Source organism: Phragmites australis, chromosome 8, assembly GCF_958298935.1.
Source record: "Phragmites australis chromosome 8, lpPhrAust1.1, whole genome shotgun sequence".
In the NCBI taxonomy this organism is placed as follows: Eukaryota; Viridiplantae; Streptophyta; class Magnoliopsida; order Poales; family Poaceae; genus Phragmites; species Phragmites australis.
Window position 1 is genome coordinate 36771524 of NC_084928.1, and position 141586 is coordinate 36913109.

The window sequence follows — 141586 nt, forward strand, 5'->3', positions numbered from 1 at the left end:
AATAGGGTGTTTTGGAATTTGAAGATGCCACTCAAGATTATTCATGTAGTATTTTAAAAAAGGGGTTATCCTAACCAAAAATAACTTAGCTAGAAGGAATTGCAATGGAAGTGTGAAATATTATTTGTCGTGGGTTAATCTTTGACAATAATTTTGGGTGTACCAGTCGAAGGGCGTGTGAGCAACGCTTAAGGTGTGCGTTCATCAGTGTGTGTGTGTGCGTGTTGAACTCAAGAACACTGGGGTTATCTAGGATTAGGTCTCCTGAAGGATAATAGTTCCATGTCTTGTGTATTTTGTTATGAACAACGTTTAAGGTGTGCATTCATTGGTGTGTGTGTGTGTGTGTTGAACTAAAGAACGCCAAGGTTATCCAGGTTCAGACTAAATTTTGGACTTGTAAAGAACTAATGGTGAATTAATAAAGCTTTAGCCTAATTAATTTATCTCATAAACTTAATTAATTATTTAATGGTTGATGATATTTTTAATAGGTGCAGGGGCTATTATGAAACCAACAAAATTGGTTTCATAATTTTTGGAGCTACAAAAAAAATTATTATGAATTTTACAAGTTTCGGCAAGAAAACAAAAAAGAAAAAAACTCCTGATGAACAGTACAATCCGGATGTTCCGGGTTCAACTAGGAATTTCTGGGTTCCAAAACTTTAGGATGAACCTTCGGGTGGTGGTCCTCAGGTATTTTTGGCTAAGATCACCCGGAACCTCTAGGTTGTGACCCGGAACCTTCGGGTGAGGTTAGAAATACTGATTTTCGGCTGGGATCTCTTCGGCAACGATTATGGCAGCTTTGGGGTAGGGATTTTGGACCTAAAGCATCATCTTGACCACCTCTACCACGTAGGATAACATGCATATGCTGAAAATGACCGTAACTCGGCTATTGCCTCCAATGGTGGCGACGACCATTGTTGAGCTCTTTTGAGCTCGATGCCGGTAGATCCAACCATGGGGTTAGGGTGCTCATCATGTCCTAGAAAGCTTGTGGCTTGGTCGTATGAGATGGGAAAGGGTCGGAGCTCGAGATGATGTTGGGGAGGTGGTGGCCGGCTTGAGGAAGAAGAAGAGGTGGACGAGGGGCTCGAGCTCGACAGGGACGATGACCTCCAGCGAATTACGGTGGAGGAGCTCGACGGGAACCTCCTCCTTAGCCTCCCCTTGCTCCTCCTTCCTCCTCCTCCTTTCTTTGGCTTGGTTGGGGAGGAAGAGGGTGTGAGAGTGAGAGAGAGTGAGGGAGAGGGGCTGCGACCCCTGCTGTTGGCATGGGAGAGGGAAAGAGAGAGAGAGAGAGCATGGGTGGGGGAGAGAGGGAGGGGATTGGTTGGCTAACTCCTGTGGGCTCCATGTGTTAGAGAAACTAATCAGTTTTAGTTACGAATTCTATTCTTTATCTCCCAAATTACTTTCTTTCAACCGATTGACTCTAAACGAAATGCTCTAGCATTTCAAAAGAAAGTTACACAAGATTAAACATAATTCTTAAGAAGCATGATTATGCTTAATTACGTGATTACAGTTTCAGGATGTGACAATCGCTACTGGTGGTTGAGTCAACAAGCTGGTTGATCCGGGGTAGAGTGAAGAGATCTTTCGAGCACGATTTGTTGAAGTCGGTGAAATTGATGCGCATCCTCCACTTACCATTGTATTTTTGGACTATGACTGGGTTAGCCAGCCACTCTGGGTGTTGTATTTCTCAGACGAAGCCTCCTTCTAAGAGCTTGTCGATCTCCTCACAAAGTGCTTCCTTTCGATCAGCTGCAAACCGACGTGCTTTTTGCTTCACTAGTCACGCGTCAGGTCATATTGATAACTTGTGCTCGATCAAGTCCCTGGGGACTCCGGGTATATCAGACGGACTCCATGAAAAGACATTTCATCGACCAAGAAAGTAGTCCTGGTCGATGGCACGTCTCTCTAGCTTTCTCACTTCGGAGAGGTATGTCGTCATCGTTTGGTCCGAGCACTGAAAAACCCTTTGGCACTAGGGTTACACCTAGCAGCGAGTCCCTCATCGCTAGTAGGGGTTTCTCCCCCCCCCCCCCCATACGAGTGCTGCTCGTGTTCCAGATAAGAGGCCCTCATACTCCGCAATATCATTATTAATTGAAAAAACATAATTAAACAATGTACATGACGATCCATGGTCCTATGCTCGTTTGTTCCTGGTTGGGGGAAGCGTGCCTTGCTTGGCGACCAGTACCATGCCCATGACCACTTTAAAATCCTGCAAGAGAGGACAAGGATTCCCCCTTCTGATCGATTGGTGGTCATCACTGGGGGAGGAGAGGGTTACATTTTTGAGATCCTGGTAGGCTGCCTCTGTTACTTGTACCCAACGGGGGTGGTCGTTACTCATGTTATAAGTTTAAAGTGTAGAACCTTTTGTTCGTCCTCGAGTTGAACCTGCTTGAAGAAACAATACACCGGGTTAGTTTCTAGGTACTCTTTTAGCCGATCGGATCATACCTGACCGATGGTTTCGGTTTGCGCCATGGGGTTGTGCGTTGGTTGTCCTGACGCGGTAAGCACTTTTCTGGGTGGGGCTGTCGTTGATGAGGCTGGTTCCCCCCAAGGTTTGCGATTCGTGATCTCCCCTCAACGCTGGAAACATGGATGCCTCTGCTGCCCTCCGTCGAATTCCGAAGCATTTGGATCCTGATCCAATGTCTTGAATTTGGAACATATTGGGTTCTTCTGGGTCGCATCCAATGAAGAACGCCTTGTAACGACTTGGGTCCTCAGAACGGGACTCATCGATCGTCGTGGATTCGAATATGGGTAGCCCAAAACAAATTAACATCAGTTATCAGAACGCGAAAACGCACCCTTACATGGCTCGCCAAATATCGGGGGTTAATCCCTAACAATGATTCCAGCATGTATCGAGCGACGGGTGCGTGATTTGCGTTCTAGGTGTGTGCGTGGGAATGTGTGTGTATTCTACTTAAGAATGTGAGAGATTATCTAGATTCAGGTCCCCCGTGGGGTAATAGCCCTACATCCTATGTCTTTCTCTCATGGAGTCTGTTTTTGTGTTTCAAAGATCTCTCTCCCCCCTAAGTTGGACTCTCCTCCCTTTATATTCCAAAGGGATAGAAGTCTTACATGTGGGCCCAACAAAAAGCCCATATCTACCTAGATGGTCAACATAGGCTACCATTATAGGATACGTATGTGATGTGCCTGCCCTGGAGCACTGCGATTCCCATCCTATTCATCGATCGCATCCCTGCTTGTCGCTCCTGGGTCACCCAGCCTACCCTATCCCATCGTCTGTTTCCCACGCTACCTGCCACTCTCCCTATTGCATCTGCGAGCCCGTCCCGCATCCATTAATGTTGTGGGACGAGACACGGAAGCTCTGCGTTGACCTCGGTCGCCTTAGCCGAAGTGGAGCGTCTAGGGAAGGAAAGCAGTATGAGTAGCGGTATTAAATGTGAGTCGACCAGTTAGATGAGTACCTGTCCCGCGATCAGTAGAGGCTGGTCGCGGGAATTTCAACAAAGTTCAGGGCCGTGGTCGCGCGGTGGGCCAGGATTAGAGAAAGAAAACTGGTCCTGCAAAAACTGGCAGTTGTGGGCCATCTTAGCGAGGGACCCTATATTCTTTACATCAACACTTAATCTCTAAGTTTGAATTCATTGTTGCAATCTCTCAAGTTTCTTAATCTATGGGACAACAATTAGAGCAATTGTAGGGGTCAAGGTACTGTAGCTATTGTTCATGTGGGTCCCATATATGCGTACGTATATATATGGATATGTATATGTATTCATATATACATATGCATATATATATGTATAGATGTACATATGTGTACACATACATTTATGTATTCCTATATATACATATACATTTTTTAAAACTCGAGAAAAATAGCGAAATGAATAATAGTTATATTGATAAATCAGTTGAAATAATCTAAAATATATAAGAAAATATATAAAACTCTAAAAAATATGAAACAAATTAGCTAGGTTTATATTACTATTGTCTACATGTTAAAATTATGTGCATGAACGAAAGTACCACTATTTTTTCCATAATTAAATGAATGTGTTAAATATTGATAATTTTTTAAATAAATATTGAGATGTCCAAAAATTATTAATCTAATTTTTTTTCTTCTTTTATCATGCTTTGTGCAAAAAAATGGGCACGGCATAAGCGTGCCAATCCGCCTAGTTATCTCTATGCACGGGCTCTGACCAACATTTCTCTAGATCGGTAGGTAATTAGCCTCTGAAAAAAGATCTCTCCACTTATATATACGAAGAGCTAGTGGCTGAAGAAAAATGATTTAGCTGCTGCCCTAATTATGGCGCTGTACATAAATTGTCTCTATGTGATCATGACAACTGTTAACTAATTAGCAAGCTAAATCGATATGACGCTTCTTTCATTTTGTCGGCATGTCCCTTTTTTCTAGCAAGCGCAAATTACGGCCACCTTTCGTGCGTGTATGGGATTACGCACCTTCTCGATGCTGCGCCTGCTTAATTATACGACTCCTCACCACTCGATCGTTGCCTAATCATGTGATGATGAAGCATCAAAGTGCATGCACAGCCTACGGTGAGAATCAAGGATATATATCATAGGATTTTGATGGTGCCATATATGATCCGATACCACCCTACCAAAATATCAAGGCGCAAACTCAACAAAGAAATCAAAAGGGGTATTTTTTTTTCCTTTCACCACCAACAAGCAAATCCTTGTTCTGAACCATGCCACTAATTTTCTGTTTTTACTTCTCTCTTCTTCTTTTTTTGTCATCGAGTTGCCTTGATAACCTTGCTTGAGTAGTTGAGCGAACTCTTGCTGCGACAGGTAGTTAATTCTCCCAGCTTCTCTTCGTTGAGCATCGAATTGATCCTAGTACACGTACGCAAGTGCGAAGGGTGTCACTAAGCTCCAGCCTCTGAGAAAGAGTCACCACTAAGATCGAGACTGTGCATAAGCGTATCTAGCAAACTAAGCATCCCAAATCAAAGCATCTGTTTCCTAACCAAACCATCTGTTGGCTAAAAGAAAAGGGAGCGAAAATTAAGAACAAGATGTTAGTGGGGGTAGCAATCATCTTTTGATCAATTTGGCTCTGACGAAATAATATAATATTTAAACATACTCTTAATATAATCATATTGCAGTCAATTTTCGGAGGACCTATTGATTTTAGTTTTGGAGGCTGCTTTAGAAGGATGATTAAAGGGAAGACTTTTTGAAAGCTTGCTACGCTTTGGAGGTGGTGGTCATGAATATGTTCGCTGAAAATAGGTAGAGGTTTAATTATAGAATATATGGCTAATCCTCATGGCTACCTTTTATTTGTTTTCATTCAGATCCTTTACGTCTTACATAACAAGTCTATGTAATAATGAACGAGAGGCATGACGCAACGTGAAATGCCTTTTGTTTCCTTTCATTCTGATCTTAAATTGTCCATCATAAAGTTATGTAATAATAAACAAGATACTCTATGCATCGTTGATACAAAAGATCAAAATTAATTCTTTTATCTAAAAATCTAGTATTTAGACTCCAGTTACTCATGAAACACAGCATTATTCATCGAACACCTGCAGTGGCCGATGCTCAATTTTTCTGCCTAACTCGACGAACAGTGACATGCATCCAACTGATATTTATAATTTGGCAAATGCGCGTTCGCCGTCGTCGACTCAGACGAATCCGATTTCTGACCGGAAAAATTGTGTGTATGGTCTGGATCAATCCAAGTTCATCGTCTGACCTTCAGAAATTGATGACTTGTACCCCACACGGGGGGCAAAATTAAAGAAGAATCTGAAAATCCGTCGAAGAGAATGATGGTAGCCGCGTATGCAATTACTGTAGGAGTGTCAAAGACCTTTTTCTTTTTCTTTTTGGTCTGCAGTGGTAAAAGGCAGCGATGTACATGGGCTGCATTTCTTAGAGACCTGAGCGTGGGTCACAATTTCTCCCAGCGTGGGCTTGCACGAACGGCCCGATGGGCACGCGATCTGCCGCGCAGTTTCCCTTTCAGGCCGAGACGGGCCGGTCGATGCTTCGCGGAGGAGAAAATCTACCAGTAGGCCGCGGCTGTCAGCGCCGAGGACGCGCGAGTGGCATGGGCGAAGCTATTGGAAGGGAGGGGTGCGGCGGATGCACCTACGGAAAAAACTGAAATCATAGGTAAACTATAGGATTTTATCTTTAACGTATCCCTTAACCTAAACTCCTGCATCCACTCAGCCTAATCTTACGAGCTGCACCCTCCAATTCACTCTATCTTCGCCACTAGCAAGTGACCCTGTTGTTGCCGAATGCGGTGCCGGACGGCGGCCATGGCGCCCAATCGTGCGACACGGCACTCGCCCCCACCTGCCACGCCCCTTTTCCTTCGTACTTATAAGACACCCTTATTAGGATACTGCTTTCTGGTTCGAGTCGTAGGAGCAAACACATATATGGTCTGATCTTTGAATCAGACCTTACAAATGCACATTATCACAGAAACAATAATTTGTGACCGGCTATATATATCACTATTGGTTCGGTTGAAACATGCAGTAATACGTTATCATCATCGGTTCATAGACTCTAACGGCTAGCTAAACAATCATTGAAGTCACTAGAACTGACAGGAATAATTTGTATCACTGTCTATTTTTGTTATCAACCAGCAATAATACTCCACACTATATATTGCCTTCCGTCATCTCCCACAAGACCAAGCTTAGCAAAGGAGTTGCTAGTTGTTTTGGCCTCCTACGGCCATTGGAGGCTATTTTGGGCTTTGAGGTTTTAAAATTGGGAGGATCTTATCCATCCACTTCCTCCAGTTGCTCTAAGATTAGTAATTTATTCTACTATTGATTTGATTGTTTGTCTTACTTGTCAATTTACTCTAGATTTCGAAAGTTTGCATATTTATGGAGATGCATATTTTAGAGCTAGAGCTCTAATTTTGTTTTTTATATAGCTATTGTGTGATTTTCATACACGTTTTTTATTGAAGTTAATGAAATTATGAGCATATTTTAAATCCAATTCATTAACATTACATAATTAGCTTAGTGCATATTATTTAATTAGTTTAGATAGATCAAATTTACCAATGTATGAACATATCTGATCAATTCACATTATATTATCCAATAAATTTAAAATAATGAATACAACATTGTGTGATAATCATAAAATTGAAGATGGATGTATGATGTGAATCATTACTCCCTAGAGTTCATTAGTGGTGTGATTACTTTTATAAGAACAGCCATGGAGTACAAGTTAAATAAACATACAGACTATATGTGTTATTCATGAGTTGATTGCAAGAATGAGAAATAGTTTTCTACCATAGAGTAGATCCATCCACACTTAATTTGAAGGGGTTTGAAGCCTGACTATACATGTTAGACTGAACTTAATGAAGATGAGATTATACTGGAATGGCAAAATATTGTCTGAGAAGACGAAAACAACGATATGCCGATTGACACCAGATGTAGTTCCAAAACAGATAGGTTCGTCGACGATGACAAAGATGATCTAGAATGACATGTTGCACGATGGGAAAAGGACTTCACCAGTGTCGATGTTTGGTAAAGTCAATTATGCAAATACTTATTTAAAATAAGAAAATTGATTATCAACTGTGCGTATTGAAGATGACACACGATTTTATACATACTCATACTTTCCTTAGAATAATAGCTCTATTTCTTGTTTCGTATTGATTAATCTTAGAAAAAATAATTATAATGGGGTATGCTAGATCTAATCGTGTTCTAAATGCTAAGTCCTTGTAGGATGAATCTTATCATGGTACGACTATGTTGTGAACCTCAATAGTTGTTTCTTCTCTTATCCCACTAGGCTTTCTTTGTATTGCTTATCTAGTTTTTCCTTGGAATTTGATTGTCACTCCTTATTGTTTAATACCGATTAAAAAACCGGTAGTCATGAATGTAATGAACGAATCACCCTTCGTGTAGTAGTGACAAAGTCTGATAGATAGACGTAGCCGTCTATAGTTCAATACAATACAAGCATAAACGGTACACATCACGTTACACACAAGTCCCCTTTCTTCACACAGACACAGACAGAGACAGACCCATGCATTGATGCATGCATGGGAGACATATACATAGCTGCACACGAACGATTACACCAGAGAGAGAGAGAGAGAGAGAGAGCCGCAACTGAACTGTTGGTTCGTCGATGGTAACGTAGCACGGGCATTTTATTCGTTACTTGGTGATATGATCTCCGATGGAGTAAGTCGGCTACGGAGGGGTTTAATTTGCATGCGTCCATGCAAGACAACCTAACTGGTGTGAGCTGATTACTTAGCCGAGGTGCAGGTGGTGGGAGCCGTAGGCCATGCCGTGCAGGTTGGGCTGGCTCGGCACCACGCGGAAGGCATACATGTCCGGCGCGGCGCCGCCGCCGCCGCCCAGCGCCACCGCGCCGTCCCACCCGGCCCCCGTGTTGTCCACGAACCCGAACGCCGGGTCCTCGCGCATGCCCTGCACGCCCATCGTTATCGTCAGATCAAGGCAGTGGTACATGATAACTAAATCACAAAACACATCAGATCGAGATAGGTACCAGCTCCTGCTGCAGGTTCTTGTAGGCCTCGTAGGAGTGCTTCACCTGCATGCATGTACAGAAGATAAGCAAGATTGTATACCTGAACATCAAGTAACATAAGCAAGAATAATTAAGGTCATGGTAGAATCCTAAAGAAAAATTGACGGCATGCACACAGGATAATGTCATCGGTTATTTGTTTCTAGCTAGCAAGTAGCGAGCGGCAGACCTTAAGGGGGGCGGGAGGGCCGGGCTCAAGTCCTCTAGCGCTGGAACAAAAGGGAAAACAAGGCCGGTGAAGGAGGAGGAAGAGAAGAAAGAAGAAAAAGAGGAAGAGGAGGGAGAAGAAGAGAGCACCCTTCATTAGCTCTGAATTCACCACTGCAAGTAGCAATTACACATCTGTCTATCAATATTTAGTATGCTAGACAGATATGCCCTTAGAATGAGTGGGATCCCAACCCAATTCATGTGAAAGAGCCCGTATATGACGGAATTGTTAGTTAAGGTATGTGAATCACCCAGATAATTAGCCTGTCCAGGCAAAGCCTAAGGGTTCTTCTTTATGCTACGTAATATTTGCAAGCATTATTCTTCCTTTACTATTCTTCTAAAACTCCATCATGCATGTATACGCACGCAGCCCTAGTCGTAGTGTGGTACGTACTACTACATGCATGGTGCATGCCACATATATGTGTTCATAACCATACTTTACCTGCTGACAAGTCCCACAAAGGTAAGGAAAATTGGTAGTCCACTAAAAAAAGAAATTGAAAATCAATGACCAAAAAGAATACACTTACAAACAGAAGATGAAAAGAGCAATACACAGTATGCAGTTCATATGGCCATATTGGAATATGTGCATGCTGGAATAAAACATAAATGACCCAACTTGAAAATGCACGATTAATAAAAGGCGTTGTACCGAAGGGTTTCTAGGTATTAGCTTGTTTGTTTCAATATTTGTTTTCCGTTAAAAAAATTGATGAAAGAAAACTGACAAAATAGATTATGTTGACTGAAAATTAATTTCATCTATACATTTTTAATGAGAAGATACGCGATATGCAACTGTACGTTAGCTCAAAGGAAAGGGGGGATTAAAGGAGCTATTTGTATCTGATACTATACACAACATATATCGACCATATGGAGGGGTGGAGGAGCAAGCAAGATATATATTTTGGTGTTTTGGAAATGAACTGGATGCATGTTTGAGTCAATGGTCGTGGCTGTATTTACTCAGTAATCAAGCCAAAGTACATATATACCGATGCATGGGTTTCATTTCCATACTTCTGCAAATCATAAAGTCTCCACTTTGGGCCTTATCTGTGGATGTATCATGCTATGGTGCAACATCATAAAAATCAGTGTTTGACATGCTACTCTCAGATAGCCGGGGGACCAAAGTAAGCACGATAGATCTGTAGGCAGCTAGCAAGCTTAACAAGAGAAACATTTAGACGCTCCAACACTATTGTCCTTTGCTCTCTGTCAATTCATTCTAGCTTCTAAAAGACAGAGACCAATGCACCTACTGATCGATCGCATACACAGCGTGCGTGCGTATGTACGAGTGCGCGCATGCGAGCACATGATCGACATGGCCCAAGATCTGGCAGTTCTAGCTACAACGTGGAGCTAGTTTGCGTAGAGCCTCGAATTAACATATATGGTGATCAGGGAGTTGAGTATGGAAATGCACAGACAATGCTAATGCGCACTGTACATTGGCGTGCAAATTCCAGTTGGGGCGTTGCGGTGTCTGTCAGATATTTGCTTTGATCACTACTTGGAAGGGTCAAATGTGCAAGTACAAAGATTGGGAGATGGATGGATGCATGACTGCATGGTTTTCTATTGTAGATAGAGGTGGGTAGATCCACTAAAAATGTATCGATAGGAAGCCATGGTAAGCAAATATATTATGTATATCTTATTTAAATTGCAAATGATTTAACAGAAGCAATATTTATATGTTGAAGAAAAGATGTCGAATAAAAAAATGTGTCCAATGACATAACAGCTTTGGAAACAGTAGCATGACCAAATTAAGAAACTGATCACGAGTGAGGGCAAAGTAAGAAGGGGAGATCTAGCCCGGTGCAGACATATATGTGATGTCAAAATTTGGGCAGCTAGCTCTTAAACCTGCCCAGCTGACTTGGAAAATGTACGAGCAAATTAATCTGCAGTGTCACTCAATTGAGAATGCTTGGTTTTCTTACCTTCTTCTTGTAGGTTTCAGTCTGTGTGGTGATCACATGATACTGCAAAATCATATAAAAAAGGATCAGGAAAAAAGGCAGAGAAGATTAATTAAAACATGAGATGAAATTATATAAGAATTTGAATACAACAAGCAATTATTCTATCTCCCACCTTTTCTTTTGAGAACACGAACCAATACTTGTACACAAACAAAGATCGAAGTAAAATGTTGTTTTTGAGGTCAAAAGCACGAAATTTTACTCTAGAACATAGATGCATCGATAAGAAATCAACAATATCCTCTCCAAGTAAAGTGTCATAAATCTTATCTTAACTTCGGCACAAAAAAATTAAGCATGCACAAACAAATAAAGAAACACAGAGAGGTACCAATAAAAGTCATGCTAAAAGATCAAGAAACACGGAGATCTAATCCAAGGAACATGAAATATGCACGGATCTGAATGGGAGATCATCAGTGTGTAGAAGAGAGATAGAGATCTAGCAAGCTAGCTAGGAGCTGAACCAAAGATTAGGGTTTGTACGTGCCTTCCTATGGCGAACCTCCTTCAGAGCTGTATCTACATTTTGCTCAAGACCGCGCAGCTCGTCAAACTCCAGACTGTCCAGATCTTCACCCATCCTTTGCCTAAACACACAAATCCAGCCTCAAAATCAAAACTTACTGATTAATCTCCGATCTTGATCAGAAATAATCCCCATGAAAGAAACGAGGAGAGGAAAGAGGAAAGTGATGCCCGCGCGCACCTGATCTCGGTGCGCAGATTGCGATTGATGTCCTTGAGATGGTTCAGCGTCCGCTGCATATTCTGAAATCAAACCAGAAGAAAAGAAAGAGATTAACTTTTTAGATCTCATCATCTCATGCAAAGATGAATGAAGAGTAAAGCAGCGAAATGATAAGCTCGCTTAGTGATCAAAAAGAAAAGGGAGGCAAAATAAAGAGAGAGAGAAAGAATGACCTCATACTGCTCGATCCATAGGCTGGCCCCGATGGCCTGCTGGTAGCGGTCAAAGATGGTCTTTATGCTGCAGGTAATCAACCAAGAACAGCAGCCACAGAAAGAGAAGCAGTACATAAGCAACAGCAAGAAGTGCATATAATTAAGCATGCAGGCGATGAAGAAATAGTCACACAGAGAAGTACTGACTCGGTTCCTGGGCTGCAGAACTCGTGGTACTTGCCGGTGGAGGAGAACATGATGATGGCGACCTGGGCGTCGCAGAGCACGGTGAGCTCGCGCGCCTTCTTCATGATCCCCGTGCGGCGCTTGGAGTAGGTCACCTGCCGGTTGGTCGCGTTCTGGATCCGCTTTATCTCGATCTTGCCGCGCCCCATCGATCTTCAGTTGAGGTCGGTCTCCCTCCTCCTCTTCTTCAGGTCAAGGGAAAGGGAGGCAAGAAACAGATGGACCGGGGAAGAAGTGGAGGAGAAAGCAGCTCAGGCACAGCCGCGCGCGTGTGTGTGCTAGCTGTGATAAGGTAGGAGCTGGAGGAGGAGCAGGTGGTGGTGTGGAGGAGCGAAGGACGCAAGGAGGGTGGTGGTGTGCGTGAGTTTTTCGGGGAGGTGAGGACAAGAGGTGGGGCGCGACGGGGACGGAAACAGCTGCCGAATCGGTGAAAGCGTCGGGCGCCGTGCCGCCGTGTAGCGTTGCGTGCGGTGCGGCTGGCCAGTGCCCTCGTGACGGGCGCGGCGTGGGCTTTCTGCCGTGGGTGTAAGCGCCGGCCGGCCGGCCGGCGTCTTGTTCCACCGTGCGTGCGACCGGTGGTCGGTCGGTGCGCGGTTCAGAATATCCGCCTGCCGCGGCGAGGGAGGCTATAGCTTTTGGCACAACGGTTAGCACGGTTTTGGCTTCCGGATCATCATCGGTCCGGTCCTTTCTCCTCTTTTCTTTTCTTTTCTTTGCTCTCAAGCTTCAACTGTCAAGTGAACGCATACGCATGCAGCTTCACCATCACGCTCTCCTCGATCTTTGTTAGCGTTACCCCTCAATTAATTTGCTCTACACAAACATTGGGTCATGATTTGCTCTTCATTTGCATCAGTCGTAGTAGGACACAAACGAAATTACTATCTCAAACAAAATGCAGTGGGTCCCATAGTACCAGAGCAGACCTGTTTTCTTTTTCCTAACTAAGGGCCCCATATATACTCCCATAGAATCAAAAGATGTATTTACTGTGCAATGAGGTTGCCACTACAAGTATTACATATATTATACGTTTTATCCACAACAAAAGCCACAATCTAGTATCAATTTTTCCAAAGCCGCACTCTAGAATCAGCTTTTCTAAAGCCATAATCTAGAACCAGTTTTTTTTTCCAAAGCCACACTCCAGAATATGCTTTTTCAAAACCACAATCTAGATTCAACTTTTCCAAAAACTAAATCCCAAACAAACAGGCTCAAACTAATTGAAACTTGAGGTGACTGCCATCCAAAAAAGAACACTTGAGATAGCTAAGCCCTGTTTGTTTTAGCTTTTGAATCTAGACTCTGCCCAAGAATCAAAAGCTGAAAAAAGCAGGCTAATTCTGGAAAGCGATTCTGAAAATCAAAAACTTGTTTTAACAAGAATTCATAAAGGCACTTTTTATGGATTCTAGGTGACGATGTTCTTAGGTTTACAACATGATATTATATATATTATACACTTCATTCACATCAAAAGGCAATCTCACAATGAGCTTTTAGCGAACCAGTTTTTTAAAATTCATAATTCAGAATCGGCTTTTTTTTCAAAAACCATGGCTGAAACAAAGCCATAAGAAGACTCTATTTAGCCCTAGGCAAATGTTCAGGTACTTCATGCAAGTTTTATAGTGCACTATAATTCCAATTTGGCCTGACTAACACTCTGCTTGCCATTATATATCTTCTAAAAAGAACCATGTTTCTATGTCATTTATAAACATGTAAGGGACAAAAGGTTACACTAGCTAGTACTCAAGTCTCAAGCAAGATCGGCCTACGGACATGTAGCTCCGAAAGGACCGGAGACCCCCATTTTGTCCATCAAGCTTGAAATAAAGGAGCTAGCAGCTACATAATTAGGCACTTGTAGCTGAGTAGCTCATATGACTTGTCATGTCCATCTATTTACTTTTGGTGTCAACGGAAAACCATGGTAAGGACCGGAGAGACCCCCATTTTGTCCATCAAGCTTGAAATAAAGGAGCTAGCAGCTACATAATTAGGCACTTGTAGCTCACATGACTTGTCATGTACATCTAATTACTTTTGGTGTCAACGGAAAACCATGGTAACCAAGGGTCAGAATTCCCAAGTTCAGAAACGGGTGACTGCCTCTGCCCTTTACGCGACCTCTAACAAGTTCTGATCGGACAGAACGGCATGGCTTCTTGTGATCTCTCTCTCTCTCTCTCTCTCTCTCTCTCTCTCTCTCTCTCTCTCTCTCTCTCTCTCTCTCTCTCTCTCTCTCTCTCTTAGTATCTCGGTCAATCATGCGCCTGTGAGTAGAAGTGGAAATGCTTCGTGCGACTTTCTAGTTCCAGGCCTGACTTATTGAGCTCATGGTATCATTTCTGGTGCTTATACGTGACATGTCATTGCACTGACTACAGAAAAGAGGACCGACTTGCTTTTATTTATTGCTTTATGTTTTTTTTCCTTTCAGATTTTCTTTTGGTTTGCTCTCAATACTCAATAGACAATATATTGTGCTCTACTGCTCTTGCGTAAGTTTGACTGCTGTGAATGAATTACTCGGCGAAACAAATCGCAGATATTTTGGGAGTCAACGGTACTTCAAATGTTTGAAATTTTCTGGCAATGTGGTACTCGCAACAAAGTGAACTCCGAAACCTTAACCCGCCACCCCCAAACCCTGATCATGACTGTTGGCGGGCAGCCCGCCGGAGCTAGCGGAGTAGGAACAAGGAGGTCTGGGATCATGAATACACAAATTATGAACTGCTGTTTAATGGTGAAATAGATTTGAAAAATCTTTAAGGATGAAGATGCGCTTTGGTGCAAGCTTCTACGAGCTAAATACATAAGGGAGGGGGACTTTTTTTAGCTCTAAGAGTAAAGGTTCCTCTAAATTTTGGCAAGGGGTGCACATAGTCAAACATTTATTTTGCTAGGGGGCTATTTACAAGGTGCACAACAGGATGAGGACTAGATTTTGGACTGACGTCTGGATTCAGGATACTCCTCTTAAGATTCAGTTCCCTGAGCTATTCAAAATGATTTCTGATGCATCAGCCAAGGTGGTTGACTGCTTCGAGACTGATACTTTCGATATCAACTTCAGAAGAGCCTTGACGCCCTCGGAATTACGGAGTTATGATGAGCTGAAGTTTTTGGTGTCCTCAGTCAATCTGGATAATTTGGACGATGAAGTTCATTGGGCTTTGGAGAAAATCTAGGAACTTCTCCACTAAATCCCTTTACCGCTTTGTCCTAGACGGAGGGATAAGAAGCAAAATCAGTGGGAGGATTTGGATATGGAAAGTCCCTCGGAAGATCAAGATTTTTCTTTGGCAGATGTTCAATGATAAACTTCAAACTGCTACCGCATTAAAACAAAGAGGTTGGAGAGGGAGTGAGTTATGTTGCCTCTGTGAGAATAAGGAAATTGTTGAGCACATCTTCTTCAAGTGTGTACTTTCTAACTTTACATGGAGTGTGATAAGAGTGTTTTGGTTGGGTGAAACAACCCAGGACCCTTGATGACCTTGCTCCTAGCCGTTTGATAAAGAATCTGAATATGCCTGCCAAACAGTGTCTTTTCTTTTTTGCATGTCTTAGCTGGTCGATGTGGTGTGCTCGAAACAGGATGACGATCGAAAAGACCTTCCCCAACAAGCCAATTGATATTTTTCTCAAAAGTCTCTCTTACTTGCAGAGTTGGAAGATCTTGCTCAAGGAGGGTGACAAGGAGCTGATTCTCCCAGCTTTTGACCAACTCGTGGCGTGGTGCTATGACTTTCAGCTAAATGTTATCATCTAGTCGGATGTGGTGGAGCTGTGATATGCTTGTCATATATTCGGTGTCTCTATGTCTGTGTGCTTCTAGAGCCATTGCCTGGCAATGATGTTTTGTATGATTTCTCTTTGATCTCTAGTGCTCTTGTGTCTATTCTATATGCGGCTTCAGAAGCTCTAGCTTGGCTCGTGTGCATCTTGTTCTATATCTAATGTATCCTAGAGCGTATGTTATCTGTTACTGTTATTTTTCTTTCAATATAAGCAGAGAATATTTTCTCGTCTCAAAAAAAAAGGAACAAGACGGGGTCAATGAAAAAGGACTGAGATTTCCTTAATTTTCCACACCTCCTAGAGTTTAGGTGCCTAGATTCTCATAATTTTTCAGTCGGCGGTGTGAACATGTGTGAAATCAAGACAAGAAAAATGCATAGAGTGTAAAAGTTAGGGGAAGAGGTTTGGGTTCAAGGTGGGTCCATCAGGTATCAAGCTTAGAGGGAGGCCTGGGGAGGTGGTTGGACCGGCGGTGGGTAGCGGTGTGTGGTGCGGCGAGACGACAGTGGCACTATTGGACCACACGCAATAGGCGGGCGTTGGATGGAGTTGGCGGCAGGGGTGATAAAAACAAAGCGGTTAGCATGGCGTCAGACGGTGGGTATGGATCCAGCATCGAGAGAGCCACCGGAGATGACAGGAGACATGTGGGGGCGGGGGAGGGTTGCAATGTTTCGTGTAGAAGAAGAATAGAAGAATAGAGTAGGAAGCACGAGGAGAAAAGCAGAGCTGAGATCCGTGTAATTGCAAATCAATGGCTTACGCTCGTTGACCGAAGAAGATGCCGACGTCAATCGCTGAACTTAGTTTTCAGGCTACCGACATTTAACAATTCCGTAAAATAAAAAAGGAAAGAAAAAAAACATGAGCGGATCATGGAAAGGTAAGAGCGAGAAAAGAGGGAGATGACATGGCTCTTGAGCTCGCAAGCATGGAAACGCCACTCGCCCGCTTGTTAAGCAATACGGCTCGTCGAGGTACCACCCCGCGAGCTGGCCCCACATGTCATCCCCACGTCCGACGCGTGGGGATCACCCCACGTTCCCAAGCTTACGCGACGCTTAGCCAAAACAAACCTGCGCCAAGAGATAAACCGCGCGCGCTTCAGGCAACCCCATCCCATCTGCTGCATGCGGGATCGATCCATGGCGAAGGGCGGCCGGAGCTCGCGCGGCGGCGGGAAGCGCGGCGCCGCGTCGTCGTCGGCGTCGGCGTGCGCCTACTACGCCACGACGGGGCTGCTTGTAGCGCTGTGCGTCGCGGGGGCCTACTTCCTCACGTCGACCTCGGCGGCGTCCGCCGACGGGGACGCGGCGGGCACGGTCACCTCGTACCGCCACACGACGCGGTCATCGTTCGCGTACGAGGTGACCAGGGAGAAGGCCCCGCCGTCGCCGCCGCGCAAGGTGGAGGCCGACGATGCCCGGTCGGGGAAGGCTGCTGAGAGTGGCTCCGATGAGGAAGGCGCCGAGGAGGAGCGCAAGAGCGTGGCCACGGCGGCCGCCTTGGACGATCCGCATGCCAAGCCTGATGATCGTGATCAGGAACATGTCGCTGACGAGGAGAGTATGGAGGGGGATCACAATAACTCTGCGGCGGCCATGGAGGAAGAGAGGAGCGAGGAGGGAGATCACGTGGACGCCGGCGAGGCGAACGCAGAGGACGCGGCAGCGACCATCACACACGGCGGGGAGGATAAGGAGCAAGAAGCCTTACTGGAGGAGAGCCACGAGCCGCGAGAACAAGAGCAGCAGCTGCAGCTGCAGATGCCGCGTGAAGAGACCCGGGCTGCTGTCGTGGAGGAGAAGAGCTTGGACGGTGGCACCATGGAGGAGACCAACGCGGGGCAGAGACAGCGAGAGCACGAGCAGATCAACGCGGGGCAGGCAGCTGGTGGAGACCTGCGCCGGGAAGCGCAGGAGGAACCCCATACCAACGGCGACGAACGAACGGAGCAGGAGCCAGAGGAGGAGCGCCAGCAGCACCAACCAGAGGAAGAGCGCAGCAATGACCAACCACAGAGCGAAGAGGAAGGGCACTCAACGGTGTCAGACGCCAGCGGCGAGGCCTTCCGTAACCAAGACGAGGACGGCGGTGACGGCGACAAGCCGGCCGTGTCGGAGCAAATGAAGGACGCGGACAGCAATGCCAGTCAAGACGATCACAGCGTCGCTGACTCGCTCGTAGGCGAAGCCCGCACAGAGGAGCAGAAGGCGTGGGCGACTCAGGCCGACCAGTCCCACCGGGAGAAAGACCGCCGCGAGGAGAACGCGGGCAGCAATGAGAACGACACCAACGGCGCGGACAACGCCGGCGGCGAGGAGCACGAGTGGCGGGTGTGCAACGTGAAGGCGGGCGCGGACTACATCCCGTGTCTGGACAACGAGAAGGCCATCAAGAAGCTGCGGCCGGAGAACTACCGGCGGTACGAGCACCGGGAACGGCACTGCCCCGACGAGGGCCCCACGTGCCTCGTCCCGCTCCCGAGCGGCTACCGCCGGCCCGTCGAGTGGCCAAAGAGCCGAGACAGGGTACGTCACGTGTTTCTGAATTCGCATGCTCATTGCACGAGTTGCTTACTAACTCGAGGTGTTCGTGTTGGTGACGACGGCGACGGCGCGTGCAGATATGGTACAGCAATGTGCCGCACACGAAGCTGGTGGCGGTGAAGGGCCACCAGAACTGGGTGAAGGTGAGCGGGCAGTACCTGACCTTCCCCGGCGGCGGCACGCAGTTCATCCATGGCGCCCTGCACTACATCGATTTCCTTCAGCAGGTAGACAACAGCGACATCGTCTAAAAATAATTAGCTTCACCGTAGTTTGATCGATCGTTCTGATACGGACTCTGACATGACTCGATCGGGTTGTTTGATTGAGCAGTCCGTGCGCGGCATCGCGTGGGGGAAGCACACGCGGGTGGTGCTCGACGTCGGCTGCGGCGTGGCCAGCTTCGGCGGCTACCTGTTCGAGCGCGACGTGGTGACCGTGTCGTTCGCGCCCAAGGACGAGCACGAGGCGCAGGTGCAGATGGCGCTCGAGCGGGGGATCCCGGCCATCTCCGCCGTCATGGGCTCCAAGCGCCTGCCCTTTCCCAGCAAGGCGTTCGACCTCGTCCACTGCGCGCGATGCCGCGTCCCCTGGCATGCCGATGGTACACTGCCCCTTCCACCTTGATCAGATCATCGTATCTTACCTGAGATCATTTCAACGTCGACGGATCACGATCTCCTTCGGCAGGTGGTGCTCTCCTCCTTGAGCTGAACCGCGTCCTGCGCCCCGGCGGCTTCTTCGTATGGTCGGCGACGCCGGTATACCAGAAACTGACGGAGGACGTCGAGATCTGGAAAGGCACGTACGCATAAACATCAGCTTCAGTTCTGATCAATTCTGCTGACCATGGCCTTGAATCAATCAGAGGCCGCTTATGTAGTCTGTTCTTGTGGATGTATGTCTAACTGTTGGTGTCCTGCACCTACAGCAATGTCATCTCTGACAAAATCCATGTGCTGGGAGCTGGTGTCGATCAAGAAAGACAGGCTCAACGGCGTCGGCGTCGCCTTCTACCGCAAGCCGACGTCCAACGAGTGCTACGAGACCAGGAGGCGGCAGCAACCTCCGATGTGCAGCGACGACGACGACGCGGACGCGGCGTGGTACATCCGCCTCAACTCGTGCATGCACCGCGTACCGACTGGCCCGTCGGAGCGCGGCACGAGGTGGCCCGTGGAGTGGCCGCGGCGTGTACGGACGCCGCCGTACTGGCTCAACAGCTCGCAGGCCGGGGTGTACGGGAAGCCGGCGCCGGAGGACTTCACGGTGGACTACGAGCACTGGCGGCGCGTCGTCGACAGGTCGTACCTCAACGGACTGGGCGTCGACTGGTCCAGGGTCAGGAACGTCATGGACATGAGAGCTGCCTATGGAGGGTAAGGAATTCCTCACACACCGCCATTGCCACTGGTCATGAGCTCTGATCGTGTCCACGACATGGGTGTCTCCCAGGTTCGCGGCCGCGCTTCGAGAGAAGAAGATCTGGGTCATGAACGTCGTCAACGTCGACGCGCCAGACACGCTGCCGATCATCTTCGAGCGCGGGCTTTTCGGCATGTACCATGACTGGTGCGAGTCCTTCAGCACCTACCCGAGAACCTACGACCTCCTCCACGCCGATCATCTCTTCTCCAAGATCAAGGAGAGGTCAGTCAATGCACACTGCAGCAACTAGCAAATTAACCTGCTTCAGCAATGTCTGGTTCAGAACTGCGCGCTTCTCTTCCGTTTTAGCTTTGACAAATCCGAGTCTCCTCCTTCAGATGCGCGGTTCTGCCGGTGGTGGTCGAGGTCGACAGGATCGTCAGGCCGGGGGGCAGCATCATCGTGCGCGACGAAGCCGGTGCCGTCGGCGAGGTGGAGAAGCTCCTGAGGTCGCTGCACTGGGACGTGCGGCTGACCTTCTCCAAGAACGACGAAGGGGTGCTGTACGCCGAGAAATCGGATTGGCGGCCGGAGCTGCTCGAGGAGCCATCGTAATCAGCTCCTGACTGAGCCTGGCCATTTCAGGCTCCCAAGCAGTTCTTCTACAACACAAGATAGATAGGGCTCTTCTTACTTTTTCCTTCTCTTTCTCATCTAGTTCTGCAGTAGTTACCATACAAATAATGCATCACTCAGCAATGGTGGTAAACGGTTTTGTCATTACTGTAGTAGGCTAGTACCATATGTTCATAAGCACTTATAAATATATTTATATGACTGCAGCAGCCGAAGCGCTGATGGTACCGTCAGTTGTCACAGACTTCAGCTTCCTTGTGTATCTCGGACAAAGGAGCTTATATGAGATAATACTACAATACGTACAGTAGCCCAAATAGCCCCAGACAAACAACAGATTTGGCCTAAATGCTGGGTGTACAACAATAGCCATGACCAAAGCAACTAAACCTACTTCAATCGCAAATCCAATTTACCTGAAACCGATATACATATCAGCTGTTACAACAATGAAATGATCCATTTTAGCTGCTCGAAGCAAATCAATCGAGCAACAACTAAAATAGCTTGGCCAAACTGAATTTTGCTCCAGTCATGGCTAGCACGTAGGCGGTGAATCGGGTTGAAAATGAAAGTCGCCACACAATGTTGCACCAATCTATACTAAAGCAATTTATAATCTGGCGTGTAATGCTTTGTAGTACATCTTTTCCTTCTCTCCAAAAATTGGTAAGCAGCAGATTTATAAATTGATGGGGAATCGTCAGGCGTTGCTACTTGCTAGCGGCCAGCCCATTTGTTGTCTGCAGAGCACTCTCTTTTCTGTAAAGAGGTATTCTTCCACCGAGTTGCTTCAGCCTCATCACCATGTCATGCGACCATTCGAAGGTTAGCTTGGACTGCTTATTGAGTTCCACCCTCACCTCTGGATGCACCCTAAACCAGTCCCCCAACATCTTGTGGACATGGGATCTAACCATTCTCCACAGCACAGGGTATTGCTCACACAGCATCAAATATTCAATCACTAGATCAGCCTGGTACAGGCCTCTATCTCCATTTTCATCACCATCTTCTTTCCATTCCTTTGTCTTGAAACCAGCAAAGAGTGCTTGATCTTCTAGAAGAGTTTCAGCTGAAAGCACACCATCAGCACCAGTATGTTCCAGGCAGTTCTTCACATCCTCCATATGGCGAATGTTTCCATTTGCAAGAGCAGGTATTCTGAGAGCTTCTTTCACAGCCTTGATGGCATCCCAGTCAGCTCGAAATTTCTTCCCATCTTTCTCATCTCTTGTCCGACTATGGACAGCTACAAGAGAAGCACCAGCTTCCTCAAGCATCTTTGCATAGGCTAGTGTGTCTTCCAATAGCGGGAATACGCGGATCTTACACAACACTGGAACATGAAGGTTTGCCGATAGATTCTGTACAAGGGATTTTACAAGGGGAAGGTTGTCCATGAGAAACGCCCCATAGTTTCCCCGTCTAGCAATGCGCTGTGGGAATCTACAAGGCACGCCCCATAGTTTCCCGGTCTAGCAATGCGCTGTGGGCATCTACAAGGCAATACATTGCCGCCATTCAGAACATTATCGAACCATATTTTCAAGTAAAATTCATATATGGAAAGAAAAATGGCACATGTTAACTAGAAAGAATTTGCGAAGATTCAATATCAGTGCTATAAGCAAAGCTCAGACAGGGGTAGTTGGCAGCATAGATCACTAGCACTAACTTTAAAGCATAGCAGCTTTGGAAGTCCAAAGTGCAAACTATGATCTTGCATGGAGGATAATTCTTGTTTGCATTGGCATCAGTTGTATAGCGCTAACATCACGCTTGAGGCACCAGTAACAGGGTTACTCGGCGACTTTGTCCAGAAGTAGATTATTTTTGTGGTGTATAACAAGTTTATGTTACTGAACTGTTTGACCCATTCAAAAGTGCAGTAAAGAACAGTCAGGCAATAGATAAGTAAATATGAAGAACTGCAGTATAACAGCATAACAAAGTCCACATTACCCAAAATTGATATCAACATAGTCGCAATAAGGTTCCACCATCTTTGCAGCTTGTAACAAAATGTCAGGATCATTCGCACAAAACTGAACAAAAAGTGGACGGTCCTCACGGTCCTCCTGCATAAGGTGGTAATGAATGTCACATTCTGGGCAAGATTATTACAACTCCTGTAAAACAACAAAAAACTGTGCGGAACAACAAAGAACACACCTAATCAAGTAAAATAACGGTCAGGTAGCCCTATGATACAATAATGTTCAAACAATTGTTACCAAATACAACAATTCTCCGCTTAGGCGTGCCCCATCCCAACCAACACTAAATTTTTTATCTGTGTTGACATCCAAACTCGAAAACCGCTCAATGATATTCGTATCTACACCAAAGCTATTATTTTTATCAGCTTGTACTGCCATGGCGAATTAAGCATACCAGTATCACATCATCCAACTTCACTTAAATCCCATTCTAGTAGCTGAGGTTACGGATTGTAAGATCCTACGTGTCAGTTACCTTGCACGTGGTGAACTCCATGGACCTGCACTTCTCGTTCTCGGAGAAGATGCAGGAGTGGAGCATGGGCGTGTATGCCGCGTCGTCTCCGTAGCGGCGGCACCGCATGCGGAAGGTCAGCTCCGAGTTATCCACCATTGGCGCCACCATCAGCCTCGGGGATCCCAGTCGCCTCCAGTGCGCGGTGCGCCCACGCGCGCTCCACCCTCTCCTCCTCGGACACCGGCGGCGGCAGAAGGGGCGGGACCGGCGCGACTTCCTCAGTTGCAGCGGTATCAGCCGCGGCGCTGGCACAGAGGCCCTCGTCAGGGTCGGCGACCGTGGCGAGGTGGCGGCGGCGGCGGCGGCGGCGGCCGGAGACATGGCGAGGCTAGGGTTTAGGGAGCGGAGGAGGCGGCGCAGTAGCACGCAGTTGGGTGCGGCCGCGAGTCGGATGCGGGTCGGGTCGGATTTTGTCTCGGGGACCGGGTCCGGTTAGTATGTGAGTAAGTCTCGGTCGTCCCTCGAACTCACTTGTTATAGGTCTGATTTGAATTTAATTTAAAATTTTAATAAGTTAAAATTAAATCTAGTTATAAACTCATGAGTCTGTTGGGCTTGAGTTCAAGCTCGAATAGCTCGGTTAACTCCAATTATTTTTTGTCAAAAGTTTTAGCTACATACTCGTGAGCGGTGAGCCTATTGAACTCAAAATCGGTCTTCAAAGTCACGTGACTACATACACATATGACTCATAGATAAGACTATAAAAAAAACTCGAGATCCACGAGCTCCTCAAACTCGACTCGCTCCAGACTCGATTCGAGCTTGGCTCGAGATTATAATAAGCCAAGCTCAAATCTAATTATAAACTTGATCAGATCTTTAACTTAATTAAACTCAGCTCGAGTTTCTATCTAGCTCAAGGTTGGACGATGAACTCGTTCAACCTTGACTAGTTTACATGTGAGGATAGGATGGGTCCACATGTCAATGCAAAAGTTGGGGAGACAAATGTTAGCGTGGGCTTTAATGGCCCAGCTCAACGCTGTCCTGGGCCAAAGAATACATGTCCGGTCCGGCCTGACCCATACTGACACTGGCTTATCATTCTTTGTAAGCATAAAACAATGCTTAGTTTTTTTATTTATTTTATAAGCATCAATCATACTTTCTCAATGCTCGAAACCTAATTTTCTGGCTATGGAACTTGAAACCTACTACTTTGTGTATGGTGATCAGCTTTGTTCTACCCGAGAGCATCTTAGCGAGGACATTCCAATGATCAGTGTGGAACTATTGGAATGTCTGAAATAGTATGCTTTAGTTTGCTTTGTTATTCTCATCAGATTTGTGCATCACTCTTAGCCATATGTACCTTAATCGAGAACCATTTCTTCCAGAAGTCATCTCTCTTTTTGCCCCTTTGCAGCGATACCATACATACAGATACATTAGTTTGACAGGAAACCAAGGGAGAAGATGCATCTAACTATGTGTTCCCCCTTTACGCCTGCTGGGGCTTTGATGACGATTTGGACAACAAAATCTGAAGCTCCAAAAGGGCAGGGTTGGTTACCACACCAAAGTCGACCGATTCTAAAGACACAGATTGCAACTGAGGCTTCACTTCCAGCCAGCCATTTTATTCTTTCTAGTATGCAAAAGTGAAAGCAGTAACGAAATGCAGGACAAGGATTCCTTTCGGATGTAGCATCTGCTTTCACAAGACCAGTGATGCTTCCTGCTCTGCCGTTCTCACATTCTTCACATCTTACGTATACTAACCATCTCCAAGGTAGATAGATTCCATCAAATATTTGCCAATTGCAGCACCCATATAACTGGGTCCAAAGTACAGATTCTAAACTAACGATTGATTGCACATCAAAGCAATAGTTTCAATTCTGTACTGATTGCCGGCAAAGGAACCAACCAAACCCAGCTGGGGCCATCATAAACACGTTACCTTTGAATTCTTAAGATAAGGGGTCTCCTCACAGCACAAACGCAGAGTCAAAACAATGCACATGATCTGGACAAGAGCTATTGAGGTCATAGTTTGGCAGTGGGCCGACAAATATGCCGTCAAGTTGATCAGATCAGGTCAGGAAGGATAGAGCTCAGTCTTTCATACAACAGCTTCCCTGTGGAAGCCTGTCGCCACCCTCATAAGCAGTTAAGCACCAGTCCTTGTGATATCAAATTTCTAGAACACAAACTACCAGTTCTTGTGCTATCAAATTTCTAGAACACAAACTACACAGAATCACCATCAGTAATTTATCATGGAACAATGCACCCCAGAGTTTGCAGGCCATGAGGATATATTGCAGAAAGTCTGCACAATCCAAAGAGTACTGATTCTGTATCCAACTAGGTTCCTGCAGGCACACCACATGCATTCTGAAACCAAGCAGTGCCTCTGCAATCAACGTGTCGCGAGAATTCCACAAGGCATGAAACCTTCTGCATTAGTTTGTGTTTGGCCATGTGATGCATATTGCATGCTTCAGGTAGGTTAGAGTCAAATAAATTTACTATTGCTACCTACGTGCAACATTCTGTCTGATGAGGTGTACATCAAGTATCATTTTTGCACTTCACAATGTAAAGCACGAGAGCAAGGGCAGCACCGAATGGCTAGACAACTAACACCTGCATATCATTTCCAACAAAAAAAAGTATGAGCTATTCAGCTACTAGACATGCTGGCATTGCATCTATATTAATTCCAGCTGATTTCAGGGTCAGAAGTATCACTAGACCATCATGCTAATGTGAGCTCTAAAAATCTTAAAGGAGTACTACCGCACAACATACAAAACAATGACCAATCAACTAACTTCAGCAACCGTTCTGGTGCAAAGCTTCCCATGGTCCAGGATAACAGTAAGCTGACACAGTGTAGGGTCTGAGTGCACAAACAACTTAGCTCATAAGGATTTCCCAAGTTCAGATGTAGGCAGGTCCCAGACATTGATAACTTCTGAGGAAACAAAAAAAGGCAATAAGTTAAATGGTGATGATAGCAAAAGGAACACAGCATAAAATGTAGTTGTTACATCACAACAGTTGTAGCAAAGTAAACTGTGAAATTTGCTGATGTCCAAAAAAAAGAGCTCAGTTCACAAATCAGGGGACCGAAAATTTGGATAATTGTTATTGTCCCACAGCAGCACAAGTACACAAGAAGGCAACCTGACTAATGACAACAAATGGGAGAAATCAACTACTATGGTTCATGAAATTGTTTCCTTTCATGCAAATAGTATTGAAAACGATACATGAGCAAAAGGTACCATTAATATCTTAAACATATTCCAATCTGTCTATGAACTGAATATGCATGTTCACTCAGTAATAATCAACCAGAACTAACGGAAGATAAGACAGTTACAAGAAATAACCAGTAATTTTCATCATTTAAATGTCCAACCCAGGTTTCACTGCAGTGTCAAGTATCATGTGGCTCTATGCAGAGCTCAAGCATCGAAAAGTTATGCATGCATACATTGTTTTCTATTCCAACTAAACTCTAATCTTCAATTAAATAACAAAATATTTCATGCTTCTGCTATTAGTACAAGTGCCAAACACATTAATGTTAGCATAGCATTAAAACCTAACATGCCTAGCATTGTCAAGGTATCGCCTAGGAGCCATAAATGTAGTGTTGAGTCCAGCTAAGTGTCAAACTATTCATTGTGGCTCCAAAAGATGGAAATGGAACTCGCATATTGCAATGTGTATAGAAATGCTACATGTAAGATTTTAATGCATAAGTGCGACTCTTTGGCCTAAAAGGTATCATCACAACTAACATGAAGAGTTGCCAAATTGTGGCCAATGCATTATAACTGTAATGTGTAGGTTTCCATCCACCATTATTATTTGGTGAAAAAAAGAAAGAGCTCTACTCTACTCTATTGTCTCCAACGTTACATAGTCATATACTTGGCTATGCTCCATGGCTAGCATTACTTTATTCAATATATGAGGCTCATCTCCAATTATTTCATTGAACATGCATAGTTGGTATCTAAGTTGTAGGACCACAATAAAGTGGGGATGGCGGTATCTTTGTCATGCTCCAGATCAAATGCACGTTAATATGTGATACATAAGAAGTACAACTAGAACAATGAGTCATGTATGCTTAGAAAGGAAATCTGTGCAAAGCGGGAGAGCACACCTGATGGTATTTTGTCAAATGCAATATACAGCACATCATCATCACTTGGAATTACCTGAAGAGAATGATAATGTGGTTTCAATATCGTAACATAAAGAGAGGTTGTGATTACAGTAGATTAATGCAATGTTACTGACTGAAATCAAGGACAACAGCAACAGCTAATGTGAGTAATAACAAACAGCAATAGAGCATGGACATGAATTTCCCCTTGAACATATGAAGAGTTCACATATGAGAAGTCAATTCCTAGCATTAGTCAGTAAGTGATATCCCCTAACAATTTACTTGTCAATCATGATGCTTTCTCGATGCAAATTCTTACCTGTGCATTCACAGCACCCCTTCCCGTACACATATTTCGATTCCAAAATTTGGTGTAACAGATGAAGAAGAAGCTGCTTGTATGTTAGTTTGAGGATTGTCAGGGAAACTTGAGGTGTGCTGGTCTTGAGAACACGTATGTTCTTGTAGAACATTATCCGTGTATTTATGTGAGGTATCACTACTGCATGGTGAACATGTTCAAGTGTCAAGGATTCTCCTCTCCCCCTCAATACTACCATAAAAAGAATCTTAAAAGGCTTACTTGGATTTTATATATTACCCAGTATCCCTGGTATCAGACTGCTGTTCGTAATCATCTTCCAGATCAATTACTGGAATCATTCGCCCATCGCCCATATTGTGAACTCTAGCTTCTCCATCCACAACCTGATCTAAAAGCATTTTCCCATCCTTCAAATGGCATATATCTGCTGCATGTTGGTCTGCACCATTAATTAGAAGTATTTGCTCGCTGTTCAGATCGTAGCTATCCAAATCATGCACACCCAAAGGAATAGGGATGGGCTCTGGCTCCATCCGGTGATATTCGTCTTGATGTTCATCTGCACCGTGGCTTAGCAGCAACCGTCCATCATTCACATGGAGACTGTCCAAACCTTGCACTGTAGTGCCCTGATTTATAAACATTCGCTCGTTCTCCATCTGGTGATTATCATGTTCCTGTTCATCCGCATTTTGCTTTAGAAGCATTTGCTCATTGCTCAGATGGCAATTGTCTGAATGATGCACAGACATGCCATGATTTAGAAGTAATTCCTCATTGTTCAACAGGTGATTATCCGGTGCATGCTCATCAGCCTCATTGTTCACATCATACTTGATCAAATCGTGTCCATCCTCCAACAAGTGATTATCCCCTGCATGCTCATCTCGACCTTGAATTTCTGAAGTGTCATCCTGTGCATGTTCATCAGCCTCATTGTTCACATCATAATTATTCAAATCATGTCCACCCTCCAACAGGTGATTAGACCTTGCATGCTCATCTTGACCTTGAATTTCTGAAGTATCATAGCTTGTTTGTTGGTTCATCTGACCAACTAAATCAGGCGCAGAATTACTAACATGATCTGCAGGACTGCAAGAAATCTCGGACATTTCACAGCCCTCTGGAGTTTCAACGACATTGAGGTCAAAAATTCTGTACCAAGCTGGCAGTTCTTGTTCATCTCTATTAAGAGCACCAACACCAGTTTCAACTTCACTCTGTGGAGCCTCCATTTCAGAACTTACTTCAGAGCAACCATTGTTCTTTGCCAATGGTTCTACCATGGATGCATCCATGTGCGCAATGTCAGTTTCATTTTTCTCCTCAACATCGTTGAGCTGGGGTAGCATATGCATCTGTTCTTCAACAGATTCCGATGGATGAACATCCACATCAGACGGTTGGCACTGCGAGACATCCATTTCACCACCATATTCATCATTTGAGCCAGCAACTGCAAACTCGCCATCCTTGTCTTCAGAAATGTCTTCTGCAAACTCACCATCCTCGTCTTCAGAAATGCCTTCTGCAAACTCACCATCCTCATCTTCAGAAATGCCTTGAGCATGATCCAGTCCAACGACCTCTGACTCCATCTGCCCGTCTTTGATAGCCATAGGTTGACCGGCACTGTCATTCACCTCAGCAACTACCACTGAACTAGGTACCTTCGGCTGCCTTGGCATTTCATCAACATCTGCGTAGTGCACATCACCATCACCACCAGCAGCAGGAATAGTGCCAGAGTCTGGCACCTTGGTGTGATCCAGATCACGACTGCCTGCTCGCCAATCTGAATCCCTCCTGCTGCCACTGTAATCGCTCCTGGTCCTGGTCCTGCTTCTGCTCCTACTTCTCCTCCTTCGATCCATTCTGCTATCAGCCGAAGGCCGGGGATCGTTATGTGAATAGGACCTTGACAAGGGCGGTCTCTTCGGCTCATCGTAGTCGCGTGTCCGGCGGCCACCCCGGTCAACTTCACCGCTGCCGCCGTCGTTGTACTTTCGCCTCCCATCAAAGCTGTGGCTCCTCCTGTCCCACCCCGACCTCCGGGTTTGCCGGTCGTCGTCCACCTTGCCGCGGCCCCAATCCCCAGCGCCGCCTCCACTCCGGCGCCACCTCTGACCGTCGTCCTCATCTCGCTTCCTCCCGTAGCTGGCGGGAGCCGGAGCAGGAGTGGGAGAGGGAGCGGGGGGATCGGGGCGGGAGCCGGGATTGCGATTTGGGTCCTCCCTGGCCCGGAGAACGTGCTCGGGGAGGACGCCTTTTGCGACCAAGTAGTGCGCGGCGAGCCGGCCGGCCTCGAGCAGGATGTCGGCGCGCGAACGTCGCTCGCCGGCGGCGGCGGAGACGTCGGGGAGGGGATTCTCCTCGTAGCGCCGCGGCGGCGGTTGCTCGGGGCTGCGCCTCTGCGGCAGGGGAGGGGGCGGGTCACGCGGGCGGCGCTTGTGGCGCGGGGAGGGCGGAGGCGGCGATCGGCGACGGTAGCGTCCTCCCGAGGGCGGTGGGTCGCGGCCGCGAATGCGGGACCTCGGCTGCATGGATTTTCTCCCTAGCCCGGCGAAGCTGCGCGTTCGGTGTGTCTGCGGTGGTTAAATCCGGCGGAGCGTTCGGTGGTGGCGGTCCGATCGAGCAGCCAAATCCCCCGTCCGTTCAGTGGCGTACGTTCGGAGCCCGGCGAGACGCAGATCCGAGGTCGGCGCGTCCGTTCGTGGTCCCCGGCGGCGGCGAAGGCGGCGGGCTTGGGCCCCGGAGGCGGCGACTAGATTTGGTGCTGCTGCTGGGAGGGTTTGGTTGCGAGTGGAGAAGGGAGGGGGGGTGGGGGGGACACACAGAAGCGGAGCCTCTTATATTAGTGCCACTGCTACCGCAGTTAATTCCTTGAGATTTTGAGTTGGGAGGGCTCGGTTCGGCCCTTCGGCTCGGCTAACTTTTTTATTTTTTTAACCTAGTATAACGATGTATATATACTTACATCACTATACACGTATTTATATAGCGTCTGAAGACTAGAGATGCATACGTATAACTTGCTTCACGCTTCCAAACAAGAGTTCTAATTTTAACCGATTGCAGAATTCATTCAACTATTTCTCAACTCGAATTATCGTAGAACAGTCATTGAACCTTTTTTTTATTAAATTGAAGTACCGTTCAAACTCGATTTGGCTCACCGACCTTGATTGAATGTCAGATACAGAGGGGTGTTAGATACAGAGAGGAGCAAGGTCTAAACTTTTGTTATGAAACTAGTTTACCGCACAATAAACTTTTGTTATGAAACTCTTTTTCTATTCTCAAAAGGACGAGGATTTAGAGATGTACACTACTGCCACTAAAGTTTGAACAAGAGATATGCGAAGTCATCATAAATATGTCGTTGACGATATGTATCACGGAAAGAAAATACTATCTTAATAGACATGTAAAAAAATTGATTTAATCTCCGGTGATTAGAGGGTACAATCACCCAAACTAAAACTCGGTTCTCAAGCACCAACATACTTATCATGATGAGCTTGGGGTGCAGTATTCATTCGCGATTGGAACATTTCTATTAAGTAGGACCGGTATTACTGTATGTTTCAACAGCTCAAGGGTACAAACACTGAATTGCATATTTTGGATAATTTTAGCCATTTGTATGGTTTCTTTCCGGTATTAAACCAATGTGGAATAAAAAAGCGTCCTCAGCTACTTTTTTTGCCGATGAACAAGCCGACCGGACGGGTCGGGTTGTTCTTTTCTGTTTTGGGATCGTAAAAAATGGGCCGCTGGTTCCCCACTGCGATGTGCAGGTTCCAGATATGGACAGCCCAGCCCACGTGTCCACGTTCCAAAAAGATCCGCGATAACATGGGTTGCTGGGCTTTTCAGGCCCAAAAGACGCTGAAAGGTCTCAACTGAGTTCGTTTTTGCAGTCACTGTTTTTTTCTGGTACAACACGCAGGCACATACATATACTTTATATTAGGCTGACTCCAGCAGTGACTGCAAAATACTGTGCTGTCATCGCTGTTCACGTTTTTACCGATCGGGAGGACGGACAAGCACTCCAGCAGAGACGGCAACTAGCGGCACAGTGATACGGACGGCTCTGAGCGGCAGCAAATTTAGGGTCGGAAAAGGTAGCATCATTACTATGTATAGTGTATGTACGTGGGTCTGAAAAAAGAAGGAAAGTAACGAAAGCTAGGAAATAGAATAGCTGTTGAAGATAGAAAAAATAGGAGATGCTGTAATAGTGTTAGGGGATGCTGTAATAGTGGTATAAAGGATAAAATTTTAGAGTATCTGTTGAAGATGATCTTATCACACATGCGCACTCACACAATATTTATTAAAAACTGAAGATATAGAGTTTAAAGATTAACGAAGTCACTATAGACATCTTGTTATCAACAAGTACATCACTAGAGAGGATGCAACTCGTTGGTGCGATGATGGGGCTAAGAACCTAGCTGTGCTCGAGAGGCTGAGTATATTTGGCTCTGTCATTTAAATCTGTATTGTTCTGTTTCTAACAGTGGTTGATGCATTCTGTAATAGTTTATTATGATTCCTTTGTAAAGACCGCAGTCACCGTGTAAACTTTATCTTTTTTCTTAATTCAAAGATATATAGCTCTCCTACGTATTTAAAAAAAAATACACTGCCTATCATATATTTTTATTTTTTACTTTGATGAGATCTTTAAGCAACGAATCTAGAGTTTGATTTTTATAGGTAGAAAGTATAACCATCGCTATTAACTACCTAGGTAAGGTTTGTTTCTTCCTCTGCACGCTTTGACGATGAGTTGAACAAAAAGCAAAATCTGAAGCTCCAAAAGGGAAACGCTTACCGCATCAAAGTCGCCGGATTCTAAGATTGTACGCCCAGATTGCAGCTGAGTCTTCCCAGGGGGCCATTTTATCCTTTCTGGTACGCAAAAGCGAAAGCATTTGCTTTAACCAAGGATACGTTTACTTCTACCGTTCACAGCCTTCGCATCTTACGTTTTCTAACCATGAATGCTCCGAGGTAAAAGTGCACATTAAAATAGAATAACTCAGTAGATAATTTTCATCAAATAATTGCCAACTGCAGTCTGCAACACCCATACTGGATGTGGATGCTGCAATCTACTTATTGCGTATCAAAGTCCTTTCAGGCAGTGGCCGTTTAGTCCATGGTCCGTTGGATGGTCGGTGCAAGGCCAGAAATAGCAGTAGCTATAACAATTCTATGCTTCATCCCAATTGGATGTTTTTGTTGTCACTAATGCTCTACAGAAGTTTTTCTGGATAGTAATGTTTTGCTAAGTATGAAATAATTCGCAGCCAACAAGTAAAAAAAAAGGTAAAACAAAAAATGGCTTTCAGATCACATAATTAACTGAAATAAAATGGTCAAACAGGCGTCACGACAGAAATTTATCAAACAAGATTCAGCATGCTCTAATGATTCATTGCTGCTGAAATGCACAAAGCACGTAAAGCTGAGCATGTGTCAGGACAACAAATGCAGAAAACCCGAGATGGCCAAATGGATCGTCTGGCTCGGTACGGTATAGGTCTATTAACGTACGACTTGTCTAGACTTGTTAGTTAAATGGGCTATGTCGATATGGTTCATTTAAGACTGGATCGTACTATGCCGGTTCGCAGCACGGTAGACTCGATAACTTTTTTCCCTGTTAGCTCATCAGTCCGTGAAAAATTGAAAAAAAATCACAAAAATTTATTTTCACTCGAAATCAAACACCCGACCTTCTACTTGGGTGTCAAACACACTACCATCGCACCATATATCCTATATGGTATTATATCTAAACAAATTATATAAAATACTTAAAAAAATATGAACAGTTAAACAGGTCGTGCCGTGCCAGCCCGTCGTGCGGCGGCTCCGGCCCAGACACGATCCAAATCGTCGTGCTGTGCCAGCCTGACCCGTTAGCCATCGTGCCGTGCCGTACTTGAACCGTGCCAACAATATCGTGTCTCGAGTCGATCCATGTTATACGATCCATTTAGACATCTTTACAGGGATGTTAAGGTGGAATGGAACATAATAGACGTACTGCGATAAAGTGCCCAAACCATTTCCGCAGACAAGAATTGAACGGACATACCCTGATAACTAAAATGGTCAAAAAGACATAACAAGAGAATTTCAACGAACAAAATTCAGCATGCACTAATGATACATTTTTTTAGAGGAACTGCGGCAGGCTTAACGCCGACCTGAACGGTTTTATTCATATGCAAAGGTTTGGCGTACAGGATTTGCGAAGTTTAGGGTAGAGAGAAAGTAACTAGTACGTCACATTATTACATGAACAAAGAGCTCGCTCCAAGCGCGCAACCTAGCGTGGTCAGCCGGGTCGCCAGCTCTATGTAGTCAGAGGTCGAGGTCAGCGGCTGCCAGACAAAGGACTGAGGAATGGCAATCACCTCATCCTAGAAGACTTTGGCGTTCCGCGCCTTCCAGATATTCCACATAACAGCTGTGAGGATCATGGATTTGAGTTTGCCTGGCAGCTGGGTCACCAAGGTCCTGCAATCCCAAGCATCGCAAACAGAAAGCAGGTAAGCTGAGCATATGCCATGACAGCAAATGCAGGAAACATTAAGGTGGAATGGAACAGAACAGACGTACTGCGATAAGGTGTCCAAACTATCTCTGTAGACAAGATTGAACAGACATACCCCGACAAATAAAATGGCCAAACAGACATCACAAAAGAATTTCAACAAACAAGATTCAACATGCACTAATGATACATTGATGCTGAGATGCAGAAAGCAGTTAAACTGAGCATATGCCAGGACAACAAATGCAGGAAACTTCAAGGTGGAATAGAACAGACATACTGCAATAAGGTGCCCAAGAACTTCCACGTAGATCAGGAAGAATTTTGATGGAAGGACAAGAGAACATGCCGTATAAGACTTCTGCAGACCAGAATTGAACTATGAACCACATAACACATTTTCCTGGTTCTCACATCAACCTGGTCCTGCACAATAATAGACATGGCAGAGTACAATAATTTGTATTTAAAGTCTTTCAATTATTCAAAACCAATTCTAAGATGGTCGTCCACAAATAAAAAATAATGGTAAAAAGAGTTTAAAAGATGCAGTAGATTGCCAATCAACTGCTGGAGGAAGAACCCAGTTCTATCAAAAAAATTTAACTGAACAATGATCTTAAAATACATAGGTAAACTGGAAGCACATATGAGTATATCAATCACTCTTTCGGTAATGCAAGCTGTATTCCTTCCATTTCTTTGGAACAGTACTACTATCTATGACGTTTTATTCAATGCACTGAAATGATTGTTCATTCAGAAGAAAGAAAACAGTTTGATAGTCTTTTCTCAATAGACAAGCATCACAATCGTTTAGGAGTTTTTCCTTCAAAGAGAACTAGAGAAGAGATAACCCCTTATTCTGTTCAGAGCATAAGCCTTGAAAAGTAAACTCTAAAGAAAAACTCCTGTAAATGAAGTAAATTTTAATGAACCTCTAGGTGCGCCTTCATGTGGACCCAGCTGAGGCCCAAACATCTGCATCACAGCTCACAGAACCACTGAAGCTTGCTCGGATCCAGTCAAGATTATATGGATAGCATCATCTCTTTGTACGTCTGGTTCACCATGTTCCCCTTCATGACCAATAGAAGCTTGGTGTGCACGATTTCCTTCATTACCTAAGGCCATGAAGGCAAAAGTGGGAGGAACTGCAGCACCGGCCGGGAAAGATGCAGATGGAGTATTGTTACTTGAATTCTCTGTTTGACTTGATCCTTGACCATTCACATTACTAGGATCAAGCCCAGAGGCTGCAAGGAGCTGAAAGGAGAGCAAAGTAGATTAACTATACACTCCATTTATTGGGTATCATAATCCTGTAGTGCAGATTCATGTAGGAATTACAAACTGAACAGTTAATTTTATCAAGCGGACAGGAAAATAATTATAATGGAATATAAAATCATTGAAAGTTAAAGAGAATATATTTGATACGAGTCAGAGTCTACATAGTGTTTAAAGCTTGCCATCATAAGAAAACATGGTACAGATTTGTATTCAAAACTTGGTCAGGGTTCAAGAGGCAATTGAACAAATGTTTGTTTGATTGCATTTGATGCCTAGCAAAAGTACAGATACCCAAATGTTAAGGAAGACGAACATAGAATTTTTAGTATAATAGTGTGGCGAGATGAATCACAATAGGATGTTTCCCATAAAAGAGAAAAGAAGGAAGAAAGTTGCCTTTTGGTGTTGGATACCATTGTAAGCTAGAAGTTAAAAGAAACTCAGCTTCTCAGTCTTTAGTTCAAATAGGAGAAACCTCTCCCAGCAAAACTAGGCAACACATGTAAATCGCACCTGGTAGTTGTGGAAAAGGTAAAAAGGGGCAGCACATCAACAGTTTCAACAAAATCAACTGAAAGTTTCAGATGTGCCCACCTTTCAAGTATCCCTTGTACAAAGCATCATGATAATTTCCCAGAGAAAAATAAACAGAACCAAGTCGGTTATATGCTTAACGACCGGTTTGAACGCTGTTAATGTCGCAACCAGTACGCTTGTGTGTGTAAAATAACTGCCTAATAGCCCTATGATATAATCTTGTTCAAGCACATGTAACGACCGGTTTGAACGCTGTTAATGTCGCAGCCAGTACGCTTGTGTGTGTAAAATAACTGCCTATTAGTCCTATGATATAATCTTGTTCAAGCACATGTAGCCAAATACAACAATTATCCGCCTTTTGGTTTCAAATATGGGCATGGGACATCCCCAATCACCAACCAAGTTTTGAACTGCATTGGAACCCAAACTGCAAAACTGCCAACCATATTAACATATCTACACCAAAACAATTATTACATCAGCTTGCATCGCCATGGAGAACGAAGTGTGCCACCATCACATCACCCAACTTCACTTAAATCCTAACCCAGTAGTTACGGTGGAGGACTGGATTTGTGTTAGTTACCTTGCACGTGGTGAACTCCGTGGACCTGTACCTCTCGTTCTCGGAGAAGACGCGGGAGTGGATCGTGGGCGTGTGTGCCGCGTCAGCGCCGTAGCGTCGGGACATCATGCGGAAGGGCAGCTCCGAGTTGTCCACCATCGCCGCCGCCACCAGCCTCGGGACTCCAGCCGCCTCCAGTGCGCCCAGGCGCGCTCTATCCTCTCCTCCCGGACATCGGCGGCGGGGGGAGAGGCCTGGCTGGCACGACTTCCTCCGCAGCCGCGGCGCGAGCGCAGAGATCCTCGTCGGGGTCTACCCGTCTGCGGCCGTGGCGAGGTGCGGCACTGCGGCGGGAGCGGAGCGCCTCGGCGCAGTGGCACGCGGTTGGGTGCCGTGCGGTTTGGAAGGACGGGCCCACATGTCAGTGTGAGAAGCTGGACGGCTATATGTTAGTGTGGGCTTTCACGGCCCATCTTGACGCCGTTCTGTACAAGAGATACATGTTTGGCCCGTCTTGGCCCATATTGAGAGCAGATTGTCCAACTCTGACAAGTTCATCCTCTTAAAAAAAAAACCTCTGATAAGTTCATTCCACTAAAAAACTCTCCTAAGTTCATTCCTTCCAGGTTCCTCCTCTCTCTCTTTCAAAAGAAAGAAACATAGTTCATTCCTTCCTTAAAAAAAAATCCAAAACGCCCCAGCCAATCATATTATAAATAGCCTTTTTTGCTAGAGTAGAGGCGACTGAAAAAACCAAAAGTTATTGTCAATAGCGTTGGTAAGGAGTTAGCAGTGAGGCTTTAGCTCTGGGAGGGGGTATTCATCGTTACCGGGCTTAGAGGGATGACCTTGGGAGGCGACTCGCTCGACAGCAGGAACAAACAGTAGGCGGGGCGCCGTTAGCCGTCGATGGTGGAGGATGGCCGATGAACGTTGTCAACAGTAGGGGCGAGTAAAGAGAGATTATAAGCGGGCTCTAACCCAGCTGGTAAGCTTATTAGAGTGGAGCGAACCAACCGGGGTTCGATCCCCCCGCTTGCACAAATTATCTTCTCATAAGGCAGGAGCTAGTCCCTAAATTAAAAAGAGAGAGAGAGAGAGAGATTGGAGATCGAGGAAACACAGCTCAGAGAAAGAGAGATGCACTGTTAGGTGGAAGGTGAAAGGAGTTGAGAGGAAGAAGAAAGATTGGACATCTAACGGATGACGGTTGTCGATTGTAATCAGTTGAGATTACGTTTGCCTGATGTTTGGTCGCCCCCCTATAAATGGTGATTCTTCTTAAAACAAAGGGTCCATCAAGAGTTACTTTTATACTGTTCAATACTTCAGTGTTGCTCGCGTTTGATTCATCAAGAGGCCTCTGCGTTCAGCAGTGAAATTTTACAGGAAAAGACTCAATTCTGGTGGTAATCGGAAAAAACGAAAATTTCTCATATCCTAAACTGTAGCTCGCGGCAATAGGATGAAAATTCTCTGCCCACTCTTTGGTAGGTGAGCATGTTCTTCTTCAGATGGGAGACCAGCTCAGTTCAATTCTGCGATGAGAAAAGGCAAAGGTTCTTTTTGAGAGGGGACAACAATTGGGTTTTTTTTAATCTAATAGCTTAAAGGATTGCTAACAAGGATTATTTTGTACTAATGAAAACTAGAGGGTGTCGTACCAAGCTGCATTAGACAGACAGCCCAGGTCATGTCCTTGTCCACCAAATTGACAATCCCAGGCATCCCTCATCAGCAACATATATCTGCAAAAATTTCGAGATGTTTCTCTGATCATTTTTTTTCCTTTCAATGAATTGAAATGATGGATGGTTCATCACAATTTCGAGTACAATATATGGACGAGTTGCCCAAGTTACCACCTTGGTGTAGACTGTGGTATCTCAAACAGCTGAAAACTACTGAGCAAGTGCTCAGATAATTATTCCACGGTTTCGTTTGCTTGTTTGAGATAGATCTGAAACTTTCTTCTAGATTTTTGCGTTGCTCCGATGATGGAGATTGTAGTGGAACAAGTATCTCAGCCTTGATTAAGAACCATCTGCTCCTTAGTGGAGTGGCAAAATGCATTTTCTGCAGGTCCATTTTTATTCGGCAATACTATGCATATATACCTCTTTTCTGTAGTCACTTTTTAGGATATTTATTGATTTAGATTCTAGATATTGATGTAATAGGAAAGCGAGAGAATATATAAGTAATATGGTATCTATAGAGCTTCTTGCTAAGATTAGGTGATGATTTAGTACTAGACTATGTGATTAATAATTTACATTCCTATGATCTTTTTACTCTTATATTTACTTTAAACATTTAGCTATGAACTGAGATGATATAATAATAATAATACAGTCAACAAAAGTCAGTGTTTTTTCTCATTGTGTAAAAAAAACGGATACAGACAACAAATTGATAGCAGGGAGCTTGTGGAAAGAAGCATCTTAATTATTAAGGAATAATCGACAGTTTTGAACCGCGGCATGCATGTTCGTAGTACAGATGCTTAACCACCTCGTGGAGGCGGATCTCTCACCGGAGCCCCACCGCCGTGAGGATCCTCGCCAGTCGCCACCGGAGCCCATCGCCGGCGAGGCCAGAAGCATCAAGATGCATGTGTGCGAGAGACGATCAAGGCGAAGACATCTCATTTCAGCCGCGGCAGCGCCATGCATAGAGCAGAGACGCGCTGCCTGTCGAGCTCGTTGCTGCGGCGGCTCTCCGTGACCGTGTGTGGCCGGGGACACCGTTGACGCCGGCACGCCGCCGTGTCCTGTGGCGAGAGCGACAGCTAGCAGCCGGGCGGCGGGGCTGCTGCCTACTTGGAAGTTGGGACCTAGCTAGCTACGTGACGAAAGGGATCAAAACAATGATGTGCCCGACGCGCAGAAAATATATACACTTCATCATATTCTGAGTATTTTCTTTCCACTCGTACGAGCGGCCGCTTGAGCTATCAAGTGCCAATCGTCCCTTTACATAGTCTTTTAGATTCGTGCACGAGCTCGATCAGGTGAGGTACCGGTAGAGGGTTTCGTTTCAATCTAGCATGAACTTCAGATACATTTCAGAGACAAGACTAGCATAATTTATCTATTATATTATTATCTAAGTGTTAAAAGAAGACACCATATTCGTTCTTAAGGTCAAAAAATTATCACATTAATTAAAAAAATATAAACCATTTATTATTATGAACATCTAATGGTCTAGATGAAATCATATAGTCTGTATCAAATACGATTAATAAATAGCTAAATAAAATTAAAAATTATAAAAAATTAGTTATCATATGGTTTGGAAAGCAAAATATTGAATAAAGAGTTCAAATAAAATAAAAATAATAGAAATAGACTAATTTTTATTGCAGCGAGACTATCCACGCTATTATCGTGCGTCACCTTGCTAGTTATATATCTATTTACGTGTAATTGATGCTGTCTTTAACAAGCTATCTGTGTACACAATTACGATAACCCAATATCTAAAAATGGAAACTGGTTTTCAGTGCACTAATAACAAACTGATTTGAGAAAAGTCATCTTTTTCGGAGGGGATAAATCAACGCCAAGCAAGGAAATATCAGGTGAGCACTGAAACGTCTCCTGTTGTACCTGCTGTACCTGTGAAACGTCCAAGCCAGCCACAATATTTTTAGCAAGAGCAGCAGCGACGGCTGCATCTTTCCTAACTGGCGCAGAGATTTGGCTGCTGCTTCGGATGCGATGGAACTGGAAGCATGTGATCGGTGCAGCTCACCTGCATCTAAGTGCGCACCCCCAACTCGATACGGATGATTCTTGTGTTCTGTGCAGTGCACCAGCAACACTCAGCCTCCCTTTCAAGACCACCTTTTCTGCTCAGCTAGCAACACTTGTCTTCCACGAGGAGATAACTGTCTCGGCATCCAATTAATTAGCTTCTGCAGATTTCTGCCCTTGTCCTAAGCAGATCCTTAATTGGCTTCGAGTCTTTCTGCAATGTGACAGCAAGTTTGGCAGTGCTTAGATTTGATGTTTCAAGTGTCTTATCTGTACAAGGATGGGATGCTTTCTTTTTCATAAAAAATCTTTATTAATTTTTATCGTCGAGAAGATATAATTATATAAAAATTTACTTTCCATATTTGCTTGACCAAAATGCACATGGTCAGAAAAACAAGCAAGAACAAAAACAAAACAAAAACCTCATTTGAAAGGGGAAACTCGAAGCATGGGGATACTTGATTCCTTGTGGGGAAGGGGGGGGGGGCATGCATATGTTGTAAAGAATTAGCTTATTGAATTGCAGTGTTCTACAAATACATGCTGTATGTAATTCAATTGTCTCTGAGACAGTATATTGCTTTAATATTCGTGCAATCCATCGGTTTCTATTAATGCGTAGAAGCACAGCCCATATCAAAACTTTCTTTTTAGCAACCAGAGTTCAAACTGATGCAACATTGGTTCAGTATGTCAGTCATATGATCTCATATGCTTGAAGGAGTTGGGATATCAAAATAAATCAAATCCAGTTTTTGTTTTCTTGTTCTCAGTCATACTGGTGTACTGCACATTTTGTTGTGGGATTTAGTCAAGTTGCAACACAAGAGAGTGATATCATCATGACACATCCTTAACATTTTTCTAATAATCATTCAGACAAGTCTGTCATTAATTTGTTTTACTTGGGACATACTGTAGCAGTGAAGAGATCGATAACGGAAGCAGCTAGTAAGAAGATACTTCTCACAAAAAGAAGCAAGGAGATGCTAACGGAAGGGGAAGCAAAACTTAGCTACACAATCATCGATTCTTATTCAGCCCCACAGCCAGGGGTAATGAGAAACTAAGTGAATATATATATTAGTTTACATATGATTAGTCATTGATAATATTTAAATTGAGTCAGTTTGGTTTGTATGAGTTTGTTTATGCATAATTTTGATTATGACCAACCAAAGTCCGGGAGAAAAATGGAATTAGCGATTTTGTCTTTGAATTAGGAAAAATTGCACTTACCGAATAGTTCGGTGTTTAGTAAAGTGAACACACCATGATCTGGTATTCAGAAGGTTTTCACGCTAGAGTATTTCAAGTCAGAGGTAAAAATTGAAGTGTTCATCGGATGGTCTGGTGCTAGAATGAAATGCACACCGTACTATTTTTTAGGAGATATGTTTTGTGGTGCCAGAATGAAGTTGAATGCCGAATGGTCCAGTGATGAGTAGATGGGAGCACCGAAATATTTTCCAGAAGGAGCAATTATTCAGAGGAATGGCTTTGTACACATCTGATGGTCCAATGCCTGACAGTGTGTACACCGGATACTTCACCAAAGCATTTTCTAGGAGATTGTGCAAAATGGTTGTTTGGTGTGATTGCACACACCGGATGGTTCGATGATGGACGTTTGTGTATATCGGAGATTTTACTGGAGCTTTTTTCAAGAGATTATCTCTCTGCTCAGTGAAGAAAGTGAGGGGAACCGTTCAAATATTATCCAAGCTAATCATTAGGACGATCATTTTTCATAATCACATCCACAATGATTAATTGAAATATTATTCCAGTAGTCTCAGGATTTGTTTACTTCTAGAATCGAATCATACGCCTTTACAACAAGCACATCATCACAAGACATAATAAAGAGCGAATATAAATTAAATTACAAGTCTTTAAGTAGATTAAACTGTATAACAAAATACATAACCCGAACATTTGTTAAAGTAGTTATGCATCGGAATAAGTTACATGGCGATAAAAGATGGGTAACGCCGTTTGCCCTAAGGTGCCACCCCAAAATAACAACACACGTGTATAATGGCATTACTTCTGCTTGTCACCAACATCGACGGACGTAAAGTAGTCAAAAACTAAATCTTTCTCACCTGAAAAGCAAATAAAGTATGTGAGTATGAAGGTACTCATAAGACTTAATCTATAATAGACACTTATACATAGCACGACTCCAAGGAGAATGCATATGGGTAATAGATGGGGTTTGGCAACAACTGCTCAGAAATAAATATCTAGACGGTAAATCCATCATATAGGTAGAAGGAAAAACAGGAGATTCTCACTTCTGATCTAGTCTAATGAAAGTGAAACATGATTTTTTTATACGGGGGACTTTCGAGGTTAAGGATGGATGCCATACTAAATTTTAAAATGATATTTGGTCGGGAGATTCCACTCTGAGTGAAAAGTATCCATTATTGTATAATGTGGTTGGAAGAAAGCAAACCACAGTGGCGAAAGTCATGAGTTCTTTACCGCTAAACCTCTCTTTCCGTAGACCTATTATTGGGGATAAACTAATTGCTCAGCATATTATGGTGTCCAAATTATTACATGTTCAATTATGCAATGGATAGACATCTTTAAATGGGGGTTGCATGCGGATGGAAAATATTCGTTTCATTCTATACACACACAAATGATAGCACAACCCATTTCTGCCACAACAAAAGGTCTATGGAAGCTTAAGCTTCCACTCAAAATCAAGGTTTTCTTGTGGTACTTATGTGGAGGAGTTATTTTTACTAAGGATAATCTGGTCAAAAGAAACTAGAAAGGTAGCTTAAAATGTTGCTTTTGCAACCATAACGAAAGCATACAACATATGTTTTTTTAGTGTAATTTTGCTACGTCCATTAGGCATATAAAACTATGGCCCTGGGAATCTAAAAACCTAGAAGTATAGTCCATATAATGAGATATTAGCTAAGAACAAGGGGAATTACTACTAAATCAATCATAGCAGGAGTGTTTTTTTTTTTGTCTATATGGCTCTGCCGTAATGATGTTGTATTTAATAAAAAAACCGACTACAACTTTGATGCAGAGAATTTTCAGGGAAACCTCTTGGTTGTGCTTTAGGAGACTGCTATAAAAGAAACCAGAAAGAGAAGATATCCTAAGTCATGTCATTGTTTGAAGGTGGTGGCTATATAAATCTTCATCAAGAATAGGTGATTATATAATTATAGGTTACGTGGATAATGATTTATTTTTACATCCTTTGTTTCCTCCAGTTTAAAACGATGTAATAATGTTTTTTAGGCTCTATGCATTAAACAATGCAAAAAGCCAAGGCTTGTTCCTTTATCATAAAAAAAAGTGAATCAAATTGCAAGCTTTTGTAGCTATGACTTTGAAATTGATTCTTATAGAACCTAGAGTTTATATTCATCCATAAGAGCCATGTTTTCTTCAGAAAGTTTTGTCGTGTTTTATTTCTATCGGTTTTGTTGTTTTCACGTGTTGATTTGAGGTGAGTTAGGTAAAAAGATTAGAATAAATCATCCAAGAATTTGATAAGACCACTATTCACACTCCTATAGTCGTGTTTCTGATCTAAAAATCTATTTCACTCGCAGCCTCTCAACAATCTAACAGTAAGCTTGCCTAGCTAACCTGCCAAAGGTTGAATAAAGTCTGAGAAAAGAACGACATATGCAAACTCATATTCTCAAACCCTCTGATTGTAACAGAAACGAATCCTCCAAAATTTATGTAATCTAGTCTCTTTCTTCTTTTTTGCCGGAATGGTAGGAGTTCTGCCTTAATATTAAGAACAGTAGAGAGCGTACAACACCGAGCAATTTACATAGGGAAAAAAAACTCCTCCCTGTAAGAAAAAACGTCCGATAGAAAACACCTCACTAAAAGAAGCAAGAGACACAGGGACTAAATGGCACGAAAAATCCTCAAAAACCTAGCGCCTGACGTTTGATGAATATGTCTTGAATTGTGCGGGTGGCTGTCTCTTCTGGGTGATTTGCCTTGTTCTGAAAAACTCTTCGGTTTTTTTCTTTCCAGACATTCCAAAGGGTGTAGATGATTAGGCCATTAACGTCCCTGCGACTAGCTTTTGGTGTTGCTTTGGAGACGTTTTGCCACCAGTCTGGAGCGTGATGGAGGGCGATGCAGTCAAATCGGGGGTAACTGGAAGTGGAAGGCGGAGAGAACTTGCTGCCAGACCTGGATAATTTACTCTTTAGAACAGTATAAAAGTGGCCAGTGTTCAAGATGGCAATGCGATGATCTGATAGACTGAACATTGGTAATTCAGAGCAATCTTGCCACCACCCTAATTTACAGGGGACAAAACTGTGATTAAGCAGAGCAAACCATGATGCCTTAGATAGACTGAACATTGGTAATTCAGAGCAATCTTGCCACCACCCTAATTTACAGGGGACAAAACTGTGATTAAGCAGAGCAAACCATGATGCCTTAGTGATCGATGATGGATCGAACAAAGGAGGTGACAGAAACATTACAGGCAGTTTACAATACGGTAACAACACATCATGATTAAGCAAAGTCATTACTGCAGCAAAATTAACTAGGAGTTTAGCACTAGCAGTAGTAGCAGCAGCAATATGCACGTACTATTAGTAGACTAGTAGTGGATTACACAAGCGATCGATCGAGCTAGCTAGCTCGCCGGACTGATACAGCTCAGAAGCACCAGAAGGACGACGACGGCCGCGCCTTCTTGGCCGCCGGCGGCGAGATCTCCGGCACCGCGAACACGTCGCTGTTCCAGTACCTCTCCCTCTGCTGCTTGCCCGCCGGGGCTGCCATGGCGGCCGGCACCTTCTCGAGGCCCAGCGCGCCCGGCCAGGCGCTGTGCTTCCCCGGCCGCCCGGCGACCACGTCGAAGATGTCCGCGTCCAGGGACGGCACCTGCTCGTGCTCGTCGCGGCCGGCCTTCTGCTTCCAAGAACCGGCGAACGGTCAACATCTTTTAGTGTCCACTCCTAGGTCCTACCCCATGAAGCTGTGGAGAGAACAAGGCGAAAAGACCAGGGGTGGCTAAGAATGTACCGCAGCGGCGGAGAACGCCGCCTCGTCGAAGAGGAGGTCGTCGACGCGCCAGCCGGGGCAGATGTTGGTGAGATAGTCCGAGATGCTGCTGCCGCCTCCATCGCCGCCGCCGTTGTTGTTGCTGCACTCAAGAACCGAGCTCCTGTACGTGGAGGAGTCCTGCGCGCAAGCGGCGGCGACGTCGTCGGGCTCGAAGAGGCCGCCGCCACAGTCCGGGGAGGCGGGCGCCCGGTCAACGAGCGCGGCGGAGAGCTTGGCCCCGATGAGGAGGAAGCGGCTGTGCTTGGCGGTGAGGTCGTTGGCGCTGTGGATGGGCTCATCGCAGTCGGCGCACAGGATGGCGCGGTCCTCGACGCAGAACACCAGCCCCCTCCTCTCCTGCAACAATCCAATGACACCACGCACGAAAGGGACCACATCAGCAGCAGCTCAGCTCCGCGCATGCGTGTGAGGTTCGCCGTAGCATCGATGGATCAGGCACAGGCATGGCACCTTGCAGACGTCGCAGAGCGGCCCGGCGGCGGCGGTGGAGTCACCGGAGCTGGCGGCCGAGGGTTGGAGGAGCGGAAGGCGGCGGTGCTTGCCGGCGAGCTTGTTGGCGCGGTGGACGCGGCGGTCGCAGGCGGAGCAGAGCGCGGCCTCGTCGGCGCAGCAGAGCACCGCGGCCGGCTCGCCGCCGCAGACGTCGCACTGCACCCGCATGGCGCCTGGAGATCAGGCAGGAGACGCTGGCACCTAGCTAGCGATTAGCTAATAACGCCAGAGGAGGCAGAGAGAAAAAGGCTCGATAGGAGAGAGGGAGAGGACATGGACACATGGTGGCATGGGAGGAGGGAGGAGGAGGCAATAATAAATCAGAGCAGGAAGGTGGTGAGATTAAATTATCCTCCATGACAGGGAGAGGCGAGATCTTGTTTGGGAAATAAAGAGATCAGGGTAAACTCTGTCGCCTCCTGGTTCGGCTCTCAAGTTTTCTTGCCTCCATTGACGGCTTTGCTCAAAAGCTGGCCCTTTTTTAACCCTAAAGTAACGGCTTTGCTCAAAAGCTGGCCTTTTTCTAACCCTGAAGTAAGTATATTATTAGGTGTAAAATAATTTGGCACACAATTAGCAGGGTATATTATATTTCTGCCCAACTTTGCCGACAGCTAGAAGTGCTTGTGGCTGATGGTCTAATGGTAGGCTGGTTGTTTAACCTCTCATCCATTCTTGGGTGTTGACTAACACAGTTTTTTTCGAGTACAAGTTAGATGCATTGCCTTAGGCCCTGTCACACGTCTAAACAGGATCAGAGATCTAACCTCACGTGGATATACGTTTTAGCTATTGAATAAATGCACTCACTAGTGCATATACTATTATATTTTTGTATTTAATCTTAAGAAAATATGATCAGTCGTGCTAAGTCTGTGGTTTGAACTGGAGTAGGCAACACTAACTAACCGAGTTATTAGTCAGAGCACTAACTAATGCCATGAGAAAAAGGGATTTGATTGTTTGCAGAGGAAGTCTCTTCATGTTAGGAGTATTAAGTTAACTAGGCCGAGAAGTCAACCGATGCCTCGGATCATGCGGCTCGTACTATAAGCAGCATGATTCATGTGAGTAAAATAGGCACGGTATGTTATAGATACGGGCCCGATCGAGGATGGATGGACCACCTACTGTGTCGTCTATCTGCGTGCGTTCATCGTTTGTTGAACGGTCACGGTAAGTCATACGTGAGCATCTATATATGAAAATTTTCTTTTCTTAACAGAGAAATACATCGTGATTTATAGGGAGATTGGTTTCAAAAATATAATGGGGTTGCCTACGACTTTTTCATGCGCTAGCTCTCTAAAACACCCAGTGGGGATGCAAGGGCAGTGGCCTACTTAATTTAATTTTTAGCAAGGCTAATTGGTTTAGTTTCTGTATAGAAACTGAAATCGAGTCAGATGCATGCATTTTTAGTAGGACAGGAGCAAGTAGGGTCGGGCCAATCTAAATGGTACCCCACAATGCAAGCAAAACTTTTGGATCGATCGAGAGGGCATCTTAATCAGGGATCCACGTTGTACTCCTAATAGTTAGCAGCAGTGGCGGAGGCAGGAATTCGTCGAAACTAGAAAGTAGCATGAATATGAATTTTCAACTTTCGAAACACGAGTCCTAGGCTACTTCTAATGCTCTATCCATATATAATGTCTTAGTCATTAATTAGATATTAGTGGCAGCATCTTATAAAAGATGATATGATAAGGAATTAAAAGAGGAGTGGAGAAGGTATTGACTTCCATAAGACATTAGCTTGAAACAAAATCTAACATATAGACATAACACAAAAATTGCATTGAAGATTGATCAAATAATCCAAGAAATATAACATAAGTAAAACAGTACATTGGAGTAAAAGAGAGTATATACAAGCTATGCCTATATTTATTGAATCTTACCATTAGACATTATGTACGGTAAGGTTTATATCTATACTTGTGTCTAAGTGACGTGGAAGACATTACATAAATAATTGTTTCTTGCACGGGCAGTGGCCTTAGAGTCTTTTGAAAATGAAAATATGAGTGAGGACTCCAAACCGAATAAGCTAGATGATGCAACCTTGGTGCCGTACGTAGCCAGTAAACCCACGAGAGTCCTCGAGTATCTTCTCTCATGCACTATGTTCACTGATGGCATCACCCGGCGGAAGGTCTCCAGATGCTTTTAGTTAGATAGAGATATTTTTTAAAATTTATATAGATCTTATCATTTATAATTTTTCATATATTACGGAGAGATGTTAAGTGACTTAAAGTACTATTACATCATCTCTCTTCTTTAAAAACTATTATTTGCTACTCTCTTCTTCGTAAGGTACGAGAAATTGTGCTAGTCACAACATCAAAAAATATGTTCTTTCAACTAATAGATAACAACTATCTCTAAACATTAAAGATGTCCTCACCAATTTCTATGTTCATCAACCAATTATAGACCTATCAGAAAAGATAATTAGGTCAAAACCTCGGTAGTCACCTTGGCTGTCTTCCTGCTCAGCTTGATGGTATAATTTATTCTTACTGTCTCATTTTTTATTTACTTATCATCAATTTTTTATCGTAGTAATTTTGATTTTGCGTTTTATTAAAAAATTTTATAGATACCTAAAACTTTCGTACTATTAAATTCGTTATGAAATATATTTCTTTAATATTATTTATTTTTAAATATTTATAATTTTTAAAAAATATAAAATCAAAATTACTACAGTAAAACTAATGATAAATAAAAACCAAAAGTAGTATATAGTCACACAAAGTTCAGTGGCAGTGACTCAGACACCACTATAATGGAGTCCAGCTGCCCTTTGTACTGGAAAGGTAACTGAGATCGAGGAACACGTTGTCGTGACGTGGTACCTCTACTATTATATACTCTCGTTACTATAAAAAATAGACTTATATATTGATTCATTAATATTGGTTCCTTACGAGTCGATAGTGATAGAGGATCGATATTAAAAAGCTATTAAAAAGAACAGTTAGTGAAACTTAATTATCACTGCGAGCTCTAGTCACGAGCCAGCAGTGATAGTATCACTGTCAGTTTGTGGCTAGAGTCGGCAATGATACTAGATGATAGTTTATTTTAAAAAATTTATAACTTTTTCATATGAAATTAGATGGGAACAAACTTTATATCAAAACTGTAGCCCTCGATGAGATCTATAACTTTGTAGTTGAAAACTTTTTCATTTGATATCATTTAGATATCCAAATAATCATTTAAAGTTTCAAACAGAATATGTCAAAAAGATTACATATGATAATGGTATCACTAGTATTTCTATGGTGGGATGGTAAGGACATATAGCGTGAACTGAGAGGTTCCGAGTTCGAGTGGCGCGAACCTCACGTGCGCGAAAAATCGCGTGACTTGTTACTTGCAACAGCGTGGATGTAGGGGTTCCTCGGGTGCATTTTTTTTAATTTTTCTGACCCAAAAATATCGATTTGGAGCCCGACTATCACTGCCGGCTGAAGTCTTCAGCCGGCAGTGATAACCCCTTCACTGTCGGTCCCTGGGTCGATAGTGATAGTCGGGGACTATCACTCCCCGTTGCCCACTACCGGCTCTAAAACTGGCAGTAAAACCCTTTTATAGGCCGATAGTGAAGTAATGTTTTTAGTAGTGTCTGTTCTAGAGTATTAGAAAATGTTGTTCATCTCTGAGTATCATTATAATTAATGGGTGAAAATAAATTTATTGTAAAAAATAATCTTGTTATCTTATAAGATATTGTAAGGAATGGTGACATCTTAGAAGGAGGTAAATTAGGATATTTAAAAATTAATAGCTCCAAAAAATTTATAATATAAATTTATATTATTTTTTATTTAAATGTGCTCTAGGTTTATCTAGTGTATCTACTCTATCGTTCAAAATATTTGCAACATACTCTAGGAAGGTTCATTTCAAGTATGTAAATGCGAAAACGTAAATAAGTTAGAGAGCAAACTCGACATAAGAGATTTTTATCCTATGATATTGGTGGTATATAAGTCACCCCTAGTCCATGTTAGAGATCCACAAATGATATATTTCCGGTCGTCAAGACTCTTAACAAGCCATTAAAACAAGACCTCAAGTATGATGAATAACCAAGCTACCAAGGCAATATCTCATCACTAACATATCTTCCGGTCACCTGTTCGCCGTCTTCACTTTGAAGTTTTAACCACCATAGCAAGGGCCTCCACGTCCCTATACACGCTTCTTACTACCGCTCCACATCAAGTCGGAGGGTCAACAAGCTTGAGCCACCAGCGTACCTCTCGGTATAAGGTTGGATCATTTCTTGATCCACTCTCTATGTTGCAACACCTAGAAACAATTCTCTCTAGGCCTATAAGCACTAGTCTTATACTTAATCAACTTAGAGATCACTTTTAGCACTTTGATGATTTGGATGTCTTCTCAAGTGTATATAGATTTCTTTAGACTCCAGCACCTTCAAATGACTGAGTGAAGGGGTATTTATAACCTCAACCCCGTGGACTAACCATTGCCCCAACAACTCAAATTCTCTATATATGTCGGATGTTCTAGTGTAGATAGATTGTACTCACCGGAACATCCGGCGTGTACACCTTCCAAAAACTATCCATTAGAACTCCACCCCAAACCAATGTGAACATCGGATGTTCCGGCGTGTTCACCAGCTCCATCATCAGACCTTCTGGCGTGTTCAACTGAGCCATCACATGCCTTCCTCAGTGCAAAATACTCCAGCGTTGCTTTGCTTCATCGTTGGACCTTCCGACGTGTTAAACTACACCAAACCAGACTTTGACATATTCCCTATAACAAATGCTCCAACGTATACTCCAGCGTGCACACTTTAAACCAGACCTTCCAGCGTGTAGTCCTTCGATCTTTCCACTGTTGTAATCCTCTCTGCAACAATTGCTCCGACGTATACTCCAACGTGTACCATACTTGAGCTTCAACTCAGAAATGCTCCAGCATTCATATCTCCATATCGCTGGACCTTCTGTCGTGTAAAAACACACGACAAGAAAATACTCCGGCGTTCACAACTCCTCTGCCCAGACCTTCCGGTGTAGTCATTTTTTGGGGACTTCTCCAATTCAACTAAACTTTGTCTCAGCTACGGTGACTTCTTAATGTATTGCATCCATAATACCTACTAATATATTTTTGACAAACATGTTAGTCTAATTGACTATATATTTATTAATCAACAAAATCACAATCATGACCTAATAGGGTTATTTTCGCTACAATCTCTTCCTTTTTGGTGATTGATGACAACATAATCAAAACAAGTGGCAAGTAATAAATTGTACCAATTGTAAAGAGTATAAAGTCTTACCACATTACTTGGATGCATGTTCTTACCACTTAGTCCCCCTTTATTGTGTCTCTCCCTTTCTCCAACGTCATTATCTCTCTTGATCGACCTATGCAAGAGCTTCTCCCCCTTTATCAACCTTCATGTATCTTGCACTTGCTTTGGTCATCACAATTCTCCCCCTTTATCAATAATCTCCCAAAAAGGTCATAAACACATGTTGAATTCAATGAAAAAACATTAGAGCACATGAGAGGGAGCTTCATAAACTATGATATAATAAAGTGATACCACTTGTATGAATTCAATTTAAAAGATATATGAATATCAATTAAGATGAAAGCACATGGATCACAATTCATGAAACTCATATAATATAGTTTAAACTCCTCCATATGTGTGCATACATATGATGAGAAAGAAACATATGCACAATTAGACCATATATCAAGATATGAAGTTTAAGTTATATTATATATGGAGGTAGCTTAAATGAAGAAAATGTTTTACAAAGATACCAATAAAAACCTTTAAGCGTTGCATACCTCAGTAGACTTATCGATTACTTCATTAGACTACAAAAGATATCACTTGAAATACATGTTAGTCTCAAAATCACAATATATAGGATACTAACATAAAATGTGTTCATACAAGTATTGAATACTTGTGAGATATATACACTTGTTATTGATAATAATAGAGAGGGTACCCTATAGATTGAACTCATGGCACATAAGGAATACCAAGTGTGAAACTAACCATGTAAAGAATTCTAGTGCTAACCAGGAGACTCCGGGTTGACCGGATACTCCGAATCAGTACAAAAAACTGTGCAACGACTAGTTTTTAGGGAAGAGTATAAATACCCCCTCACCTCACCCTTGTTTGCTGCTGCTTGGGCATGAAAGAAAAAACTTTTAAAGCCAAAAGAACTCCCTCCCACTCCAATCTATTGTGTGATTTGAGAAGAAAAGTGAGTTGAATTGAGAGATTAAAAGATTGAGTGCAAGTGAGCTAAATCCCATCTTGAGCACTCGAGTTTATCGGCAAGAAGTTCATTGTCACGTTTGATACTCTTGGAGCTTTGAGCTACTAAGCGGCTAGGCGTCGTTGGTGAGCATCCAAGGTTGTGGTGTGCCGCGAAAAGTTTGTAAAGGCTTTGATTTCATCTCTAGATGGGAAGAAATCAAGAGTGGAAACCCAAGTTTAAGTGTGACTGAGCTTGACGAGGAAAAAATTGAGAGAGACCCGGCTCAAGCATGACTGAGCCCTTCAATGGAGACGTAGGAACCTCTAGTGGAGGTGTCCGAACTTCAAAAAATAAATCATGTGTCTACTCTCTTATTTTTATGTTCTTATATTCTTGCTTAATATTTGTGCATTTTACTCAATCTACTTGTTCATATGTATTTGATTGTAGGATCTCCGTGGATCTACTTGGAATAATCAGTTGGAATACACAACTTCGCTTGGTTTGAGTTGGAACCTTTTAGGCGCTGTTTAATTTTAATTTTGAGTTTATTCTCTATTGAACCCGGATACTCTGAATGAACAGTGTTTTCGGGATTTTCTTTTTTAGTTTTATTGCATATCTTTTGCAAGAATCCATTGATTAATTCTTGGTACATATCTAGTGAAATTTTAATATCAAGATTTTAATTTGAATCTCTCTCGTATTCGGATCAAATCAACTATGATTTTTATGTGTTTATTTGTGTTAGTTAATTTTGTGAAGAATGACTTTAAAGCATGGTGTTTTTTTAATCCTACTTCACATGCTGCTTTAAAAGAAAATTAATCTATGTCTTGTTGCAATTACCATCTTATGATATCTCTATATACCATTATTTCTTATAATTGTTAGTAATATAAGTGGTAATCCTTATTGATCATCTTTGTTTCAATTTTTCTTCCAAGTAAATTCCTTCTGTGTGAAAGAATTCATTTCACTCCCCTAATAGGAATATTGGTTTCTTCAAATAAACTTTCCTTTTAGAGCTTTTGGAAACTTGTTATCTCAATGCTTGAATCATTACCCATATACTTGCTTAAGATAAGTTTTTAAGCATGTTTAGAACTTCTTCATTTCTCTATATGCTCAATCTTCACTTAGTTCATTTGTTGAACTTTGCGAATGATCATTTTTTTATCTTTTGGTCTTAGATATAATTTAGGCATCATTATTGGTATTTTGTCTTTCATTTGGTGTCTTCAAGTCTTATATGCTTTCAATATTTCAATTGGTATATATCTTCAATTGATATATATTTCATATGCACTATCATTTGAAAAGTTTACTCTATATGGTGGGGTTTCACTAACCTTTTCGGAGCCAATGAGTTTTGGGACTAAATTGTACTTAAATGAGTTTTAGGTAAAATAGAGATGCATTGAAAATTTGGGTTGATCATAAAGAAGGTTTTCCAAATAGAAGATCATTTCAATTGGATTTTTATGAAGAAGGTAACTATTTCAATTAGTATTTATAAAAAAGATCGTCTCTTCAACTTTAGTTGGAATCAAAAGGAAAGATCATGTCAAAGTAATGCCAAGTAAAGATGAATACAGTTGCTAAGATGAACAAGTCACCAAGATCAAGTAACTTTCTCTAAATCTATGCAATCTACATAAGTTTCAATATTGCATCATAGCATGAAAATGACTTGCAAAAATGTATTTTCTTGCAAGTGCTTAAAAACCCCTTTATTGCAAATATGAGTAATTTGAAGTAGCATATTTTTGTGTGAACTTTATAATCATGTTTATGATTCATTCAATCCCAAATATGCAAAAGAATCCATATCAAATGATTGAGTTGCTCATATATGCAATATTGATAAAATCCTAAAATCTTTTTCTTAAGGTTTTTAGTCTGGTTTGTTTAGCCCTATTGAACATGCATCCTTAGAATAGTCTCATTAAAATACATAAAGGAATAAATGATGTGCACAATGAGAAATATAATGTGCTTGTTACTAAACTCAATAGCAACAAGCAATTTGCCCTTGAAAGTGCTAATGACATATACTCACGTTTGAATATTTTTGTCAATAAGATCAATGAGCTAGGTTTGACATCAATTGATGATGATCAAGTGATGAGAAGAATACTTCAAACTCTTCTTTCAAAGTACAAGTTGACAGTCTCCATCATCTATGACAACAACGATATCAAGAAGATGACTCCAAGTCAAATGCTCGGCAAGATCGCCGCCCATGAGATGACCATGAACATGGGGTGGAAGCCTTTTCCTCATCTGACGCCAAGAACCTTGCTCTCATAAGCAAGCAAGCATCATACGCACACATGAAGACGAAGATAAAGAGGCAAGAGTAAGAGTCAAGCTCAAATGAAGATGATGAGAGCAATGAAGATGATAAGCAGAACACATCAAGTGATGAATGAATGGATTCCAAAGTCGCCAAGCTCATCTCTCAAGTGGAGAAGAATATCAAGAAGATCAATGCCAAGATTGATCAACGAATCTCTATAAAAGACTTGGTCAAAACTATTAATTGCACCAAGAAGAGGAAGAAGATCAAAAGCAAGAGAGAGATAAGGGGAAGAGCCAAAATATTTGTAAGCAAGAGAAGATCACTTAGTGATGATAAAAATTCAAGCTCAAGTGATGAGAGCTTCGCCATTCACTCCTACAAGAGAAGCTCTTCCTCAAGGTCATCGTCACATAAGTCAACATGCAAGCCATCTCATAAATACCTTATGGCCAAAGGTATAGATAGCGATATAAGTGATGATGAATCTGATGAGAATTCTCCTTCCTATGATGAACTCTTTCATTTGATCAATGAGCAACAAAGTGACATTAAGAAATAATCAAAAGTGCTTAAGAAATTCAATGATTTTAATGATATTCATAGTACCTTTATTTCTAATTATGAATAATTATTGAGCAAATTCAATTGTTAAACAAGGAGCATGATGAGCTTAAGGCAAACTTTGAGTGTATTGAATCTCATCTAAGGCCCATTTGGAGCAATCTAACTCTTTATTTAATTTCAATACTACGGTAGATGCTTGCACTTCTTGTGATGGTTTAATTGATATATAATACTTACCCCTTTGTAATGAGATATGTGTTAAGAATATTCTTGTAAAACCATTTAATAAACTCATTGCACAAGAAAATGATGAGCTCAAGCAAGAAGTAGAAAATCTCAGAAATGACTTGGTAAGATTAAAGGGAAAGAACCATGTCCAACCTCCTCAAGATAATCGTGCAACCATGGTGAAGAAGCTTGTAGAGGGGTCCACCATGACATGCTTCAAATGTCATCAAGAAAGCCACAAGTCTTCCAATACAAACAAGTCAAGAAGGAGACCAAGGAGAAGAAAAAAGCAATGAACCTCTCCAACAAGACCTCCAACATCTACACCAAGCCCAACTACAAAAACAAGATCAAGAGCAACTATTACAAGCTAAAGAAAAGGGAAAATAGCAAGGTGGTTGCATATATGGTTGGAACAAAAAAATTGGGGTGGAATCAATCCATTTTGGTGACCAAGAAATTCATCACCAACATGAAGGGGCCCTAATCAGTTTGGATTCCAAAGAAGATTTGAAGCCCGAGGTGGCTGTGGGGATTTACAGACTTGGCTCACAAGATAAGGTGAATGTTCAGTCGAAGAAGTCAAGTACATAAGATTAGGCGCTTTGATGAAGATCATGATCATCATATACCCAAATCCTCATCCAAAGGCAAGAAACAAGATACAAGATGACTAAGAATGCCGAAGTTGACAAAGGAGGAGAAGATAAAGATACAAGAAGCAACATATGGCACCTAGGTTGACAAAGGGGAGAAGCTCCTGCATGGGTCGATCAAGGAAGATAGTGGCAATGGAGAAAGTGGGAGCCACAACAAAGGGGGACTAAATGTTAAGAACATGCATCCAAGCAATGTGGTAAGGCTTTGTACTTTTTACGATTGGTATCATTTATTATTTGCCACTTGCTTTGATTATGTTGTCATCAATCACCAAAAGGGGAGAGATTGTAGCGAAAATGACCCTATTAGATCATGATTGTGATTTTGATGATTAATGACAACATAGTCATTGGGACTAACATGTTCATTGGTCTCATGGATGAAATACATCAAGAAGTCTACCGTAACTGGGATAAAGTTTGATTGAATTGGAGAAGTCTTAGGAGAATTGACCTCACTGGAAGGTTCGGAGCAGAGGAATTTGCACTCACTGGAGCATTGTGCACAGAGGTTGATAGCCTCACCGGATAGTCCGGTGCTCTGTATGTTGAACTCACCGTAGTATTTTTGACAAAGGTGAAGAAGCCTAAGGAACTCACCAGATAGTCTAGGGATCTGCACAGGGTAATATCAGAGCATTTCTTACAAAGAAGAACGCGAGTGTAGAAGACTGAAAATCAACCCACCGGAAGGTCCAGTGCTTGGTTTGTGCACACCGAAGTATAGTATCGGAGCATTTCTTGCAGATGCGATTGCAAGTGCCAAAGAATGAAGATCAACTCACTGGATAATCCGGTGATCTTATGGATAGTTGCACTAGAGCATTTCCAGATAAAAGAAGAGAAGGTTTAACTCACCGGTTGGTCCGGTGTGAATGGAATAAACACCGGATGAATGCACCAGAGTATTTTACACAAAAAGGCTGCAAAGGCTAGGATGGCTCAAGATAACTCACCAGAAGTTCCGGTGATGGATTTGATGGCACACCAGAGTATTCGGTGTTCACAGACTTTGAGTGGAAGTCTAACGGCTAATTTCTGAGTTTATACTCACGGATGATCCGGTGTTAGTACTACTGTTTTTACCAGATCATCCGATATTAACAGCTTTTCTAAGCTATTGGGAAAACAGATAGTTGGCGAGTTTGAGGCTATAAATACCCCTCCACTCAGTCATTTGAATGTGTGGCATGCTGCTGGAGTCTACAGAAAGCTCATATACACTTGAGAAGATATCCAAGCCATCAAAGTGCTTAAAGTGATCATCCAAGGCAATTAAGCATAAGATTAGATAGTGTTTAGTGCTTATAGGCCTAGAGAGAGTTGTAGCTAGGTGCTGTAGCTTGAAGAAGGGATCAAGGAATGATCCTAGATTATATCAAGTGGTATGTCGACGTCTTGGAGTCTTGGTGTGGGGAACCGTCCAAATAATATTTTAGTTAATCACCAAGTCAATCATTTACATAATCATAACTTCAACGATTAACCAGAATATCATCCTGGTAGTCCTGACACGTGTTTTGTGCCCAAGATCGGAACACATGCCTTTTCAATATAAACAATCACAACCAAACTTAATAAAGAGCTAGTAATTAAATTATATTACCAGTTTTTAAGCATTAACAAGTTTAATAATTTACAGCAAAGTAGATCTAGGAGGAAACTAAAACTGATCAACTCCTAGCTAAAAGATAACTATGTACTCGAGTCAACCTTTCCCAATAAACCCAAACCGTTTGCTCATGCGTTGATAGGTGCGAGGGTCATCCAGAACTACTCCCAGAGCAAACTGGATACCCCTACAAGCCCGCCCACTCATACCATCAACTCGCACGCCAAAAGGTCACAGCTACAGAGGTATTCGTCTTGCCGTTCCCGTAATACGACATCTAGTAAGCACGAAATTTGCTAAAGCCAACGATTCACTGATGGACGGTACTTAAACGATGAAAAGCGGCCTATGGTGCCCAAACTCCTTTCCCGAACTATCCCAAGGAACTCCTCTGGGGCAGAAGACACCCCTAACACCGCCTACATCTCATCTCATCCTCAGAATTCACCCAACTAACATCATCAATATTATCATAGTGAACCATAATTAAACATAGCTCGCGAGCAATGGAAAACTCCACCACTCGACTTCTACCGGTGACCTATGAATCACTAAGCATTTCGAATGACCTTGTAAATTAGACATCAACAATATCGCTAAGGCTACAAGGATATGGATATCAACAACTCAAGATAGAGGTAATGCAATCAACATAGGTTATACCCACATAAACCTGACATTGACTCGCTACACATGCAAACATACATAGAGCGGATCTTATCAAATTTAGACTCCACACTTCAATTCAAAGGGTGCAATGTGCTTAGATGCCTACCTTGCTGCTCTTGTGGTTGCCTGATACTCCCCGCACAACACTCACAGAACTTCGGGAGGTTGGCGTTGCCTTCAACCACGATCGTGCCATGCTCCGGTTCTTCGTTCACTAAAGAAGAACGCATATTATGAGCATGAATGAAGTGCAACAATGCATGCTACAATACATATATGATGAAATACCATAAAATATGCTTTATAATGCATGAAAACAATTTTTTCTAGCTAGAACAAGTCATAAGAAGGGGTCTAGGGTGCTCACCACGTCCTAGAAAGACCGTGGTCCGGTCGTGGAGGTTGGGAAATGGCCGGAGCTCAAAATCACATGCGGGGAGGTGGTGGACAGCTTGACGAGGAAGAAGACGTTGCTGAGGAGCTCGGGCTTGAAGTGGAAAACCACCTCCGGTGGGGGAGCTCACCGGAGACCTCTTCCTTGGCCTCCCCTCCTTGCTCCTCATCTCTACCAACACTCTTGGTCATTTAGGGAAAAAATGAGGGAGAGGGTGTGAGAGAGTGTGCATGTGGGTGAGAGAGAGCAAAAGAAAGTGATCGATCTACTTAACTCGAGTCTCTGTGTGCTGGCAGTTAGACCGTAACTGGCTCCAGTCAGACCGTGGGAAATCCACGTGGCAGCGTACCTGGCGGTCATACCACGGGTGACCCCGGTCAGACCGCGAGGGGGTTCTTTTGCTGAACTTTTTCTAAGTCTCCCCTCATCAACCTCCTTCTATTCTTTTTCTTCTCCAAGGTATTTAGGGATTCTCCAAAGTGCTCTAAATCATCTCTAAGGTATTTGAAACATGTTTAACTAGTCTTTAATAGGAAAACACGTGTAAGCACATACGATAACAATTATGCATGCTTAATTACAAAATTAGCATTTTTGCTATGTCACACTTGGCGACTCGCCGGCATCTTGGGTCTTGGTGGCTCAAGCTTGTTGACCCTCTGACTTGGTGTGGAGTTACGGTAAGATATGTGTATGGGGACGTGGAGATGTTTGCCTTGGTGGCTCAAGCTCCAAAGTGATCACGATGACAAGTGACCCGAAGAGAGGCTAGTGGTGAGACCTTGCCTTGGTGGTTTGGTGGCTCATCATGCTTGGAACCTTATCTTTGTGAATTGGTAGCTCAAGAGACGTGACTGGAAGAGACTTGATGAACGAAAGCATATCCTTTGTGAAGCTCCAACGTGAACTAGGGGTGGCAATTATACCATTGATACCACGGGATAAAAACCCCTTGTGTCGAGTTTGTCTCTCTACCTTATTTACGTTTCTGCATTTACATATTTGCAATTTACCTTGCTAGAGTAGGTTGCAACTCTTCTTGAGTGGTAGAGTAGACACACTAAATAAATTAGAGCATATTTAGATAGAAATTGAGATAGGTTTATCTTGTGAAGCCTTTGGAGCTAGATCTTTTTCAACCCTTTTTCTCATGAGGTTGCACACATGCACTCCTTGCCTCAACTATGGTCAACTCTTCCTCCACTCCAGAGATGGTGAGTTCCGTAACCACTTCTGAGCCTCCTCACAATCTTCACTTGAGGAGATCACCAGCAATCAACCACCGAGCTGTCTAAGAGACGGTGGCCTCTAAGAGTAACAAAATCCCAAACTCGTGCATGATCAACACCAAGTGCTCAAACACAAGCAACTAATGCAATATGTGCGAGCAATCCAAGCTCCACACACCTCACTTTATCCTTGCTAAGCCACAAAAGCTTGATTCTCACAAATTCTTAATAGAAAGGGAAGGGGAGCACTCAAAAGTGGAACACCAAGTTCTAACACCACTTCTTAGCACCACAAAGATAGCCAAAAGCCCCCAACACGCTGGGAGGACAAGGGTATAAATACTCCATTCTGAAAAACTAGCCATTGAACTCAGATTGCATAGATCAGAACTTCCGATCCCAAGTATCCCAACGGTCGAATTCGGGTGAAACACAACCAAACATAGGAAAAACAACACATCAGAACTTCTGATTTTTGGATCAAAACTTCTGATTAAAAACATCCGAACCCGAGAACACCATATTTCTAAAAAATCAGATTTTCTGACTAACATTGAAACTTCTGATTCTTGGATCCAAACTTCCGACCAGTACAACCGACACTCAGAAAAATGGCAATAACTTTTGACTTCGATGTCAGATTTCGGTGATTTCGAACTCTACAGAAATCTTATTTAGAGCGCTACACATCCCTACTTAATTCATGATCTCAAACCCATTAGATCAAAACTAGGGACACTCCAAAAGCCGATTAGGACACTTCCACCCTTTTTACAAAGCTTAATCTCCCAAGATTTAACTATGTACCACATGGAACATGCCAACCGCCACTAAGATTTGACCACAACCACTTTTCACCACTAAGACCGACAACAACAAAGAGTTAAATCTAAAACAACTTTTAGATACCTCGGACTCATAAAAACAAACTCCCAACATAAACTCATTCCGCACTAAGCACATGGTTTGAGCACTCGACACAATAATCGAGCAAAGCTTTAGGAAGCCCCTCTTGATAGTATAGCTATCGATCCAATAACTTGGTGTCCAACCAAACTCCATGAGATTGGAAAACTAGAAAATCAATTCTAGTTATAGCTTTGCCTTGAGCAATCCCATCGAACTTGACGAACACATCATCCAAGCCCTGGTGCTTCTCATAACTCTTCAAGGGTTGTCGTCACTTCTCTTCATCTTGATGACGATGATCATCCTCGCTTCCTACTTGATGTTCACTTGATCTCCGAAAGTTTAATGAAGTTCATTTGATTGCTCCTCATGCACCAAGCGTAGAAGATTTCTCTTTTCACATCATCTTCATTTGGTTCACTACCAAAGCATGAACCGCCAGCATCAAGCATATGTGTTGTTCACTAAGTTTGTCTTGATCTTACTCTTCTAACTTGGCATAGTGAATATCTCAATTCAACTCATGTCTTCTTATGGAACCTAACCTCAACTCACTCTCAAGCACAAAACACATGGGTTAGTCCATAAAATCTAATTGATAACTTTATACCTTAAGTCATTTGATCTTCATAAGTAACTTAGCCTTCACTCTTATTGTCAATATTCATATAGAACCTAACCCCACTCACTCTCAAGCACATAGTACATGTGTTACTCTATAAAACTCAATTGAAAATCTCATACCTTTTGTCACAAGATTTCCACAGGTAACTTAGCCTTCATGTTTATTGTCAATCTTATTAAGACCATCCTCAACCTCTGAGATCTCTTCCACTCTAGTTCTCCTTCATCACATGAGCATCACCTAGAGCTCAATGATATCGATGTATTTCTTTGGATCACATGACATTCCACAATGAATCCATACTCAATCCTTCATGCATCACCTATGGAACAACCTACTAATAATTCTCAACATAATTGTTAGTTCATATATATTGTCATTAATTACCAAAACCACACTTAGAAGCTAAATAAACCTTCAGAGTGGCAGGGCACAGGGGTGGCCAGAGCGAGGCTGGGCTAGGCGGCGATGTGGCGGGGCGAGCGGTAGCAGTGGGGCTTTGCCAGCTCGGGCCGGGCCAGCACGACGTGTTGCGGCCTCATCCTAGGCATGGCCCAACCTATCTAGCTTCAGGTCATACCGTTCCTGAGTCGTGCCTACAATAACGGGCCTTAGACCAGTCTAGTTGGCCAACTGTAACTGTGTAGGACCGAGGAAAGCGACTAGAGGGGGTGAATAGGAGTCTTACCAAATTCTTGGATGGTCTAGCCTAATCTTTCACCCAACGAGCCTCAAATAAAAGTGGAAGATAGAAACTAAGAGAAATAAGTCGCACCAAACAACTTTAAAAAGGACATATCTCCAATGGATGGATCTGAACCTTAGGTTCTATAGAAAACCAATTCAAATGTCATAGCTCACAAAAACTTACAACATGGTGGGAAACACTTAAATCCAAAGAACTAGGCACCTGGTGAAGAAACTATGCAAATTGATGAATCTAGAGATAGGGAATAGTTTCATAGATGATTCTTATCCCTCTAGCAACAAGAGAAATAAGTTCAACACAATAGAAAAAATCAGCTCTCCAACAAAAACGAAAATCACCATAAAACCGTAAAACTTGCAATCATGCAAGGGAGCCAAAAAAAAAAGAGAAACTAGAAGTAGATGAACAAAATCATAAGAGAAAATATAATCTTCATTACTTGCAGAGTAACATCCTATTTTTGGTGGATTACAAAATAATTTGGATATAATGGCTAGATCGAGAAGGCTCTCATAACCCTCCCCTCTATTTATAGGCATTTGGGAGCTTCCTTACCCCCTAAAATTTTCTAGATTTCTTTCTTGCCCCCATCAATTTTTTTAGATTTCTTGCTCTCTGAGTAACCTAGATTCCTTTCTTCCTAAGTAATCTTCCTAATGATGACACGTGTACACCGTCTTGCAATCTTGACCATCGATAAGTCTCTCCCTCTCCCGATGCACCGGCCCACCCTGTCACTTGTATCGGCATCCTTCATTTGACTTTGTCAACACACCGTCTTCATTCACCTTCTCATGATTTGCTTACTCTCCACGTATGCATCTAGGATCACTTTTGACTTTGTTCAACCTCCTTGATCATCCTGCACCAAGTACCCTGCTTAGCCTCAATAATTTCGTCGTCGACCGTCAAGTTGCATCCGTCAACTACACATCATAAGACAAGTAGACAAGTTTCTTCAACTCCGTTTCTCCATCCCCGATTAGTCAAAATCATAATTCTTTGTTGATGAGTCATCACATAAAATCATGAACACCGGATGTTCCAATATCTTTTATCCTCTGATCACCGGACCATCCAGTATTTGCAATTCTTTGATCCACTGAAAACCTTCTGGAAAAAGCTCCGGTGAAACCTCCGGCGTGCACAACCTCAATTATCGGGCCATCAGGTGCGTATTACTTCATCTTTCATCAAACTGAAGGAAATCTTCTGGAAAATGTCCCGATAAATCATGCGGTGTGCATAATTGCTCCTCACCGAACCATCCGACGTGTTCAACCATATCAGATAAGCAATTGCAACATCTCCTAAAAACAATCCGGTGTGCATATCACTTTAACACCAAAACATCATGTGAGTTCTTTGATTTTATCCTCTAAGTCAAAATGCTTTGGGGTGAATTCTTCTGAACAACAAACCATCTGGTATGTTATTTTTTTTAAGCACCGGACCATCCGATGTTAACCGTTTTCCTAATTCAGAGACAAAAACTTCCAACTCTATTTCTCTCTATTTTTGATTAATCATAATCATAATCATACATTATAATACATATGCATACTCATACAAATCAAACTCAACTTAATTTAATTTTTATCAATAACTTATCGTATATAAATTAAAATACTAGGGTTTGTCGGAGTGAGAGCTCTGGCCTTTGTAAGGAGTAGCTCGAAGACTAAGGAAACATGGCTACAGTACCTTCATCATCTAACCGTTCAAACGCAATAGGACGGCTCGGGGACACCAGCCAATCAGAACGCTAGATGCCTACCGCGCATTAGATAAGTAAGGTAAGATAAGATTTGCATAATCTACTTTAGCAGTCGCGGACAGCTCGGGAGCTATAAACACGTTAACAGTTTGCAGTCGTTTTCACTTTTCAGCGAAGCCTTTTCTCTCTTGCTGACGGCCCCGTGCTTGTGCGCATGGGTTTCCATTAACTCCGTGATGTGGATATTGCAAATACTAATTCACATTAGATCCGGCAGGATGATCGATCGATCTCTGCGGATCCAGCTCGAGCTCAAAAGTCGTTGGCAGCGCAGCACGAATGCACAATCCACGGCAAAGAAAATCACATATTCACATGGCGGCCGCCGACCCCGACGAGGAGAGGAGAGACTGCGGCGCGGTGGTCGCCAATGGCCGCAGGAGCAGGACCAGCCGCGCCCGCGCGCGGTGCCGGTATGGGGGCGCCAAAGGTCGGCATCGGATTGTTTGCGGATGCTATATGGATCGTGGATCGATCGGGCGGGCGTGTTCGGCCATGGTGCTTGCGTCGCTTTCGTCGATCAGATTGGGAGCCCCGAATGGACCATGTACTGGATGTACATAGGCTATAGACCTTAGGGTATGGGCACGCATGGCCGTCCCACCGACTAGAGATTTTTTTAAAATAAAATAATGGAAAACAGGTTTCCGGCCTCCGCACAGGATAATAATCTGTACATGATTATGCCGTCTTTTGTTCTAGACCTGTTGACAACTTGGCAGATGGTTCGTCAAAAGAAAAAAAGAAAAAAAGAGAGTGAAGAACTCGCTTAGGAGATGGCCTGAGAACGGGCAGGCTTACACGCTACACTATCCAAGGGGAGGAGGAATGGGAGTACGTAGATGAGACCGCACAGGCGTTCATCTCTCATTTTCTCAGGTATACTAATAGAAAATCATGCTCCAGTCAAAAATTTTTTGATAAATAAATAAATATTGTTATTGACATCTTCATGGGTATTTTATTTAGGCGAACGTACCAAGATGATACATGTGCGTATTTAATTTATCTCTAGAAATTATTTGTCCTAACGATGTAGCTGTACTAAGACCCTTTGAACGCAAGTATGATTTGGGTTGAGGAAGAAGCTAAGAGCGATGGAGACCGAATTCGGCACGCGCAGGAATATCCACTATTTTATTTTACCACTGAAAGGAGGGGAGGAGGGGAGGCGTCAGCTTCAGGTGCCTTTCAACCTCAACTGTTTGCAGTGCCTTTCAAGCCTGGACTTGAGCAATCAGCCGTCCTTCGGTACTTCCATGCGCCTTCCAGCCACGACTTATACCCACGTGCCCAATTCGCAGCGAATATCCCAACCTCTAAGAAGAGCTTGGCCAAACAGGGGCCTTTGCTGCTGGCTGCTGCTCCATGGTGCCAGGTGAAGAAGCTTTGCTTTTACTGACGCGACACAAACAGCAGAAACGACACAGGACAAATAACGAACAGAAAACGAAGCCCAAGTTGCTGGGTTTAGATGTCTCCATCGCAATATGAGGTTCAACACAGTATAGAGGATTCCACAGTACTGAGGTTAGTGCAACAGTGGCTTCAGCAGACAAGAGGCTCGAGCACAGGTGAAGAATCATTTCGGCTGTATTTCCTGCGCTGGTCGATCTATCTTACAAGTTTGAGCAAATTCTCCCTACCAGGTGTTACGACGTTTCCCCTGACCACGTTTTGTCCCCTCCAAAAAGACTAGGAACAGAATCAGAACCTATCCTCTTCTTGCGGGTTTCCATGGATGAATAGGTAAACGAAAGAACGTGTTTGCTTCACATCACGATACGGAGAACGGCAAGTCCAACGGCTGATATCGAAACGATGGTACCTAAGCAGTATTTGATGACATCATACTTTGCTGCCTCCAAATGGGCTTTCAGTGAGTGAATTTCCTGCATATAGTAGCAAAGCATTCTGTTGGTTCCTGGTATAAAAGATGACGCTAAATGCCCAAACATGCAGCCTTTGTTTACTACTCACCTTGTCAAGCTTTGTGGTAAGCTCAGTAGTTTCCTCGTTCTGCTTGGCGAGTTCATCGCGTATGCGCCTGGAGCAATTGTGTTTAAATCAGATGTTGTAGACACACATGACGCAGTTTTTATCCATACACTCCTACAGGCCTACGGGCATAAAAAGAAGATTCATGACTACTATTGAGTAGCCCATTGTAACTCATTAGAAGAAACTACCAAGTTCCATTTTAAAAGGCTCGAGGGAGGCAAGGCAAAGAGCATTAAGATTCCACCTGTTAGTAGTGACATCTATTTAGAGACGTTCTGTAAAAGTGACTTTTCCCCCATACATTAAGGACACGAGCAAACTATACACTAAATATGCCATGCATGCAGGGGGGTGGAGGATGGCGCAAAATTCTCACTTCAGGTATCATAACCTAGCAATCTGTCATTGTGTGTTCACAATGTATAAATCCTCTATGCTGCCGAGCAATAAATACTTGCATCTTTATTATTCATATACTTTTATCAAGAGAGAATTATGAGTATCTCAGTGAAAGGCATAAGTTTAATCCACAATATTGATTTGAATCTAGCAGAACTATATATTGGCCAGCAAACCTTAAAACCTGAAAAGTGAGCAATTACAAGTTAGAAATAAGCAGGCCAAATCGAAGGCCTGGGAACCAGAATCATGGCCAGAGTCACTACAATTTGCTTTATATTGAGCAAGTAAATCATTCTCCGTTCTGTTTGTTTCACACAAGTCAGTACAAAGTATACATTCTTACGTTTCAGTGCTCAGTACAGCTGGTAGCCAATTAATGACAAAAGAAGTGAACAGTACAGAGAGCGTATCTAAATAGAGACAAGTGATCTTACCCTCTTTCAAGGTTTAGATCCAACCGCTGCCCTGCAGTGACCTTGTCAATCTCATACCTGTTCCACACAATGAATCATTAGACTTTATGCTAGTTCAGATTCCTGATATAAACAGCTCATGAATTTAATACCGACTTCAGTTCACTCCTCATCTTATCAATATCTCCACGAAGTTTCTCAGTCTCCCGTTGTAACAAAGAGAAATGGTTTTCCTGCGGACAGAAAAGGTCCTTCTAAGAGATTGGCACTTGTAACTATTACTGTACAAATTTGTTCCATCAACTCGCATGAGAAATACAAGCACAGGACAAATGAGTCAAGATAACAGTTTCAAATACTGAAAAATTAAAATAGAAAAGCAGTAAGATGAGGATGATTGAACTGCAATCTGTGTTAAAACAGTGCACAGAAAAAGTGAGAACTATGTGTTGATTACTAGCTTCTATTCTCAAATTGAAATCTGTAGTTCTGTACTATTAAGTTCAGCAAAAATGTAATGGTATGTTCCTGTTCTTTGGAGCACACTAGTATAACTAATTTTAGGATCGCTGTCAGAAAACCCAGTATCATGCATATATATCAGAATTCAGAGAACTAGATATGCAGCTTCTGCCTCTTGGCCCAGCCTTCTTGAGTATTGACAGAAAATCATTTTCATAACATTGAGGATTTCCCTAGAAAAGATTTAACCACAAGAACTTAATGATCTACAAAACACATCATCCCTGTATCATGTTGTAGTTTTTTTTTTTTTTTTGGCTGATTGCTCATGCACCATGCAGAGTCTGCTTTACAAAAAAACCTACCGGAGGAAACATGTCCTACCGATGAGCATGATCAACAAGACATCTTGAAGTTTCGAGTGCGCAATAAAATAGCAGGTGCTCAATTGAGAGAAAGGGGCTACGTTCTCTTGAATGTCTCTCAAGATAATTTTACTAAACATTATGAAAATAAATACAGTAGATTTTGAAAAACAAACGGAAAAACTGTGATTTGCTATATCTCTTGCTAGAAATAAAAGCTCATTCTATTGCGTTCTGATTGCTTAACATTTGTTAGTACTTGACATCAGAGCTATTTGCAAGTCCCAATAGAATAGATGAGAACTAAATCCACTTCTGCACAGCAAAGATAATCTACGGAGCCTGTAATGACATGATATAAAACTCTAATATGCAGGCACTACTTTCAGGAAGCAGCTATGCAACAAACAACGAACCACAATTTTGAAACTAATGGTTGAGAAAAAAAAAAGAAAATGTGAAAATGGTATTCGCCACACATAAAAATGATCATAACTCATTTTCAAGTGTGCATGCTAGCGTTGCAGTGTTATTCATCGTTTTTGAAAAGGCAGATTCGTTTATTCCAACCCAGCTTTGCTGCTGTCATGCCCAGGGTATCAGATATCAGACAGTTCTGCAGAGCCTCAGAGAGGTGACACCCCTTATTGTCGGTTGCACACTTAACATTTTAGATGGATGAAAGCTGACTTAAGAAAGAGTGCAGTAACTGATACAAGGCAAGTAATATATCTGAGAAGCTTGAATAACGTAACTTGGTAATGTGAGAATAAATTCTTCAAGGTAAGCTCAGACCACTGATCTTACCAGCCAAGCGTTAAGAGAAGTGAGCAAAACTACCATACTCACTATAAGTTTACTACAACAACCAAAATGGCCAAGGTATAAGATAGAAATATCCTCCAAGGGGTAGAGCTAGCACACATTCTTGTTGGCAATATCGGTAAGAATGGGAATCCAATGATTAGCATAAGCAATATCATAAAGGAGTATCCAAGATAGACTTAAATTTTTGGATGACAAATCTGAACTCTGTCAATCTGATATTAAAAAAGTATAATTACATGGTTGTCAAATGGTGATTTGAACCCCCAATTCCCACTCCCACATATCTACTCCACAACCCAACAGCTCCATCACAGAAATGGACAACATCACTAAATGGGGTTTTCTCAACCTGCATTCCTGTAATTCTCAAATGGAACATTGCAAAACAATCCAGAGGGAAACCAATGCTAGGTGTCTTCACTCAAATAATATGCTAACTGGAGCCTGTGGCAGGCTAAAAGCTATACGATCAAGTTCAATGCAAAGCCAGGGGCAGTTTATGTGGAGCTTCTACAGGCTATCTGATCAAATTCAACGAAAAGCCAGTAGCAGTTAATTCTCATGACCTAACAGTTCAGCTTTGAACAATACCTGCGAGCTCCGCACTTGCGACTTGAACTTGGAGATATTGGACTCCTGCTGCATCTCACTCTGCACACAGCAAAGCAAAAGCAGCAAATGAGATAAGAAATTAACCAAGCCGTCCCCATCCTCAATGAAACCCTGAGAGACAATCCTCCACGCAATGGCGAGCGTTACCTTCTGCATCTCGGCCTTGGATACGAAGGACTCGGAGATGCTTTCGAGGCTGTCGTTGAGGACCTCCGTGATCGCGGAGGTGATCGCCTCCGCCTGCTTGGTCAGCACGCCCTGCGACTCTAGCTTCCTCACCTGCGATCATCCGCGCGCGCGCAAACCCCTCAGCATCTCGTCGAAGCATTTCAGCGAACACCACTCTGACGTGAACCGCGCGGACTCCGAGACCGAGAGGAGACAGGCAGCATTTGGGGAAACGAAACGAAACGAAGCGGAGAGCCAGAGACTTACCAGGGCGAGGGTGTCGACGAGGAAGGCGCGGCGGCCGTTGGTCTTGACGAGCTGCGAGATGCTGCGGGTGTTGGGGCCGGGCCACCGCTGCGGCCACTGCTGGTGGTGCAGGATCAGGCCGCGCCTGCACGCGTCGGAGGCGGCCATCTCCCTCCCCACACGCGACGCGGCGGACCGGGAGGCGGCGGGGGCGCAGGGGAGGAGGAGGAGGAGGGGGGGGGGGGGGGCGGGCTATAAAGCGGGAGGCGGTGGCCGATTCGGGCGGCTCGGCTTCGCTCCCGGGAGGCAGCAACGTGGCGGGATTGGAGGAGGAGGCAGTGGCGCTAATTTGGGAAAGGTGAGGGGGACGGCGAGAGGACGACGCTGCCTATGTTGCTGGAAATGTTAGAGGAGCCTTGGGGAGGAAGAAGATGCAAGGGGTAAAACCGGAAAATAGCAGACGGGTTTGCGAAGAAACGAAATGCGTTTTGTTTGCCTCTGCCAAATTAAATTAGTCATTCTGACTAATTAAATTGAATTACAGTGGATTTATCAATATTCACGAATCGTTTCAGGCATATCCCTAGGCGGACGGGACGACGACGACACGGGATCAGGCATTCCTCCCACGAGCCAGTTTACCAACAGCAAACTGAAATTTTGCAATCAACAAAAGCAGCATAACAACTTTAAAAGCATATGGAAACCAAAAAAAACAAGTAGTGATTGCCAGATTGTGTTCAGCATTAAATCAGTGGCAGCACAGCACAAGAGGGGCAATGACCAGAATGAATCAGCACTAAGTTTATTATATCTAAAGTTAGTCACGTAATAAATTTATAAATAGATGTATGGTTGATTATCATAATTATGATAAATCACATTTTATTAGTCATATAGTCTACACGTCATATACTTAATTTTTTTTTGACTAACTTTACTATACTTGTAGCTAAGAATTTCTTAATCATACTTCTCTGGTAAACTTAAACACAGACCAAACATACTCATAATTAAGGAGTTTTCAAGATACAAACACTGTCAAAACTGGATTTTCCAAGTGACCTTTCGAGTCTCATGTATTTTGATCATAGTCAGAGGAGTTGGGGTCGGTGGCGCAACCTCGGGATGTCATCCCATTCGAGGGTAGGGATCCCATTTATGGCTAGGTTGACACCGCGTTGCCATAGGGTCACAAGCTTAGGCTCTAGGTTCTCCCGTGAAGGGAGAAGGGGCTGACGGTATGCGAGAGGGGTGCTGTAGGTACAGTTGAACATGGAGTCTATGGTGTGGTGTCTTCAAGGAAGACGGGAAGCTACGTTATAGCGAAGGATTGAACAGAGAATGTGTAGGTGTGGCGGCGGGCGGCTTCAATGGCGATGGGAGGCGGCAATGCAGCGAAGTATTGAGAAGGTTGCGCTGCGTTGTGGAAGGAGAGAGAGCAGGAAGAGGGAAAGAAAGCAATGATAGCTAGCTGTGTGCGTAACAACACGACACTCACGCTTAGGGCATTAGGTCTGGATGGGATGGAGGGTTAAGATGGTGCGGGCTGGATAGGCTGTTAAATAGCAGTTCAACTTATTCTTTATTTTATTTTCTTTTCTTCTTTGCTTTTAAGCATATGATACACTAATCATGGGTCGATATTGTGTATCAACCCCATTCTTCATCCGGGGGTCATCGGCCCAGATTACTTAGGTCTCTTACCACGTCGCACATTATCGTCTCAAGGAGGTAACCCCTTTCGTTCTCTAATTTCGCCAGGAGGCAACCTACGTCTTGCGATTCCGTTCCTCGACGTGATCGACCTACATTTTCTGATGATATGATTTTGATGTGGTGCGGTTTCTATAGCAAAACTTTTCCACCATCGTGTCCGACAAACAAAAGCCGCTGCCTGGAGATGTTGCACCACGTCGGCTCGTTTATCTGATATTTAGCAAGCTTGAGTGTTTGTAGTCATCTCTGAGCGTGTATTTAGCACCATCGATATCTATTTTTATGACCGCTCAGGTCATCGTGTAATCCGTAACTCTATTTTCTACTTAATACAATGATATGTAGCTCTTTTGTATATTCGAGAGAAAAAAACCGCTGCCTGGACTGTAATCCAAGCACCGCGGATAGTGAAGGCTGAACCGCGGATAGAGAAGGTTGAAACCCCATCGCCTTTGAAAAGAAGACTGAAAACAGTTGTTCTGCTTCAGCTGCTTGAGTGTCCATCAATATATGAGTTGTTGGCGTCTTGGCGAACCCCAACTTCCACTGTAAAGACACTCCGTTACTACAGATCTGGAGAGAAAAGCTGGATGACAATGGCAAGAAAAATGCCTTGTTAGAGTCGCATGAGCCAGCTGAAGCTATAAAGATGATCGAAAAGGCTCTTTCCAAGCATGAGGTGAGTCATTCGCATTTCATATTATGGTACAGTAAAGCTTACATTGATGTTTTTCCTTCTGACAATTAAACTGTAATGGCAGATCATCTCTGATGGGATGCACAATCCCTTGCCCCTTAATTTGGATATATTGAAGTGGGCTAAGGAAATTCATGATATTGTATCCAGTACAAAGCTTCCAGATCAGTGAAGTTCTACAATATTTACAGGATTGATTATGACACTCCACACACTCTAGCACAAAGCAGAGCAGCCAAACTGCAAACCGGAAACACAAACACCCAGACAGACAGACAGATCAGAGACGTTACTCATCAGGGTTAATTACGAGAAGCAGAAGGAAGACTAGGCATGATGCACGCGTGCATGAGATGGTTTGGAAGAACCTAGGCCAGTCTTGTCATTCATCACCTGGTCCTTACCATCCTTCCAAGAAGCCGTCGTCGCCGCGGTTCTGCGAGTCCTGCGGCGGCGGGTACCCGGCGCCGTCCTTGGGCGGGTATGCCTGCTGGCCCGGCGGAGGGTACTCCGTGCCCGGTGGCGGGAGAGCTGCAAAGCCAAAAACTCAAAGACATCAGATCAAGACGCGCTCAGCAATAACAGAGACCGACTGAAATTCTCGAGAGATCAATGTGCATGTGCATGCTAGCCTTCTATGGCAAAGCTCCGGCTGTTGTCGAGCTGTGTGTGCAGGCCGGAGCTGAAATACCTGATGACTATCGGCAGATGATGACGACTGACATTGTCATCCCAGATTCAGTGGAAGCTCGGATAGCTGCATAATAACAATGTTCTACTCTACCCTGCAGTTCTGTAGCTCTCCAGAGTCCAGATTCCAATCAAAGGTGATGTTTTATAGGCATGCTGTGATGGTTGGGGCTGTTGGCCCTGTAATTGTACTGCTCAGGAAGCAGCAAATGCTTAGTCTGTATAATATAAGTAGCATGGCTGAACCATGATCGGCCAGAGTTTCAAATTGATAGAAAGACCTGGTTTAAGTATTCGTGAGAAGGCGATCCCCGAATATATTTTCGGCGATACTATTCGATTCGTTTATCTAATGAACCATTGGACTGCTACTTTTGCAGGTTTCACGCATGAACCGAGGATGCACGACGACGAAGCCTGAAAGTGAGAAGCCTCCGCAACATGTATGGGGTACATACCACCTTGTTTAATGGCCTCAGCTGCTTTATTCTTGCCTATGCTAGACTGTGAGGCACTTGCAATGCTCAGGCATGGCCATACAGATGGCCTCCCCTTTTCTCTGCCGGTACAATGCTTAATTTTGAGCTAATTCTTTGGCTTAAACTAATCACAACGGTTTGTTTGGGTATTTATGAGCCTGGCTGCAATTAATCATGGACTAAAGGCTGTGCACTTGTGCCCGTTCCCAGATCAACACTTTGGGGATCTGGCGACATGTATACTCATATCAGATCGTCGGCGTATTGTGTTCCCCTGTTTGCTGTATAGATTGTAACATGTATGCGGCGACTACTTTTTCTGTGCCATTCGGTCACTAATGGTGCTCATGTAGTTTTGAGTTGTATATCGATTGGATGGTCAGAAATAGAGCCATGGAGAAAAGATGCATCCATGAGTAACAAGCTCTATGGTGAACCTCTAAAAAAACAAAGTCTATGATGAACTGCAGAGATCCTAGTGCATTTGGAATTGCCATCTAGCACTTGAACTTAGCTGCTTCGGATTTTGTGCATTTTTCAGAAGAATATAAAGTCATTCAGAAAAAAATTCACATTATTATTTTTGTTGTTATTATTATACTGGTCAAAGAACATATCATCACATAACAGCCTATGAATCTATGATGCTGGAAAAAAGAATGAGCGGCTGCAATGCAAGTACACGAGCTGTCCCGGTATATACCTCTTCTCCCTTGTGTTCGGGCGATTAAAATAACGCAGGTAAATACAGCTAGGAATCAAACAATGGACCGTGGACGTATGGGTTTCTAATGGTCCAGTTGCAAGAGCTGCATATGTGGCCGTGTATAAATACAAGGCAGCAGCCACCAACCTGCCTCAGCACTCAGCAGCAGTGAGCTCCAGATCAGTCAGTCTCTCTGAGCTCCTGCGCCGTAGTCATCATCACCATGGCTAGGGAAGAAGAGCTCAAGGTACCAAAGCATTGCTCCAAATCAAGCAACATGTTCAGTTCACGCAGCCATTAATCCACTGTCTGTGTTACATTGACTGACATGGCTAGATCATTGTGCAGAGGATTGATCTGAAGGTGAACGTGAGTTGCTGCGAGGGGTGCAGGAGGAAGGTGATGAAGGCGATGAGCCTGAAAGGTCTCGATATCATTCTCTGTTGCATTTTTGCTTCTGCTCTGTTTCTTCCTGAGACATGGTGCTGAAGTGTGGCACGTGCAGGCGTGCTGAGGACGGAGATCCAGCCGTCGCACGACAGGGTGACCGTCGTCGGCGACGTGGACGTTAAGGTACTCGTCAAGAAGCTAGCCAAGATCGGCAAGATCGCTGAGGTGCTGGCGCCGACTTCCGAGGAAGGCAAGAAGCGAGATGACGGCGGCAAGAAGGACAGCGACAAGCCGGCACCGTTGGAGGAGAAGAGAAAAGGCAAGGACGATGGCAAGAGCACGGACGACAAGGCGGCGGCGGCGTGCAAGCAGGAATGCAAGAAATGCGCGCACGAAGCCGCACGCGCCGATGACGCCTCTGACCACGCCAACGGGAAGGCGTCGTCCAAGGATGCCACGGCCAACGGCAAGAGCGCAGAGGAAGGCGAGGGCGCCAAATCCTTGGTGCCTGATCACGCGGCGTCGCAGCAGCACCACTACCACCGCGCGGAGCCCGCCATGGTGGTGCCGGTGCACGTGCCGTACTACGGCTACTACGCGACGCCGCCTCCCCCGCCGATGGCCATGCCAATGCTGATGGTCCCGCGGTCCCAGCAGCTCCGGCCGCAGCCGTCCCGCTTCGACGAGGACTTCTTCAACGACGACAACACGATCGGCTGCCGCGTCATGTGAACTTGCGTTGATCACGTGACCGACCATGGACGCCATTCCGGCGCCGGCGCCTCCTCCTGCCTGCCGTAGTGCGGTGCCATACTGCCATGTATCACCATTTCATTCTCTCGAGCAAATCACATCACATCGCAGTGTACAATTCTTTCTCCTGTGAGCATCAAACGAAGAATACCGTACCGTTGCTATCAGGGGACCTGTTGTACGATTCCATTGCTGTTCTTGGTGTCCCATCTCTGATGATTCGCGTCGCGCGAGTACAGAAGGACACCAACACGAGTGGAGTAGGAGAAGAAAGCTGAGGAATATAGGATTGCGCGCGGCCCAGCCGAGGCTTTATTGATTCGGCATCGGGGGAAACGGTGGCTCCCGGCTTGCCGTTGGGGGTTGGCAAGGCTGCTTTTCTGAGCTCCGTCCGTGAACCGTTGCTGCTGGTCTCAGATTCCATGGCCGACTGGACCAACCTCTCGTTGCTGAAGAAGAAGCGAGTGTGGATTTACGTCCGAGGATCAAACGACCTGGCGCTTGCTTAGCTACTTTGGTCTCGACCCGTTTGTTCCTTCAACAACGGAATAACTAAAGTGATGGCGAGAGGCAAACTAAACGGCACCGCTCATTATATTCACAATTGCGCAAATCTGTCACGGTTTAGAGAAAGCTTAGGGGAGACAGTCTGGGCCGGTGGAGGAGGCGGGGCAGCGAGGCGGTGGATCCCGCCACCGGCAGCGAGCGGCAGAGGAAGATCAGTGTGCGGGGCCAGAGCGAGCGGAAACAAGAGGTTAGTGAGGGAGGGGTGGCGACCGTGGATCCGGCGACGGGGTCGCTGTCGGAGACGATCAGAGGATGGCGGAGGTGTGGGTGCGAACGGAAGGCGGAGATGGCCGGAGGAAGACGGTCGGCATCAGGAGCGGGCACGTGCCGTCGTCTAAAAATTAAAAAAAAAATCAGGCATTTGAAAAAAAAAAATCCTCATAAAAAATTATGAGATATTGATATGCTCAAGGTTTTAAAACATTGGTTGCACAGATACCCAAAACAACATGTATTTATAGCCCATGAAAGTATAATATTCACTGTGTAAATAGTAAACGCTCTCCCATGCATGTTGAAAATGATCGCAATGCTGTCCAGGGGCGATCTCGGGACATAACAACAAGGTTTATTCCAACAATTTTGCTCCCCTGGAAACAAATGGCATGAAATATACATGATTAGCTAACGAGAACACTAGCTTCCTTGCTCACAAAGAGACATTGAAATGAACGAATCTGCTTGTTTAAGAGAGAAAAGAAAGCAGCACTGTGACAAGCGTTCATAGGGCCCTTTTATTAACATGTCTTGATATGTCATTTCACTGAATTTACTCCCTAGGGTAAAACCGAAGGCGGGGTCATATGCCCTCGCCCCCTAAGCGGGTCTTATAACCCGAGGGAGGAGTGCACCTAGCTTTTGAGATTTTTTAGTTTTGTATTTCCTAAAACAAAAATTTGCAAAAGTAGCCTTCTTTGCAAAAGGACACCCTTCTGACGAGATGTCGACATGGCTTGCCAACGTAGACAAACCTAGCTTCTTGTCGTCCGTTTAAAGGGTAACATGATGTGTCACCCAATAAAAAGACGACAAGTTTCTATCGCCCATCAAATAAGTGACAGGTACCTGTATTTGGTTTTTAAAATAGAATTTATATTTTTTATAATTCATTGTTTTTAGATATTTTAAAAAATTGATTAATCGGACAAGAAGACTAGCAATTTTATTCGCAAAGTTAAACGTCTACGATTAATGCAAAGTCCACGATTCATGGTTGTGAATATTACAATATCGGAGATTGAACATGGATTCTACTGTGTGGATCGAGAATATTTTCCCCTTCTCTCACGTGCCACTTTGCACTCCTCTTCTTCCTAGCGACGCAAGAGAGTTTAACGTCTCTTAAGTAATTTTTCACACATCTGAAATTTGGCCTCCTAGCTCCTTAAAATATCCTCGTGGAGGCGATGTTACTCCTCCCTCCTTTTGAAGCTCCTCTATATGCCGCTTGCATTCCTGTTCTCACCGCTGATGTTTCTATTGGCGCTCACGACATGCCTCCTGTTGTTGGCGTGCTTCCTACATCTTGATCTCGTACTTCCTTTTAGTTTCGGCATCTCTAATCCATCCCCTATTGTAAGGCGACCTCACCACATCGATCCATCATTGAAGTGATAAGACTGTGGTTGATAAATGTGTCTTCAAAAATGTTGTTCAGATTATAGAATTGGCACCTGCGAAAGAGTGGAAAAGAGGAACACACCATGAAATCAGGGTCAATTCTTGGACACATGAAGAACCTCCTACAAAAAGTTTCCACATCGAAAGATGTCGACATCTGAGCTCGGTTACCACACCAGCACAATAGATGCTCATGCCAGTGTGGTACTCCCATGGGATGGTTCCTCCAGGAATTCATGGCACCCTCATAAGATGTGACATTAGTAAACAATTAGTAAGTAAATAAAGAAACCTCTAAAGCTGATGAAATGGTTGGCTGGGGTCCTTTGTCGCGAAGCTGATGAAGGATAGAAGTTAGAAAAATAAACCATGTGTATGATACTAACATAGTAGAATAAGATGTGCACAATATCTGATAGTAGCAATATAGTCACTAAACTAATCCCTAAACCCTAATGCGTCCCCGTTTTGGGAAGATCATCCTATGCTCATATGGCCTCGGCGCCCTGCGGTCCCGTGCTCTCATGTGGTCCCCTGAGTACGTGAGCGAGTCCGGCAAGACAATTGTCCATGAAGATTAGTCGCTGGGAGCTGGCATCGTGTAGTCAACCTGGGTTTGTTGTGTACCTACTGGAGGTGCGCTGCCTAACTAGAGGGCTCGATCTCATCCTGCATCAGGCCGAGGAAGGTGTCAAAATGAGACATGTTGTACGTGGAACCCTTCATGATGATCCACTCCATGTACTCCGTCGTCGCTTGTATGTCTTCAAAATCTTTAATCTCTGCATGTGGTTTACGAAGTAAAACATGTTAGCACCAATTGCAAATGGGAAATTCATGAAGTACATAATGTATTCTTGATTGAGGTACCTGGATCTCCAGTAGGGGCACGAGATGAAGACACACCGGCATTTGTGATAGACAACATGGAGGATTTGCCGTTGTAGTGCTCACCAGCGTTGGTGTAAGACGGCATGAAGGAGCTATCACCATAGTGCTCAACATATGTCAGATATAGTGGCAAGTGAGGCCAAGCCTTGAATGTTGTGGAGGGGTGAGGAGGCCGAATAGAAGGCGTTTGAGTCGGCCGAGCAACAGGGGTCTGATGAACAACGTCCAAAGTGGACCTAAAAGTGAACATCTTCATGATCTTTTCCGTCTTCTCATAGATCCTCTAGAACGCCCCATGTATCTTAGAGCCTGGGACATCTATCCCACTGTCTAGCCACTGGACGGTAGTATCAGCCTACACCCCTATCTGGTGCAGTAGGTCTCTCTACGAACAAATGTTACGTAGGTTGATACAAGTGATTTGTAAGTTAAATTTAGGGTGCAACTATTATTGGTGTCGAAGAAATGTACCGCCAATGACCATGCACATTCTTTGTGCACCGGATACGCGTCACGCACGTGCGTTGTGTGAGTTGGCACCTCGGACGATGTGTACATGGCATGGGTCTACGTCCGAGGCAGAAACCAAGCCAGATACTCCACGTATGCCTCGTTAGAGTGCGATCGGTCCTCGTTAACGATGTCGTCCAGCGTGTCGTCCCAGCGTTGCATCCACGACTGAACACGTGGTGCCCGCATGGGTTGCCGACGCACCCTTCCACGACATCTTACAAGATGAGTTATTACAAGAGGTATGTTGTGTGAATGAAGATTGAAAACAATGAATCAAAAAGTTTACCTATGCACATAAGTAGGCACGATCTGGACAGTGGGTAGGGGGAACAGTTGGTATTGACCAAACTAGCACATCACCCGATGTGACATGTATCCCTCGACGAAGATGTCAAAGGCAAGGGCCTTCCTCGTTAGCCAGTAGTCCCTGTCTCATGTGCACAACGAAGATAGTCCTAAGGGGGCACGTAGATGTATGTTGTCCACCTCACGTCTCCAACCATGGGGTCATCGAACTAAGCTATGAAGTCTAAGTATGCCTGGTGCATCTGAGCGCTAGCCCACTTCGGCTGTGTAGAGAAGAATCGTTAGACAAACAAATTAATGAATCGACATAAGGTTTGTGAGACATCTTAAGAGATCTTACCCACCATCGGCAACACAATGAACCCATGATAAGTTTGTCCTAGCCATCAGATGTAGTGTTGTAAGGGGCATGGTCCAGTATAGATCGACCAATGGTGAACCACTTGTACGACCACAACTGGAGAAGGAGCGGACAATCGGAGAAGATAGCCCCTAAATCCAACTTCATGCATGTCTCACATAGACCCTTGTAGGTCACGGCCAGCATAGCGAAAGTCCAACTGTACTGGGGGACCTCCCTTGGTCTAGCGTTGTCATTATCCCTAGTCTAGTACAACCTAGCTGCTTGGGTACCTAGCCCTATGGCACACTTCATTCTGAGTATACTCTCATGACACATGATAGCCTTCACTCACCACTAGGTTTGAAAAATCTAGATTGTTCCAGTCCGTAGGGACATGAACAATGTCCTCATCATCCGAGATGTTGTCTTTAGGAGCTTCCTCGTCCTCCTGCTTTACCTGTTCAATTAAACCAAGGATGAGTTCTCCCTCGTCTGCCTCACCAGTTAGTTTCATCGGATTTGCCCAGCATCCGATCCTTCCACCTTGTGTACCACCATTTCATCACCCTCCTCCATAGCACCTCTACCCTGCAACTCCAAAACTATCTCCCTGTACATACATTACACAAGCAACATAGGTGGCCAACCTGTCTCAGTTTTTCACTCCATATACCTCCTCCAAATTGGGGTTTCAGTTAGCGGGAACACATCCCAATAAACATCTTTAGTTCCACGATCCACTGCAACGCTAACGGTTAGCTCTTGCTGCTCGGGATCTATTATAAAACCCCGTATTAACCAGCCATAGAGTACCATGAAAAGACATTTCTATTAGTCTAGCTATACTCTTGTCTATTGAGTCAAACCCTGATAGATCTACCAATTGCAGACCATAAATAGTCCCCCCCCCCCCCTCTAAAAAATCTTGAACTCCCACTTATCCGATATACATGTCCACGATCGAGAAAATAATATACTATTATTTTAGCTTATAATAACTATATATATGTGTTAGATCCAAAATAACATAATGTAATAAAACAAACAACTAATATTACTCTAAAAAACTAGGTCTAACAATAGCTCTAAAAAACTAGATCTAATAACAATGCACATATCTAAAAATCTAGATTTAACAATTACTCTACGTTGCTCAAAAATCCTAGATCTAATAACAGTATAATTATCCCTCAAATACCTACGACTAATAGTTACAACTATCATAAAAAACATATGTCTAGTATCACTAAATTCTAGATTTGATGGCTAACCTATATCCAAAACTAGATCTTATGGCTAACCTAACTGGTTTGTAAAAAAAAATACAAAGATTAGAATATTTACCTTCATCACATATGAATTTCGACATGACTTCATCTCTTTCCTCTCCCTCCCCTCCCCTCCTCCCCTCTCCTCATTCTCCTTCTCTCTGTTTCTCAGTATTGGTGGGAGCAAAGAAAGTGATTGTTGTGTGCGAGGGTGGGTGCGCGCATCCCCTTATATAGAAAAGGTTGTCACTCATTGGAAGGGTGACAACCTTTTCAGTAGTGCCCATTGGTGTAAATCCTTCTGCAGTCCTTTAGATACGCGACATGTGGGTGATATGGATGCCACCGTGATAGATTTGCTCGTTGGATGGATGGCATGTTCTTGTCACCTGTTGGAAGGGCAACAAGACTTTAGAGTTGTAATTTTTTAGAATAAACATGTAGATTTACAATTTTTGGTTTTAGGGAATATAAAAATTAAAAAAATCCATTTTTCTTAACTTTTTAGAGGAATTTTAGGCTGCAGTCCGCACAGAAGCAGGCCGAAAGCTCACGTGGGCCTGCCTCTTCGTGCTTTATTGGGCTTTTTCAGTCCACTTATTGGGTTTTTTCTTGTGCGCGCCTTATCCTATACGTGTTCCCTTAAATAAGCGAGTACTATTTTTTAAAATGAATTGATAGGAGAACTGTCAATGATATGAATAAGCAAGTAATATTGTAATAATGATTTCATTAGTTTGTGCGATATATGCCACAGTTTCAGTTTACAAGCGTCATGCTTCAAGGAGAAGTTCAGACTATTTTAACGTATGGTGTGCAAAATTTTGAAAACGAGATTTTCTTTATGCATGTTACGTGTAGAAGATGGCAAAAAGATTGATGTAACTAACACTATGGTGAACATTGGCACCAAATACCTGAGAAAACGGACTAATAAAGTCTAATATTTCGCCTCTAGTCAAGTTGACCTTGGTACGGCAAAGCTTTTTTATTTGTTATTTTTCTCACTACCTGCCTGCTTGTTATATAGCTCAGATATGTAAATGAATATACAGAAATTTGATGATAGGATATGAAGATTGAAACTTCAAATTTCTCAACTTATAGTCAATGACATATTGAGTACACTTCTAGAAGTTATCTCTGAAATATGATAAACAAAAGAGTCGTTACTAGCTCCGGTTGACCATAAACTTCGTATATCATATAAAATTAGACAAGAATAATCTTGAGCCTATTTATTGTATTATTTTCACTCTTCATCATGCTTTAAAGAAACGAGTGCTCTCCATGAATGGATCGATCCAGTCAAAGTATAATTAGCATTACGATCAAAAAAAAAAAAGTATAATTAGCAAGTTTAATTTATTAGGTTATTTTTTCACTCATGCAACGAACATCACCTATCCCTTGCGAGTCGTGTGTTGACATTATTCACTCTTTGATTCCTCCAAGCAGAGATAAATTTCTTCATCGAGATCACCTAGCCAGGATGTGTACGGCCGTACCAGAAGTTGTTAAAGAGTTGACATAGCCTGCAGGTACCAGTCACAAGGTAGTTGGTATAGTATTTCTGAGTGAATACTCCACTGGCTGTACATAGGAGATGTGTACGTACGTACGTACGTACTACTGTACTAGTAAGACACAGGTACAGAACACATACAGTGCAACTCATCATTCCTCTTCTCATTGGTGTCAAAAGAATCCTCGTTTCTGAGCTAGTATTTACTGGTACAAGGACTAGTACTACCATAATCATAATGCATGCGTGAGATCTAAGCAGTGTGCTCGTGTTGGTATCCAAGGAAGGAATCAGGGTGAGTGTCAAGACATGTCCGGGAGCCCAAGAAATGGGAGAGGGAGCAAACAGATCAAGCAGCAAAGGAGGAAGAGGAGGCAGCCATTGTCTATTTGCATTTACTCTCTGCACGAGAAGAAGGTAGTAGCAGAAAGTTGGGTGAAGTGATATTTACCCTCCGATTTGGATAGTCTTTTTTTAGTTTTTTCTATAAAAAAGCCAAAAGCTATTTAACGGCTGGTTTCTGGCTTCGAGTTTTGGTGATAAGCAGATTCTGACTAGTTTTTCTGATTTTTGAGTGTGCTGAGAAGTTAAAAGTTTATTATAAAAACTAACAACTAAAATTCAATAACTATAACCGCTTCATTAACTAGCTAGAAACTTCGAAGCCACAGTCTATCCAAACGAATCCTTATTAGCTCTTCAGTCCCGGATCTAATACTGACACCTCTCTGACTGAACTCTGAAAAGAGAGAATACTTACTTAACACTGAAGAACTCTGAATATCCAAGAACTCAGGCGCCTCTTCTGAAACTTGCCATCTGCAGGTTGGGTTTTGTTTAATGGCTTGGAACCTTCATGTGTGAGTCAGGCTCTGCAGCTGCTAATCAAACGCTAACCACGAGTAATACTAGTATTTTACTGCATCCGATAGCTTATTAGTATATAGCACACCACCCACATGGTGATGAGATGTAGTACAGTTCAGTGGAAGGAGGAGCAGTGTTTTTTATGTTGAAACTCTTATAACTCACCGATTCGCCCCCCCTCTCTCTCTACGCTCTGAATGTCTAAAGAAAGTCCAGCAAAATTCAGTCACCCAACAGGACTCTGAAGGGGCTGACAGATAGAAGAATAAGGGATTTTGGTGCTACTGAATCAATCTTCCACATTGGGGTTTTCTCAGTTTATATAGCAAAATGGAATCACAAGAACATGAGCTAGTGGCCCAATGCTGGTGCAGCATGATCGGACAGACGTGTGCCATCCCACACGCCATCATTCCTGACATACCACACCCACTAACTGAACTAGTTGAAGAAACAGGTACTGACGCTAACTAACTCCCTAGTGACCCAACAAACTAACACGATTGAAGCGCATAAGACTTATTCCTCACAATCTCCCCCTAATTCTTACTGCACTCAATCCTTCTTACGCCAATCCTTTCGCGGAGTTCCAGGAATCTCAAGCGCCCAAGCAGCTTGGTCAGAATCTCCACTAGTTGATCTTCAATTCGAGCAAACTTGACGCCGATCTTTCCTTCATCGATGCACTCTCTAATGAAGTGAAAACGAGTGTCAATATGCTTAGTTTGATCATGGAATACTGGGTTCTGACAGTGAGCGATGGTGGCCTCATTGTCTACTTTGAGCACCCGTATGTCCGTTGATAATCCAAGGACATCATTCAGCAACCGTGCTAGCCAGGTACCTTGATAGATCGTTGTTGCCGTTGCAATGTACTCCGCCTCGCATGAAGACAATGTGAACACCTTTTGCTTCTGTGATTGCCGAGTGATTGGACTCCCGTCAAAGAAGAAAGGACTCCAGTGGTGCTTTTTCGATCATCGACATCCCCTCTCATGTCACTATCACTGAAACCTTCGAGTTTTTGAGCCACGCCTCCTACTCTACAGTAGTGGATGCCGAATATGCACATGTTGGCAACGTATTACAGAATGTGCTTGACGACAAGAAGGTGATCTTCCCGAGGATCTTCCATGAACCTGTTGACGTAGCTCATCACGTGAGTCAAGTCAGGCCTCGTGTGAACGAGATAGTGGAGGCTACCAACCAAACTCCGGTATAGGGTCACATCCATTGGCATCGCCATGCTCTTCTTGCTAAGTTTTAGGTGAGTCCCCATTAGGGCTTGGCATGGATTGCAGTCACTAAGGCCGCCCTTTTCAAGCACCTTCTTGGCATAGGCAGCCTGACTCAGTGCAATGCCTCCCGTCTCTTGGTGTACTTCTATCCCGAGGTAGTAGGAAAGCAATCCGAGATCACTCATAGGGAACAAATCCTTCATCTCCTTCTTGAACTTGCACACCAAGTCTGTGTCCGATCTGGTAATGAAAAGATCATCGACATATACCCCGATCACCAATATGGTTTTGCCGTGATGTCGTGTGTACACAGCGTGCTCCGACTCGCTTCTGTTGAATCCAAGCGACAAGAGACTATCGTTGAGCTTGGCATTCCTCATTTTAGGGGCTTGGAGAAGTCCGTATAGCGCCTCACGGAGCTTGAACACCTTGTGCGCGTTCTTGGTGTTTATAAACTCAAGCGGTTGCATGACATACACATCCTCCTTGAGCTCGCCGTTCTAGAACACTGACTTGACATCCATGTGGTGGACCTCCTAGTCGTGGTACGCGGCCATGGTGAGTAGTAGTCGCATGGCCTCGATGCATGCGACCGACGTGAACACTTTGTCAAAGTCAATTCCCGCGCTTTGCATATATCCCTTTGCAACCAATCTTGCTTTGTGCTTGACTATATCTTCGTTTTCATCCTGTTTCACCTTGTATACCCACTTTAATCCGATTGGATGGAGGCCTTGTGGTGGGTTGATGAGCTCTTAGGTTTTGTTGGCGTCGATGGTTCTCATCTCTTCCAGCATGGTGCGGCACCAACAACCTTCTTGTTTGGCCTCGGTAAAGGAGGTCGACTCGTTAGCTACGGTGAATAAGAGACCATCGAAGTCCAAGACGCGTGGTGCCCTCTCAGGTGGCTTTGCTGAGCCGAGGATGCTATCCATGGTCCGGAGCCGAAGTGGCGCATCGTCGTTGTTGTCCATGTCAAAGTGCTGGTCCGAGTTTGATGCACTATCATCTCCGACTGGCGTCGGTGCATCATCTTTGGCTGGCGCTGGTGGACTTCCTCTGGGCACAGCTCCTTCCACAGAGCGCATAGTGCGATGCTCCCCCGTGCTGCTGGTGCCTGTGCCTTCACCCTCCATTGTGTACTTGATTGGTGAATGGCTCCAGCTCCGGCGGTGATCCATCTGCTTGTTCATCGACCCAATTCCACGATGCCTCTTCATCGAACACGACATCGCGTGATATATGAACGCGATCACCGATCAGATTAAAAAGACAATAGGCCTTGCTACCCGACTCATACCCGACGAATACCATGGGCACTCCGTGATCCTTGAGCTCCTTCAAGTTAGGCCTGGTGTTCCGGGCATATGCGACGTACTCGAACATGCGGAGGAAGTGGATCGCCAATTGTTTGCCATGCCAAGCTTCATATGGTGTCTTTCCTTCTAGGCTCTTGGTTGGCGCCCGGTTTAGGATGAAGACAGCTGTCGTGACCTCCTCCCCTCAAAATCTGCCAAGAACCTTCTTCGTCTTCATCATGCTGCGTGCAGTGGAGATGATCGTTTGATTACTGCACTCCACAACTTCATTCTGTTGTAGGGAGTAGGGCGCTATGAGTTGCCGGTGAACACCGTGTGGCGTGTATTATTCATCAAATTGTACCGACGTGAATTTGCCATCGTGATTGGTGTGCAGAGCCGGTTGTGCAATCGCCTTCGGTGCTTGGTCCTTCGATTTGAGGGGCACAAGCCACATATAGCGACTCATGTCATCAACTAGCAAAAGGAAGTACTAGTTCCATGCTAGAGTGGCTAGTGTGATGGGGCCGCACAGATCGTCGTGGACGAGGTAAAGGGTGGCGGTTGCTCGGTACTGAAAGTGCATCTACCTTTATATGTAGTTTTGGTAATTAATGATAATATATATGTACTAACAATTGTGTTGAGAATTGTTAGTAGGTTGTTCTATAGGTGATGCATGGAGAAGACATATGCATCAAGATGAATGTGCTCTAAGTGATGTTCGGATAAGTCAAGGATAATACCAATAGACTAATAATTATGTTGAGAATTGTTATTAGGTTATTTCATAGGAGATGCATAAATGATGAAACATGAATTAGTTAAGAAATGCCACGAGTTCAAAGAATTGCATCAAAGTCATTGAAATATTAGTGAATCTCATAAGAAGAAGAAGAAGCTTCAAGAATGAAGACTAAGTTATTTGTGAAGATCAATTAACTAAATGTATGTCATTGTCAATAGAGTTTCATGGACTAACCATATGCTATGTGCTTGAAAATGAGTGGAGTTAGATTCCATATGAAGAATGACAATAAGCATGAAGGCTAAGTTACTTGTGAAGATCAACTAACTTAAGGTATAAAGTTGTCAATTATGTTTTATGGACTAACCCATATGCTTTATGCTTAAGAGTGAGTGGAGGGTTATGATCCATAAGAAGGTATAAGTTGAATTGAAACCCAATATACCAAGAGTGAAGAATAAAGATCGGACTTCATATTTGATAAAGTGAATATATTGAAGATGTCAAATACAAAGTTATTTTGTATGGTAAGACGATGAAGGGAAATCAAGACTGGGTTACAATGGATCATCCGGTGGTGAAAGGCAAGCAAATAGCTTGACACCGAAGGACCAAGGTGGCGGTGAAGAGCGAGTGGAGGCTTTGCGCCAACACCGTGCGAGGCCATGAGAAGTTATGAGTGATTCACATCAATCATATGAAGAATCAAGAAGAGATGGGATGAAGATGATATAAAAGGTTGCGGTACTTGAAGGTATTCAAAGGCTCAAAGTGGTTCAAATGAGTTTTATCTTCAATTTGAGTATAGGTTTGCTGCATTATTAAGAGAGATGCAACATATAGCTTTTTGATGTGTCTCAATGCTCAAGATTTTCTAACCAACCCAAAGTGAGAGTTCGTTTTAGGAGTCCGGTGTGGAAAGTGGGAAAGTATCTGAATCGGGTTTCAGAGTGTTCCTAATTTTTATCCAATATGTTTGAGATTATTAATTCAGTAGGGATGTGTAACCCTCTAAATAAGCTCAGCCTAGAGTCCAAAATCATCAAAATCGGATATCGGGATCAAAAGTTATCACTTTTTTCAGAGAGCCTGTTGTACTGAACTCGGAAGTTTCGGGTTAACCCGAAGTTCCATGATGGGCTCCTTTATTGGGTTTAGCTCATGTAAGCTGGAAGTTCCCGGTGAATCTGTAAGTTCTGGATTGTACTGACTTTTGGGCATAATGGCTAGTTTTTTAGGGTTAGGTATAAATACTCCTCACCCCTTTTGAGGGGGCTGCTGCTTGGGGCATAAAAGAAAAACATTCTAGAGCCGAAAGAACTCCTTTCCACTCCGATTTAGTGTGAGATTTGATGAAAAAAAGTGAGATTAGAAGATTTAAGTGCAAGTGAGCTAAACTCTATTCTTGAGCACTTGAGTTCATCGACAAGAAGTTTATCATTGCGTTTGTTACTCTTGGAGCTTGAAGCTCCTAGGCGTCGCCGGTGAGCACCCAAGGCGTTACCGATAATTTTGCCTCTGTAAGGGAAGAAATCAAGAGTGGAAGCCAAGCTCAAGTGTGATTGGGCTGGAGAGTGTTTCACGCATGGGAAACTTGCGTCGAATGTATGCTTGTATAATTGTGAATGCAGTATTTGCGGGCATGCCAGTATACAAAGTCCACGAAAGATAGGAGAATGTAATGATCAAAACATGTAAACTTTATTCATTCATGTACCGCTGCTCAACTGCGCGAAGACGCCCGTTCACCTCCTAAATGCTCAATGTGTTCAGATCGAGCAGTGTCTCAATGGAGATCGCTACCTGTGATAGATGCTCAGGAACTACCTGTAGGTATTTCTTGACGATTTCCTGGTCGGTGACGTCATTGCCGAGGATTCGGAGGTTATTCGCCAGGCTTGTGATCCTAATCGCGAATTCATCGACGAACTCTCCGTCCTTGAATGCAATCTCATCGAGTTCACACCTTAGCTGCTGCGCATTGGCCTCCCTGACCCGCTCGACATCGACGCGCATCATTTTGATGGCATTCTAGGCATCCTTCGCGTAATCCTTGACGACGAGGGATGATAACATTTCTGGCGGCACGGTGTAGAGGATCGCAGCCAATGCCAGCTGGTCGTCACGGTAATCCCCACCACCAGGCTCAATTGCTTCTTAGAGACTCTGGGCTTGCAAATTGACCCGCATGATGAGTGCCCAATCCATGTAGTTGATTCGTGTGAGCGTGGGGTAGATGACGGAGCTGCTCTCCTCTTTCACGATGTGCTGGATGACCATCTCACGGCCTGCATCGTTGCGGTGCAGTAGATGGCATGGTGGGGATGAACGATATTTCTCAAGGCTACTCTAGGATCTAAGATCAATTGTTGGAACTCTCACGGTTCACCGATTCGCTCCCTCTCTCTCTACGCTCTGAATGTTTGAAAAAAGTCTAACAAAATTTAGTCGCCCAACAGGACTATAAAGATGCTGACAAACAGAAGAACGCAAGGGATTTTGGTGTTGCAGAATCAATCTTCCACAGTAGAATTTCCTCAATTTATATAGTAAAATGAAATCATAAGAACATGGGCTGGTGGCCCGACGCTGGTGCAACATGATCCAGACATGTGCCACCCATACGCCATCATTCATGACATACCACACCCACTAACTAAACTGGCTCAAGAAACAGGTACTTACGTTAACTAACTCCTACTGCTGACCCAACAGACTAACACGATTAAAACGGATAAGACTTATTCCTCACAGTTTATGCCTAGGAGATGCTTCCACACTCCTGCTGCCTCTCTGCGACTCACCTCGATTTCTTTACTCGAGTGAAGTGGCAGCTTGTGGTACGCCCTTTCCTTCTGGTGCTGGATCTTGTCGGCACAGTTGTACATGCATGTACTTGCTTCACGGTTCGGAATTCAGGCTGATGATTAATTCATTTCCGTGTTCCAACTACTGGTCTCGACTGCTTGATCAGCTCGTCTAAATTTCCAAATGTTGCTACAGGTTCTCTGCTTAGTTACTAACAATGCACTGAAAATGGCAGCTAACTCAGGATTAGTTGGCGATTATAGGATAACAAAACTGTATATTCCAGCGCTAGCTGTTTGACAGATTAAGATACGCCAGTGCTGTTTGTGCAGCAAATGGAGTAAAATTTGAAGTGGTCTGAACTCTATGAAGTCTTTTTCAACGGCGCTGTTAACCCAGACTCGTTTCGAACGCTAGAATTTCACTGGAATTTCAAAGGAAAAGAAACATCAAACCTAACTAGACGTGGATTAAAAATCTAATGTTCCGAACGCGCCATGATCATAATTTACAGATAGTGATGGACCTGCTAAAGAGTGATGGACCTGCTAAAGAATGATGGCGCGGTCATCAGGAAGTTCTCTTTCGGTGTATGAAGGGTAAAAATGAAAAAATAGATAACATACCTCGACGTATTTATAAAATTGGACAATATATTAGCGTATTTGCAAATTTGGTATATATATTCGGTATCTCAAATCCGAAAATCTATTTTAGTACTCAAACACTGAAAAAGCGCCGGCCCCACCGATTTTAGCACCTGAGATGATGAATACGGCACTGTACATCGTATTCGGCACCTTAGTTACCGAAAACTCTCTTTATTCGATAACTGAGGTAACAAATATGGTTTATAGTGCCGTATTTGACACCTCAGGTTCCGAAAACGCCAGGCCGTATGCATATCTTATCGCTGCCGAAAATTGTGGTTGTCTTGTCACGTCTCATCGTGGGAGTTTTGGTGATGTGCGTCCGCGTGCTGCTGTTTATTTTTTTACTTTCAGTGTGTCACATGGTGGTCATGTATAGATCTCAGAGCTAGAGCTCTGTTAAACAAAATCTGATAGGCTATGCAGATCTTCTGAAGAAGTGTGGAAAAGCTACGCATGTACAACACCCCTCCATGGAATTGCAATGGACCGTTTCTTTTTTTTTTCCTAACAGAGGCAAGAGCTTTGCCTTTCATTAATAAGGAGGATAGAAAAAATACAAAGTCTCAAGAACTAACAGGGACAGCCTGTGATCCGACAACAACCTGAGAAATACAAAACCTCTTACATGAAAAAGAGAAACAACTCACAGCCAGCACTTCCAAGTTTTAACCACAGCCAGCACTTCCAAGTTTTAACCACAACCAGCACTTTCAAGTTTTTCTTTGAGCAACATCCTCTTGAATCCTAGCAAGGACATGTTGAACTGTATGATATTCGCATTCGCTCAAGTGTTTCTGTTTTCCCATTTCCTTTTTTTTTTTAAAGAAACACCTCCAATATCTCTTGCCTGAAAAATCCAAGACCAAGAAAAATATTTTCCTGAAGCTGATTTTCAGGAAATCTTGCTTCTCTAGAGAAACGCAGAAGTCCTTTGGAAAAGGCCCGTCATTGGTCATTGTCCCCTTTCACAAGAGTCGACAGCAGGAGGATAAAACCACTGGCTGCAACGAGTCAACCTGCCGCTGTCCATCGACGGGAGCTTCAATTCAATCTTCCATCCCAAGTTGCAACCTCTTCCTGAAGCTTGACGCACGGCCTTGCTGTGTACACCATTAAATCGCAGTGAAAGCGAACGAGCCGGCAGCTTCAAGCGATCACGTCAGAATTCAGAAGTACACATTTCGCAGCAGTTAAATCATCTCCAACCATATTCTCTTTATTTCGTTCTCTTCACGATTCTTTTTCTCATTTTCATTCCTTTTATTTTCTCTCATCTTCAACGGTTTATCTTCCAGAGGAATCGCGAAGGCAAATGAGAAAGAATCTCGTCCTAAAGTGAATGAACTTAGAAGTCCATTTATGACAGAAAATATGAAGAAAAACCGTTGAAACGTTGAAAGAAACGAAAATCCCTTCGTAACAAGATTTTTATCTCTAAAAGGAAACAGTTAGCTGTGGGCCCAGGCCTTACGATAGCTTGCAGCGTGTCACGGATCGGATGGGAGCCGAACAAAAGGGATCGGATGGGAGGCCAATAAAAAGGGACGAACAAAACAGAAACGGCTTCTTGCCTCCTTCTTCCTCTGAACTGCTTCTCCTTGTATCCCAATTCTCTGTTGCTTCCTACCCATGATTTCTTGCTAAATCCCAACCTAAACTCTGTCAATTCTGCTCTATTGTATCCAATACTGGTGCTACTACGATTTGGAAGTGAAGTATCGTAACACGACGGCATCATCCAATGCCTCATTCAGGCATCCTAGCTACATGCTTATCAGATCAAAGTCGTGTCATGCATGTTTTTCGCAATGGTAGCAACAGTGTTCCGAGCTGGCTAGGCTAGATTTTCAGTATTAACTTATCTGAATTTTTTTGGTCCGGACCTTTAATCAAGATACCTTCCATTTTTGCAAAGTTGAAGCCATGAATCTGTTGAACTTAATTGTGCTCTAATTCACTAATCCTAACCCTAAGATCAAATACACATTAGTTGCGAAAGCACGAAGACTGGCCGGTGCCCGTAGATGCCATGAATAGGTTGATGATGGCTCGGTGCAGGTAAAGATCGTGATCGGTGTCAGTGTAGTCGTTGGCGTCAAGGTGTTGATGTGGTCATCATAGGTGCAACAGTGGCCGACGAAGTAGCCGAATGAAGGAGTTGCTGATGGCTGCGACGGTTTTCACCCCGTAGTGACGTTCTTTAGGATCGGGTTAGGGTTTAGGAAGACAGATGGATCTCGTGTTCTTTAAAAATCATCTCTAGAGTTGAACTCCTTTTCTTCTTATATAGCGTTGCACGGTGTGAGACTATAACCTAGCTGAGATTGATTGCACCCTAGATCAGGATATGTGGGAAAGTGAGGCCCTCCTATTTTCTTGGTTTTGTTAGGATGCACTTTGAAAACCAAGATCAATTCCAATAGAATCTAGTCTTTCTACTGTCAACTTGCGGCCTTCTGAACAAATATAGAACAAGCTACTGTGCACCAAACATTTCCAAGAACGAAAAAAGTCAGGTAACTGATGAAATTTCTTATTTGTCAAGAGTAAATTAATAAGGAGAAAACATTAAACGGATCGCGTATTAGCTAGTCTATTTGGCAAATGCTGCGGCTCTCTTTGAAGCGAACGGGTCAAGAAATGACCTTTTGATTAATAGTGGCCGCAGCTGAAAATGTCAACACGGTTGCATCAAAGGCACGACACTAGATGCTGCAGTGTCCCAAGTACATCGAGACCAAAGGTGACGAACTATTCAGCGTCAAAATCTGATCAATCTCATGCACAGTCAAATTTTGAGGGCAATTTGCTCCTAAATTCCAAGTTACAAAGGAAGTGGAGATCCGATCTAAGAGAAACTTAGATAACTTTTTATTGAGAAAAAATATACATCTAAGATCTCACCTCACCCTGTTAATAGTTCTTTAGTGAATCTCAATCAGAGGAGGCCCACTTTTGCTTTAAAATATACCGTAAAATAAGATTTTTCAGCACGCAACCGATGTTCCTAAAACAAAAACTCTTTGCAAGAACAACTTATTTGTCGAGAAAAAAAAAACCATGAAAAAAAGAGAGAAATTAGAGCACGTAGACTAGACCCATCTCCTAAAATTAGGAAGATGGTAATGATCCAATTAAGAGCCAGCTTAGCAAGATGAACCACTCCTAGTACTTAGAAAGGCGAGTAGATTAAGATTTGGCTACCCGCCGTGTTTCCGGAGCTCCCAAACCAAACAGCCCACCGCATCCACCGGCTCCCGCCACGTCACCGGAGAACCCACCTGTCAGACAAGGAGGGGGAGATCACCTCGTGTATTTATTACCTTCGCTGACATCACCCACGCCGGTTCCCACGCACGGCTGCCGTACGGTATGGGTCTATGGCAGGTGGGGCCGGGAGGCGCGGGGACCAGGGATCAGAAAGGCGTTTTGGGTGAAAAGAAAAAAGGCTTTCGCCGTACGCGCCGCGCACAGAAGATCTCTCTCTTCCCCCTCCCACCTTTTTTACGCATCGCCCCCCGTGAGTGGGTGAATTTACGGTCGCCTCCCTGCTGTCTCTCTCTCTCTCCTCCCTGCTGTAGAGGAACCGAGGGGGAGGAGAGAGAAATAACGAACGCACGCTCTCTCTCTCTCTCCGCTGTCTCGCCCTTCCTCCGCTTCTTCCCCTTGTTCCATTCCCAACGAGGCGAGGCAAACGACTCGGTTCTCCCTCCCTCGCAATCGCAGCCGCGCGGAGGCCCAAACCCAAACCCTAACCCTAGCAGCTCGGCCTCGGCGTCCGCCGCCGTGCCCGTAGGCCGAGGCGGCGGCCGCGATGGGGCAGTGCTACGGCAAGGCGGGGGCGTCGTCGCGGGCCGACCCGGACGAGCTCGTGGTGGTGGCGCCGCCGTCCCCTCTGCCGGCCAACGGCGCGCTGCGGACGCCGCCGCAGCAGGCGCCGGTGCCGGCGGCGGGGACGCCGAGGCGCCGGAAGTCCGGATCGACCACTCCGGTGCACCAGACGCCCGGGGTCGCGTGGCCGAGCCCGTACCCCGCGGGCGGAGCGAGCCCGCTGCCCGCGGGGGTGTCGCCGTCGCCGGCGAGGTCGACGCCCAGGAGGTTCTTCAAGCGGCCCTTCCCGCCGCCGTCGCCGGCCAAGCACATAAAGGCCACGCTCGCCAAGAGGCTGGGCGGGGGAAAGCCCAAGGAGGGTACGATACCGGAGGAAGGCGGCGTGGGGGCCGGCGCTATCGGAGGGGCTGCGGATGGGGCGGAGGCGGAGAGGCCATTGGACAAGACTTTTGGCTTCGGGAAGAACTTCGGTGCCAAGTACGAGCTGGGGAAGGAGGTGGGAAGGGGACACTTCGGGCACACCTGCTCCGCCGTCGTGAAGAAGGGCGAGTACAAGGGGCAGACCATCGCCGTCAAGATCATCTCCAAAGCTAAGGTGAGGGCACGGTGGGGATCATGGTAGTGGTATGCTGATGTCGAACCTCACTTTTGGAAAATTTGAAATTTCAAATGTTTGATGTTGCTGTTGTGGTAACTGGTGTGTCCAGCGCCAATTCTGCGGTAGTAACAGAAATTTAGGGTGGCTAAATGGTCCAAAATGTTACATATTGAGGGATACTTTAGGGATTTCCCTTTTTCAAATTTAGAATTTTGCTTGTAAGTTGTTGGACATTGGCGCAGAAAAGAAGAGAAGATATATAATTTCAGGATGCATGTTAGTTGACTAGTTGTATTTTGGTGATGTGTAGTCTGATGCAATTTCTAAAGGTAGATTTCCCACTTTTTTCCTGGTTTGAGGATTTTGACTTTGAAACAGTAATATTGTACCTTGAAAGTTTAATATTTCACTGTTCCATTGTTGAATATTTGTTAAAATGTCAGCAGTTTTCTTCCCAGATAGATAGTTAAAGTGGGGTGGGAATAAATGGTTGGGATGTTCTTTTTTTGTGAACCGTTCTTCATTAGGATTTGAACTTCCTACATTTCCGTGGGTGGGTGGGGGTGGTGGGTCGATTCTTGCTGGAAATTACATAACTCCTATTTTTTTGTTAATGGGAAAACCTGTAGAAACTTTGGATGTAGAATAGTATAACGATTTGAATTCTTGGTGACCTACCCAGTATTTGTTGGTTGTTATTTGTTAATGATAAACGGTACTCTTAACTGATCAGGAGACATGTCCTGACCTACCCTTTCATCTCTCATTTTGGTTTGGTGAATTAAGGCCTGTGGATTTTCTAGTTGGATTCAGTGGCACCTTTTTAGGGAAACTTACTTGATTATATTGGTCCTGGTAATCATTTATTTGATGAATACCGGAGCTTAAATTTGTTTCCCTATGCCCCTATTGATAACCATTGGGATGCATCTGTGTGGAATAACTTGAAGCAAAGAAAGATCCAATGAGGCTACATAGCCTAGATAGCGTTGCATAATTGAGACAATAGAGAATGTCTTACAATGCATTATTATTATTAATAGGCATTGTTTCCTAGAGGTGAAATGTTGGATTGATTGGCTAGAAAAAACGACAGATCGTTAAATAGCTTGTAGAATTTCAGAGATATGACTAGTGTAGTGCAGGAATGGATCTCAGCGATTTTATTATTTGACCTATTTTTTATGAGGGTATGAAATTCCTAGAATGCCACCTTTAAATTTTGTAGTCTCATCCAGATCTGCTTGGAAAAAAAAAAACATTCGTTCTTGGCAACCATTTCACTTATATAAGCCTTTTTCTCGGTAATGATTTATTGCCTGGATCCTCATTTGGATATGCTTTGTGATGTTTTTTTTCTTTAAGATTTGGCCATGGACATTACTTACATTTGCTTCTTTCTAAGAATGATTTAAATGTTGCTACTGTCTGCTGCTTCTGACTTAAAAGGAAATACCATCTCTTGTTTTTGGTAGATGACGACGGCCATATCCATCGAAGATGTTCGTAGGGAAGTCAAGATTTTGAAAGCTCTATCAGGGCACAATAATCTTGTCAAATTCTATGATGCATGTGAGGACGCCCTCAATGTCTACATTGTCATGGAGTATGTTTTTTTGTGACCTTTTGAATGTGATTTTAACAACTTATAATTCAGAGATAATAGATTAGCCTCCTCTAGATACAACATTTGATCTCAGGTTTCTTCTGACATGCTTTAAATAGAGCTCCTCTATACTTGTGCATTTACTTAAATGGCTCCCTGCTGATTATATCCTTTGATGTGTGCAGTATAATATTATCTAGCACAGTGCATAGATGCTCTTTAACACAACTAATAATTTTCTCATGTTATTTCTTTTTAACAGATTATGCGAGGGTGGAGAGTTGCTAGATAGAATATTAGCCAGGTACTTTCTACAACTTATTCATCTCTAGTAGCAAAGTAGCAGTATCTCTTGGATATGCTTACCAATGATGCAAACTTGAACTATTGAAGAGGTGGGAGATACACAGAAGAAGATGCTAAAGCGATCGTTGTACAGATTTTGAGCATAGTGGCCTTCTGTCATCTTCAGGGAGTAGTGCATCGCGATTTGAAGCCAGAGGTATGCTTGAACTATTTTGTGTACAGTTTGCATACATATGCAGTACCGTAGGTGTTTGACTGGGTTACTTCAGCCATCTTATTCAGTTGCACTTGCTGTTACTTCTTTTAAGTGAATGCAAGACTATCTTTTGTGACACGTTGCTATATTTCATTTGGACAGAATTTTCTTTTCACAACAAGAGATGAAAATGCTCCTATGAAGTTGATTGACTTTGGTCTGTCCGATTTTATTAGACCAGGTAATGTACTAGTAATTGATTGATTTTCATCTTTCTACATGCCATACGAGTTTACTAATTATTTTTACTCTGTTACCCTATTGTCTGAAAGATCATTATCACGTTCAAGCATGCCTTCTAATTTTATAAGTTGCACTAGAGAAAGGACATAGATTCCTCAGTAACGTGCTTAAGTAAGAAAATTTGAAAAGGTGACATTTTAAACATCAATTGTCACGGAAATATTAGTTTAAGTGAACTATAGAAATAGAAACTTGTACTGTATGCTCAGGGTCAGGAATTTCATCACACATGTTTGGACTGAATGTACAATATGTTACAGTTTTGTTTTTCTGTACCTTTGTTCATATTGTATGTCAGTTCTTGTGACGAATAAATTTTGTAACATGCTGCAGCTTGATGATTGGCAGGTGGAAAGAAATATGAAAAACATTGAACTATAATTAAAAAAAAACTAGTCATGGAACTTGTGCATTGTTTTATTTATGCTGAAAACATCTGCTTGTTAGTCTTGTATTGTAGTTGTTTACCTTGTGCTTACATGGTAGGATCATTCACCAAATGCTTTAAGTTTGGCAGAGCTTTCTATATTCCAGATAAACAGTGCATACAGTCATATCGGACAGTTTATTTCCGCATGTTACTTGATGCTTGTAATAGACTTGTGCTATCAATATTAACTGTTAATTGCTTTTTCTGCTCACTTCATTAGCTCACCAGATACTTGGTGTTGTGTGTTCTTTGCTATATAATGCAGATGAAAGGCTCAATGATATTGTTGGAAGTGCATATTACGTAGCCCCAGAGGTTCTACACAGATCATACAGTATGGAAGCAGACATTTGGAGTATAGGTGTCATAACATACATTTTGCTATGCGGCAGTCGGCCATTCTGGGCACGGACAGAATCTGGGATCTTCCGATCTGTGTTAAGAGCTGATCCCAACTTCGATGATTCACCGTGGCCTTCAGTATCGGCTGAAGCTAAGGATTTTGTGAAGAGATTTCTGAACAAGGATTACCGCAAAAGAATGACCGCTGTTCAAGCACTGAGTAAGTTGTCATTTATGCTTATTGAGTGTTGCTCTGTGATATCACAATATCTCAGTTTGGATTTTTGTTTTTTAAGCAGATTTTATTACCATATATTTTAGGAACTGCTACATTATGTGATAATGAAACCATAAAAATGAAGATATTTTTTTTGGTGGCAGCTCACCCTTGGTTACGAGATGAACAAAGGCAAATTCCATTGGACATACTCATCTTCAGATTAGTCAAGCAATACCTTCGTGCTACTCCTCTTAAACGTTTGGCATTGAAGGTACAGTATATAGTTCCATGACCTTCTGCATTTGTAAACTTTCTTCATTTTTTTCATTGATCTTATTGATATAGCAGTATGTAATTGATAAATGTGCATGTGCTGAATGTGCTAAAAAGGCCACATTAAGGCCATGTAACACTCCCAGCTGTAAAAGTTATAGAACATGTGCGCATGAGCTTGTGTTTTCAGTGGTAGTAGACTGGTTGTATATGATTTCACTAAGCTTTTTTATAGTTATTGTATTTCTTTTTACTTTGTGATCCTGTATCTTTTCAATGTATCATGGGGGCTGATGTTGGATGTTACTTTTATTGGGCATAGTATTGCTCCAAAACTATTATGGACTTTCCCATAGAAGTCCTTGGTATGAATTTGTTCATAGTTTCAAATTGTGGTGTAAATTGACCACTGCCAAGTTTCACTCATTAAAATACTAAACTAACAGTTAGCTTCTTTGTCACAGGCACTATCTAAGGCATTGAGGGAGGATGAACTTTTCTATCTTAGACTGCAGTTTAAGCTGCTTGAACCTAGAGATGGGTTCGTAACACTTGACAACTTTCGGACGGTGAGTTATTCACTTATTTGTTGTTGCTGTTTGCCTCGTCAACATGAAGACATGTCAAATCATGTCTTCCTATTGCATGTTCTAACTTTTTATCTTTAATGTCCCATGGTATTATCCAGGCTCTAACAAGATATTTAACTGATGCAATGAAGGAATCAAGGGTTCTTGAGTTTTTGCATGCGGTAAGGATTCATCACTATGACCATAAGCAACGGAAGACTTCTTTTTATTCTCCTTTGGTTGCTCTTTCTACTTTAAAGTAGATGTGGAAAGTTATCACTGGACATACTGGCAATTTGGATGAGCATTAATGCTGATCATTCTGAGAAATAACTCCTTTTTGTTTGTTTATCTTCTGCTCATCATAGTTTTGTGATGCCCCCTTTCATTCACCCTGGTCACCACAGGGCTGCCCTCTACTTGTGTAGAGATAGTGAAATTAGTTCTCAGGGTGTCGGAGATGCGCTTTGCTTCTAATCTAGTGATATTAATCTATAACATATATTATCGAGCCAAGATTTCGAGCGCTCTCAGGGGTCTGGGTACTGTAGGTACTGTAGCACTGGGCCCCCACATATACGTATGCGTGTATATATATATGTATACTTATACGTATATTTACACATATAATATGATTTTATTTTCGGTAAATTCCAAAAAATATCGAAAGGAATATTAGTTATATTGATAAATCGACTGAAATAATCTAAAATGCAAAGAAAAATATATAAAACTCAAAGAATATGAAACAAATTTTGTTAGTTTCGTATTACTGTTGTCTACATGCTAAAATTATGTGCATGCATGAAAACACTACTGTTTTCCCTATAATTAAGTGCATGCATTAAAGTACTACTGTTTTCCCTATATTAAGTGCATGCATGAAAGTACTACTGTTTTCCCTATAATTAAGTGCATGCATGAAAGCAGCTACTGTAGCTACTGTAGCACTGGGCCCCACATATAATTAAGTGTATGCATGAAAGTACTACTGTTTTTCCTATAATTAAGTGCATGCATGAAAGTACTACCGAATGTGTTAAATATTGATAAATTCATAAATAAATATTGAGATATTCTAAATTGGTGAACCCAATTTTTTTAGTCTTCTTTTATCATGCACTGTAAAAAAAAAAGGCATGGCGTAAGCGCGCCAATCAGACTGGTAGTCTTCATGCTGTCATGGTTGTATACAAAGCCTGACACCAAGGGGATTTGATGTACTTTTCGTTGTGTTGAGGGCTTGCTGTTACGAAGGGAATTTGTCACCGGTCTGGAACAAGATAGCAGCAGTTTGCTATGCTCTTGGTTAATAAACATGCTATGGTTGTGCACTGTTCTTTAACATAGACATGTTTTCTTTAATAATATTATAAATTATAGTTATAGCCACAATTTCTGCTGGACATAACGGATTGTATAAATGATTGTTTATTGTATCTGTTCAAGGATTGATATCACTGCAATTTTTGTGTCACAGTGAAATCATCACATGCTGAATATTATGATTCTGTCTTTATGCTTCATACATGTTACTTTGTTCCTTTCTTTTAGTCCTTTTGCATTTTCATCTGCTAACATTTTTTGACATCCGTTCATGTTTCTATCTCAGTTGGAACCACTTGCGTACAGAAGGATGGACTTTGAAGAGTTCTGTGCTGCAGCAATCAGCCCTTACCAGCTTGAGGCTTTGGAAAGGTGGGAAGAAATTGCAGGAACAGCTTTTCAGCACTTTGAACAAGAGGGCAACCGAGTTATATCAGTTGAGGAGTTGGCACAGGTATTTACCACAATTTTGATTTAGCAGAACAGATACCTTTGGTTGGGAGGATAATATGTGCTCATCCATTGGATCATCACGTGCATTTGGATCCATGTAAAGGCCACGTATTTATTTTTCTTCCTATGTTTAGAATGACTACCCTGACATCTTTCTTTGTGTACAGGAACTCAACCTTGCGCCAACGCATTTTTCCATTGTGCAAGACTGGATCAGAAAGTCAGATGGCAAACTAAACTTTCTTGGGTTTACCAAATTTTTACATGGTGTCACAATACGGGGCTCAAATACAAGACGACACTAAATGGTTGCAAATTGTATTTGCTTCTAATTTAAAGCCTCGCATTATGTGGCCCTGATTGTTGTTGCCTCTGATTCTCCTACCCCTTGTTCTGGTTAATGATCATTCTTCATGTTTGTGACGTCTTCGGTTGTTGTCATCATAGTTTTTTGTAGAGTACATGTAAAGATGCTTGTAATGAAGGCAAAATCATATGGTTCAAGAAATATAGTGCATGTGTTCTTTCTTCTCACAAATTTTGAAAAATTATCCATGGACAGTGCGGCACTAAGGTTGTTCTCAATACTCATCTTAATAACATTTGAAGCACATGTAACGCCCCGCTATAGCACACCTGGCGAAGAATGTCAGGTGAAGATTGTTTGTTAAGCTCAGACATTCTTGGTGGTGCAATATCAGCTTATGAACTGCATTACAGAGGAACGTTTCGTTCTTCGTGATGCGTAACAGAGACAGATGAGTCATGTCAGGAGAGGTTATTAAGGAAAAGCATATCAATATACGTCAGCAGTGGTCAACTGTTGGCGTTAGGTAAGGGAGCTTGCAACATTAAAAGGGTTCACTTTTGACACATTTAGAAATGAAATGACATGATTTCTATAATTGTGTAGTTTTACCGTAAAACGTAATTTCCTACAACATCGTTTACCAAATAATATTACAGATAACAGGCGATTGACCATTACCACTCATTAGAAAGAAACAAGCGTAGGTTTTATAGTGCAGGGGTTCAAGCAATTTAATTTTGGCCATCAGCGTCTTCTTGAATGTTAAGAGACTTGGAGTAGTTTTTTGAGGAGGAAATGAGACAGCATGGAGTATTGCGACATTATTATTGAGACGATTCTTTAAAATGGTTACATAAAGTGAAAATCATGCAGTTGTGTCAGTTATCTAATCCAAGTTCATGTTCATGCCATCGGCTGCTGCGGACCCCGTAGAAAAACTGTCCATTTACGATGGCGTAGGCATCCAGTTTACTCTCCACAACCTGGGCAGGTCCTGCGTTACAGGCCATGCGTGATTGTTCTGGTCAATGAGCTGAATGAGGTGAAGAGAGATACAGAGGTGAAGAAACCCCTTCTTTTACCTAGCTCTTATATATCCGCCACTGCATGCTGTCGAACTGTATGTAACTTGAGTAAAACATCTGATGGAGGAACACTATAATATTACTTACCATAAAAGAGCTATAAACGTTAGGTTATGTAGTAGAAGAACCGCCTGCTAGCATAGCCCCTAGTAATATCTTTTAGACGAGTCAAACAGAAACAATCAAAAGGTTGAGGCTTAGACATGTTTGGTTTGAGCTTAACCTTGTCATGCCTAAGCTTGGTTATGCCATAAATTTCTAAGCAATTGTTTGGTTAACTATCATAATTGTGGTAAATCCTATTTTATTAACTCTCTGGTTCACACGTCATATATTTAGCTTTTTTGACTAACTTTTTATTAAAAATTTGTTAGTCACATTTAACTAAACTTAGATATGGTAAATATAGTTACAATCCAAATAGACTCTTAGCATATTATGCTTTCTGAGCATACAAGAGCCGAAGAGCATAAGAGAGTGCATACAATTTCATCCAGGACAAGATTTAACTGGCGTGTTAGCTTGACATATCGATTGAGTATTTGAACTCTGGGCGTCTTCTCTCACGTGTGGTGGCTGATCTCTGCTTCGCCTCCCCTCACGACCAGACCGGAAGAGGCGTCGAGCGGGAGGCTTCAAATCGAACTGAACCGGAAGACAGCTCTGGAAAGCCGCATCACATGCACCCTCTGGAGCACATCGGCCGTCATCCTCGGTGACGTAGTCGAGCAGCAAGCCGGTGGCGGCGACGAGGTCGCCGACCCAGAAAACAGAACCGGCGCCGCCGTGAGCAGACCCTAAGCGAACCCTAGGGAAGCACCAGCGGCCGTCATCCTCTACATTAGAGGTATTACGGCATGGATGTTGTAACTACTGTGTTCTACCGTCCATATCAATCAAATGGCTCTAATTCACTTCCCTTCAACTACCAATGAGTATTTTGGTTTTGGAAAAACAAATCCAATCGTTAGGGGTCTTTGGATTACAGGATTTTTGGAGGATTTTCGGAGGAATACTGTTCATAAACGAATTTTTCCTATCATATTATTTGGCTTGCAGGAAACATGAATAGTATTATGTAGGAATTCACTTCTTTGCCTGCTGATTCCAAACCTGATGCTAAAAATCCTATGCACGAAGAACAAGAAACTCAATGCTGTTGCGGACGGACTTATAGCCCAATGGCAAAACTCTATGGGTGAAGGGAGCCGGTAAAAGTTCGACTCCCGTTCTGCACCACAAAAGGTCTCTAAAGTAAACTGCACAGTGAGAAAGCGCCTGTAAAAAAAAAGGAAACTCAATGCTGCTGCTATTAACTAATAGTAACTCTTGCCAGTGGGGCTCAATTGTTGGTAAGTAATAGAAAAGATGTTTATAGATGGTTGATTAAGCAAATAAACTAAAACACGCTTGTCATGGCTGCCATTCATGTGTATTTTCTACGGGCTATCCAAACGGTCATTTCTGAAAAATTCTTATATTTTCTAATCATTTGTTTTCCATCTGCCACCATAACATATTCATGTGTTTTTTCTATTTATGCGTTTTTCCAATCCTATGTTCCTATTCCTATTACATATATGGATGGAGGGAAAAACAATTTAGTCCTAACACTTAGTCCATGATTAATACGTAACGGAGGAATAAAACTCCTGTCACAATTTTTAAAACAAATGACAAAATCATTTCATCATCTACACTAAAAAGGCAGCAATAAATTTTCTATTCTTACAGCAATATTGATCTCATTACAAGTTGTATGCATCAATTTGGCATGAAATATCTGCAGACTATATTTTTTTCTATAGATATATGAGAATTAGGAATTTTTTATGGCCTAACTAGTAAAACAATGAACAGCCTTTTAGTGGATGGTGTTGGCCATTGGATAGGATTTGGACGCTAGTTGTAGGAGCCACAGTAGCTGTACAACAACCATTACTGTAGAGGACGGTGCACAGAGAATTTTGCTTGCGTGCCCATAGTGCATAAAAGGACTGGATGGTATGGTACACAGGTGGTCGGTGGCTCAGATATTCTACCACCGCGTAATTTGGTTCCCATGGCTATCGGGAAGCACTTGTATGCATAAATATGCGCCCCATAGGGTCGAGGTCCTGAGCATAGAAGAGAGAAAATGAGGTCATAGACACCGTGAGCTTGAGTTCTCGTGCATGAAAGTAGATACACAAGAACAAAGGTACAAAGAAAGCGGTTCTCGTAAATGAAAGAAGAAGCACAAGAACAGTAAAGGTACAACAAAAAAAGCAGACGAATAATAGTGTTTTATCATCATCAAGAGAACAATAAAGAAAGGAGAGAAGGAAGACAGGAGAGAAATACTTTTAATAATGCAAGTGGAATCAAATAGTGCTAATATGGTCATGCAACTCAGTGGCAGGTATAATATTCTAATAATAGGTGTACATTATAAAAAAATTATTCGATAATAAAGGTATGTTGCACATTTAGGCTATTGGGATGAAAACAGAACAGAAAGTTTCTGATTCGATTATGCGGATACAAATATGGGTATAGCAAGTTTTTTTTATATCCGTGGAGATACAGATATGGATATTGATAGTTTCATATAGATATGAATACATTATTATAAAAATCTGATGGATACATATTATCTGATTTTTATATCAGAATATCCGTATTTTACTGGTCACATTGCCTCCGGCTCAGACCAATACTAGCTATTATCTATGGAATAGAGTATGTATTCTATTTGTCTATGTAATATAATATTTTGAATTATGCTTTTAACTATTGTCTGCTATATTATGCTCATTTGATGAAATCTATAGTATTTCTATATGCTAGTGTGCATGTCTCTTGCTTGCGTGGAAGACATAGAAATAATCCTCGGTTTTTTTTCCTTGTAACGAACTATGCGATATATATATCTTGTTTTATATCTACTTGACTAGATTTTCTTAGACTTTTTTAGCCCTTCATTGCTTTATGAAAAAACAGTGCTGACTGGTGACAGTATTCTAAATGAGATTTTAGCTATGCATATGAATATGCATACTCACGAAAATTTATCTCAGTAAAAATGATGGATAGCTTCAGAATACAGACAAAACTTACATGGTCCTAACACTAACAGGCATGATTGCTATCACATACTTGTTGCTTGCACGACCATGTGTGTACGTAATATCCAACTATTATAGTTCGTTTTCGATCCGACCCCACTTTGTTTGACTTTGAAATAATCCGTATATGTACAATATCTACACCTACTGTGAATTCGACAAAAAGAAATGGATGCGGATTGGGTAAGAGCATTATCCGTCCGAATCTGATCCGTTTTCAACCTAACTAGAGCTAATTGGGCTTAGAGATGAAGTACGGTAGTGACAAAATGCATAGAAAAATATGAATGATCTGTTGAGGCGGAATACAACATGTAATTATGAAATTTTAACAACTACTAATATATAATATATATATATATAAATTAATTTAGGTGTATATATATACACCTATGCCCCCAAGTGTGCCCGCCACTGCTGCAACTACATAGATAGTTGTAGTCTTGTAGAGGATGACAAAGAATTCCTTGTAAAATGTTTTCCTTTGGGACAATGGCCTCCTCATCGCTGTTGCACACAATTATGGCTGATCATGTATCTAAAAATAGTTATTCCTAAATAAAAGATTACATAAATAATAAATACATACCAATATTTCATCATATCGTACGCTAAATCACTAAGTGAAGTTTCCACTTTGTGAATAAAATATTCTGGTTCGTAATTCCAATAACAAGGTGATGTCTCCTAAAAAATGTTTAGTGCCCTGATAAATGTTCTAAGCAAATGGTAAATGCTATGATAATCCAGCATCATATCAATATGATAGGAGACAAATATTCTTACAATTCAAGTGCATCTAGCATCTACTTTCCAATAACTCTTGTGATTTCGGAAGAATTAAAGCCTCTTTTTGAGAGACTTAAAACCTTTCCATAATATTAAAAAAATGATAAGTTGAATGTTACCAAGAGTGTGAAATAAACTACAACTTGAAAAGGATTGTTACTATCAAATATTAAGGAACCGTAGCTTGAATTAAATAGAATTCATATTGTTTACCTCCTTTTTTACTAAGGAGGCACAAACTTTTCCTTTAATTATTTCTTAGGCCAAAGTACCTTTAATCATCCAAAATAAAAAATTAAAATAAACTCAATGTGACAAAAAAATATGTTTAGAACATATAATATAATCTCATAAATGTTACATGTATTTGTATGTATGTTCTTCGATTGTGTTATAGGTAAAAAAGCCTATATATGACAATGTCCTCTTTCTAGTCCCGTCTATACACCCTATCGGCTATCTATAAAATGGGACCTTGTGGAGAGGTTTTCTTGCAGAAGTTGGATGACGATTAATAATTGCAATTCGTTTTAGGTGGTTTCTATGGAAAAATGTTGGAACACGGTCCATTTTAGAGGTTTTCATGCAAAATATTATATCACAATCCATCTTAAGGGTGTTTTATGTAAATTGTGTTGACCATAGTCAACATAGGGGGAGGCAAGCTATCGCCATTGTATCAAAAGGTTGTGGCATGCATAGAGATCTGGAGCGGACAGATTAAGGAGTTGAGCTCCAACCATGACGAGTCGATGTTGAGATGATCAAAATCCCACGCACACAAATGAGAAGAAGAAGAAGAAGAAGGTTGGAGACGGGAAAGATGGAGGAGGCAGAGGCAGAGGCAGCTGCAACGGCGTGATAGATGACATCACCACTATTCACCAAAGAAATTGGCCGCAGTGGTGGTCAGAGAGGAGCAGCAGCACAGGAGCCACTCCACCTTCGCCACCACATGTCTGTGTGTTGTCACTAGAGGACCCCTCTTTTTGATGAATATTTTTACAAAGAAAAAAGAGATAGAGCAAGACCGATATGCATGTCGACATTTTTATTCGGCGCATGTCATTTTGAATCCAATCAGATATTTACAAAATTCACAATGGTAGTTCCTATGACATGTGGGCCCTTTATCCCCAAATATTTATAGAAGCCTGAATATAGGAAATATTGGACTTGTTGTGTTGCCTTATTTGAGTAGAGTACAATTTTCAAACAGATCCTGAATCAAGTTCTCATATTGGGATATACGAATGGACTCACAAGATTTAAAGATAAACAAGGGCTAAAGTTAAATAACTAGAAATCCATGTTTTTCCCCTCTTCTCCCTGCATGCAGCGCAATAACTTCCATGGCTAACTCGTGTAGGACAGGCTTAGCAAAATAAACATACAAGCGTGTTTCAGTAAGATTTCGCTTGCACGATCCTTGTCTTCTTCCGTCTTTGTCTTCATACATTGTTTCAATAAGATTCTTGCAAAAAACAGTCTTCATGTTGTTTTCACGAACACCCTCCACCTCAGTCCACTCGATTGTTTTGTCGTCGTCGCTGCCGCCAAATGGATGCAAGGAGTGAGGAGGGGATTCGGTTCGGATCCTCTTTGTTACCGAAGGTGTTATATTTGGAGCGTGAAAGCTTATAATATCATATCTCCAAAAATTCATTTACAGTCCATCCCTATATACCCACGTATGCATATCATCTATCTTACACTTTTATCATCATTTTGGGTAAAAGAGTTAACCTGAAAGTACTATATTTGGAGCATAAAGGTTTATAAGCTGGTCCCAATCTATCTTGTTAGCGCATGATTCTTCTGGAGTCTGACTGATTAATCAGGTGCCAAGAGTCAATACTTATCCTACACGGTACACTACGTCCTAAAGCTTTGGTCATCCACTGCATGCGTCAGGACCTCAACTTCATCAACAATTTCTGTTAGATCTAGCACAAGTCGCTCATGTACTATGCCTATATATTGAACTCTTGACAATGAATACAATCAGTTCGAGTTCTACTCATCTTACATGGTATCAGTGACCTTGGTGTTCTCTCGTCTCCTCTCATGGTTGACGGCTCGTCCTCTCTTGCCCTGGGCACCTCCACTGCTCCTGCGGTAGCCACCTCCACTACTCCTGCCCTGAGCACACCACACTCTTCCACCCTGCTCGCTGCACCCACCTTAGCCTCCACCTCCTTTTCTATCGCACAGGCCATTCAAAGTGTCAACATCAAGAGTTCCATTCCTTTCGCTCTTGATACTGCCTCCAACAACTACACCAAATGGCGCACCTTATTCCTCACTCTACTCACCCATTTCAATCTTCAAGATCACATTAGCGATCATGAGCTGCACCATGATGACCCAGATTGGATCAAAGAAAATCTTACCATTGTTATGTGGCTCTATGCCACTATTTTCGATGAGCTTCTTGATCTCGTCATGAAGCTAAGTGCCACTGCTTTTGCCATCTGTTCACACCTTCACGCCATTTTCTTTGGGAATAAGCCTAGCCGTGTTGTCCACTTGGAAGCACAATTCCATGCACTGAGCCAAGGTGATCTCTCTGTATCTGCTTATTGCCACAAACTGCAAAGTCTCGCTAATGCCCTTGCTGACTACGATCAGCCCTTCTCTAATCAGACCCTTGTCCACCAACTCATATGCGGTCTGAGCCCTCGCTTTGGTGTCCTCAAAATCATGCTCCCCATGTTACCATCCTTTCCCACCTTCTTATAGGCACGAGATTGTCTCCTTCTTTAGGAGTCTTCTCAGGTCGGATCGGGCTATCCTGCTTTAGATTCGGCTTTTGTCTCCATTGGCGCACCATCCAACCTCAACGAATCATCTTCGCAGTTTTGGGCCCCCATCGAACGCTCCTCCAACAACACTGAGCGTGGTCGCGGCCATGGCAATCATGATCAAGGACATGGTCGCAGCCGTCACAACAACTCAAATGGTGGATGTCCTCAACAGCAGCAGCATCGCATCATCCACTGACGGACTACTGCACCCCTCTGTTCCCTTTCTGGGGATCGCCGGCTGGAGCTTTCTGGCGTTCTCCCTGGACCGATGCCATGGGTCCGGGTGTCCTTGGTCCTCGGCCTCCAAGCAATGCACCCGGCCACTCCCACACTGCTTAGCAGTCCTCATCCCCAGCTAGCGCTGCATCTTGGGATGTCCAAGGCCTCATTCAGGCCCTGAACACCACCTCCTTTAGCCATCCGCTAGCTCAGGGGGACTGGTACATGGATACTGGCGCAAGCTCGCACATGACCAGTGACTTGGGTAAATTTTTCTCCTATTCCCGCTCCTCCTTGCCATCTTCTCGTGTTATAGTTGGCAATGGAGCCTCCATTCCCGTGTCTGGTACTGGTTCTGTTGCTCTGCATACTCTTGGTTCTTCCTTTTTCTTGCATAACACCTTACACACACCATATCTTGTCAGAAATCTCATTTTAGTGCGTCAATTTACTCTTGATAATGCATGCTCAATTGAATTTGACCCTGCTGGTTTCTCTTTGAAGGATCTCAAAACCAGGAGAGAAATTCTAAGGTCCAATATCTTAGGAGCTCTCTATCCTTTTGGTTCATCCACCAGCTTCACTTCATCAACAGCTCTCACAGCGCACTCCTCAGCTGATTTGTGGCATCAGCATTTAGGCCATCATGGTTGCCAATCCTTGTCTCAGTTAGCTTCTTAGTTTTTATTTCCTCATTCCAATAAGATTTGTTCCTGAAATAATTGTGAGGCCTATCATTTAAGGTGGCATGTGCACCCGCCTTTTTCCAGTTCATCTAGCGTTACTTTCTTTCCATTTCAAATAATACATTGTGATATTTGGACTTCTCCTGTTATTAGCTTCATCGGCTACAAATATTACCTTGTGATTCTCGATGATTTTATGCATTTTGTTTGGACTTTTCCCTTATTCCAAAAGTCTAAAACATTTACCACCATTCGCAATTTGTATTACCTTATTCTTAATCAATTTCACATCTCTCTTCAATGTGTGCAATGCGATAATGGGAGTGAATTTGACAATTCAGACTTTCGGTCTTTCCTTTCCTCACACGGCATCACCTTGCATCTTTCCTGCCCATATACCTCACCTCAAAATGGTAAGATTGACCGTCTCCTTCGCACCATCAACAACATTATACACACGCTTCTTTTTCATGCGCACATGGCACCTGATTATTCGGTGGAATCACTTCACACATCCACATACCTTCTCAACAGACGACCTTGCCATCCACTGAACATGCTTACCCCTACCAAGCACTTTTTATAGTACCACCAAAATATGATCACCTCCGCGTCTTCAGTTGCTTGTGCTATGATAATCTCACGGCCATCTCCCAACATAAACTCGCCCCACGTTCAACACCATGTGTTTTTCTTGGATACCCTACCGATAACAAATGGTACTGTTGCATGAACTTATCCACCCGCAAGAGAATTATCTCACAGCATGTCACGTTCATTGAAAACATCTTTCCCTTTGTCACATCTTCAACCATAGCTTCTCCGCCTCAAAAGTCCACACCTACTCCCATCGACTCCGTCTGGGAACTCGTCCTAGTACGGTCCACTAGCTCCTCATACCCATCCCTTTCGTGTGGCTCGGCCGCAACCAACGCTCACCCTCGACCTGGCATGACTAATTCCCATGCTCTCTCTCCCGCACCACCTGACCGGCCTCCATCCAACCTGCCGTCACCATCTGCCCCCTCTTTCATCCACCATACCTCCTCCTGGAGGTTTGTGTTCCTCTAGCTTTGCGTCCTTAGCCATTGATCCTACTCGCTCTGCGCATCCATCACGTACTCCCAGTGCTCCATCCCCACACATGTGATCACCGGACATCCCATGCAAACCGGAGGGAAATCTGTGATCATTGTTCCTAAGCACCATTTCAATTTGAGCACCACTACTCAGCCCTCTCCCATTCCCTCTTCCGACCGCATGGCTCTCAAGGATCCTCATTGGCACAATGCCATGTTAGAGGAATACAACGCACTAATGTCCAATAATACCTGGTCCCTTGTTCCCCCTCCTCCCAATGCCAATATAGTTTTGAGAAAGTGGATATTTCGTCATAAATTCAATCCTGACGGATCTTTGTCTCGATATAAAGCCCGTTGGGTTGTTTGTGGATTTTCCCAACAACCCGGTCTAGACTACACCAAAACCTTTAGTCTAGTCATATTTGCGTCGTGTTGAACATTTCCACATCCCATTCTTGGCCCATCCACTAACTTGATTTCCCCATTCAATGATAGGATAATCTGTGCAAGTAGGGAGTCTCTGTTTCGTAAAAAAAAATCCATTCAGGTTTTATGGTTGCTAGGCTCTGACGGTCGGACAATGACGAAGCTACAGTAACCTACACCAGTCCACCTGCATCAGGAAAAAATATATAATTATTAATTATTAACAATTCAATTTCACCTCCGTACGTCATCTAGTTCAGATATGTTAAAATGTGCATTAGATCTTCAAGCTCTAGCTTCTTCTCTATAGGAATACACTGCACCTAAGCCCTAGCTAACAGGATCATGTAAGTAAACCTATCAACTAAAGCCCAACATCCTAATTACGCCGACGTGGCAACGTTAGTTAGTCCATTCCTTTTCTTGTTCTCCTATTCTACCAGCTGATCATGACAACTGACATGCACGCCCTTCTGAACCAATTATACGAGTAGCATTGCTGATCACACCCAATGTTACTGTAATAATCAGGATGCATTACATTTTTGCAGGCTAGTTTGCATGCCCTGATTAGCTGAACAGCGATGCCCTCACACTGCTGCCATCAGGCTCTTCTCTCCATGCATTTTTGTGCTACATGGCAAACATGGCAACATAGAGGGTGAGGAGATGTTGCTGGGTTCCAGGGCTGGTCCCGGGGGTCGAGCGGGGCGGTCGTCCTGGGCCCCCAAAATTTAGAGACCCCATATATATATATTGTATATATCGGTTTAAAAGTAAATTGAAAAAATTAGATCTAGACGATTTATATTTAATAATAAAGTTCTATTTTTAATCTCGTCCTGAGCCACCGAAATATCATAACCGAGCCTGCTGGGTTCGCATCAACATCTAGAGGAGCAGGAAGGTGAGGCACAGGCTGTGCCATGCCAACTGCCGAGAGAGAAAGAGAGAAAACAGTCGAGATCAGAATCCATAGAACAGTCGAGACCAGAATCGATAGCAATTAGCCAGCAAAGCAACACGTCAGAGTCACACATACACGAGACTGGTATGCCTTGGTCTTGTTGCCCGGAGGAATATGTACAGCTACAGTTGATCAATCACTTGTCAAAAAATCTGTGGTCGCCGCCTTGTTCATCTGCATGCATGGTTTGCCCGTATACGTATACGGTATACATGTATCTTCCATTCTCAATATGCCAATAGCCAAATAGAGTGTAAATAAATGTTTTTTTTTCTTGGTGACTGCAGGGAGTAGGTAATATTATATTGCATGTGCTTTTTCTAATAGCGACATGGAAAACGTGCAAATTAAAACCCTTTGCATGCTACAAACGCCTAGCTCGATCATCGTAACACCTCAGAAAATACCACAAGCTCGGAGTGTTGTTAAAACTAACCACCCGTTACAATCATATTATTATGAATTCACCTGGATAACTCCCTAGCCAAAAGACAATTATTGGGGAACTTAATTGCTGTGTTACTAGAAGATTCCTTCTGTCTAATCTTAGTTTTTTCCGAAAGTGGATGATAGGTGATACATGTCGAGCTCAAGCACGTCGTGATTTTTCTCACGAGTTGAAAACTTCTTTTTTTTTACTAAATTATATAGGTTGGAGATGTAAACATGCAGAGGATCGTACACTTTTGTCATCTTCAGTAGGGAGGCATCGTTTTCATCCATTCCATTCACAAGTTCATATATTTATAAATATAACAAGAGAGGTAGAGAAAATTAACTCGTTGTAACGAGAACCTTATCCACTTGGGTCGTTTTCAGCTACAGTAGCACAAGATGAACTCAATATTTCTCCATTCCGGTATCAGTCTAGCTGATCCCTTTCCTCCTAAAGGTTCTCAGGGCTCGAAGGGGGAGGGGAATGATGAATCGACGTATGGTGTAACTACTCTGTATGTTTGAGGTTCTAGGTGGCGTCATCAAAGATGACTCCTCACCAGCTTTTGCTTCTCCTGCTGGTATTCAGCAAGTTTGACACGCACTGCTTCAACTCTAATGACGGTCATGGTAGGTTGCTGGTAAGGTATATCTATGTATGTGAGTGGTGTTTAGGGGGATGTGTTTGTCACTAGTCTTGTGTTGTCTCTGTGTATGTGCTTCTGGGTTGTTATTGCTCTAGCCAGTGGCTGCAAATATGTGCTCTGGACTGTCATCTTTGGTATGACCGAGGGTGGTGGTGCTGGACTTGTGTTTCCTCTACCGACTCCAGTAAGGACGTTGCCGATGTTCTTTCAACCCGACATATGTGGTTTGGAGGAGATTCTGAGTCGTTGGTTTTTGCGGCTTAACAATGGTTGAGCTTCCTCGTCGTGTTCGGTACAAGGACCTGTCATTCTAAACTACTCAACGTCGGCTTGGCAGCATGGCGACCGGGGGACGACCTCAAAGCGGAAGAAGATTGCGAAGAAGTCTTCGTTGTACTTTTTTGCATTTTCTTTTGTTGTCAAGGTCTTGGTTGTAAGATGGGGAGGTACTGTATTGTCAAATTAATGAAATCCCTCCCCCTTTATATATAATATATATAGATAGATAGATACTGTAGATGGATGGATGGATGGATGGATGCATGGATGGATAGATAGATAGATAGATTCACCAACAAAGCTACTCCATTAAACTGCTAAGGACAAGAGGAGAAGATACTAATCACCGAGGAGATTACCGGCTATCCTTCTGGCCAGAGAAATTCGTCTCACTCCTCCTTTCTAGTGCGGCGCCGCCCTATATACCTGCAGTAGGCTGCAGCATGCAGATTCCTCCCCTTCTTTCTATCTCTCTCTCCCCCTAGAATCCTTCTGAACGGTTGCAGTACCGGGTCTCTCTTCCCTAGGCACACTTGCTCCTCAATTGCAAATTTATTAAGCATACGACGATCACAATGCAAGAATATGTCGTGTTGCATACTTGAAGCTCTTGGACGGCAGCAAGTATATAATGGTAGCACTAGCACCAGTAAGTTGACGAGAATAATGATTAGTGGCACTAATACAGCACTAAACCTTTGCTTGATTGGGAGAACAGGAGAGATGTGACAAAAGAAGGGAACACAAAGAAAAAGAGCTTTTGCTCTGGCCCCTTCTTTTTCTTGCCAAAAGAAAAGGAGCTCCTTTATTTCCCTGTTAGTTGCTCTGTGAAATTCTCAATAAAATTCCCGTTTTCCATCACCTTCATCCGTTTGAATCTTGATGAAGATGAACAACCACTTCGTTTTGTTTTTTTAAAAGAACAGCCATTTCTTTCTGAAAGAGAATAGTACCAACCAGAATCGGAGAAATTAAAAGGGAAAGATATGACAATATGCCAACAGCTAGTACTAGCTAGCATTCACAAAAGAGAAAGAAGAACGAGAACAAAAGGGAAAGAGAGAAAGAGAGCATAAAGTCTAAGCACTGAAACATGCATGATCCTTTGATATTCCTTTTCATCATCATCATCAACAGAAACCTAGAGAAAATTCTAATGATAGATCCATATGTCCAAACCTGCAGATCCACGATTACGCTACTCAAGCAACCATGATCCTTTGATCATCACAGGCCTGCGCATCTCTAAATCCTAATCAGAAAACTCTAAATAAGTCCTACTATTATTGTCCTTCGATCGATCCACTCAATACGAAGAGCGAGCAGCAGCTGCAAGATCCATCCTTGGCGGCCATGGATCCATCTCCCATCCCTTCGGATCAGGCACGGAAGCATCCCGCGATGTGGAAGTGGTGCTGGTGCTGGCCATGGTGCCCTGCGGAGCCATGGTGTCCGCCGCCGGAGATGAGGCCGTGGCCGTGGTGCTTCTGGTGGTGGATGATGCCCTGGACGCGGCGGAAGTGGTCGACGCCGCAGGGGATGGTGATAGCGCCCTTCTGCTCGAAGCCGTACTCCTCCTCCGCCGCCTTGAGCAGCGTCACGAACAGCGGGTGCTTCAAGTACCCCACCGGCACCACGAACCGCTCCTCCTCCTTCCCCTCCCCGCCGCCGCCGCCCGGCCCCACCACCCGCACCGCCATGCAACCCTTCGGCGGCATCGACGACGACCCGCCGCTCGAGCCCCCCGCCGACGCCGACGAGTGCTGCTTCTTCAGCAGGAGCACACCCATCCCTGTCCCGTCCAAGAACCGCTCGCTCACAGGCCGGCCCGGCTCCAACACAAGATGACGACGACGTACGTCACAGCGACGCGGTCGGCGAAGCGCGGCGGCACGGTGGCTGCTGCATGGCGAGGAGATGGTGGTTGGGCGAGGAGGTCTTGGACTCTTGGCTCGGCGAGGCTGGATTCTTGGCCTGCGGCGTCTGTGGGGAGGGAGGACCGGAGGAGGCGTTTGGGCCCGTGCATATGAGGCGGGAGGGAGGACTGCTGCATTTGTTTTATCTGGTATTTTTCCTTTTCATTTATAAATCTAATTCAATCTTGGTTGAAAATAAATACCATATGAGTAAAAATCCGGTCATAAATTTGTCTAATTACTAGTTTGATGCACATGCTTCACACGTAGTAACGTGGGAGTACGCGCTGCAGCACGCGGGAAGCGGGCTCACACGGGAGTGCGGGAGCGCGTGCGGCAACAAGGATGTGAGAGCACGTGATGCTGGCCCACATGGGGAGCGGAAAGAAACGCAAGGGTGAGCGGGATTTTCAAGAGCGAAACACCAGGCAAGCAAAATAGGAAATTGTAGACGTTTTTTAAGTAGTACATATAAACAGGAGGATTTCTTTCCCTTTTTATGATTTTGTTTTCTGAATTATCCAAAATTTAATTCCTACTGTTTTTTCCTTGTGCAAATAAAAGTATTTCCCCCCATTTGTGTTGATTTTGTTTTTCCTTTTTTTCAAACTTTAATTCCTACCTTTTTTTATTTTGTGCAAGATATGTGTGTACCCTTTGAGTGCATGGAGAGGTCATCCAAATTCCCTTTTGGACAAGGTATGCGTGTGTCACACAGGGACGTCCATAGCCCTTTTTGTGTGTGGAAGGTTTTCTTCTTTCTTTTCATAAGACGATTAAATTACTTCTTATGAGCTATTGGGTAATAGGATGAGATGTTATTAAAAGTAGACTAGAGTTTTCATTCCAGCAGGAGATTATCTTATTTGTATAGCCATATAGCATATCAATCTACGGCTTTTTAATATGGCAGAAGATGTGTGAAATATATACCATTTTTTGTTGCGAATTAATTACTCAAAGATAGATTACAATTATAAATAACTAGTTGTCCGACGCAGGTCAGCGATGGGTCACGCCATACTGCACTGTAACACTACGTGCTTTGCCTAGCAGGAATCCACTGCACGATGCTCTACGTGCTGTGCCCACCAAGAATCCATTTTATGTGATGCCGCTACGTGTTGCGTCCAGTAGGAAATATGGAACGCATGCAGCACAAGGTTCCAAAATATAGTGACATCGATCGTCTACTGTGTCCAGAGCTTCGAGTCAATATGAAACCCAAGCGGTCTTCTTAGAAAGCTATCAGAGGACAGAGCTATATATGACGTTGCGATGTGTCGTTTCCTATCACATTTCGGTACGTACGTACGAAATGCGTTACGCATGTAGGATACATATACATGATGTGGATCAATGCCATGCATGGCGTGTTGTGGCTACAAGTCAAATATGAGCCCAAGTATGCCGTGGTCGTATTGTGACATATAGCATTGAACTGGTTTTGAGATTTAGGCTGCAGCTTATTTTTTCCTCTCCTCTCAAAAGAGAGAGCTTTTTTTAAGCCTCGACACTAAGTACAACATATACATCCAAATATATACTATATTTTACACACGTATATCTATACACCTCAAAAGATAAGTAAGATCTACAATATATACACACCTACTAAAGATATTCGTAAAATCTTAAGCTCACGGTACATCATATTCTCGTTGTGATCCACATGCGCTCAAGATTATTTCGAAGAATAAATGATACGAGACCGGATATCGAACTCCATACCCGTAATTGCTCACCACCGAGCAGACCATCGTGCTACAACGGTGTTCATGAGAGAGCGCTTTGTTCCTCTCGTCTGAGAGGAGAGAGAGAGAGAATTCATTCAACCTGAAACACTAGCAACCAGTGTAAAAAACTGAGGATGCTGTCGATCAACATGAAACGGACGATGAGCCAAAGATGAACTAAATAAACTATAAGAAAGCTGCCGCGCGTGCGGCGTATAGATCAACACGTACGTCTCGTACGTGCACGGTGTACGGTACGTGTGCGGAAGCGGTGGGCGGGCGGGCGGGAGCGATGAGATCATCCAAGCTAGACCGCACACGTGCGTGCGTGTATGGTGGGACCGCACACGTGCGCAGGCTCTACCTGCATGCCATGCACCGGGAGCTGATGGCCGCGTGGCCGGTAGGGACGGTAAAATTTTACAGGCGCAGCGCACTCATTTACGTTAAGATTCATATTAAAAAATAAAAAAAATAAAATAGTTAAAAAATAAACAGATATATGAATATCAGATTAAAGAGATAAACAACGAGATAATCATGTGTCTGAGCGTGCATGATGACATTGAGCTTCGTGCCAGGGAGAACTTCTCTCTCATGCTCTTAATTTAGCTTCCTTTGGATTTTAAGTATCTCGTAAAGCAGACACCGCACCGATCTCAAAGCAAACATACGGTTGGCAATTAGGGTCTCAATCCCAAAGCAACCCCAGCAATAATTGAGGAAACAAAACTAAAATTAGCTGGTCGATTACAAAGTTGGTTCGTTCTTATTAATTTCTTTCTAGTGTGGTAGCATTACGTATGTTAGTGGGGGTAATCCAAAAGATAAAAGCTATGGATTTTGGAAGTTACGGATTTTGGACACGAGGAAGAAAGGACAACAAGGACACCACGAAAAATACGGCCGTCCGACATCATGAGAGACAAAAAAAATTGGCTTTTTTTTGGGTCTGCGCACTACCAACGATGGATGACTTGCGAGCCACCCCTGTCTGCCTAAATATTTTCACTAGGGCCTAGCTAGAGCACTACTTTCTATGAACTTCAATTATATTTCCTTTTGAGAACAATTGGCAGCAGAACGTTCTGCAGGACGAACATGGATGAACCCAACCGGGCTTGCGAATTCTGAATTGTCGACAGGGAGGGACACTGCCTTCTGAATGTTGCAGTGCTTGCTCTAATCAAATCGGCAATTTCTCCTTTGCAAGATCAGCAAAGTTGTGGAGAACAGTTTCTTTGCTTTGCAGAAGAAAAGGTTACAGGGAAATTAGCATCTGGTAAAGTTCTCCCAAGCAAATCTTTGCACGTCAATTTGGACTGACGGCAATGAGGAATTTTCGTCACTGAAGGAAACGGAAACGGCAGGAGTGTATGGTCTGGGCTCTGGGGTCACTCACAATCACTTTGCTTTGCTTCCAATAATCTGGCCAAAGTTAGCTGCAGAAAGGGAGGAGGAGAGATGGGGTTTTGGTTGGTGTGTGGCAGTCAAAAACATCGAATCCCCTCCCTCCTCCATTATTATAAAGCTCCCGCCCCTGAAAAACGATCGACAACAAAATTATTCGCCTCCGGATGGAGACTTCGGAGCTGTGGTATAGATAGAGAGAGAGAGAGAGAGAGAGAGAGAGAGAGAGAGAGAGAGAGAGAGAGAGAGAGAGAGAGAGAGAGAGAGAAATTTGTCAGATTTGTTAATGCCCACCTCGACCCTTTGCGAAATTTGTCAGATTTGTCAGGTACAGAAAGTACAGTACTGTGGTTTACAGACAACTATGGCTCACCTCACCAATCACTATGCAGAAGAGAAGAGAGATTGGTAAGTGTTTTGTGTTTCATTTCAACAAATCTGAACTGCAAAGTTTGTACAGATAAATTGGTGGACTGAACTCGTACGTATCTCTTTTGGACAACAGAAATTGTGTATGTCTTAATTTGGTTACTGACAGAGATGGAGATGTCATGCCCAATGGTTTATATGCTGAACTCGGTAGTTTAGGGACAGAGAGAGAAGTGTCCATGGTCTATCCTCCAAACAAAAATGAGACAAATCCTTGGGTTTCATTTGAAAGATTGCATAAAGCGGATAGATCAGGTGACAAAAAAGAAGATCCATCCAATAATTCCGAAAGACAGGATGACTAGCATAATGAGCAGGACTAAACATGGAACGAGGCGTGGCCATGCTCGCCGTAGCTGCTGTCGGTCTCCTTCGATTTGCACTCGCAAATGATGACCCGGCCTGGAAAGCAGAAGCTCCCAGCCATCCGTTCGCCAACTCGCACTGGCAGTAGTGGACAACACTACTGCATCTGCATCATGGACGGCTCTCGACAACGACGATTCTGTAATAATCGTTCGAATCTAGGCCGTCATCCGTTGCTCCTCCAATGAATTATGATGCATCTGTGGAAACAGCGCAGCAACTGTGTCGATCGAGTTTGCTTTCACCTTCTCCTTTTCTATCCCCCGTTCGATCTTTTTGGGGTGAGAGATCTTTGGTGGACTAAAGCCGAATGACTGGAGCACTATGGATGAACATAGATTTCACAAGGCCAATCCGTTGGCGATAAGTGCATCTCTAGGAGGATTTAATAGACTAAATCTGTTGACGATAGACTGAAGGATGAGTATACGATTCACAAAGTGCTTACAATATATAATTTGCCGAATCTTCCAAATGTTACGGCACATGCCGAGCCAAAATACAAGCGTTTGTTTGGTTTCTCGTGTAGGGAAAGATTCTAATAGCTAAAAATTTAGAGCGGAAAGGATGACCATATACATAGCTTTGTTCACTGTGTCATTCCGCAAATAATGACGCCAACCACCTTGAAATAAATGTTCCTATATAAATCAAGTGTGGTGTTTTTTTATCTCTTAGGTTTGGTTGGAGCGATATCCCTGCTCTAGCTGACAATACGAGTGTCTGCTCATGGTGACGACACGCACGTATCAAGATTGTAAGGGAAGACAGACAGGAGTTCAATGGAGTTGTTTTGTATTTTTGGTGGAACGTTTGGAAGGAAAGAAATTAATATATTTTCGAAGGGCAATTGCTGGACTCGAAAGCGATGGCAAGTTTGACCAAAATGAATATTGATCAAAGTAAGAGGACGTGGTTGGAGTAGTCTTTATTATTTATTTTTGGTGCTGCCTGTTGTAGTCTTTAGTAGTTCCGCATGTCGTGTCTTTGAGTAGTGCTGTCCTTATGAGTTTGCCGTTGTGTTTGTTTAGTTGAGAGGTTCTTTTGTGTTGTGCGATTTCTAAGTGTATGTTGCCCTCAATTGTTTTTGACTGAGATGCGATAGTATTGGACCTCTCTCTTTGAATAAACCACGGCAATTGCCGTCGTTCTTTAAAGAAAAACTACACGGACAACGCCGGCACTCTGCAGTCTGCAGTGCCGGCCGTCCTCGGCGTTGGCACGCTCTCACATCCCGTCCTCAGAACCAGCAGCGTCCTTGACGCCACCATCGAGTCGAGCGCACCATGTTCCTCTTCCTCCTCCCGGTGTACATCCAGTTCCCTCGACTCCACTCCGCCGCCCAGCAAGATTTCTCCTTTCTTCCTCTACCTCCGCCGAATCCATTTGGCTTTTCTTCAGGGATAGTTTATCATTCACAACTGGTTGGCCAGCTGCTATGGCAGAAGTGAAGATACCCGATTCGCGCAAACCTTGAACAATTGCCTGACACAACAAGATATATAAGTATAAAAGCGTTAAATAGCCAAGAAACTGATGCTGACTGAACACCAGCATTTTTACGCACCATCGGGGCATATATGCGAGTCAACACTCCTTTCCTTAGAAGCTTTAAATTGAGCTGCTTATCATTCCGCACAACATGTTCATTGTACCTTGGAAAAAAAAAACAATTAAGAAATGAGCACACCAGCCACTGGACGTTTATTCTATACAGATAAAACAAAAGGGAGAGACGAAATTAACACATTGAACTGACATCCGGAATGGTATCTGTGGATATCAGATCTGTTCATGGAACAGCCCATCCCAGGCTCCCAGCCTCGCGCCAGGCTCCAGATGAAGTTTTTTTGAGCCAACCGGGTCTAGTCTCAGACTGGCCAGACATGAGGGAATATATTATGTTTCATATATATCTGTGCATATATCACCTTAAAAGATAAAATAACCAATAAGTTTCCAATGTTTTCAGGCCTTGTTGAGCCGGTCTAATCTTGGGCCTCATGTTTCTAGCGGTGTTACTGAACATCCGTATCAATTTTTTTTTTATCGAATTAGACATCTCGAATCTGAGTCGGATTTCGACACTCGCATCGTATTCTGAGTTGTATTTCATATGATCAATTTTTTTTTATCGAATCGGACATCAAAATCTAAATCAAATTCCTACTCCCGTGTCCGTATCAGCTAACACTGCATGAGCTAATAGCTAGCAAGGTATTTCATTGTTCATGAATGCGTAATTACCCCACCAAAGATGGCTGGATGGCTCAGCTCGGTATAATAGGACAAAGCTAAGGAAGACATGAGATGAGATAAAAGACTACTTAACCTTGTTTAATTGACAAACGATGGTAAAATGTGACCCCTTTTATAAGGACAGTTTGACACTTCGATTAGACCCTTACGAAACAATCTCTGAATTTAAGAAAACTCACCTCCAATACATAGAATATATCTCTTAAAGAAATCTAAATAAAGAGATTAACTTTTTGTAAACTAATACAGTGCAAGCTGGCCTGCGTGAACGGTGCCCCGGTGCCTCTACAGCATCACCCATAACAATTAACAAGTAACCAAAGAAAAGCACGGAAATTACCAGCGAAGCATTTCCTCTTCACTAGTTGATGCGATTATAGAAGCCTGAATAGCAAACATTGAAGTAAGATGGCAGAAGAGACATTAGCTAATTGACCCTCCAATGAGAGCACCAACAAGGTAATAATTCCTGAGAATAAAAGAAACTTATTGATATAATATCAATTTAAGTTATCATCCAACTGTATACATATTTCCTTTGAGCTTCACATCTATACTTACTGCTCGGTGACAATCCAATATAAAATTTCTTTTAACATCTTCTTTTGTAGGCTTGCATCCACAGCGATCACGTCTAGATGTCAAATCTGAAAATTTGGTGTATATACAGTGCAGAACTGCAGCCTCCAACTTGATCTCACTGTTAGTTATGTGCCAACAATACTGTAAGAATAACTCCACTCCAAGATTCAATACTTAAAGCAAAAATAAGATGTGTTTCCTCCAGTCATGAAAAGTTATTGTTTTGGACTTAAGACATGGTCCTAAAATACAACTTCGACTATTAATTTTTATTATAATATATTTATAAAACCTAATAATATTATGAGAGTACTTTTTTAAAATAAATCTACACATACGATTTTCATGTTCCCAATCTATATCTAAAAAGATATTAATAATCAAAGTTTTGAAAGTTTAACCGCACGAATGTCCAAAACGCTACGGGTGGAGGTAGTAATAATGAATGCACGTAATAATGTAAAAAAAGTATGGTACAGAAAGATCCTTACTTTGAGCTCTTTGCATAGCTATGCCATCTGTGTGCACCATTAGGACGGAGATGGTCTTGAATCCGTGCAGCAGATTTTACATTACCATGAGTGAGAAAATAGCTAGGATTTCCACGTGTTGCCTCCTTATACATGCCAAAGTAGGTATCTTTAGGGAGATGATCATAATTCTTCTTGAACATGGATACCTGGTAAGATATTGCAATGCACAGAATCACAGATGATTTTTCATGAGAAGATCAACATAACTGTGATAAGCCTGGACATCATTGGGCAATCACATGTTATCAAGACAAAGTGCAATTCATGAACCTTATCAAGATAAAAGTCTGACCAAGTGACAGGGAATGCAAGTCCAAACTAGTTTTCAGGCTAAGGTAGACAATCACAATGTAATAAGCAGTACCGTAGCCTCAAGCAGGAACGGTTAAGTGAGGAACAAAGAAAAGGATGCAGAACATTCAAGAATTGAAAAGCATCAGTTGAGCTTTCCTTGTAGATGCCTAACAAAGATGTGTAGAAACTACAGCATGCAGTCTTTTAAAGTTGTTGCTGTAATTACGTTAAATTCTGATATTCAAAACAAACCAGTTAAGTGCCCTGCACAATTAGAGGAATAAAGTTGTCCCCAGTTCTGAACATGTGATTGCCCAATAGCACAAAATGAATGCAGAACTCGATGGTGCATACAAAAATTAAAATCAATAGAGGTATCTTCTCGGATGCACGAGCTTGTGTCAACATGTGGCTTGCAACCATCAAATTACATTCTTGCATTTCGTGAGACCCGACTAAAACTTGCACTCGTCTCTACATTCCAAATTGTCATACAAAAAGGATAACAAAACATACAAGCTGGCACCATCAAATTGCATTCTTGCATCCCAAAGGCTGTCTTCCAATTTTATTCCTCTTCCTCGTCCATGTCATCTTCAGTAACTAGATGACCAAGTGAAACTTTGGCCTTTTTCAACTCGGGTGAAGTTGACCCAGCAACAGCTCCACTTTTCCTCTTCTCGCCCTGACCTGCATCGTCTCCATCTTTTGTAGCCTCACCTGAAGACCTGCTGTTGTCAGCCTTCTCAGATGTCGTTGACACAGAATCGTCCTTCTTCTCTGGTGGTAGCTCACCTCCCTTCTTTAATGACTGCTCACACTCTTTCAGGAAAGCTCGCACATCATCATTCTCTGCGACATGTAGAGCCATCTGCCCGCCTTTCGTCTTCACTGTGATGTCTGCGCCTTTCTTAACAAGGTACTTCACAAGATCCAGGTGGGAGTTTTGAGCAGCAAAGTGCAATGCCGTGAAGCCTTTCCTATTCTTTGCTTTCACAGTGGCGCCAGACGCCAGAAGCTCACGGACCACTTCTAAATGACCTTTCTGTGAAGCGAAATGGATCGCAGCGGTGTCATCCATTGCTGCAGCTCCAACGTCAGCTTTGTGCTTGCAAAGGCATCTCACAACCTCAACATGCCCAGCCCATGCAGCCAAATGGAGTCTGAATGAAGAAATCAATCGTGTCAATGAGATCAAATAGACAGAAAATCAAGAAACAAGCTTATAAAAAGAACATCACAGAAATTACAAGATGCTATTTCCTAGTCATGTTTTCGTGTAGAGAATACAAATGCAGCAACAACATAACCTGCCCACCAAGAAACTACTCTGCCCCTATAGTGCACAGACAATTCAGTGAGAATAATGCACCGAGCTGAAAGCTAAAAACACTCACATGGATGCTAGTGGAATATTGGGACTTGTGCAACAGTAAATACACTATATATTGCACATGATCGTGTCTAGTCTAGCCCTTGCCATAACCAGAAGCCAAGAGATAGCGTAACAGCTTGTTACCCTGAATTAGCAGAGAAGTTCAGGAACTACAACAACTAGTAGGCGAAATATTTCGTAGCAGGCTACTTTGAGAAGGAAAGGTTATGGTAAAGCAAATTTCCATTACAATGCATCTTAGTAAAAAAAAAATCACAACACACTACAAAAGGGGGCTAATAAATACCGGAGTAGGATGAAACACACCATCAGTCAGCATACACGAGTACTATGGATGTAAATATGTTGCACTAAAGCAAGATTATATCTATACTGTGCCGCATCACTCTTGCAGAGATAAACAGAAGGCATTGATTGGATGCATTAGCAAGACAGATATGAGAATACTCCAGCGGCCAAATCCCAATTATGGTGTGGTGAAATCAGTTTGTGCCTAACCCAAACTATCCATAGATGCAGTAACGAATTCATCTCCCACTGAGAAACTACTTTACCCTAGAAGGAGATGAGCACCCGAGTTGGTCTTAGGACTTGAACCAGGGTGTGGACAGGGAGGTTAAAGAGCCTCCCCACCACCAGGCCTTAGGATCTGTTGCTAACAGTGGGGCCCCTGTTTGTAGAACGGAAAATTTTCCCCATGCCTGCGAAATTCCTGCGTTCCAAATGGGCCTGAGTTGGAAATGCTAAACACATTCGATTCATATGCAAGCTAGCGAGGTCTTGGGGCATGTGCAACAGTAGACATACAACGCGATTTGTGACTAGCTCTTGAAATAACAAGCGGCCAAGAGATGAAATATGATGGCCTATAGTATCCATGAATCAGCAGAAAAATTGAGAAATAGTTATATCTTTGATGTATAAGACAATAGCAGGCCAAATATGCCATGCCATGCTATGTAATGAAAAAAAAAAACTAGATACAGGATGAACAGAAGTTGTGTTGCGTTGCATACTAGTTCGTTCTGTGAAAGAAAAAGTTGTGGCAAGTAGGCAGCTGCAACAACAGAAGGCTAATAGAGATAATGAGGAACTTATCTATCACTATCAGTAGAGATCGCAGACGCAATACACAGCTTCGTTGTAATCTAGGGCTGGCAACCAAGGACATACTCCTAATAAATAAAGAAAATAAGGATCCCTAAGACCCTAACACAAGGCATGGCTACTCTGCTCTTCTATGCTCTGCTAGTGCTAGGGAGAGAAGGGGAGAGAGGGAGGAAAGTAAGGAGGGAGGGGGGGGGGAGTGCGTACGGGGTGCGGGAGAGGCGGTCCCTGGAGTTGACGGCCAGAGGGTTGGACTCGCACAGCGATTCCGCCGCCGCCGCATCACCGGACCTCGCAGCCCTGTGCAGATGCAGATCGTCTTCCGCATCTCCTCCTCCCCCTCGCCCTCTGCCGCCTCCACGACCGCCATGACGCCGCCCCATCCGTCCCAGAGTCGGAGTAAATTTTTTATTTTTAGGGGGCGTTTGGGTAGCCGGTGGATTTGGGCTAAGGAAGGAAATCAGATGGGATATGATGGTTAGGTTTGGGTTAGGGTTATCAGGTTTTAATCCCATTATCATGTTTGGGTACTTGGACTAGTGGGAAATGAGGTCCTCTTGTTCTATTCTCAAATCCCTACATTTCCTATTCTGTTCAACCAAACACGGGAGAAGACAACCCCTTCTCATTTCTCGTTCTCTTAAGTCATAACCCAGGAACCAAACGCTCCCATATATTTCTTAAATTAAAAATTACAATATATGAGTTAGTTTTTTAAAAAATACAAATTTGGACTCTGGTTGCCCGCTAGAAAGACCATAGGTACCTATAGGCGTGGCTTGCCAGCGTACACAAAGCCTTGTTACTTGTCATCCGTCCAACTTTCAATGAGTGATAGATACTTATCACCCTTCTAACCGGGAGGTAATGTATTTTTCAATAAAATTAGAATTAATTTTAAAATAGAAATTTTTGATTTTTTTTAGATTTTTCGTGGATGCATTCCAATGGAATATTGAGAAGAGGGGCCATTGCAAGGACCATGGGTAGTCGGTATTCAATTTCACTGGCCATGGTGGTCGTTATGGTCCATGGCATGGGCCGTATCTCGCCACTGCATTACAAATTTACAATCGTAACCTGCGTGCATCCATCTCCTCCCAAGTACCAGAGGCACCTCGAGAGCCTAGAGACACAGGGTGGTCGATGCTCCATTTGCCGAGTAGGGTGGTCGGTGCCCGATTTGCCAACCCTTCCGAGGTATCTCGCCTTGGCCTATCTCTAGCCCCGGTTAGCATCTCTCATTCCCTCCATAAACAAATTTCTCTTGTTTCCCCTCGCCGCAAAATATCCCCTTATGGATCGCAGCTACGGCAACTTATGCATCCAGAAACGAATTTCTCCACGGCGCATCGGCGCTCAACTAAGTGAGTTCTCTCACTTTGCGCTATGCTTGGTCCCTTTGTCTTATAACAACTCTTACTCTCCTTGTGGGTTTACTCAATAATGAAAATATCACAAGCATGAATCACCCATGTTCAATAGCTGATGATACAATTCTGATGATTGATATCTCAAACAGTTTCATTCTTAATCTTAATATCATACTATATTACTTTGAATGACTGTCAGGTCTTAAAATTAATTTCTATAAAAGTGGGTCATTTGCCTTCGAAACGGAGCAGAATGAACAGGAAAAGGTGGTCAACATGTGAAAGGATCAAATAACCTAAGAGAAGGAATGAATTGGCCTATTAAAAAATTACTCCTACCAAATTCTTAAACAAGTAGCAACTTTGATCTAGATAAATTGAAATACGATTACACGTTCAAATTAGACGGAAGCTAGAAAACAAGAAAGCTAGAACATAAAGTAAATGCAAAACATAAAGCTTGTAAGTAATTAAATGCTCAAATGTAAATATGGGAAAGTAAGGAGATAGATAAGCGAACACCGATTTCTACCTGAGGTATCGAGGAGTTGGCACTCCCTACTAGTTCTTATTGGAGCATCCATAAAGGATATCACTCCAATTCAATTTTTTCTTAGAGCTCTAACTTCACAACATTTCAACCATAGGCTTCTATGAATTACCTACTACTAGAATTTCACAAGTGTGCATCAAACCAAGTCTAAACTTAACTAGATTAAGTTATTACTCTTAGCGTCTCTTTATAGTACAATCAAAAGACTAAGAAAAAATATATACTACTCTAAGTGTCCTTCATCTCCCTTATGACACTTAGAACTAGAAGATCATTAATCTTGATACACATCTCCTTTGATCGTCCATATAATCAACTTAGGGACCAAGAATACACAATCATCATTGTGAACTAAATTTTTTGATACCCTTCAAAAAAAATTAATTAGTCACAATGATACAGTTATCATTAATCATCAAAACACTTATTAGTTACCTAGGGGCCTAGATGCTATAAGATGCTGGATTACAAACTGGGACAACTCCCTTTGAAATACATGAGTATCTCTGTCTCTAATCATCACTTAGACATTACTACATCCTCTCATATTTTAACAAAACTGATCAAAAGGTTAAACCTATGTTAGGATAAAAACCTAACCTATGAGGGCAAATTGACTCTGACAAATTCTTATTTAACTAGCTTACCCATGTATATCATGGACTTTAACCTCCTCGCTAGAGGGGTACACAAGAAAATAGACACTATCAAATCAAGATTCTTTTGGATGGGAGCTGAAGATGTGAACGAATACAATTTGGCTAAATGGTAAGCTATATGCAGGCCTAAAGACTATGGTGATCTTGGTATTTTAAACACAACGGTTATGAATGAGTGCTTGCTTGTCAAATGGATTTGGAAGATTTGCTCTGACTCAGAGGATATCTGGTTTAAACTACTCAAAGCTAAATACATGCCAGATGATAACTTCTTCACTTCCAGACAGAGAGGCACGTCTCAGTTTTGGCAGGGCTTACATAAAGTTAAACATTTATTTCAATGGAAAGCTGTCTATAAAGTGAATAAAGGTAACAAAGTCTTCTCCTGGAGGAATGTGTGGTTGGGAGAGACTCCTTTGAAAATCTAATTTCCTGCCCTTTTTCGCCCTGTGTGCTGATCCAGACTCTTTAGTCTCTGATTGCTAGGTAGATAATGCGTGGGAGGTTTAGTTTAATAGAAGTCTGACTACAAATGATCTGCTCCAGTGGGAGGAGTTGATGCACAGATTGTATAATGTTCAGGTAAATGACAACGAAGACGAAGTGACTTGGGCTCTGGACAAATCAAGGAGATTTATTGCTAAATCCTTATATAGGTTTGTTACCTTTGAGGGTGTATCCAACATTGGGGCTAAGAAAATTTGGATAAACAAACTACCCCTTAGGATAAAGGTCTTTATACCATAGATGTTACATAACAAACTCATAGTGGCCTCCTCCCTAAAGAAGAGGGGTTGGAAAGGGTGCATGAACGGTTGTTTCTGTGATAGGCCTAAAGATGTCAATCATATTGTACGATGTAATTTTGTCATATATTTATATAGCACACATTCATAAAAAAAAAGAGGGGGAAGTTTGGCCGGCCTCATTCCTTTTGTCGGCCCAGCCCTTTTCTCCTCTTCTGGCCCCAGCCAACCCAATCACCTCCTTTTCCTCTCCCAGGCTGGCCCGGCCCAAGGTGCCCTCTCCTTATCCTCTTCGCCTGAGTAGCCCCAAGTCGGGGTCATGTGCTTCTTCTCCCACATGCTCATGCTACCGTCTCTCCCAAGCCATGAGCCATGTCACTCGTGTTGTCTGCATCACCCCGCTCTCTTCCCTGGCAAAGCCGTCGTGACACCCTCAGCTAGACCTACGCCGCCAGATCCTCCGCTCAGCTCATGCCGCCAGCTACTCCCTGCGCCGCTCCACCCAACTGTGCCACCGCCTACCTCTTGGGACCGAGCCGCTCGGCCGCACGCACCCCCTTTCCCCTCTCCTCTGGCTGGTTGATCACCGACACCGCAGCATAAGTTCACACGGGGCAACTATAGGAAAAGAGCAAGAGAGGGCTACCTTCCCGATATAAGTTGTGGGTATGTGTGCACCTTCTTACCACCCTAGAGTGATAGAAACAAGGGCCTTGTCACACAAAAGTTACCCGTGAGGTTTAGTACCATAGAGCGTGTGTCGGAGGGTTAACACCTATCGCAGGGATCCTGAAGGACCCCTTTTTGAGATTCGGCCGGGGGGATGATTCTGAATATGTTTGCCAGAGAAATAAATGGATATGAATGCAATGGCAGGTGGGGTGGAATGATCTAATGCAGAACGTGGTAAATGCACTGGAGAGATGTTCTTCGGTCTCTGAGCAGGTGCCTGAGAGTTCGAGCATTCCTCTTCGATCTTCGCTTGTCTTTGTCCGTGCCTGCCTGCTGCCTTAAATACTCGCCGGTGATAGCGTGCCCCGAAAGAGAGGGCACGAGCTCCAAGGCGCCATAAATGGAAAGAGAGTCATCATGGCCTCTGCGCGAAGTGACGGGGGGTTGAAAATGCGCCCCCCGCCCGGTCTTCGATCGCCATAATGGCGCTGGCAACAGGCGCCGTGAAGAGGGCCCACCGGGAAGCCGCAGAGCGGCCCGGCGTGCCCGTGCGGTCTTGTACGCCTGCCACAGCAGGGCGGCAGGTGGGGCGCTTCGGGCCTTCGAAGCTATCCCGAGGCGAGCCAGATGACGCGGGATGGGACCCACGCATTAAATGTCTCCACGCCCTTCTGCCAGAATGTGGTAGGGACTGACACTGAGCGTGGCAGGAGCAGTTGGAGGTGACAGGCCACGCGCGCTCTTAAATGCGGCATCGGGCCTTTCACAGGCTAACACCTCATCGCTGGACCTCTATGGGGGCCACCAACGAAGGACTCCTTGGGCCGTCGGGGAACCGAGTGCTCGGGGGTCACTGTTCACCTCCCTGAGCACTCTCTCCCAGGAATGCCCTCTCTTGGTCCTCGGGGAACCGAGTGCTCAAGGGCCACTATTCACGGCCCCGAGCACTCTCTCCTGGAATTGACTGTTCGGATCCTCGGGGAACCGAATGCTCGGGGGCCGCTGTTCGTAGCCCCGAGCACTCTCTCCCGGAACTACCTTCCTTGGGTCCTTGGGGTACTCGGGTGCCCGGGGGGCCACTATTCGCAGCCCCGGGCACACCCTTCCCGATACTCGGCTCTCCTGATCGTCGGGGGACTTGGGTGCTCGGGGGTCACTGTTCACCTCCCCGAGCACTCTCTTCCCGGTCACTTAGTCTTCGCAGATCATCAGGGAACTCGGGTACTCGGGGACCACTATTTTTGGCCCCGAGCGCCCTCTCCTGGGACTTAGTCTTCTCGTACCTCGCGGAGGTGACCCCGTGGGAAGGTGCCACGTGGCGGATTGCTGGCCTGGCCTCGGGATTCGGGGACCCCTGATTCCTGATTCACCGACAGCGTGGATTGTGGAATCTTAAAGGCTTTCGCAATCCCAAGTTCAAGAAAATTCAAAGATCCAATGAAGGTCAATCAAAGTTCAAAACACCCAAGCAAAGATGTCACCAAATCAAAGCCCTCCCAACGTTAAGGGAGAAGAACCAATAAATGTGCAAGAAAAGCCATAGTCAAGAGGTGGTATGAAGATTGTGAATGCTGGAGAGTGACCATCATCCACCACCCTCACAGAAAATGGAGGCAACAATGACACAACTTGCTTCCTACCCATCTTTGATCCGTGCCACTCACAAATACAGCCTACAGGGAGTACAAGATTGTTAGTGTGCTCTAGCTGAGAAGGCAGTTTTAGGGAACCCCTACCATTTTTAGAAGTACTTTCAAACATGTGTTCTTCACACATGTACACTAAATGCCATATAATTAAGTACAAATGTTGCAGCTCCTCGTTGTCTTCGGAGGAAGGAGTCTCTTGTGGCAGTATCTTAGAGTCACCACATAGCTCGGTGACATAAGGAAAGCCTATATTTCAACATCAAATGCATCAAACAGGGTTGTTAGTATGCATTTCCATCTTATTATCATTTGACCATGTTCTCATAGCTATTGCAGCACGTTCTATCTACCTTCGATGAAGCAGACAAGCACGCCAGCTTTGTGTTTACATGTTTGCGAAGTTTCTTACCTTCACTGGTTGGCACCTCCCAAAGTCGCAATGAAGTTAATCATTTTATACCTTCAGTGGCTGGCACCTCTCAAGGTCACAGTGGAGTCTTTCATCATTCTATACCTTCAATGGCTGGCGCCTCCCAAGGTCGCAGTGAAGTCAACCCTTCCTCTTCGACACATTCACTGGTTGATGCCTCCTAAGGTCGTAGTGGAGTCTTTTGTTCATGCTACACACACCTTCACTGGCTGGCACCTCCCAAGATCACAGTGAAGTCCCTCATACATTCTCTACCTTCACTGGTTGGCACCTCCTAAGGTCGTAGTGGAGTCTTTAATCATTTTGTACCTTCACTAGCTGGCACCTCCTAGGGTCGTAGTGGAGTCCCTCGTACATTTGACACATTCACTGGCTGGCACCTCCCAAGGTCGTAGTGTAGTCTTTTGTTCATGCTACACCTTCACTGGCTGACACCTCCCAATGTCGTAGTGAACACTGGCTGGCACCTTCCAAGATCGCAATGAAGTCAAGAATCGCCATGGAAGTGGTGCTGAATTTCATCACAACTGAGGATTATCGGGAGCAGTGAAGCATGCCAGTGCGGTTCACGTGGAGCTGTGAAACCCTTCAACCCTATTGGCTGGCACCATGGCTGATATATGATCGCAATAGAGTTGACAAAATTTTGCATATGAGACTTCACTGACTAGCACCTCCTAATATTGCAGTGGAGTTAATCATTCCACAGTCTACATCTTCACTGGTTGGCACCTGCCAAGATTACAGTGGAGTCAATCCAGCAATTTGTCTTATCGCTACACTGGCTGGCACCTCCCAAGATCGCAGCGAAGTCAAATTGTTCTTCTATGACTACCCTAGCTGTCACCCTTCTACGGTTGCAGTACACGTAAATTGAATATTTGTTGTAATGTCCTCATTGGTTGGCACCCTCTTTTTGGATCGCAATGAGGTTGATCAAGACATCTATACCACATTCTCATTAGCTGGCACCTCCCAAAGTCACAGTGGAGTCAAAACTTTTTTAATGATATTATGCATTCACCTCCTAAGATCATAGTAGAGTTGATATGTTTCCTTTGAGGAGTGGTATGTCTTTCCACCACAAGTCAATGGTTATTCATCGTTGGTTCGTTCAGCAATGTGGATGCAACAAAAAGCTCTAGAGTGATACTCGGCAGCAGTTTTATTCCTTCAAGTTTATGAGTACCAAGTTGAGCCCTCGCTCTTTTCTCTCGTGTGAGCCCAACCTAGTGGTGGGTATTTGTACGAAGTCATTTTGTCATATATTTGCACAACATACATTCATAAAAAGGGGGGGGGGGGGAAGAGGGGGAGTTTGGCCGGCCTCATTCCTTTTGATGGCCCAGCCCTTTTCTCCTCTTCTGGCCCGAGCCGGCTTAGCCAACTCCTTTTCCTCTCCTAGGCCAGTCCGGGCCAAGGCGCCCTCTCTGAAAGTGCATCTAGGCCCCCTAAGTGGGTTTTGACTTATTGATGATAAAACGATTAAAGAACTAACATACTTTTCGAGTGTTGAACAGGTTTAAGCATTAGTTGTGAAGATAAATGATGTTTGACGCCCGCCGAAACAAATGAAAAATCAACGAAGGGTACTAGATAGGGTTTACATTCTTTTATTTTTGAAATTGAGTCTAGGATAGACGCCTTTTTTAGAAGGATGGATTTGATTGCTTGGTTAGTGTCTCAATGCTCAAGAGATCCTTTAGAACCACCCAGTTGAGAGACACATTCACTCACGGACACAAAATTCTTTCTGAAAATCTTCACTGAGTCCGGAGTCTCCGGTGTTCACCGGATACTCCGGTACTCAGTGTTCGGCCGGAGTCTCCGAGGTAGCCTCCGGCAGAGAGTCTCGGTTACGGTTTATTCTTTTTGGAAAAAAGGCCGGAGTCTCCGGTGTACACCGGATACTCCGGTAATTTAGGGGTTATCAGACCGGAGTCTCCAAGGGAGACTCCGCCAGAGAGTCTCGGTTAAGTATTTGTTTTTTAATTAAAAAATTGGACCGGAGTCTCCGGTGTTCACAGGATACTCCGGTAAAATGTTTAGTGTTCAGCCGGAGTCTCCGAGGTAGACTCCGGCAGAGACTTTCGGTTAGCATTTAATCTTTTTGATAAAAGAAAAGAAAGACCGCAGTCTTCGGTGTTCACCGGATACTCCGGTACCTGGAGATGCCGGAGGGTCCGGCTAGTCTCCGGACTTAATCTTTTTGGAAAGACTGTCAGGACCGGAGACTCCGGTGTTCACCGGAGACTCCGGTAATTAAACAGAACTGTAACGGCTAGTTCTGACACGTTCAGTGACCGTTCTGACGCCTTTTTGGATTTAGGACCGAAGACTCCGGTGTTCACCGGATACTCCGGTAAGCTCTGACAAAAACAGTAACGGCTAGTCTGTGAGAGAGTGCTATAAATGCCCCCTCTCTCCATAGGATTTAGAGCTTGCTGTGGCTGGTAAACTTGAGACCTCTTGAGCACTTTAAGAGCATTCAAAGCCCATCCAACCATCTTTAGAGCAAAGTTTGCAAAAATTTGAGAGTTTGTGTTTGGAGAGGGTTCAAGCCACTTGAGCATTGAGTTCTTCATCGAGCATCTACTGCAGTCATCTCTCTTGAAGCTTTGGGCTTCTAGAAGGAAAGGAGTCGCCCGAAGAGCACCCAAAACTTATGGTGTGCCTCGGGAAGTTTGTAAACATCTTCATATTGAGTAAGAATTTCTAGCTTGATCTTGGTGGTCGCTAGAAGAGGATAGGGTTGGAAAAGACCCGGCTCTTTGTGAGCTCCTCAACGGAGACGTAGGCACTTCTTTGTGAGGTGGCCGAATCCGGGATAAATTCACGTGTTCTTATTTGCGCAATTTACTTCATCGTGTGAATTTGGTAACTTGTCATTTAAATTGCTTTAGTGACAATCTTGCTAGTATTAAGTGTTATTCTAGCTTAGTGACATCTAGTAGACCTAGTGTAATCCTTAGACTCTAGCTGTTGTTTTTAGTTCACATTTATTCTGAAAATCCCCTTTAGGCCGGAGACTCCGGACCATACCAGAGTATCCGGCCTTCACCGGAATATCCGACAGTTTTAATCCGCTGTTTTTAGTTTTAATTTTCAGAAAAGCCTATTCACCCCCCTCTAGGCACTTTCACCTAAGCAGACCCAAGCCGGGGTCCTGTGCTTCTTCTCTCACGCGCTCACGCCGCCACTTCTCCCATGCGCCAAGCCATGCTGCTTGCTTCATCCGTGCCACCTTGCTCTCTCCCCTGGTAAAGCCACCGCGCCGCCCTCTTCTTGGCCCGCGTCGCTAGCTCCTCCGCTCGGCTCGCGCTGCTCCGCCCAACCGTGCTGTTGCCTACTTCCTGGGCCCGAGTCACTCGCCCACACGTGCCCCCTTTCCCCTCTCCTCTGGTTGGTGGACCGCCGCCACCATCGTATCCTTTTCCCTAACTGATTCATCCCCGTCTCTATCTGTTCCCCCCAAATCAGAACCACCCTAGCCGCCGCATATATAGAGGACTTGGGATCAATCTATGGAGAGGGCGCAAAGAGAGGGAAGAGCAGAGCCCCTGCCCCTGTCGCCATGGAGGAATATATCGAATCGATCTGAGGGTGGAGCCCTGTCACATGGCGTCGGCCTTGAGCCGCGCCGTCTCCCTATGCCTCACCGCATCTGCTGGTCACTTGGCCTCTGTGTCGTGCTTCAGTGATGTGTGTGTTTCCCCTCCTTCTGATCTACTACAGATTGTGTTCTGGCCGGCCTCATTGCCGTGGCTGTTGAAATGTGCTCTAGTCATCATTTGTGCCGTGGTTGTGTGAGGTATAGTTGAGCTCTACCGGCCATAGTGTCGTGTCGTTGATATGGGCTTCGCTGGTTTATACGTCGTGCTACAGGTTGGTGTGCTCCGGCTAGCCACATTTTGATTGTCGTAGATATGGTGTGCTTTGGTCGCGCTGGCGTTGGGCTGTGCTTCTGCATGCGCCGTCGAGCCACGTGTCTTCGCTTGTCGACGGTTTGCCGTGGTTGTTGTCTCTCTCCCTACAACTGATTGAGATGTGGCTGCTGTGTCATTACTGCCCTCTTGTGGCTAATTAAGGGATGAGGCAGCTTAAGATTTGCCCCCCCCTCTCTATCACTCTTCCTAGTGATAGCTTGAGCTGGATGCGAGGTGACCCTCTATTGCCTGTTAACTCATTGTTGGCATTCTGATGTTCATGTTGCCGGCCGAGGTAGTTGTGTGGGCTTCCTCCTCAAGGTGCACCCATCTGCTGATTCTACTGTCTGTTAGTTATGGCAATTGTATGTGATATATAAATGGTAATCTATTGAAATGATTCATGTCACCGGCTAGCTGTATATCATGGCTAGTTGCTAACCTTCCGTTGCATGGTATGAGCATATTGGAGGGCAGCTGAAGCTATCCTAATGAGCTTGTCAGTGGTGTTGCCCCTTTAGTAATTGGTTTCTTGATGGAAGGCTCTCCTGATGGCATGATTTTATTGCCATGTTCCTATTGTTGGCTCCATTTGACTGTCCTAATATCATCCCCTAATGTTGCGATGACTCTGTGGCTATTCTTGGGTCATCACCTTTGCCTTTGTGGCTCTGTTGATTTTATGAGATCCCCTATTACTTGTTTGGCTATGACTTACAGGTTAACACTGATGCTACTACTGTAATTCCTATTGGCAAGTCATCTATCTATTGTTGCATGTTGCCTCGATGGCTTGATGTTATGGGTGATTGCCTTAATGACTATGTGGTATTCGCCTTCATGGCTCCAGTGCCTGTGTGGCTCTCTTGTTGGTTGATATGGCTCGCTTATAGTCTTTGTGGCTCTGCTACTATTACCCTACCTTTGTGGCTGATGCTTTTGAGGTAGGTTGCCTTTGTGGTTCATATGTGATCACCCTGGCTGTGTGGCTTGTTACCTTGGATGGCCAATGAGGTTAAGTCCAAGATCTGAAGGAGTTAGTGAGCTAGGCACGGTGCCAGGCTCTTGGTCGTGTCCTAGCGACAATGCCAGTTGTAGTTGTGTGTCGTGTTATGCTCCTAGCTCACCTTGATCATACACTATTCTGAGGTTGTTTAGCCAATGATGATCCAGGATACATAAATAGTCTATAAAGTCCAGGCTAGACTGTTAATCATGTTTTCTCTACTGCTGTTTTGATTTTTGACGCAATAATTTTGCTTGGTCTTTGTTGAGTGTGACTACAGCCTTGTAGAGTCGGAGACGATCGCAATATGATGACTATCAGCGTAGCTTAATTGGAGTTAGCCCGAGAGATGGGCGTGATTAACTGGAGGTTTCACGAGACCACAGGAACCAGGATGACACAGTCATCATATCGTCAGCTAGTCAGATAGCGTGTGCATATGTGTATAGAGAAAAGTGTTGTATGTGTATAGAGCAAAGTGTTATAATCGATGAAGCTTGTACTTTATGAGTTTAGTAATCAATTAATAAAGTTTAGTGTTTCTACTATATTGCTCTACAGTTCTTTTTTATACATTGTATATACGGGCACGTTCGTAATGATATATTTAGAGTTATACGATACACACTCGAACGCGAGTTTTGAATCCGCGAAACATATATCTTTCACAATTTTCTTGGAGTGCTTTAAGAGATACCTTTGATTGAAACGAGTTCCCTACTTTGGTAACGAACTTATGAGCAAGCTGACTTCCGAAGATTTTCAACATCTCTCAAAATCTAGGGCTTTTTCTCTTTGCCGGTATAGCTTGGGCCTTGTGGAGGACAAAGAACACCATGACGACTGAGAAGAGGTTCCCCAATAAGCCTACTGAAGTGTTGATCCTTGTTGTGTCGTTCTTGCAGAAATAGAGCATCCTTATCCAAGAAGACGACAGACTTAAGATGGACAACGCTTCTTCTCAGGTCCGAGAGTGGCTACGGGGCTTCACCCCTACTGCTGGTCTAGTTTCTAACGTTTGCGGCATCTGATTGGATGCCTTTCGCCCTTTATGTAATAGGATAGTCTTCTGCTATCGTTCTGTCCCTAAACGGTGTTGTGCTATCTGGTTCCGGTAACCCTAGCAGCTGTCTTTTTTTTTCTCCTTTTGGTTGTGGCTTAAAACCTGGTTATTAGTTTTCAATAAAAACTGAGGTAATCTCTGTTAAAAAAAATATCACGAGCATGGTTTGAAAATAATACCCTCGTTCCAGTTTAGTTCTTCCAACTTTTCGGACACAACTTCGACGATGCCTGACCGACATCTTATGCTATAGCATCATGTAAAGAAGACGACAGTTTTACAAACACCCAATCAAATACAAGTGTGTTATCTCAAAATTCTTGATCCTGACACCTGCAATACATTTTCACCACACCAACTTAATCATCAAGCTGTTGGGCAAAGGAATTAACCAAGCACTGAAGAATTCAGAAAGAAAAAGAACACACATGTAGCAAAACATCAGTTTATAGGTGTAGCAACACATACAACTGGTGAAAAGGGAAGATCTTAAAAAAAATGAGCACCAAGGGAGAGGATGTCCCCTGAGATTTCATTAAGAGGGTGCCAAGCCTTGAGCCCGGGCCGGTTCAATGAAACCATGCTCGACTGACCGTTAGCACCGTGAGAAACTTTGCGAAGATCTTGTCTTCTGTTTTCCTCTGCTTCTTGGAGAACTAACCAACACTACCGGAGACAGCTTCTTTGCCGAGTGCCTCAGGCACTCGGCAAAGGACGATATACACTCGGCAAAGGCTTTGCCGAGTGCTACACTCGGCAAAGGGCGCTCGGTAAAAAAATTGTCGGCAAAGACCTCTTTGCCAAGTGCACTTTATCGGGCACTCGGCAAAAGCTTTGCCGAGTGCTAAGCTGACACTCGGCAAAGGCCTCCGCTTTGCCGAGCGCCAGTGAATCAAACACTCGGCAAAGGTGGCATCTGTGCCGAGTGCCACCTGGAGGACACTCGGTAAACATGCCATCTTTGCCGAGTGCCTGGACCGTGGCTCTCGGCAAAGCATGTTGTCACTTTGCCGAGTGTCATGGCCATTGCACTCGGCAAAGTGACTGAAAACAGCCTTTTTTATTTGTTTTTGACATCGCATCCAAACAAACAGATATATATATAACAAACATCACCAACATCACATATATATCATCAACAGCACATATATATCACCAACAACACATATATATCACAAACATCACATGTCTCACAATATATCACAAATAAGTTCACAAGTAATCCAAGTGCTCCATCATCTACAACCATAATTGCAAATAGAAGTACCATTAACAACCACAAGTATCATCACCAAGATGGTCAATGAAACTGATTTGGTGAAGGATTCGCTGAAGCATGAGGATCGTTCGATGCCGCCGATTGATTCTGCACAAAGGAGAAGAGATTGCATGTGTGAGACAAGATAAATATATACCATACATGAATAAAACTTTCATACTCCACTAGGTTTGACCGTAAGCATGAACATACAAACTAAAACATTTATACTCACAGGAGTAGAATAGTGAGGAGGTGGAGGTGGAGCGAATAGCGAAGGTGGCGGAGCTACACCCGTAGCGGCGCCAATACTTTGCATGTACTGAAGAATCTCCACCATCCTCCGCTGCTCAGCCTCCCGCTCGGCCTCCACCCTCTCCATCGTCGCCTGCATTTGCTCCCGTATCCTCCTCTCTTGTTCCAGTTGGGCCTACAATATATTCACCCTAATGTTACAATAATGCAAAGGAAAGGTATGAAAAAACCAATGAACGACGAATAAACCAGGAATAACCTCGAGTGCCTCCACCCGGTGGTGTGAAGTGTCCTTCCGAGGTCGTATGGCCGGGCTCGTGCTCGTGCTGCTTGCTCGAATCTGGGAGAGACTGGGAGTAGCGGCCGAGTCGATTGCGCCGTCGCCAATCCAGTATCGCCCATGCTTCTTGCCTCCTCCCACCCTCATGACGACTTCTCCATCAAGGTCCTCGGTGCTCGGATCGTACTCTGGCCCATGGACCTCCCTTGCCATCGATGTGTACTCACTAAGGCAGTTGTGGACGATCGCATTGCTGTACGCCTCGGGCCCGTCCTCCGGGTTGTAGTCGACGTCGGACGTCGCCTTGCCCTTGTGGGCCATAGCAAATGCCTTGAAGATGGAGCAAGGCTGGCCACCATGTGACGCCGACTGCGAGAAAAACAGCAAGATGATTAGAAATCATGCAGAATTGAGCGTTAGAATAAATAAATGAATTCGCGTACCCATGTTTGTGCGTATCCGCTGAGGTTGCGGCTGCCTTGATGGTGTGCTACACCTGGCATCATCAAACGCCGCTCCCGGCACAAGTTGTGCGTCTCCTCCCACTCGCGTGAGCACCACTTGTCCACCATCTGTTCCCAGCACTGGGGATGCGCGGCGCACCAATAAGGAATCATCTACAGGCCATCAAGTACATGACATATCAGAAGATGAAATTAAGCCTACTTAATCTCAAAAGGAATCAGTATTAATGTTCTGTATTTACCTGCAGGTACTGGTCCCGGGTCAGCGTCATGGTTCTTGCGTCCCTTTTGGTGACCTTCGTTCCAACGACGGTCCCGTGGTAAGTTACGACGGCCTGGATGCGCGCCTCGTAATGCATGTCCACGACGAGTTTTTTTGCAGCATTTGGTAGCCACCGCATCCGCCCTGGCCTCATGTCCGTCCTGGCATCTAAAGAAATCCTGCATACAAACACGATGTATCCATTCATTATTTCAAGAATGTCCAATAAATACGATGTATTGAGCAATGTAGTGCGAGGAAGACTTACCCACAGCTCTTGCTTCACCCACTCCGCCTTGTTGTTGAATACCCTGTGGGCCCGATCTGCAGCATCGGGGGCGGCGGCGTAGTGGTCAAACGAGTAGGCCGGCTCCGTCACTCCGGCGTACTCAACCAGGCCAGGGAAGTGCTCCTTGCACAGAAGACCGAGGATGCCATTGACTTGGCGTGTGTGAGCACCTCCACTCGCCACAATCGTCCAGTTCCTGCCCAAGTGATTAACAATCGTCCAATTTCTATTTTGATATTCAACATATCATATAAAGTAGTGATAACATCTAAAGTTACTTACTTTTCCCCCTCGGGTCGAATCAGCGGGCGTCTCTCACGAGGTATCGGTCGCTGAGGGAGGCTCGCGGGACCTCGCAGTAGACGCTGGACAAACTAGAGGAAGCGGAACCCCCTGCTGTCGCCTCCTCCAGCGCGTCCTCCTGCGCCTCCTCCTGCGCGTCCTCCTGCGCCTCCTCGGCGTCCTCCTGGGGCACCTGCTCCTCCTCCTCCTCCTCACGCGACGGGGCGGCAGGCGACGACTCCCTCCTGCGGCTGCTCCTCCTTGTCCTTCGGTACAAGGACGTTAGCTTCCTCATCCCACCGCCCACCATCTTTGTTCAATCACCTGCAATTAAAAAGAGTAAACCAATAAGCACAGATAAACAAGAAGTACTTAGAAAGAGATGCAAAATAAACAAAACGTAATTACAAAATAACATAGTATTACATGTATTAGAAATAATCTTCATGATCGGGATTAGCTGGATCATAAGTCTCATCATCACTATCAATCATGTCGAAATAATCAACACTATCCGAATGAGCAATGTTGCCATTGTCATTGTCTAAATGTAATCGCTCAAGCATTTGTAAGTCCTTCACATTTTGCACCTCATCTCCAACGTCCTCTTCAATAACCGTTTCATTGTCTACTTCCATTCCGATCGCTTCGGTTAAGTCTATCTCAAACCTCCCTTCTAGTCCCTCTTCTTGAAAGAACTCTCCGTCATATGTGTTTGGGTCTAAGTTGTAATCTTCATCGTTTGGGACAGGCACTTTACCGTGTGGCGATACCCTGTGCACAATATCCCAACCCTTAAGATGCCTTATGGTTTGACACGCATATGGGAGATAATAAACTTGCGTGGCCTGTTGGGCCACAATATAGACATCGTCTCCTGGTAAGACGGAATCCTGTCGAATTTCGACTAGCCCAAGATTACAATATGTCCGTCTCGTTACTTCAGGATCAAACCAATGGCATTTAAATATGACGGGATTAAAAGGTTTGGAACCATGAAACTTGAGTTCGTATATTTCTTCAATTCTTCCATAATACTCGACCTCATCAATGCCGGGCGTAAAAACTCCAGAACTTGTGGTTCTTCGATTGGGCCGACTCTGCTCGTAGCTTGTTGTGCGAAAGCGATATCCATTCACGTCATAACCAGAAAATGACCTGACCCTATAGGCAAAGCCATCGGCAACCTGTCTCAACTCGGCACACATAGACGCATCCCTCTGGCCCTGCAAGCTCAAGCAGGATACATCGTTATATTATTCGCACGTACGAGTAACTTGGAATGTCAAACTACGTACAAGCTAAATTGGACGGTACCTTCCGTTTGAACCAAGAAATGAAATCGGGCATTCCATTTCCCGCACCCTGTCTAAGAAGGGTATCTACCTGCTGCGGGGTAGGATCCCTTGATTGACGCCAGAATTCATGAAGAAATTCCCTGTACCAACGAGAAACAAGGGGGTTGGATGCAGAATAGTGACGGCGTATTTAACAAGTTCGTTGAGAACTTACTGCATGTACGGTGCCACTTCGTCAAGGTTGGTCAACACGTATAGCATGATATGGCGCCACTCTTCATGATTCAAGGTCTTGGGGGTCAATGCACTTGCGCTTCCGAGTTGGCCTCGGAAAAGGCTGAGGTTCGATTCATTTTCGCCAGCATTGTAACGAGGGGGTGGATTATGCACGCTAGGGAGGTTGTCACCATAGTATGTTGTTGTGAAGTTCGCCACCTCCTCCAGAATGTATGCCTCTGCAATGGAAGCCTCGATTTTGCATTTATTTCTACATTTCTTTCGAAGAACCTTTAGACATCTCTCGAT

General features: G+C 43.6%; 11 protein-coding genes, 3 long non-coding RNA genes and 1 pseudogene across 22 annotated transcripts; 4 read left to right on the plus strand and 11 right to left on the minus strand.

Annotated features, from left to right (window-relative positions):
* Positions 1–8011: 8011 nt before the first annotated feature.
* On the minus strand, positions 8012–12478 carry LOC133926033 (MADS-box transcription factor 16-like). The gene is made up of 7 exons (XM_062371768.1): positions 12000–12478; positions 11811–11877; positions 11596–11657; positions 11377–11476; positions 10845–10886; positions 8626–8670; positions 8012–8543 (listed from the first exon to the last, which is right to left on the minus strand). Exons 1-7 carry the CDS (start codon positions 12185–12187, stop codon positions 8364–8366), a joined length of 684 nt encoding a protein of 227 aa, XP_062227752.1. The 5' UTR covers positions 12188–12478; the 3' UTR covers positions 8012–8363.
* Positions 12479–16999: 4521 nt separating this feature from the next.
* Positions 17000–20386, plus strand: LOC133927805 (probable methyltransferase PMT24). Its single transcript, XM_062374195.1, has 7 exons — positions 17000–18385; positions 18481–18630; positions 18737–19007; positions 19094–19204; positions 19335–19782; positions 19859–20053; positions 20170–20386. Exons 1-7 carry the CDS (start codon positions 17000–17002, stop codon positions 20384–20386), a joined length of 2778 nt encoding a protein of 925 aa, XP_062230179.1.
* Positions 20387–20636: 250 nt separating this feature from the next.
* On the minus strand, positions 20637–24305 carry LOC133927806 (tRNA-dihydrouridine(16/17) synthase [NAD(P)(+)]-like; annotated as a pseudogene).
* A 1080-nt stretch (positions 24306–25385) lies between these two features.
* Positions 25386–30212, minus strand: LOC133927381 (uncharacterized). 3 transcript variants are annotated; one of them, XM_062373829.1, is made up of 4 exons: positions 27667–30212; positions 27385–27567; positions 27060–27114; positions 25386–25853 (listed from the first exon to the last, which is right to left on the minus strand). In XM_062373829.1, the coding sequence occupies exons 1-2, from the start codon at positions 29934–29936 to the stop codon at positions 27393–27395; spliced, it is 2445 nt and encodes an 814-aa protein (XP_062229813.1). In that variant the 5' UTR covers positions 29937–30212; the 3' UTR covers positions 25386–25853; positions 27060–27114; positions 27385–27392. The 3 variants fall into 3 exon arrangements, with proteins under 3 accessions (XP_062229813.1, XP_062229814.1, XP_062229815.1); XM_062373830.1 differs by lacking the exons at positions 25386–25853; positions 27060–27114 and having other exon boundaries at positions 27424–27567; positions 27649–30212; XM_062373831.1 differs by lacking the exons at positions 25386–25853; positions 27060–27114 and having other exon boundaries at positions 27426–27564; positions 27649–30212.
* A 3380-nt stretch (positions 30213–33592) lies between these two features.
* LOC133927382 (uncharacterized) lies at positions 33593–36778 on the minus strand. 4 transcript variants are annotated; one of them, XR_009911327.1, is made up of 4 exons: positions 36393–36778; positions 34912–35239; positions 34254–34399; positions 33593–33936 (listed from the first exon to the last, which is right to left on the minus strand). XR_009911327.1 is itself a non-coding variant. In XM_062373833.1 (3 exons), the coding sequence occupies exons 1-2, from the start codon at positions 36528–36530 to the stop codon at positions 34967–34969; spliced, it is 411 nt and encodes a 136-aa protein (XP_062229817.1). In that variant the 5' UTR covers positions 36531–36778; the 3' UTR covers positions 33593–33936; positions 34912–34966. The 4 variants fall into 4 exon arrangements, 1 of the variants encoding a protein (XP_062229817.1); XR_009911328.1 differs by having other exon boundaries at positions 34039–34399; XR_009911326.1 differs by having other exon boundaries at positions 33593–34399.
* Positions 36779–37637: 859 nt separating this feature from the next.
* Positions 37638–39214, minus strand: LOC133926034 (uncharacterized). Its single transcript, XR_009911050.1, has 3 exons — positions 38886–39214; positions 38036–38119; positions 37638–37909 (listed from the first exon to the last, which is right to left on the minus strand). It is a non-coding gene; the product is annotated as an uncharacterized LOC133926034 (long non-coding RNA).
* A 4604-nt stretch (positions 39215–43818) lies between these two features.
* LOC133927383 (B-box zinc finger protein 20-like) lies at positions 43819–46154 on the minus strand. 3 transcript variants are annotated; one of them, XR_009911330.1, is made up of 4 exons: positions 45683–46154; positions 45191–45568; positions 44753–45076; positions 43819–44302 (listed from the first exon to the last, which is right to left on the minus strand). XR_009911330.1 is itself a non-coding variant. In XM_062373834.1 (3 exons), exons 1-3 carry the CDS (start codon positions 45890–45892, stop codon positions 44822–44824), a joined length of 843 nt encoding a protein of 280 aa, XP_062229818.1. In that variant the 5' UTR covers positions 45893–46153; the 3' UTR covers positions 44567–44821. The 3 variants fall into 3 exon arrangements, 1 of the variants encoding a protein (XP_062229818.1); XR_009911329.1 differs by having other exon boundaries at positions 43819–44338; XM_062373834.1 differs by lacking the exon at positions 43819–44302 and having other exon boundaries at positions 44567–45076; positions 45683–46153.
* An 18991-nt stretch (positions 46155–65145) lies between these two features.
* LOC133927384 (protein FMP32, mitochondrial-like) lies at positions 65146–69654 on the minus strand. Of its 2 annotated transcripts, none has more exons than XM_062373836.1 (7): positions 69219–69654; positions 68931–69062; positions 68763–68822; positions 66673–66749; positions 66538–66594; positions 65681–65812; positions 65146–65592 (listed from the first exon to the last, which is right to left on the minus strand). In XM_062373836.1, exons 1-7 carry the CDS (start codon positions 69363–69365, stop codon positions 65577–65579), a joined length of 621 nt encoding a protein of 206 aa, XP_062229820.1. In that variant the 5' UTR covers positions 69366–69654; the 3' UTR covers positions 65146–65576. The 2 variants fall into 2 exon arrangements, with proteins under 2 accessions (XP_062229820.1, XP_062229819.1); XM_062373835.1 differs by having other exon boundaries at positions 65681–65747; positions 69219–69650.
* A 1845-nt stretch (positions 69655–71499) lies between these two features.
* On the plus strand, positions 71500–72596 carry LOC133926035 (uncharacterized). Its single transcript, XR_009911051.1, has 2 exons — positions 71500–71595; positions 71678–72596. It is a non-coding gene; the product is annotated as an uncharacterized LOC133926035 (long non-coding RNA).
* Positions 72597–73650: 1054 nt separating this feature from the next.
* LOC133926036 (heavy metal-associated isoprenylated plant protein 7-like) lies at positions 73651–74763 on the plus strand. Its single transcript, XM_062371769.1, has 3 exons — positions 73651–73735; positions 73837–73912; positions 73994–74763. Exons 1-3 carry the CDS (start codon positions 73712–73714, stop codon positions 74608–74610), a joined length of 717 nt encoding a protein of 238 aa, XP_062227753.1. The 5' UTR covers positions 73651–73711; the 3' UTR covers positions 74611–74763.
* Positions 74764–92849: 18086 nt separating this feature from the next.
* On the plus strand, positions 92850–100252 carry LOC133927385 (CDPK-related kinase 3-like). The gene is made up of 11 exons (XM_062373837.1): positions 92850–93702; positions 95181–95311; positions 95574–95615; positions 95705–95813; positions 95976–96054; positions 96812–97108; positions 97270–97379; positions 97846–97950; positions 98070–98132; positions 99563–99730; positions 99897–100252. The coding sequence occupies exons 1-11, from the start codon at positions 93091–93093 to the stop codon at positions 100032–100034; spliced, it is 1854 nt and encodes a 617-aa protein (XP_062229821.1). The 5' UTR covers positions 92850–93090; the 3' UTR covers positions 100035–100252.
* A 13389-nt stretch (positions 100253–113641) lies between these two features.
* LOC133927386 (auxin-responsive protein SAUR32-like) lies at positions 113642–114605 on the minus strand. Its single transcript, XM_062373838.1, has one exon. The coding sequence runs from the start codon at positions 114356–114358 to the stop codon at positions 113948–113950; it is 411 nt and encodes a 136-aa protein (XP_062229822.1). The 5' UTR covers positions 114359–114605; the 3' UTR covers positions 113642–113947.
* Positions 114606–119516: 4911 nt separating this feature from the next.
* On the minus strand, positions 119517–121984 carry LOC133927808 (glycosyltransferase-like KOBITO 1; the record flags this gene model as incomplete). Its single annotated transcript, XM_062374196.1, has 5 exons — positions 119517–119910; positions 119993–120080; positions 121025–121068; positions 121246–121384; positions 121758–121984. Coding segments are annotated over 5 exons (756 nt in total), but the record flags the coding sequence as incomplete, so codon positions are not given.
* A 456-nt stretch (positions 121985–122440) lies between these two features.
* Positions 122441–125165, minus strand: LOC133927388 (uncharacterized). The gene is made up of 2 exons (XM_062373839.1): positions 124804–125165; positions 122441–123256 (listed from the first exon to the last, which is right to left on the minus strand). Exons 1-2 carry the CDS (start codon positions 125115–125117, stop codon positions 122662–122664), a joined length of 909 nt encoding a protein of 302 aa, XP_062229823.1. The 5' UTR covers positions 125118–125165; the 3' UTR covers positions 122441–122661.
* A 12678-nt stretch (positions 125166–137843) lies between these two features.
* On the minus strand, positions 137844–138347 carry LOC133926037 (uncharacterized). The gene is made up of 2 exons (XR_009911052.1): positions 138167–138347; positions 137844–138039 (listed from the first exon to the last, which is right to left on the minus strand). It is a non-coding gene; the product is annotated as an uncharacterized LOC133926037 (long non-coding RNA).
* Positions 138348–141586: the final 3239 nt, after the last annotated feature.

Bases quoted from the DNA above. Each gene is read 5' to 3' on its own strand.
- LOC133927384 (XM_062373835.1), bottom strand. From the start codon at position 69,365: ATGGCCGCCTCCGACGCGTGCAGGCGCGGCCTGATCCTGCACCACCAG. The intron at 69,063-69,218 runs GTAAGTCTCTGG...GGATGATCGCAG, and splicing joins TCGTCGACACCCTCGCCCTG to GTGAGGAAGCTAGAGTCGCA. The intron at 68,823-68,930 runs GTAACGCTCGCC...TGCTGTGTGCAG, and splicing joins CCAAGGCCGAGATGCAGAAG to AGTGAGATGCAGCAGGAGTC.
- LOC133926036 (XM_062371769.1), top strand. From the start codon at position 73,712: ATGGCTAGGGAAGAAGAGCTCAAG. The intron at 73,736-73,836 runs GTACCAAAGCAT...ATCATTGTGCAG, and splicing joins CTAGGGAAGAAGAGCTCAAG to AGGATTGATCTGAAGGTGAA. The intron at 73,913-73,993 runs GTCTCGATATCA...TGGCACGTGCAG, and splicing joins GAAGGCGATGAGCCTGAAAG to GCGTGCTGAGGACGGAGATC.
- LOC133926033 (XM_062371768.1), bottom strand. From the start codon at position 12,187: ATGGGGCGCGGCAAGATCGAGATAAAGCGGATCCAGAACGCGACCAAC. The intron at 11,477-11,595 runs GTGCGCGCGGGC...TTGTGTGTTTAG, and splicing joins AATCTGCGCACCGAGATCAG to GCAAAGGATGGGTGAAGATC. The intron at 8,544-8,625 runs GTACCTATCTCG...ATGGGCGTGCAG, and splicing joins AGAACCTGCAGCAGGAGCTG to GGCATGCGCGAGGACCCGGC.
- LOC133927385 (XM_062373837.1), top strand. From the start codon at position 93,091: ATGGGGCAGTGCTACGGCAAGGCGGGGGCGTCGTCGCGGGCCGACCCG. The intron at 96,055-96,811 runs GTAATGTACTAG...TATATAATGCAG, and splicing joins GTCCGATTTTATTAGACCAG to ATGAAAGGCTCAATGATATT. The intron at 97,380-97,845 runs GTACAGTATATA...TCTTTGTCACAG, and splicing joins TTAAACGTTTGGCATTGAAG to GCACTATCTAAGGCATTGAG.
- LOC133927381 (XM_062373829.1), bottom strand. From the start codon at position 29,936: ATGCAGCCGAGGTCCCGCATTCGCGGCCGCGACCCACCGCCCTCGGGA. The intron at 27,568-27,666 runs GTAATATATAAA...TTCACCATGCAG, and splicing joins TCTGATACCAGGGATACTGG to TAGTGATACCTCACATAAAT.
- LOC133927805 (XM_062374195.1), top strand. From the start codon at position 17,000: ATGGCGAAGGGCGGCCGGAGCTCGCGCGGCGGCGGGAAGCGCGGCGCC. The intron at 18,631-18,736 runs GTAGACAACAGC...TTGATTGAGCAG, and splicing joins ACATCGATTTCCTTCAGCAG to TCCGTGCGCGGCATCGCGTG. The intron at 20,054-20,169 runs GTCAGTCAATGC...CTCCTCCTTCAG, and splicing joins TTCTCCAAGATCAAGGAGAG to ATGCGCGGTTCTGCCGGTGG.
- LOC133927386 (XM_062373838.1), bottom strand. From the start codon at position 114,358: ATGGGTGTGCTCCTGCTGAAGAAGCAGCACTCGTCGGCGTCGGCGGGG.
- LOC133927382 (XM_062373833.1), bottom strand. From the start codon at position 36,530: ATGGTGGACAACTCGGAGCTGCCCTTCCGCATGATGTCCCGACGCTAC. The intron at 35,240-36,392 runs GTAACTAACACA...CTCTCCTTTCAG, and splicing joins CGGAGTTCACCACGTGCAAG to CTCCTTGCAGCCTCTGGGCT.
- LOC133927388 (XM_062373839.1), bottom strand. From the start codon at position 125,117: ATGATAATGGGATTAAAACCTGATAACCCTAACCCAAACCTAACCATC. The intron at 123,257-124,803 runs GTACGCACTCCC...TTCTTCATTCAG, and splicing joins GACCGCCTCTCCCGCACCCC to ACTCCATTTGGCTGCATGGG.
- LOC133927383 (XM_062373834.1), bottom strand. From the start codon at position 45,892: ATGCGGGTGCAGTGCGACGTCTGCGGCGGCGAGCCGGCCGCGGTGCTC. The intron at 45,569-45,682 runs GTGCCATGCCTG...GGATTGTTGCAG, and splicing joins CGCTCTGCGACGTCTGCAAG to GAGAGGAGGGGGCTGGTGTT. The intron at 45,077-45,190 runs GTACATTCTTAG...TCTTGGAAGCAG, and splicing joins CGGCGTTCTCCGCCGCTGCG to AAGGCCGGCCGCGACGAGCA.